Here is a 141,506-nt window from a genome sequence, read left to right as displayed (position 1 = left end):
CAGTCTATATAACATCAACTCCAAAACCTATCAAATCGAGTTTAAATAGTAAATCCAAACCGTTCAAACCGATTTACTTCATTAGTTGTGCGTTTACATGTAAATTTTATAAGTTTTTGAGTTTATTTTGTATCAAGTCAAGCGGTCAAATATTTGAGTTTTTAAGTTAATTTTAATACATTCATTTTTCAATTTTTTTGCCGCTTGATTTGATACTAAAATAACTCGAAAATATAAAAAATTTGCATGTCAAAGCATCACTCATAAAATAAATTGGTTTGAACGGTTTGGTTTCACCATTTGAACTCGATTTGATAGGTTTTGGAGTTGGTGTTATATAGACTGAAATGACACTGATGTTATATTAGCCATACTCCTTTCTATATATTAAAGAGTTTGGCTAATATAACATTAGTGTCATTTTAGCCTATATAACATCAACTCTAAAATCTATCAAATCGACTTCGAACGACTAATCCAAACCGTTCAAACCGATTTACATTATGAGTGATGCGTTTACATACAGTTTTTTTTTTTTATATTTTCGAGTTATTTTAGTATCAAATCAAGCGGTAAAAATATTAAAAAATGAATGTATTAAAATTAACTTAAAAATTCACACATTTGACCGATTGACTTAATACTAAATGAATTCGAAAAGTTATAAATTTTGCATGTAAACATACAACTAATGAAGTAGATCGGTTTGAACGGTTTGAATTTATCGTTTGAAGTTGATTTGATTGGTTTTAGAGTTAGTGTTATATAGGTTGAAATGACACTAGTGTTATACTAGCCAAACTCTATATTAAATGGTCAAATCAAGTTTTGTGTTAATCGCCAATTTTCATCTGCTGTAATCCTGTGACCGGTTTAGGTTTGAAAGTGTGTGATTAAGTGAAGCTAGGTACTTGTTTTTACTTTTTCCCTATCATGGCAGGTTTGATATATATATATATATATATATATAGAGTTAGGCTGGGGTGCTATGGATAGCATAGAGGCCTCTATGCTACGGCTCAATATTCGAGTTTTCAAAATCCAAACGGTTGATCCGAACCGTTCATCTTATTCTCCATATTAATATCTGCTTGGAGACCAAATTTTACATTTTTCTGAATTTGTTTACTATTTATTAAGTATTTTACAAAATTGTTGATCCAACGGTGGCTGCACAAAACAGTAAAACCGTTGGATTAGCGATTTTCAAAGTGGCTTAATAAATAGTAAAAATATTCAGAAAATTATAAAATTTGGTCTCCAAGCAGATATTAATATGGAGAACAAGATGAACGGTTCGGATCGACCGTTTGGATTTTGAAAACTTGAATATTGAGCCGTAGCACGGGAGGCCACTATGCTATCCATAGCACCCCAGCCTAACTCTATCTATCTATATATATATATATATATATATATATATTAATATGTGCATCTTGGTTATAAAGTTTCTAAACAATATCATATTATTAGATTAAATACTTATGAATAAAATCATGAAAAAGATTAATTTAAATGCTCAGACTAAATGCCTAATATTTGTATTATTTATGAAATATTGTAAATGATACAAGATTTGTATTTTTACTAAACAGTTGAACTATTCCCTATTATATCCATATTATATTTGAATCATGAATTTTATTTCTCACCGTATTTTTTTTTTCAAATTACAAATTTGCTACTACCCCCGCCCAGAAATCTTGAATCCGCCAGTAAAAGTAGCACTAAACACTATTTTTAATCCGTCCTATACATTTAGTAATCTTTCATATTTAACATGTATTTTTCGAGACCTACAATTTGCTTTCTTCATTTTTTTTGAAGATAAAAAGGGGTCGAGACCATAACTTATTTTTTATTTTTATAAAAAAAATAAAATAAAGTTCTTACACTGAAAAACTAAAATAAGGAGCTCAAAAATACTTGAGCCGAAAAGTACAATTTAAGTCAAAGAAACACTAGCTTTCGGCTTGAATCTGTTGCAGCAATTCAATAAGATGAGAAGAACGACCTCTAAAGATACGATTACATCTTTCTCTAAAGAGCTACTTTAGTGCCACGTGTCAGCATTATATATGGACCAGACAGGATCATGCGCAATGCTGAGCTAATTTTCAGCATTATTTCTCTATTATTATAATAATTAAGTTAATTGCTCAACATTATCCTCTTATCTGTTCTTCAATTTTCTCATGCTTAGTTAACTACCTTGTTACGAAATTCGGTAAAACTAAACACTAATTCCAACAATTTGGGCCTTGAAAAGATTTTGAATGCGATAGGAAATTGAAAATTGGAGCATCCGGATTCGTTGTCAAAATTTGCTTAGAGCTAAAAAACACAAAGTCTATATATTAGCAATCTCATCAGAGAAATCTAACGATCCCAAAATTAATTGGAGGCTTGATTGTGATATAGATTCCGTCTTAGATTGCATTGTATCTAATCCAAAAGTGACAATTAACCTAAATTAATGGGCGTATATAAATAGACAATCAATCTTGAACATTAAAAATATCTTCCGTCACAAAACCATGACCAAAACCGAAAGTTTATAATAAATTAAATAAGAATTAAATGATGAAGTCACAATATATACTTACAGAGGAGGAAAAAAAAGAATACTGATTACTGAACGAAAATCAAGATAAATATATGGCAAAATACGGAAGAATTAAAAAGAAAATTTTAGCTCAATAAGTAATCATGAAATTAGAAGTCGCTCAAGAAAAGAATATCAGTATATTATTTAATCAGAGTTATAGGATATGGTACTTAATAATCCGCGGATCAAGCTATATTACATATTCATATCTTCATTTTTAAGTTAAAATAATCGATTCGAACTACTTAACATAATCTTCACATGAATTTACTTCAAGACCAAAATTTATATTTTAAAAAAAAATACTATTTTTTTTAAGATAGGCAGAAAATCATATGATCTAAAGATTCTGGACCATTCAAAAGTAATGATTTTCTCTCTATCTTAAAAACTAGTAAATAAATCTAAAAATATAAAATTTGGTCTCCAATTACAGTTTTAATCATATGATCATGTTGAACTATTCAGATTGATTGTTTGGACTTTAAAAACAAAAGTATATATGAATCCATAGTATGGGTTGATCCGTGCATTGCAAAATCCCATAGCCTCACTGATTTAATTAAGGATCTTTAATTTTTTTTTTTTAATATATTGAGAAAAACTCTAAGATCACATTTAAATTTTGTACTCCTGAGGAATATTTGAGGTAGTATGCTCTGTTTTGTCAGCATATTTCTGATACGGTGCAACTCTGGTGCACAGTACCTTTTCTTTAGAGTATACATATCATTCCTGTGGGACATTAGCAGCCCTCAAAAACCTATTAACATAATTCAATTTTATGTTTGAAAACTTTCAAGAAACACAAATAAGGAATATATACATCATCATATATTCATGGTATCTATTGAATTAATTCAGAACCAAGCAATATCTCAAACAAGCAACCATATATATCTGAGGCTTAGAACATCCTCCTGCAAATTATATAATCATGGCAAGTCTTACTAAGCATAACCTATTTACTGTGATCAGGTCTTGCTCACTCGTCTAGATCTGAAATGACTAAAAGTTGAATGATGAACAGAGGGAAGATATAGATCATTTTCATGGTCGGAATTCGGAAGTCTTATTCATGATTCAACCAGCATCTACATAGGATAACATTCACTTGCAGCTTGTATTGATTTGCATTTCCCTTTCATTTTTTCCTTTTAGAAAACATTTACAGTTCCTTGAAAACTCCTTCATAGTTGCTGTCGGTTAGAACATAGTGCATTTTCCGGCTTTTTTTATTTTTGTTTCCTCTGTTATATCTATAGTGGAACCAATTTCTTGTGGTGCATATTTGTATTATACCATCATTTACTCAGCTAATCACACTGTTGTATACAGTCCTGTGCACTGAATTTAAGAACCGGAAAGCATTTGCAGTTTATGAAAACACCTTGAAAGTTACTGTCACTGATAACATAATGCATTTTCTTTAATTTTTTTTTTTCATTTTTCCTCTGTACAATTCTACAGTACAACCAAATTCTATGGTTAATATTTGTATTCCACCTAAGTTGGAGACGTCACTTATTCAACTTACTGCACCGTCAAATACGGACTGTGCACTGAATATAAGAAGTGTCACTGTAAAGATTGCGTCGTGCTTTCTGATTGGGAAAGAGTGGTGTATATTAATTGTTATTTTGATGAGGTTACACATTTTTCTAATTATACTTGGCATCAGAGATGCTAGTGTTGTATTTTCTTTTTCATCTGTTCCTTTTCATGTAAGCTGTATCTTTCTTTATAATGGAGTGCAGGGGAACTTTCCTAAGAAGGACACAAATTTTGAACCATTAACTGAGGCATGCTAACTGGTTTGGACCAAGTTAGTAATTCCATTTTTCATTTCTAGTAAAGCAGTGCCAAATTATTAAAAAAAAAAAAAAAAAACCTATAACAATATGTATCTTGTGTAATACCAGTAAAATATTAGGAAATACTTGGTTTAAAGATTTGCGACGAATTTCATAGTTTTCTGGCAGATTTTACACCAAAAGGAAAATAATTAATTGTGAAATATTGTGTATATTCATCTCTAGATATCAAGTTCGGAGGCGGCTCAAGCTCAACTGGTTTAGCCTCAACTCAAATCAAACTCAGTAAGAAATCAAATGTGCCAACCTTGATTGAGATGCTTGGCGTCGAAATTCTAAGGCCGAGATTTGTCAACATCTTGCCATCCTCTTTATGTCAAACTATATGTCAAAAATGAATGATATAAGTAATCAAATTGTACAATAATTTATCGGTAGCTTCTAGTTGAGTTTTCTGGGACTCAAATCCTTAGGGACAAAATAATGCTCAGTTCGTGTTGTCACAGTATAATAAAACCTAAAAAAGTAACCACTGCTTTAATTACATATATAATCGAACCAAGTTTGAGCATTTATATAAAGCTCAAAAACAATATTAAGGTTTAAAAATAGTTAGCTAACTTAATTGGCTACGTCTCATGTATTGTTAGGCCCAATGATCCTGTTTTTTATCCATACCTACCAGCAGTAAGCATGTGAAACTGCGAGAAGGATGCATAATTGTAATTTTCATCCAAAATAAAGTTCCTGCATATGAATAAATTCCCCTTTTCTCCCAAAAAAAGAAGTATATATCTCCTCTGACTTTTTATTATCTGTCCATTGCACTTTATTAATATGAAAAAAATTAGGCTAACGGGTAGAAATAAATCTAGTCTTGTCATTTTCAGAAAAAAAAATTACATATATATAAAAAGAAAAAGAAAAGGAAAAGGTGTATTCTGAAATCTGTCTTGTTACCGTCTTCTCTCCACTATATGGGACTCAGAAAACACAGCCTTAGGAAATAATTGGGGTGTTTAGTGGAGAAGTCCACATTGTATCAATGAAAAGGCAAAACAAATTGTGTTGTCGCTTAATTATATGGGAAACTAAAGCAATCCCACTAACACAATTTCCAGCTGTTATATAGCTTTGCACTTTCAAGCATTGATTAATTTGAATGCCAAACTGAAAGACCATGTAATAGTTTGACAGGCCTAACAAAGACCTACCAACATGTCCGTGTTTTAGGCACACTACATGCACCGCTGGTATACCAGTACATGCATGGAAAAAAAGAAGACGCGGTAAATCTATTTAAAAATTAAAGCACTTCAACTTCATATAGGAAATTATTTCTGGAGGCGGTGGTTCTTGATCATGATCTCATATTATTATAACATAGTAATGAGATTCACCAAGTATATCTGAACATAATATTTGTAAATTAATAACGAAATATATATAAAATTTTTTTGACCATCTTGCGAATTATATGAAATTATGAATTTGAAGCTAGCCTCCCAAGTACTAAATTTGTCATTATCATGCATGACTCGGAAGAACACATTTATCTTTTTTTTCTTTTTCTTTTCATGAGGCACTATATTTTCTTAACCTTTTGAAATTGTGATTTATGCTTAATTTATTCCCACCTAATACCTGGGATCTTCAGATTTCTATTTGCAGAATTAATTTTAAATTCACCAGTTGAACCAGTTTCTCTGTTTTAATTGCAGTAAGAAAAATATTTGTGACAAATTATATTGAAATTCCTGATCCAAGATGGAAATTTATCCATAAAATAATTATAAGGTTGTGGCTGGTATAATTTTTATACAGGCTGAAACTATAGATATTTATGATATTTTTTATATTCTCTCCTCACTCTGGTAACTCTTTTTAATTGGTTTAGTAAAATTTAAATAGGCGAAGCCTATTTTCTTAATAAAAGAAAATATTTGTTAGAGAAGATAATACAATTATTCTGTTTATGTGCAATTACTTGGTCTATATAGATGTATTTTCCATATACTGCAAGTACTCTGTTTTCCAGGAATAATCGAAATTTTCAATAGTAGAGATATATTATTAATAATACAACTCAATCAGAATAGGTACCCTACCTATTTCTTTCCAACTTATTTCAAATGTACCTATTATTATATATACCTACTCTTGAGGCTGCTGACAAGAACTTTTATATCAGATTCTGGAATCATTTTTTTCTGGTCACTGATATTAAACTGATACAGGAAGAGTTTGGTCAAAACTTCAGACACCAATCAACTTTATTTTTTCTATGCAAATTAAACACAATTTATTGAATGCTTATCCAATAAAATAAGAGTAGAACTAGGGTGTTCTTAAGTTCACCAAGTCTCTTAGTGAACTCAAGTCTAAAACCCATCAAATCGGCTTCAAATGATGAATCCGAACCATTGAAACCCGCATACCTTACGAGTGATGCGTCTACATGTGAAAATTTTAAACATTTGAATTAATTTTGTATAAAGTCAAGCGATCAAAAAACATTCAAAAAATGAATGCATTAAAATTAATTTATTAACCTTCTAATTTTGACCAATTGACTTTGTACTAAATTAACTCGAATGTTTAAAAATTTCACATGTAGACATATTACTCGTAAGGTAGGTAGATTTCAATGATTCAGATTCATCATTTGAAGCCGATTTGATGAGTTTTAGACTTGACCAAGGGGCTTGATGAATTTAAGAACACCCTAGTTCTACTCATAAAATAATTGTAAGATTATTCTTGTTCTTTTTCACCATTTCAAATACAGAGTGATATGTGTGTGTGTGATAAGAAACTTGCAAGACTTCTCCGTTTAAAAAAAGGGAAGAAGACATCGTTCTAGCATCATTTTTTCTATTTAAAAGAACACTGAATAACATATATGCATCAAAATTATGTCACTAAATTTGCTTACACACTTCAGTAAATTTTTGCAGAAACAGAATTACATTACCAGAAAATGTCTTCATGTTCATTCGAAATGCCCACTGTAAAGTAATGATTGGGAGATAAATAGTGCCATATGACCTTAACGATTGAAAGCAAATTAAAGCTGAATTGATACTTGCTGATGCAGAGCCAAGAGAGCCTTCTCTCCTAAATGAATGGTTGTAATTTTTCCTCTTCTAGAGAGAGAGGGAGAGAGAAGATACCTTGATAGGGACTGGACACCTCCATTATTCCATAAAAAATTATAAGTTGACCAAGGTCTTTAATAGAGGAAAAATGTGATCCTCCATCCTGGCACACCTCCTCTATAAATACCATCCCACAGAAATAACAGACATCATACAATCACACATCACACAACAAACCAAGTGAGGAAGTTCTAGAGAGAGAGAGAGAGAAGCAGAGATCATGGCCTCAAGTACAAAACAAGGGTTCTCTAATGAAATCCATGACATAGCCACAGTTCAAAGCTCCTATGCTCCTCCAAACGAAAACAACATTTCAATCACACAGCTCTTCCCCCCTTACCTCTTTCAAAAGGTCTTTTGAGAAACAGACTTTTATTTTATTTCTTCTTAACTTCTATTTTTTAAAAAAGCAAAGGAGCCCATTTCTATATATTAAAAATAGAAGCCAGAATTTCTTCTGAACTTTATATAGCAGGAAATATTTTAGTTAAAACTCAGTATGCATGTTGTAGAACACTGTTTACCTTATATTTCACTTTGCGCTTACTTATTTTGTGACGGATTGCACATCAAGAAATGATCACTCATTTTGATATGTGAACTTTTTCAGGTGGTAGCAGAGGTCGTCGCGACCTTCTTGCTAATATTTGTGACTTGTGGAGTAGGAGCAATAAGCAATAGCGATCGAACCCGTGTGTCTCAGCTCGGTGCCTCCATGGCAGGAGGAATGATTGTGACGGTGATGATATATGCCGTTGGCCACATATCAGGTGCACATATGAATCCGGCAGTCACTCTTGCCTTCGCTGTTTCCAGACATTTCCCTTGGATTCAGGTTAGTCCTTGCTGAACGCACCTTTAGCTGTTCTGCTTTGTTTCTTTTCTTTTTAATTAGTCTTTGCTGCCCATTTGTTTTTTGTTAATTTATCTACATATATAACAGCATGAACTAGGTAGATAAGTGTCTGTCTATGTTCAATAAGTGCATAGGCTATTTTTTCACTACATGAGCATTGTTTTATATTCTATTTGTTTCATCTGCATAGTGGTATAAACAAGCTTCTCCAAATTCTATTTTTATTAGTTTCAACACGTTAAAATAGTAGATTCTTTTAACTAAAACAAGTACAATAAAAGCATCTAAACCAAATGGTACACACTATTAACTCCATTTCCTAGCTAGAATCAAGAAATGAGAGGTCAGTTCAATAAACAAGCAGCACAGTTTACTGTTTTCTTTTCCAAAGGATAAATGCCATTTTTGTGGTGATTAGAACTTAGAAGTTGCCTACCACTACACAAGAATAGATAAGATTGAGGTAGAAAAAAAAAATTGGCAGAATATTCTCTATTTCGCCAACCAAAAATAATAATGCTATAAAGCACAATAACTTTGCTCTTTTTTTATTAATTACTTAATAATATTTAAGTAACACTAGCTAATACATACCTGGGAATTAACGAATAACTAAAGTGCAGGGAATAAGTAATTAATATCAAGTACAGAATGATATGGTCATATCAGATTGATCATATCACAGTTCTTAGAGCATGCTTAGCGTAATAATGATATATATGGTCATGTAGCAGGTTAAATTATTAAGCAGATATGTCAGAAGTTAACGTCTGTTCTTTTAATCTCTCCAATGGTTTAACAGGGCATGCACCGACAAATTATAAAGTAATGAAGTACACAGTTAATTATAATTACCAGTTGCATCTGTTCGCACGCAACTGCAATCCATATCGTATATCTATCATCTCAGTTGTTATCGGAGCTAGTTATAAAGTTTCACTTTTCTCCATAAAGTGACTTAGTCACCTCTTCTGATACCCTTTTAAAATGTAAGTTGCTTAAATATCAAGGATCATTTTTTTAACAGCGCTTTGTCATGTAGTAGAACATCTTTAGTACACACATGTTGGCCCCAAGAATTAATATACACATTATGCAAGCTCATATTCTATGTACAATTACAAGATATGCACATATACATCGATCAGAATTTTTTAAATCTCAAAATATTTTGTTAGGGACAATTATATATTTTAAGTAGAAATCATGATGATCAGCCACTATCAGACCATTTCAACTGTTTTGGTGGTTTCATTTATTAATTAGTATATATTAAAAGAGAAAAGTTTTTAATCTAGCTTCCACAAAGTATTCATGATTGCTTGCATCTAGGTTACTATACATGCAAAAAGAGTTCCAAAAGGCTACATTTAATACTATCATTTTTAATCGTTTTCCGTCACGTAGTCTGACATATACATGTTTCCTAATTGTTTCACCAGATCGATCATGCATTTCTTTCCCGTCAAATCTTAATGAAGCACAGTTATTGTATTTGCTGGTTGTCCGTAAGCTTGCATGTGATAGACCAACCTAACGGATCTTAATTGGTTCATGCATAAATGGTCCAGCCAGGGACAGGTCCCATGCATGGATCCACTTGATTTGTAGTAGCAAATTATTCATGGCTAATTAAAAGGCAGATGTACTTGTATGCACATGTTTGGGGGCAACCTTAATACTAGATTTGTCCTACATAGGTTAAGAAAATCAACAAGGCTTAGAACTATATTACATCAATCTGCAAACTAGTTAATTTTTATTACAAAAAACTATCATAAAAAAGAAACAAATGTTTACGTGAATATTTATATATCTGCTCACTGTATCATATAAGATCACCAAAGTCAACGAGATGAGCTTGCACTCAATTATATTATTAACATATAAGGATAATATCTTGTTTAGGGTTTATATGCGCTGTAAATGTCCTAATATTGATTTTAAAGTAGGAAAAGTTTAGATTTTTATATTCAAAATCATTAACCAGTCCTAATTAAATACTAGCTAGCTACTATATTTAAATGATGTTTGCTTAAAATATTAGGATGTAATATCTGAAAGAAAAGGACTCTTTTTATTCTCTTTAAACTCTGTTTCATTCCTTTATAAAATATAGTTGGCAAGTGTTGTTGATAAGGGGATAAACTTTGGGACCAGAAAATCATTTAGGACGGTCGAGCCAAGTACATTAAATATTTTTGTTCTAGCACCAAAAGATACGATAAAAATACAATCTTCTAAACCGTGTACCACGTGGCTTCACGGTGTGTTGAGTTTACAAAGAAAAATCTCTAACGAGCAATCCCAGCCTTTGGTGGTGTCTTGATACCCCAATCATGTGTAAACTAAAGTCACTTTCCATGTCCCAGACCTTTCTCGAAGTGCTCTGATAATATATTATGACATCTGATTGCTGCTTTTCCAGTCAAAAGTATCATAGCCTGTGGATCCTTTTTTTACCCTGGTACCACCTGACTGTTCGTACCAGTTACACCACAGACTCTGTAGCAAGTCAATAAAGAACCTCAATTATTATTGGCAGGAAAATTATCTGCAACACAACAATTAATAGTTTTCATCAGTAAAAGCTCTTTATTATCACGCCAACTCCATGTCCTTCTTCAATTAATTAGGCATGTCTAACTTACTTGGGTTTGAACATTTCTAATTATTTCTTTTTATTCAATATATCAGGTGCCCTTTTACTGGTCAGCTCAGGTGAGCGGTGCCATGTTAGCGTCATTCACTCTCAAAGTGCTGCTCCATCCGATAACAAACATCGGCACCACCACTCCTTCCGGCTCAGAGTGGCAGGCGCTGATCATGGAGATAATGGTTACCTTCGTTATGATGTTTGTTACCGCTGCCGTTGCAACTGATACTAAAGCGGTAAGCACTTGTGTTTGTTATGAGTTACTACAAAATCAGCATAATTTATCACAAATAAAGAATAGAAAAAAAAAAATAACTGGCTTTGTTTATCTTATCTCTATCGGAGTGTAATATATTGTATTGGGTTTGTGTGCAGGTAGGAGAATTAGCAGGATTAGCAGTTGGATCAGCAGTTTGCATAACCTCAATATTTGCTGGGTAAAATAGAAATATAAGCTAATTATAACTATAACTAGTTTAATTTCACAGTAGGCTAATGCTTTATGCAAAGAAAATAACCCATTTCTTAGGTTGGAACATATACACAAGCCTAATACTTGAATTGTAATTAAATATATAAGGGCTGAAGGCCTCAAACTGATGGTCCATATAAGCCCAAAATATGTCCAACCCCAATTAATTCACTCACTGCTCATTTAAGGCACTGAATTTTGTTATCAACAACTCATGATACTCATCTAAGAAACCTGAACTAGAACCATAGAACTCAAATAATAAAAACAAAATAAATAATTAAATGATAGAGTTAGTTCACACGTCCTGAGAATAATGGAGTAATGCAGGCCAGTATCGGGCGGGTCGATGAACCCGGTAAGGACATTGGGCCCAGCAGTGGCTAGCCACAAATACCATGGATTGTGGGTTTACTTCATTGGTCCAGTCATCGGTACATTGTCCGGCGCGTGGTGTTACAACTTGATACGAGTGCCGGAGAAATCACCAGCTAACACAGAGAGGTTGTCGTCATTCAAATTGCGACGCATGCAGAGCCAACTATCGGCCTACACTGAAGGTGGCCGTGATGTTGAGAATGTGTGAGTGTGTAATATCATAAGGGGTGGGATTACAAGTACTCAAAAATTAATCCCGAGTGTGGTGTGTGTTATATGTGAGCAGCTGTATTAGCTGCCCTTATTACCGTGTCTTTTTTTCTTTTTTTTGGGCTGATTGTGAGGAACATGTGTTCCAACCAGCTCCTACTTTGTAAGATCATGGCATGCTGTTGTAATACGAGCTTCTTGATTTTGCTAATAACAAGCGATCTCTGATTTAATATACCGAGTCAATATATATACTACTCTCCAGTGAAGAAGCCATGATCTGTTCATTAATTAGGTGTCGACCAAAAAATTATTTCAATTAGAAGTATTAATGACAATCAGTTAAAATCAAGTTGCGTAGATAAGAGTACACTATTATTAAATACATATTAAAAGTATATATAAAAGATTAAGGGTGGAGTTTTTGTTTTTGGACAAAATATCGTTAAAAGTCAGTTGTAAATACATATTAAAAGTATACATTTTGATTTTACTGTTACTGTTGGATCAGCAATTTTCAAATTGACTTAGTAAATAGTAAAAAAATTTCAAAAAATGTAAAATTTGATCTCCAGGCACATATTAATATGGAGAACAAGATGAACAGTTTGGATCGATCATTTGGACTTTGAATCGGTGATTTATGGTCCAACTCTCTCTCTCTCTCTCTCTCTCTCTCTATATATATATATATAGGAGGGATCAAGTTACAACAATTTTTGAGTTACAACAAGTTACAACAAGTATTTTCTACATTTTCAAAGTCCAAATCGTCGATCCAAACCGTTAGATGTGATCTCTACAATAAAATGTAGAAAAATTCCAAAAAATGTAAAATTTGGTCTCCAAGCACATTTTATTGTAGAGATCACATCTAACGATTTGGATCGACGATTTGAACTTTGAAAATGTAAAAAATACTTGTTGTAACTTGTTATAACTCAAAAATTGTTGTAACTTGATCCCTCCTCGTGTATATATATATATATATATATAGAGGAGGGTTCTAATACACCCAAATTTTTATGCTCCCATCTGCTCCCAATCCTATACCGCACATTTCATTCCAAATTAACAGTCCAGATTTACTCAGCTGCAGACTTTTCATTTTTCTTTCCAATGCAGTCAAATCTCTCCAGTGAAGGAAAGAGCAACCCTCTCCAGTTTGGAAAAAGCGACCCCTCCCTCTTCTCTGTTACGCTTTTTTTCCCCACCCCCTCTGATTACCGATGCGGACAACGTCGCCTTGTTCACTTCGCTCTTTCTCTACATCCCCTTTGATTCTACGAGCATGGTCGTTGTGCGCATAGGTCCCACTCTCAGGCTCTTGCCGAGATCAATCAACTAGAAGCTCAACCAAAAGTGCATGCCTTGGAAAATTACTTAATTTTGTTCACAAGATTCTTATAATATGCTAATATGGATCGTCAATCAAATTGCGGTATAGCATAACTGAATTAATAATTTGTTTTAAACTATGATTAAGCTGAATTAATAGTTGTCTTGGTTAAACTATAGATTGTCAATCAAATTGCGGTAGTACATAACTGAATCAAATTGTGATAGTGTATGGATGTGTTTGGATTGTTTTATTATTTTATTTAGTTACTCGAGTTTGGAAAAGAGGATGATTGTGTTGAATTCAAATGGTGACCTCGAAGAATATGTCAATGAAGTCAAACTTTTCTGATGTGAGTGTTGCGTTGATCCGAGGGAGCTGATATGAGGAGAGAGCGTTTTGCCAGCGAATAGGAGTAGATTCGAGGAGAGAGCGTTGCGTCGGCGAGAGAGCAGATCTGAGGTTAGGGGTCAGGAAGGGAGCGGTGGAAGAGGGTTTCTTTTTTTTTTTGCACAGGGTCGAAGAGGGAGAGAACTGGAGATGTCCAGTACTGGATTATGATTTTTTTGCTGATCAGCGCTATGATGTCTCCGATTTTTTATGTGAAATCCAGAGCAGAAATTTTTGGGTGGATTGGAACCCTCCTCATATATATATATATATATATATATATTTTGTGGCTAATTTGCTACCGGAAGCACTTCGACCGAGGTGCTTCCGGAGCTATATTAGCATATGTGATGTTCAAACAACAGATTCAAACCGTTAGATGTTTAATCTATATTAAAATCTACTTGGAGATCAAATTTTATATTTTTTGGAATTTTTTTACTATTTATTAAGATGGTTTGAAAATCGTTGTTTTTATTAAAATTCTGCACCATAAAAAACAGCGATTTTCAAACCATCTTAATAAATAGTAAACAAATTCCAAAAAATATAAAATTTGGTCTCCAAGTAGATTTTGATATAGATTAAACATCTAACAGTTTGGATTTTTTGTTTGAACATCACATATACTAATATAGCCCCGGAAGCACCTCGGTCGAAGTGCTTCTGGTAGCAAATTAGCCACACTCTATATATATATATATATATATAGAGGATGGCTAAGCTCAAATCGTTTGTTCCTGGACTCAGGAACAAACGATTCAGTTCTCTGATTTTCGAAGTTCAAATGGCTGATCCAAACCGTTAGATGTTTAATCTATATTAAAATGTGCTTGGAGACAAAATTTTATATTTTTTGGAATTTTTTTACTATTTATTAAGAGGGGTTGAAAGTCGTTGTTTTTATTAAAATTATGCACCATAAAAAAACAGCGACTTTCAAACCATCTTAATAAATAGTAAAAAAATTTCAAAAAATATAAAATTTTGTCTCCAAGCACATTTTAATATAGATTAAACATCTAACAGTTTGGATCGGCCATTTGAACTTCGGAAATCAGAGAACTGAATCGTTTGTTCCTGAGTCCAAGAACAAACGATTTGAGCTTAGCCATTCTCTCTCTCTCTCTATATATATATATATATTGAGGAGGGTTCAAATGCACCATCATTTTGGTGCTCCAATATGCACCACGTCCTTTATCTCAATTTTCAAAGTTCGAACAGTCGATCCAAACCGCTCAACACGATCTTCATAATAAAATATGCTTGGAGACCAAATTTTATATTCTTTAGAATTTTTTTACTATTTTTTTAGATAAGTACAATATGACTTTATCAGATGGTCCAGAATCTCCTTAAAATGATGATTTTGTATCTATCTTAAAAAATAATAAAATAATTCTAAAAAATATAAAATTTGGTCTCCAAGCATATTTTATTATAAAGATCATGTTGAGTGATTCGGATCGACTGTTTGGACTTTAAAAATGTAGATAAATGATGTAGTCTATGTGGAGCATATTAGAGCACCAAAATAATGGTGCATTTCAACCCTCCTCATATCTATTTAAAGTGTCACATTCTTTTCTTTAGTTGTCAAATATTCACGCTTTAGAGAAATAAAATAGCAACTTTACTATTTCTTTTCTTTTGTTTTTATATAAACAATTATATTGTTTTAGAAGCTTAGCTTTATTTTAATGTTCATTCTTTAAATTACGTGGCATTACAGCTATCTTGGTTACTTGATCTTGAAACTTAAATACTCATTCAACAACTGAAAATCTACTCCATACTCAATCTATTATAAGAATTAGAGTGATTTGTGAGATATTTTTTTATTCATTCAAACACTAGAGCCTTGAGTGCTTGCTTCTCTTGTATTAGAGCCTTTAGTGCTCTTGAGTCATTTTCGTGCTCGGGCCGTGTGACTTCTCAAGCTTTGTAAGGGCTCACCGGTTCCACCTTATACTCTTTTTTCATTGGGTAAAGAAAGACGCATCATCAATAAAGTTGCGAAGCCCCGGAGACGTAGGCGTTAGTGCCGAACTCTATAAACGTCCCTCGTGTCAAGTCTCTCTAGACTCTATTATTTACTTTAATATTATTAGTTTAGATTAAAGTTATTTTAGTTTCTACCACGAATAACTTGTAGACACGTGTAGGAATTTAACTTAGACTAAAAGTTTAAAAAGACCTATTCACCCCCCCCCCCCCTCTAAGTGCCATTGGGACCAACATCTTCTTCCACCATCAAAGAACTGAGAAGAAAAATCCATTAGAAAATTTGGAGAGGATTTCTCAAGGGTCATATCTTGCTGTCTTGGAAGACCTATTCCACAATCCAACCACAAAAGGCGAGAAATACTTCTTGCCTTCTAGAGTCTAGTCTCGCGCTCACGGAGATAGTTGCTGCTCTACCAAAGGCTTTGGATATTCCATGACAAACAATATGAAATAAGGTATTCCTCACTTACGATTATGTTTTGGGTCTCTTTGGCATATGACGGTTCTTAGGTTAAGGTGAGAATTGTTTCTTCTTTCCTGGGGTATAAATGTTTGACTCTTAGATGAGATGTAGGTGTTTGATCTCTAGACAATGTGTAATTGTTTGGCCTTTATGATTTCTCAACACATCTGACCCTAGCAAAATTCCTGGCTTCGCCACTGGCTGGACATAGCTCGCTCGCTCGCTCGTTTGATGGATTTTACAATTTGATCTTATTTGTTGGATGAAAGTAGAGGTGCTATCGGGTCGGGTTGGGTCCGGATACTATTATATTTGGACCCGTACCCTAAAAGTGTTCGGGTCCAAATTTCGATCCATACACTTATATGTTTCAATTCGGGTCGAGTCCGGATCTGGGTACCTATCTACCTGTAGATATTTCGTGTCCAGTCTTTCGGTTCCGGATAGATATATACCCATAACTTGTTTGTAGATTATCGGGTCCGGTTCGGATACGGGGCGGTTCTGGATCCGGAGCGGGTATATGTCACAAAAAAAGAGGATGGAGAGAAAATAACTTTTGAAAAAAAAATATTGAAGAAAAGATATAATTTTTAAAAAGTAAAATATTAGAGATGACGATTTCATTTTCTATGGTTCAAAAAATCTATAAATGGAATACTAATAATTTGTAGAAATGACATATCAATGAGAGTAATAAATTTTCATTATTATGCAGAGGATATCAAGGCAAATATTGAAGGATGTATTCATAGTAATAAATTTTATTTAAAAAATTAATGTAGCTGTTATAGAAGGAATAAATTTGGCATTCATCTATGTGTATAAACATAGCGAATATGTCACTGCATTCTATTTTCTCATATTCAAAAAAGTACTGGGCTCATCACGGCTTATGCAAAAATTAATATGCAAAGTTGTATTTTTATATATTAATAGTTATTAATATATCTTTTATTGGGTATTTATACGGGTATCGGGTCGGGTTCGGTTATGGGTCGGATAATTAAATGAAACCCATATCCTACCCATTACAGTATCGGTTCCGGTTCGGATCCGGGTCGGATATTAAATTATTAATTTTGTAACCATACCTATAATTTTACCGGTTATATTTTTTAAACCATACCCTATCCAAATTAATCGGATCCGGGTCGGATCCTATTCGGTTCCGGATCAGATCCGGGTAATCGGGTAAAAGTAGCACCTCTAGATGAAAGTAGGGGTGTTCATTGGGTCCGGTTTAGTCGAGAATCAAACCAAATTAGTTTGGTTTTTTCGGTTAATGGTTCGGTTCGGTTTGGAAATTTTCAAAACTGAAATAACCGAACTAACTAAACTTTTATATATTATGAATTTGGTCCAGACTGCCCGAACTTATTTCTTAATACCCCGGTTTATTTCTTAATCAATTGCTTTAAATACTTTGGTTTATTTCTTAATATGCTGATTTATTTCTTAATACCCTGGTTTATTTTTTAATATACTTCGGTTTATTATAAATCAACTGTTTTAAATAAAAAAAAATTAATACATTTCGGTTTGAACCGAACAGATCGAACAAACCGAAATAAACTTTGGTTCGGTTCGGTTCGGTTCGGTTCGGTTCGGTTGCAATTCTAAATTGGTTTAGTTCGGTTCTATTTTTGAAATTGAATTATAATTTTGATTTGCCTAATTCGATTCGATTTCAACTGAACCGAACCGAACCGTTTGATTCAGCTCAGTCCAGCTCGCTACTGACTCAATTTGATTATGAGCTAAGATTCTAGCTCAACATCTCATTCAGTTGTTGTAGTAAGTCAATCACGAGCTGAATCCAATTCGTAATGAGCCAACTCGCTGTCATCCTTGTGAGACTATAATAATATATATTACAAATTGTGCTACCTCTATTTTAGAAGTCCAATCAGTCCAGCTTGCTACTGACTCGATTTGATTATGAGCTAAGATTCTAGCTCAACATTTCCGATTTTTTTATTTTTATCCAAAATATAAATTGAATTTTAAAAATTAACCGAACCGGTTGTCAAATTTTAAATCTACCCAAACCGGTTAACCGTTAACCGGACCAAATTTCCGGTTAACGGTTAACCGGACCCTTTGAAATAGTCTGGTTAACCGTTAACCGGAAATTTAGTTTGGGTTCGCTTAACCGTTAACCAGATTTGTTGGTTCGCTTAACCGTTAACCGAACCCGATTTTTTTTTTTTTTTTTTTTTAAAACAGAAAATTTTAAATGTTTTTTTTTCTATTGAAAATATACATGAAAATTCGTATTTAGATTTATCAAATTTACACCAAAAAAATTTGTAAATCAAATATGAAATTTAAAATTATAGAAAAATACACATACACATACACATATACATATACATATACATATACATATACATATACATATTATTTTAAATTTCATATATAATATGTATATGTATATGTATATGTATATGTATATGTATATGTATATGTGTATGTGTATGTGTATGTGTATGTGTATGTGTATGTGTATGTGTATGTGTATGTGTATGTGTATGTGTATGTGTATGTGTATGTGTATGTGTATGTGTATGTGTATGTATCATATTTGATTTACAAATTTTTTTGGTGTAAATTTGATAAATCTAAATATGAATTTTCATGTATATTTTCAATAGAAAAATAAAAAAAATAAAAAATTTTCTGTTTTAAAAAAAAGTAAAAAAAGTAAAAAAGAAAAAAAAATTGGTAACCGTATATTATTTATGTATATGTATATGTATATGTATATGTATATGTATATGTGTATGTGTATGTGTATTTTTCTATAATTTTAAATTTCATATTTGATTTACAAAATTTTTTGGTGTAAATTTGATAAATCTAAATACGAATTTTCATGTATATTTTCAATAGAAAAATAAAAAAATTTAAAATTTTCTGTTTTAAAAAAAAGTAAAAAAGTAAAATAAAATTGGTAACCGTATATTATTTATGTATATGTATATGTATATGTATATGTATATGTATATGTATATGTATATGTATATGTGTATGTGTATGTGTATTTTTCTATAATTTTAAATTTCATATTTGATTTACAAATTTTTTTTGTGTAAATTTGATAAATCTAAATACGAATTTTCATGTATATTTTCAATAGAAAAAAAACATTTAAAATTTTCTGTTTAAAAAAAAAAAAAAAAAAATCGGTTTCGGTTAACGGTTAAGCGAACCAACGAATCCGGTTAACGGTTAAGCGAACCCAAACCAAATTTCCGGTTAACGGTTAACCGGACTCTTTTAAAGGGTCCGGTTAACCGTTAACCGGAAATTTGGTCCGGTTAACGGTTAACCGATTTGGGTAGATTTAAAATTTGACAACCGGTTCGGTTAATCTTTAAAATTCAATTTATATTTTGGATAAAAATAAAAAAATCGGTCAACATTTCATTTAGTTGTTGTAGTAGGCCAATTATATATTACATATTGTGCTACCTTTATTTTAGAAGTCCAATCAGTCGATTTGAATTATTAAATATGATTTCATATAAAATTGTACTTACATATTAAATTTTATATCTTTTTATAACATTTTTAAATTGCCTGGAGGCTTTAGATCAAGTGATTTTTTATTAATCTAAAAAGTAAAATTATTCTATAAAATATAATCTCCAAATATATTTTTTATATAAAGATTGGTTCGAACATGAATCCATAATCTCACTCTTCTATATATATGTTAGAGTGAGTCTATGGTACTATGCATATTACGATTTGTTACCGTGCTACGGTTTTATATTCGAGTTTTCAAATTCTAACGGTCGATCTAAACCGTTCATCTTGTTCTCCATATTAATATGTGTTTGGAGACCAAATTTTACATTTTTTGAAATTTTTTTACTATTTTTTTAGTTTTATTGAAAATTACTGTTTTTGGATGGTCCAGAATTTTCAGATCAAGTGATTTTCTAAATATCTAAAAAAAATAGTAAAATTTTTTCAAAAAATGTAAAATTTGGTATTCAAACATATGGAGAACAAGATGAATGGTTCGGATTGACCGTTAGGATTTGAAAACTTGAATATAGAGCCGTAGCACGGTAACAACCCGTGATATGCATAGTACCATAGACTCCCTCTATATATTAAATAAAAATTAAGGCAGTGAAGATCGTTTCCAAATATGCAAATAGGCAGCATGTCCTGTCCGCGGATTTGGCCCTGGATAGGGCTGTTAGAAAAGCTCGCGGCTCGTGGCTCGCCTCTAGCTCGCTCGCTAACAGCTCGCTCGATAGTGGACCGAGCTGTTAACGAGCCAGCTCGGCTTAGGCTCGGGCCAAAATAAACGAGCTGAGCCAGGGGTCAGCTCGGACCGGGCCAGCTCGGCTCGTTAAGCTACAGTGAATTTAGGGTTTAGTCCCGTATAATTTTAAGTCCAGTCTCATTTTTAAAGGCGCAATTATGCAAAATTAATGTATTTTCGGTTTGGGAAGAAAGGATATGGCTTTAGTTGCTTGAAGATGTGCCTGCTGGACAATTTCTTAAATTTTTTGAATGGGATTTCTTATTTTTTTTATTTTTGAATTTGTATAATAACAGTCCAATAAAGTCCAACGAGCCAGCTCGTCAGCTCGCGAGCTAGCTCGGGCTGGCTTGTCACAAGCTGAGCCAGGGGTTTTGGCTCGGATAACCTAGGTCCAGCTCGAGCCAAAATAAACGACCTGAGCTAAGGCCCAGCTCGTTTACAGCCCTAGTCCTGGAGACCTGGCTTAATTCATATCCTCTGCATTAACGCACCGTTTGAGTTTAAATCTGATCGGTTCGTTTTTTATGAACTTGAAAGAGTCCAGGCGTGGACCAAATTAATCCGGATTCTGATCGGACGGTCCGGAGGTAAAATCAAACGGTGCGTTAATGCAGAGGTTTTGGACTCGCCCTGGTTATGACGACAAAAAGTTAATTTAAACAGGAGCACTACACGAAAGCTAAACCATGCTTCTACGCTGGGACAAACTTTTACAAAGTTTAGACCAGAATAGCAGGAACAGGGAAATAAATCTGCTACGATCCTAAGGGATTGTAGGGTCCCTACAATTAAAAATCCAACCTTTCAATTTTTTAGTTGTACGAATCTCTATAGAAGTTATTTTTTATACACGAATCTCAAAACAAATGAAAGGTTAGATTTGGAATTGTAGGGACCCTACAATACCGTAGCAGATTTATTCCTCAGGAACAGCCATATCATCGTGGGCCCCACTTCATGGCCATCCGGTCGGACATCTGTTACCTCAAAATACCCGAATCTATGTTGCGAAGCTTTTAAACTGATAAATGGGGCCCTTACTGGATCAAATATAGAACAGAGGATCCCTACACAAAAAGTTACATGATTTATGTATATAGGAAACCAACATTGATTCTGTTCAACTGTAAAGCGTTTCATGCCGTCAATCCTCACGGATTTGTGCTAACACCGCGATCATCTCTACTTCCAAAATCATAGCCTGGCCCACTTTCAGAATCATAGTTTCTGATCTTAAATAAACGCAACAGGTTCATTTAAAATGTCCCCGGGATTTTGTTTCTGATCCTATATGAATGCTGGTCTCTTTCCGCGTGCTTCTAGAGAGGAAAAAAACCAAGGCGGAGAGAGAGGAAGGGAGGGGGACGAATTCTATTTCTTTTCGAGGTAATCCGATTTATTTTCGTTTTCTTAATTTCTTCGCTGTTTTGTTTATTTTAGGTTTGATTTTTCTTGTCAGCTCAGAATATATTGTCGATCCATTAATTGAAAATATATTCGAATTTAGCTTATAAATCTTAGGTGAGAATTTTTGGTAATCCTAGGGTTCCTTCTGTTGTCTTCGCTATCCGTACGATTCGGCATTTTTTTCTTTTGTTTTAAGGGAATAATATCTCCGATTTAGCATGTCTCTCTTTCGATCTTTAAATTAAATTGGGATTAAGCTACCTATAGATCAGATAATTCTTTTCCTTTTTCGTCCTGCCAATGTGGAATTTGTCGGTTATTTTTTATAAGTAAACAAGAACACGGTTATTAAGGTATGCTTGTGCATTTTTTCAATTGAAACCCTGTGATGGTCTATCTTGGTTTTAATTTTTCCAATTGAGATCACGCATTATTATTTGTCCTTTGGTATTAGGGGCTCACTCAATAAAATTCAAAATAAAACCAAATTGCAACTCTAATTACTCCTTTACCAAATTAATTATTGAAGCCTTTAACTGCTGTTCTAATTTAAACATAAATTGATTTTCTTTTGTTGTCTTTCAGGAATTGGGATTATCAGTCTGAACTGATAATCTCAACTTCCTTCACAGAACTTGGCCAACCAATTTCTGTAAAACAATTTCCAGCTTAATGTAATTTTGGTAGACCCTTGAAAAAAAATGGGAGATCATCTGGTTATAAATGTCGAGAAAATGGGAGTTGCTCCTTCTTCCTTTCTGGGGCCCAGTGAACATAGAGGAGAGAGGGAATTAGCAATTAATGAGGAAGAACAACCTCTTGTTAGTATGGCTGAGTGCCGCATTTGCCAAGATGAGGATCTAATCCAGAATCTAGATAACCCTTGCACATGCAGTGGTAGCCTCAAGGTTTGTTTTTCTAATTTTTTCTTAATTATTATTGAATTAATGTTCTTGTGTTAGTCAAAAAATTATTTTACCCTGAATGGGGTTACAAAATTAGCTTTTCCAGATGCTATTAATTTAAACAAGTTTGGTATTATGTACATTTGTTTAAGAGTTGATAATGATGGACCAGCAACTTAAGGTTTCACTTAATGTGAAAGAGATAATGATTCAAAGTTAGAAATCATGTAAACATTAACACATAAATTGTCACCTAACATACACATAAACTGCTACCTAACAAAGCACCAGTAAGTTTTGGCCCAAGACCCAGGCTTTTTTTTCCCCTTTTAGCTAGGCTTTTCTATTGTGCTTGATGTAACTGGGAAGTTAATATTTTTGTATTCCTTACTCCATGTCTGATCTAAAGTTGAACATTATTGTATGTTACAGTATGCCCATAGGGCTTGTGTGCAGCGATGGTGCAATGAAAAAGGCAACATAACATGTGAAATTTGCCATCAGGTGAGGTGCCTCATTTGTATTTCTACAATATGTCAACCCAAAAGCTTGCATATGAATGTTGCTTTTCTGTAATTACAGTCATACAGAAATGGGTACACTGCACCTCCTAGAATTATTCCAGATGAAACCACCATCGACATAAGGCAAATTCTCTTTCTAGTTTCATTTTAATCACTTTTATCTGCCTCCTTCCCTCCTTCCTAATTTGTACATATCTTATTTTAAAAAAATGCATGTTGACCTTTGTTTGTACAGTGGCACATGGACCATAACAGGCACACCATTCGATCTACATGACCCTAGGATTCTTGCAGTGGCCACATCACAAAACCAGTTACTTGGATCTGATTATGAGGATTATGCTGCCAACAGTGGTACCACTTCCTTCTTTCGTACTGCTGCTCTGATAGTAAGCTCTTTTACCTTGAAGTAATAGTGGTTGCATTTATCTTGAAGCTGTTTCTAATTGGCCCACATATATATTTTTTAATTTGTTATGTCCCTGAATTCTCCCTTTGTATGCAGATGCCAAATAGAGAACACATCTCTTTTTGATGTGCAAAATCATTAATCAATATAAGTTTCTGTAAGGGTACGGATCCATTGACCATGGTTGTAATTGACAATCTTGATAATATTTTCCAAATCGAGCCAAAAAATTGTAAATAATTAATAGAAAGAAGTTATGAACATGTTGTTGATGATATAAATTAGTTGTGCATCAAATTTCGTGTAATTTGAGTGTCATTTGGCGCACATTAAAAGTTTCCACAAATTCCATCAATTTTTAGGTGTATGACATAAATATAGTATAGATCACATTCCAAATGTCAGATTTCAAACCTAGAAGCTATTTTTATATTGTTAAGATTGTCAAGTTAATCCATTTTTAATTGATCCCAATATTTTATATAATATAAATAACTTACCGCAAATATTTGGTGCGGAACCCAAATATTTGTTATATTCCACTTGTATCATTGTTTGTAACCTGTTATGGGAAAAAAAAATCAACTCATGAATTTAAAAATTGCCAAAAAAAAAAAAATGAAACAGTTTATGGGACTACTTCTGTTGAAACCTGCCTTGTTCATAAATGATGAAGATGATGATGGCTCTGCAATATTCTCTGTAAGCAAAATTGCAGCATTCATGCTATATCAAATTATATTTCTTCTTATTTTTCACTGGTTGGTGATTTTTGTACAACTGACAACGTCTTGGGTAAATTGAACAGCTATTTGTACTGAGGACTTTGGGTTTTCTGCTTCCCTTTTACATTATGGCATGGGCAATTAGCATCATTCAGCACAGAAGGCAAACTCAGGTTAGCAAAGCACACCCAGCTATCCCTCTGTATCTCTTTGACAAAGAGTGATGTACATGGTTTTGATCTATTTTATTCTTCAATTTGAATCTGAGCAATAAATTTAGATAATTTGCTGAATATTGCAATCCATATCCTGTAAAACTTGCAATGTTGCACAAAAATTACTGACTACAAGAGCTAACTTTCTTAATTACAACAAAAACAACCAAGCCTTTAGTCCCAACCAAGCTAACTTTCGTAATTATTCCAAAATTAATCCTCTTTACAAGTATCCCCTTTTCTTCACGCTAGTAGCACATTTTAATATAAAGATCATATTGAGTGGTTCGGATCGACTCTTTAAACTTTGAAAATAGAGATAACGATGCTGGGGCATGATGGCGCACAAAACCAATGGGGCATTTTCACCTACTCATTGTAAAAATATATTTATGTTTGTTTTTATGGGTAAGATCGTCTTTTAAGAAAAAATTAACTCAAATTTTTGAACAACCTATAAGTATTAAACCATGAATTTTTAAATTAATGTCTCTTGACGGGCTAGTTATATTAGGGTTATTGATAATGTTTTGCTAGTTATATTCTATATGTTTTACAGCGGTATGTGATAATGTACAGTTTTGCAGGAGTACACATGAAATCCTGTCTGGGAAAAAAATATTATATCTCTGGGGTTTACAGCAGAGCCCCCACTTAATTCTCATTTTTTCAATCTTCCAAATTTCATAATTTAACAACAATATGTTTGGCATTGTTTCTGCATCAGTTGTGTTAATTATGGAGATCCATGGATCCATGGACAAATCTTTAGCAAATGCTGGTTATGATTTTTTATTGCTTACACACGTAACATGGACACCCTTTAGATTTTTTACTTTTTTTGTCCATAAAGTTTGTTTTTCCTAAAATGTGTTTGTCATTTGCATTGTTTCACTTGACAGGAAGCAGCAGCAGCCCTAGCAGCTACAGAAATGGCATTTATACTGCAGTCAGGTCAAGGAAGTGGTTTGCATTTTACAATTGCACCTGACTCTCCCACCACTCCTCAGGGTGAACCTTAACTCCATTAAGTGCCGTAACCAATGGTTACAGCTCGAAATAAATTGTTAAGCAGAGCCTGAGACCGTACTGCACTTGTTGTAATCTCACTAGGCTGAGTGCAAAGATTCATGAATTCCCCTTCCATCTTTTTGTCTTCTATCTTTTGTTTGTTAACAATCTTTTGGCTGATTTGTTGTACATAGCTGGACCCTTGAAGAGATTATATATGAACATGGAATATTGTCCCTAATAAGAGTTGTTGGTTTTCTTATGTGGGGGGCCCATGTTTGCATTCAAGTTTATATGCTCCAATACTTTAGGCTCAACCATCATTTGCGTGGGTCGAAATTAGAATGATTGAACTTGCAATTCAACAGAGACATATTCATCCAATTTCTAAAACAACAATGGTTAATTTTCTAAAACAACAGGCATAATCAAAAGTTCCTGCTTTTAGCGAACTCCGATAAAATTGACGAACTTAACAAACATTAAACGTCTTTTTTTTTTTTTTTGTGAGGGAATTGGCAGAAGCTGCAGCAAACATTCAACGGTAACAACCGGAATCACCAAGTGACATAGCTTATTTTATGCACAATTGATCATTTTCTTTTATAGTATACAGAAATGTTATCAGCTATAATGTCTAAACAAGACAAATATGCCCCCCACATTCTGGGTTCTCACTAGATTTAGAAACTTAATAATGAAAATGCTTCAAGTACATCCTTAATCTTTCTGCACGATACAACGCTCCCGTGCAAAATTGAGAGCAAAATATATTTTTACAATTTTAATAGACAGTAAAATCAGTAATAATCATGAGAGCAGTCAGCATCATCTCCTTCACGGCCTTCAACAAAACCAGCACTACTACCGTAATCATCATCTTTTCTCCCACGTCCCATTAAATGCTTAAGCTGCCGGTTATCGTCAGGCTGCACTCGTCCAGTTATCTCTAGGCACAAGCCACTACTAAGCTTCTTGTTCTCTTTTCCTTTAGCTGGTTTCTTCACAGGCCCAGGGTTGATAAACACAGGCTGTACTTTCACTGTCGGATTTGGTTGTATGCGGTTGATATCTCTTTCTTCTGGACCCGGTGGCCTTAAAATGCTGAAATCTGATTCTAGTTCTGAAGCTTCCTCCTTGTTTACAACCACCTGCCAAGAAAATGGAAAAATAACTCTCCACATGTTAAGAGCCAAACACTTGCTGTGCCTAAGTCTCCAATTTCAATTTCAGATGTATTTCTTTCATTAAATTCATAGGGAAGGATGTGAGTAAACTAACCTTGCGACCAACCAAATCAAACGTGACAATCACATTTTTTCTCTTTGCTTCAGCTGCTTCTTCTAATTCCTTCTGTTTTTTCTTCATTGCTTCTTTCTCCTAATTAACAAATAGCGAATTTTTTTGAAGAAATGCAAGCATTCACTTTGCACAACAAATTTCAGCTGTAAGTCTTAAAAAGATTCAGATTGTGTACCTCAGTTGATAACCAGCTATTTCCTTCTATCTCATAATAATCACTCTGATCATCTATGACTTTGGTTCTAGCAGCTGAGTTTTTATCATAATCTACTAGTCTCTTAGCATAATCTTCAGCTGCTACTTCCTCTTTAGAAAGAGGAGCATCAAAGTCAGTTAGACCAGCATAAGTGCTGCCTTCTTTCAATACAAGAGCACCACAAAAGCTACAAGGCCCTTCCCCTTCTTGTTCACACACAATCTTGCCACATGACAAGCAGTTACTCACCAGAGCATGCCTGCAAAAGGTAATTAGGCAAAGTATTTTTGGAAAATTTCAAGTGTACTCCTACAAAAAATCAAAATATTATATAATTCTAAAAAGAAGATAAATATCTCCTTTTACCCTTTTAATGCCCAATTCATGTTATCTTTACCAAACTTCTAATTTCAGAAAAAGAAAAAAAACCGAAATTTGTTGTGTTCTCCTTCCAAATTTACATTAAGGCAAACAGTGAAGTAGTGGAAGACACAGCATCTTCTCAAAAAACAAGTTCCATGTTTCTAGGCTATCGAATGATATTTCCTGTTTCGGAGGGCCATGTGTGATATTTTTCTGCATGTTGAAGTCTATGTAACATGGACCCTTCTAGAGGCGTGCAATGCCAGTGTCTGACACAACACTAACACTCATTTCTCAATAGAAATTAAATGAAAATGATATGTTGTATCATGTCATGTCATGTCGTGCTGGACTCTCATGTCCGTGTTCATGCTACACAGGTTAAAGTTCATACAGCATAGTCTCTTCTGTGTGTGTATGGGAAACAGATACATATTCATACAACTACTGTAACGTATCTATAACAGACTATGATCATACCTTCGGGCCTGACAGGCACAAGGCTTCCCTTGCTTGAATACAACAGAACCCTTTGCAGCTTCAGCAAGGGATATAGTTTTTCCTCCTTTTTTCTTTTTAACATTACTTGACCTTGCTCTGACCTCTGGTTGGCTCTTAGGATGTTGTGTGACAGGGGGTGCTGCAGCCTCTTGTGGTGCCATAGAGGATTTCTTACTGGAACTGAATCCACTTGAAGATAGTTTAGTGTGAATTGGTGGGTTATAGATTTGTGGATGTGGGTTTCGGATCACAGCTGAAGGATCCAAATGGCCTCTTTTTTGTAGGTATCCTTGGATCACATCATGACCTGCCTCTTCACCGATTATATTCTGCTTAAATGAAATAATCAGTTATTTTCTTCCACCAAGGAGCATATTTACAGAGGAAAAATAGGAAGAATTTTATCAATGAACTCGGAAACAAAAGATCAATGTACCAACTGCTACTGGCACATGCAGATGAACCAGTACAGTGCCTATTTTTGATACAAAAACTACATTAGCAGAGCACTGAACCGTAACTGATACCAAAAAACACTTAGAAAGTAAACAAAAATCAAAACAAAAAATGAATAAGTAGAAGAGAAAGGACTTAAACCAGAAGCAATTACGGATAATGGTACTACGCCAGTACAGAAACTGACCACCACAATACCAAAATCTAGAGCACAAATACAGAAATGTTAAGCAGACTAACTCATCAGCAGTTCCTCGAAATAATATCGGAGTATTGTAAAAATGCAATGATTCCACAATACTCCTCTCATCTATCTAATCTCAACGAAGAACGAAAAGATATATCACTAGTTGTAACAGATCGTAGAACGGTAGAAGTATTAGCAAACCTTGATATAATCAGCGGCGTCTAAAGGAGGAGCGAGCTCGCAAAAAGAGACGAGACCAGAGATGAGGTCGCCGTCCAATTGAAGCCCGCTCTCGATTTTCCCGCTCAGTTCGTGCAGCGCGGCCTCCAGCCATTGCCCCGACGCCATCTCTCACCCCTTCCCGACCCCTTCTCTCTCGGTAAGACCAGCAAAAATAGGATTTAAGTGGAGTCCCAATCACTGAAGTAACTCAAAATTAGTTATTATATACTGACCGTCCAATGAGATTTAGGCCTCTCTAATATTCGTGTCAAAACAGATCTGACGGTTCAGATCTATGCACAAAATTTGAGTTACTTTAGTTGATAAGTCCAGAAATTTCTGACTTGGGCCTTTCTCTAGTAGGCTAACGGAAAGAAAAATAGACTGGGCTTGGTTAGGCTTTATTGGGCTAAACTAATAGAAACCTAATTTTTTGAGGCTGTAAAGTTGGCCTGTTAGCAAGATATTTGTAGGAAGAAAATTTTCTTTAAAGAAAATATAATAGAAATACCATCCGAGAAAGTAAAAAGTTTGGAAACAGAAAATGAAAAAAAAAAAAAACACTATTTTGAAAGTTCGGCCAGTATGGATATTTTTATAATTACGTTGAATTCAAATCCGACGAATGAAATCGCATATTATAAGTAGGATATCAGAATAAGTAAATATTTAAGGCAACAAATGTAAACTTCCTATTTATTACTTTAAATTTCCAAGATTAGAACATAACTTCGAACAACCGGATCCGAATTTAGATTGGGGAACAATCTAAATTTTTTTTTTGTTGGCACTTAAAAGAAAAACAGAAATCCAAAGTTAAGAGTTTTACTTAGCAAAAAATTCATAACTTCAATAATTATGCAGACTAAGACTGGGCACTTTAAAAAAGAGACATAATAGATCTACGCACCTCTCAAAAAATCTGCGAATTTAGAGCAATTCTAATTCAGCAATTGAAATTAATTGCTAAATAGTAGCTATAAAAAATTTAAAAATTCATCTGCTGCATTGGTACAATTAAATTAAATTATTTTCTATGTCAACAACAGTACACCTTTCTTTTTTATTTGAGAGAACACTAAGAAATTTTTTGAATCAATCAATTAGACCGTGTGTCATTAAACAAATATTTGTTTCAATTTAAAAACTGTTGTACATCTTAGCAATTATATTAACAATTGACACATTATATTAACAATCCTAAAACAATTACCATACCTCTATTTTTTTATTTGACAAAAAAAAAATCAGAGAAAAAAAAAATAGATACGCATACTGAACAGATATACAGACTAGATCTACGTACCGGTTAATTATTTATTTACTTTTTCAAAAGCACGACTAACTCTGAAATTCTACTTTTTTAATGCTAATAAAAAAGAGTTCGGCAATTATCTTCTCTCAATTTTATAGACCAAAAAAAGAAATTTCCTCTTTCATTTGGATAAAAATCATCTCTCCTCTCCAGTTATATTGTAGCACCAACAACCAACAATGGCTTCTTACCTCTTGCTCCTCGGAGCAACTCCCTGTCCCCGTGCACTACTTTCCCCTCTAGCAAGAACCAACAAATGTGCTTCGCTCTCCAATCGTTCGTTGATTTACCCGCCTTTTTCTTTACTAAATGGACAGAAAGATAATCTCTTCCTCCCTTTGCGATTCCAATTTGAGCGGAGGAGGAAGAACTCCTTCACTTGCTCTTATAATGGCAAGGAGAAGCTTGAACCTGTTTCTTCGGAGAAGGTACTTTGTATAAAATATTGCTGGCTCACAGCTTTTTATTCTGTATTATAAAAATGGTTGTCTAGTTATACTTGGATATCCATTAACCAAGAGGTAATTGAACCAAACACCCATTGGAATATGGCATTGGCATAATATGGAGATGGACTTAAGCCATTCCTATTCCATATGAAATAAAATGTTGGTAATTGTTTTCTGTGCAATAATGTCCTTTTATTACTTTTTTGGCATGCTCAAGCCATTTAGCGACTTCAAAAATATTGTCTGTCTTAATCTAATTTCTATTTGACCCCTTGTTTTGTTTATGAAAAGTCGAAAACCATACTCTGGTAACTTATTTACAAGAAGATGGCTACAGTAAATAATGATTTGTGGAAATATAAAGGAAGAACATATTTTTTTAAGGAGTAAAGAAGTAATTTCTAAGGCAACAATTCTGTTGGGTTGTTTCTTCTCTATTCTAAAGTGAGAACATCTTTGCAAATACCAAAAATTATGCAAGTTTCATTATATTGCACAGAGTTCAAAGGAGGAATGGCCTATTTTTCAACGATGGGACGTGCCTTGGGGCTGGCAGACTAGTTCTCTTGTAATGATTGCATGTGCCATAAGGTATGGTTCATAATTAAGAAAAAGTTATTTCAGTAATAAAAAACAAACCTCAATTGCATTTTTGCTTATATGCTTCTCTTTTTGTTGCTGATATTCTGATACAAGACCAAATGTACATTTTCTGTGTACTAGTCATGTGTAACATTAATAGAAAATGACTAAATCTATGCATGGACACCTACATAACATCCAAAGGTCACATAAATGTACTGCTGATTAGTAAGAAATATGTATGTCTCAATAGTACATGGGAAGTATGGTGTCTAACCCATCCTCGCCTAATTTTATTCAGATACTTATGCATCCAAATAGCTTCATTATATTCCTTCTTCAGGAAGGGACATGGCTTAGATATATATTACAATAAGTGAGGTGGTATAGATGACGTGTTTCATGTTTGTGGGTTATTTGTGCCGTGTCTTATTGGGAAGTATATGTTTGTCATTCTGCATGCTTATCATTTGTCAATGTATTCTTGAATTTTTTATATTACTAAAAACTAAGAAAATATATGCTAGAGGTATAAATGTATAATGGTTTAGCCTAAACTAATAAAAATTACCCAGAAACAAAAAGGAAGAAAAGATAATAATTTGTACATTCGGTGTGTGGCAGTGAATCTAACAAGTGATGAGTGCAGCTTGTTTCATATTTCATTCCTTAATTTCTTGGAAACTTGTAAAAACTGGTACTGTACTAAATAGTCTTTAGACAGTTTTTTTCTGACTGGGTTGGTAGAGCAATCTCTCTTGCCCTATTTTGGGTTCCAAGGTGCTGAAGCAACACTGGATGAGAAGGCTGTAGTGCTTCTTTTTGGCCAATTGTATGTAATAAGTAAATCCTTGTACTTTTAATCTCATTACATTGTTACTTGCGGTATTTTGAATTTATGATGTTTATTTATTTGTAAATATATATATTTTTTTAAATCTTGAACAGAAGCGTGACCGCAGTTGTGCTAGGCGTTATATATGGCATTACTAACACCTTTAGACCTTTTTCCGATGATATATTTCTCTATGGTAAGAACCTTTTCTCCTTTTATCTTTTAAATTATATAATGATTTCATTGACAAGAATTTTAGGATGTTGAAGAGGAAATTTCAGTAAATAATTTTCATTGATCAATTGAGTACACTGGCTATGCTTATTACAAGATCTCTTACCATTTGCGTTGTAAATCTACAGGTTTGATACCCTAGAATATCACACAATCTCAATACTCTAAAAATACCATAGTATTAAAAACTGGAAGATTGTACTAATCTTGACAGTTGACATGCATGACAACAAATCCTGGAGCTTTTTGTAAAGTACACTAAGGCCGCACAACTTTTTCTGATAACACCCAGAACATCTGATATTTGCAATTGGGACCCATACTGTTTTGAGGTATGGGCAATACAGCACAACTTTGACATGTACCATTTTTTCAAGGTGCAACTCAAGGGGTGTTTTTAATAAATGGCAAGCTTCTAAATAGCGTTTATAGCGGTGTAGCGGGGAGACAAAAAAAAAAAGCTTTAGCGAATAGCGGAGCTATAGCGAAAGCTATTATAAATAGCGTTTTTTTATTTCAAAAATTATATTTTATATTTCTATTAATAGTAAAAAGAGTGATGCTTCTATGGACATAAGGGCCTATTTGTAAAATGAATATATTTTTATTTTCAAAGTTCAAACAGCCGATCCGAACCGTTCATCTTCTTCTCCATATTAATATATCTTTCGAGACCAAATTTTACATTTTTCTGAATTTATTTACTATTTATTAAGATGGGTATAAAAAATATCAAATTCAGACCATTGAATTTTGTACCCATCTTAATAAATAGTAAAAAAAATCAGAAAAATGTAAAATTTGGTCTCCAAGCACATATTAATATGGAGAACAAGATGAACGGTTCGGATCGACTGTTTGAACTTTAAAAATAAAAATATGTTCATTTTACAAATAGGTCCTTATGTCCATAGAAGGCTTTGCCTAGTAAAAATGTCTCATCAAGAAAAAAAATATCAAATTAATTAAGAAGTTCTAATATTATTCATATTAAACCAATACAAAGTTCAAATTGTCATTCAAAATATCCCTAATTCAAAAACTATCGATATATTTTATATTCAAAATATACCACTACCATATATTAATGCATGATACAAAATTTAATTGATATAGCGGTATAGCCTGCACATGTTCCATTGTATTGATATAGCTTAATAAAGTAAAAAAAAAACCAATCTAGATATTAAGGCCCATTAAAATTGCAAAATCATGTTTTCAGAAGAAAAAAAATTGCAAAATCATAACCCATGTAGCATAGCGGACCGCTATTGCCGCTACGCGCTATAGCGGACCGCTATTACCGCTATAGCGGTCGTAGCTTGAGTAGCGCAGTTTTAGCCCGTAGCTTAGCTTTCTGGGTCCAAAACCGCTATAGCTAGCTATTTAGAAGCTTGATAAATGGACAAGTTCATGGGGGTATTCTAGCATTCCCTTCAAACATTGTCAAATTTTACCCTGGCTTCATACAAACCTTCTTTTCATAAATACAGATTGAGTAAAAATAATAACAGGAGATTTATATGTCAGTCTTGTTCTTTACTGCAAAGTTTGAAAGTGAGTTGGTTGAGTAAAGATGAAATGTCTGTTCAAATTTTGTGAACTTCATTTGTAATAACAATTTTGTGGTGTTTGCTGACACCACAAAAAATTGCTGGGTTTCTGTTGCAAAATCTGATAAACATTGGGTACTCTTGCAATATAGTAATATGTTGGGTGCCCTTTGCAATGGAGCCTAACTAAATAGTATATTTCTTTTTTCTAAATTTCAGATGTGAGGGAACCTTTGAAACTACAAAATGGTTGGCTTTTGTGGGCTGGTATTTGGCTCATAGGTGCACTTATTGCCATTGCTTTAGTTGGAGTTGGTACAAATTTGATAAATGGTGAACCTCCACAAAGAGAGGTGTGAATTATATTTGAGCAGCGTCATTTATGCCCACAATTGGCAACATATCTTGTCTATTCTTCCGAACTAGAGATATCTCATTCACCCTTTTGAAACATTGAATACATCATATGTGCCCCTTATTTGTTACATTTCCTATTTAGACCAAATACCCCCTTTTGAAACAAAGAGAGAATATAAGAAGTATATAGATATTTTCATATGTTCTGAGGGTATGTGTATTGTAACTCTTTCTTGGTGGTAATTATAATATTTATTTATGTGCCCATTTTTATTTATTTCCTTTTGTTGTGCTTATATTTTTGAATTTGCAGACTGATGCACTGAGTCGTTTATTACCATTAATTGGTTCTTCAAGTACAAGGTAACGGTGGATTAAATTATTCTATAAAATGATCTTGCTAGTTTCATTTTTATTGAAAAATAACTTCTTAAATGTTGTTGCATCTGTGGCAGTACTACTTCTTTGGTCGTTATCACTGGAGTTCTGGCCCCACTTCTTGAAGAGACTATATTTCGAGGTTTTCTCATGGTTTCCCTTACAAAATGGTAACTTTAATTCTGTTCTTTAACATGCATGTACATTTATAAATATCAGGAACAGCAGTACGGAATTACATGGTAATATCACTTCCAGTTTGAGTAATTACTAAGTCCTTTTAGGTAGGCATTAGATATTAGAATGAAGCATTCATTCTTGCTAAATGTGGTTTTCGCTTAGAACCAGCATAGTTTGGATATATGAAGTGTGTATCCAAAAACTTATTCTGCGATTTAAAATTTGAAATAATTCTCATACTTAAGAACCTATCAATTGGTTTATTTTTATTTTTTCAATATCATATGCAGGGTCCCAACTCCGGTTGCAGTGGCGATAAGCGCAGCAACATTTGCTCTTGCCCATTTTACCCCTAGTGAATTCCCCCAGCTATTTGTTCTAGGTATAGATGCTTTTAACCTTCTCCTTCTTTGATTAGATGAGAATGTGTTACCTAGTGTACCTGTTTTAGTTTAGCACTTTTTACTCTAATAAGATTTGCATTAATGCCTCCATATCCGTAAATCAAGGCAACAGTTTTGTTTTAATACCATCAGCTTTTGCTTTAACATTCATATTCTTTGAATTAAGAAAAATGAAAATGCAAAAGTAACCTAAATCAAGGCAACAGTTTATATTGCTGATAGTATCTTAATAATGTTGGGTTTATCTTGTTCTTTTTGTCAGTTGCTTTAAGAACATTGAATTAAGGAGCTTTTTGGTTTATTTGGAAGTACTTATTAATTGAATGCATAATTCTATGAGAGTTACATTTCTTTTATCTATAGTTAATTTGTAGCACTGACATTGTTAAAGATTATATGTAGGGTCATTTCTTAAATTCCTTCAGTGATTAAGTATTTCTTGGCAACATACTAATAAGTCGATTATATTTTTCTTGTACCGGTTCTCTAATGTCTTTTTTTTTTCTCTGAAATATATGATTTAATTTTGAAAAATAATGTAGCTATTTAGTAGGGAGCTTCTATTCAAATTGACCAAGGATCAAGTATTGGACGTAAATTGTCCAGAAATTCGGGGAAATGAATAAAATATTATAGCTTAATTTGAATAAAATATTCCTTTTGTTTTGAATCAAAATAGGAGCTGCTCTCGGTTTATCATATGCTCAAACACGTAATCTCCTCACGCCAATTACTATTCATGCATGTTGGAATTCGGGGGTTATATTATTGCTTACATTTCTTCAGGTTATGTTCTTGTATTAATAGTTTTATGTTGCTTGTCCATTTTAGTAACTGCTTGATAATTCTAAATGAGAATTTGTTTTTGCGGTTTTCAGCTTCAAGGATACGATATAAAGGAGCTATTGCAAGCAACTTAGATCCATTCTAGTGCTGTAGTTCTTCCGTGCTGGTAATATTTTTTGCCACAGTAAAAAGCATAATTGTGGATAGAAAAACAGATAGGAGGCCGTTTCTATTATGTTTTTTATTTTTCCATTCATCTTTGTTCTGTGAAGCATGCAGTTACGCACATGTCTTTTACTTTTGACATTATGAATTATTTTAACTTTTTAAATTTTGGTAATTAAACATTTTCCCATTAACTTTAACATTTGATATATTAGTCATAAAAATCTCAAGAGTCTTTGATTGTTTCCTGTAATAGAAATAATCTTAGTAAAATTGACTAATCTTTGATTAAAAGTATAAAAGACAAGTTTGCCCTTCTGATTTCTGTTTTTTCCCATTACACCAGTATCTAGTACAGAGAAGCACTTGTTGACAATGAATTCAGTTTTGTTTCAGGGTACATTTTTTTTACAGCTAATGGAAATTATTTTTGAGGTTTAGAGAGGAAATAACGGAAGGAGCAGGTTTGTTTAATTATATGTTTACGAAGTTTTAAATTCATTTTAACTAATATCAACTATTTTCAAAGAAATATTAAGAGAGGTGGTAACTATCTTGCAAGTAATTTTACCTTTTCTTTAAATTTTGAAGTGCACTTTTTGATGTGAAGAATTCGCATTTTTTTATTGAGCGATAAAAACGATAAGCCTTGTATTGACTGATTTTTTTTCTTGACGAGCGAAATTATTACTCAAATATTAAAGGCCATGTATTTTGTGAACAAATATTCAATAACTAAGAATTTAACAGTATACGTCCAATTTTGCGTTAATTTTTATTTTTGGTAAAAAACGTTGGATTAAAGCGAAGGAGAATTGGTAATTTATTCATAAGCGTATAGGGATCTAGGGAGATCTAGTTGTAATTTTAAGTTTGTAGCAGTGTAAATTGTTTGCCTGATTCTAGCCGTCCGATGATAATCTAATGGTTCTGTAAGTTGCTATCATTTCATAACTGCGGATAGTCCATATCTTTTTATTTCCTCGGAGTACTATTTACTTTGTTGGTATGAAAACAAAAAAAACCTCCTCACCAACCCAACACCGCCGGATCAAAAAAAATAACAAATTAGATTCAAACTCATTACTAATCGAAATAAAAACAAAATTCTCTAACTTCTAATTTTTAGTATTCTGATTTCTAATTTTTAATACTCTATATTCTAATTTTAATTACTAATTATAATTTATAAAATTATCATAATTTTAACTTTAAATTTAATATTAATTTCAAATTAAAATTTTAGAAGAGAGCAGATAAAATACCAAAAAAGACAAAGTTAATCCAAATCTATATTTTTGTATAAAATTTCAAAATTCAAAAGAAGAGGGGAGGCAGTTGCCCCCAGCCCTAGTTGGGTCGGTCTTTTCTCTTTTTTTTTTTTTTTTTTTTAAACTTGACAGTGTCTGTTTAGTAGGGGTGGTAACGAGCTGGCTTGTTACGAGTTGGACCCAGCTTGAACTGGTCACTAGCTAACTTGTCTTAGTCACGAACGAGCTGACTTGAGATCTGAACTGAAATCAAAGCTTGAAATCGTCACGAGCTAGCTTGCGAGCTGGCGAGCTAGATTTTGCTGGATCTTGTTTTAAGAAGAAAATAGATTTTACAAATTTTTTGGATTGAGCTGGACTGAGCTGTTTTTACAAATTTTACAAATAAATTTTAAAAAGAATTATTAAGTTTCAATATACAACATAAAATGCACACAAAATCATATAAATTAACAAATTCATGTCTAACCGAACTAGCTCTCCAACTGGCGAGCGAGCTAGATCTCAACTTGAACTCATTAGTTTTGAACCGAGCTAGTGGCGAGCGAACTAGATACTAGCTCGAACCAATAATGAATGAGCTATTAGCGAGCGAGTCAACAACAAATCACAATCAAGCCATGAGTTTTTTTTTTTTTTACTAGTCCTATTGTCAGTTCTGCATAATATAAAAAGAGCTCAACAGAGTAATTAATGCTGAGTTCGGCTAGTATGACATCAGTGTCACATGACACTAATTTCAAAATTGATTAAATAAACTTCAAACGACTAATCCAAACCGTTCAAACTAATTTACTTCATGAGTGATGCGTTTACATGCAAATTTTTTATATTTTCGAGTTATTTTAGCATCAAATCAAGCGGTAAAAATATTGAAAAATGAATGTATTAAAATTAATTTAAAAACTCACACATGTGACCGCTTGACTTGATATCAAATAAATTAAAAAAGTTATTAATTTTACATGTATACTCACAACTAAGAAGTAGATTGGTTTGAACGATTTGAATTTACTGTTTAAAATCAATTCGATAAATTTTAAAGTTGGTGTTATATAAACTAAAATAACACTGACGTTATACTAGCCAAATTCATTAATACTACACCAATACAATCAGAGGCATGACTGCATCTTGCACCGCTCTATGACATTCTCTCCCGAATTTTTTATTAATATCCAAATTTTATATTAAATTTTAAAAAATATCCGAATCGGTTGTTGTTTTCGAAATCTACCCATTCAGGAAAATTTTTTTCCGGAATTAAACTCTAAATCCGGAAAAAAATTTTCCGGAAACTCGGTTCTAACTCTGGAAAATTTTTTTTTTTTTTTTTTTTTAGGAAATTTTTTTTCCGGAGTTAGAACCAAGTTTCCGGAATTTTTTTTTCCGGATTTAGAGTTTAATTCCGGAAATTATTTTTCCGGAATGGGTAGATTTCAAAAACAACAACCGATTCGGATATTTTTTTAAATTTAATATAAAATTTGGATATTAATAAAAAATTCGGCATTCTCTCTCTCTCTCCTTGTCAGATTTAACCAAAAAAACCCGCATGAGGAAAAAAGCCCAAGATCAATTGACAGGAACAAGAAAAAAAAAAATGATAATTGTCTATCATAATAGAGGCTTTCTTCGTTTGTGAAATTTCTCTCTACATCATTCAGGTTTGTAGTTGTGAAAAATGAATGATACGGCCTAATCAAATTCAGAACAAGAAATAAGCATAGACAAAATCTACCGATTTTTTTATTTTTATCCAAAATTTAAATTAAATTTCAAAACTTAACCGGTTTGATTGTCATTTTCTAATTCTACCCAAACCGGTTAACCGTTAACCGGACCAAATTTCCGGTTAACGGTTAACCGGACCCTTTGAAATGGTTCGGTTTACCGTTAACCGGACCCAAACCATGGGTCCGGTTAACGATTAACCGGATTTGTTGGTCCGCTTAACCGTTAACCGAACCGAATTTTTTTTTTTTTTTTTTTTTTTTTTTTTTTTTTTTTTTTTTTTTTACTTTTTTTAAAACAGAAAATTTAAAAAAAAAAATTCTATTCAAAATAAACATGAAAATTCGTATTTGGATTTATCAAATTTACACCAAAAATTTCTATTTAAAATTATAGAAAAATACACATACACATACACATACACATACACATACACATACACATACACATACACATATACATAAATAATATAAGGTTACCAATTTTTTTTTTTTTTTACTTTTTTTTAAAGAGAAAATTTTAATAAATCTAAATACGAATTTTCATGTATATTTTCAATAGAAAAATAAAAAAATTTAAAATTTTCTGTTTTAAAAAAAAGTAAAAAAAAAAAAAAATTGGTAACCGTATATTATGTATGTGTATGTGTATGTGTATGTGTATGTGTATGTGTATGTGTATGTGTATTTTTCTATAATTTTAAATAGAAATTTTTGGTGTAAATTTGATAAATCTAAATACGAATTTTCATGTTTATTTTCAATAGAAATTTTCATGGTGGTTTTTCAATACGAATTTGATAAATCTAAATACGAATATTTAATAAATCTAAATATGTAAATTTTTGGTGGAAATTTTTGGTGTAAATTTGATAAATCTAAATACGAATTTTCATGTTTATTTTCAATAGAAATTTTCATGGTGGTTTTTCAATACGAATTTGATAAATCTAAATACGAATATTTAATAAATCTAAATATGTAAATTTTTGGTGTAAATTTGATAAATCTAAATACGAATTTTCATGTTTATTTTCAATAGAAATTTTTTTTTTTAAATTTTCTGTTTAAAAAAAAAAAAAAAAAAAAAAAAAAAAAAAAAAAAAATTCGGTTCGGTTAACGGTTAAGCGGATCAACAAATCCGGTTAATCGTTAACCGGACCCATGGTTTGGGTCCGGTTAACCGTTAACCGGAAATTTGGTCCGGTTAACGGTTAACCGGTTTGGGTAGAATTAGAAAATGACAATCAAACCGGTTAAGTTTTGAAATTTAATTTAAATTTTGGATAAAAATAAAAAAATCGGCAAAACCTACGTATTTAATGAAAAAACAAAATATTTTGTGGCTTGCCAATTTTCATTGATGAGGTTAAGGTAACATTAAGAATCAACTTTCGATCGAGTGTAATCAACTGGTATAAAAAAAAATTGTAGTAAAAAGAAAAGATTTTTAGCTAATTTATTGGAAACATTTGAAAAAAAAAATCAAATTATTGGTAAACTAAATGCAACCATTACATTTCCAATTTTTCTTTACTACATTTTTTTTTCTACCATCTGATTACTCATATTTTTGCACGGTAAAAATTAATTGTCATTATGTGTTCTATTTTAAATTTTTCTTATAATATTTTTTGCTTGTAATTTTATAATTGCATAACATTGATTCAGTTTTTTTAATCACTATTTATTTTATTTAAAAATAATTGGAACTTCCTTTATGTAAATTAATAAAGAGAATTATTCTTGAAATTAATTATAAGTAGTTAATTTTTTTCTTTCCTTTATAGAGTTCCTTTAAAAAAACCAGAGCATAAAATTGGAGTTTAGTAGAAACGATTTTTTTTTGGATTTGAACGGATGACTTTCATCTTCAAACACCATTTCTATCATCCGAAAACACGAGGAAAAGAACTAGTATTATTTTGGAGAGTAAGAACTAATTTTTTTTTTATAGGTCTATTTCTCTAGGATTATGGTAGAATCGGTCAGTGTATCCTGATTTCGATGAAGAAGAACGACTCTCATTAGATTTTTGAATGAAAACACGTTTAATGAAAAATTAAAAGATAATTCAAAAGAACATATGAATATGAATATGAATATGACGAAAGATAAAAAAGAAATAAGGAATTATTTTTTTTTTCAATAGAATGAATTTTGGAAACAAAAATAAAAAATGAAGGGCTAAGAGATGTAATAATTCAATGTTTTTTTAAATATATCTCTAAAGAGAATCCTAAAGAGACCCCATATTTTGATGAAGAAGAATTAGATCCTGATCAAGATGAACTATATTCAGATAAAAAACAAAAGTCAAGAACTAGAAAAGATGAAATCAAATGAAGAGAAACTAGATGTAATTAAAACAAGAACTCCAAAAGCAAAGGCGGATCTTAGTGTATTGGAAAGGTGGCTAAGTCACCCTTATAATTTTAAAATTTTAGTTATATTTATTGAAATTTAATTTAATTTTATTTTTTTCATAACTTTCTATATAGTCCATCCCCTCTCAATAATAATCAAATATTTACTTATAATCTAGTAATTAGAGCTTTATCTTGTAGATGAGAGGTTTTGGGTTTAAATCTCACTTACCATATTTATGCATTTTAATTTTCAGCCTCTCTATTAAAGTTTTATAGTTCCGCCCGTGTTCAAAAGCTTTAATATAAAATAAAAGATTTAAAAAAATTGGTTCGAAGTTTGACAAAATAAAAAATAGATATATTAGATATAATAAATAATTAAAAAAGAACTGCAAAAGGAATGAGATAAAATGATTTTTGAGGAACTAGATTCAAACCAAGAGGATCAAGAATCAGAAGAATCTGATATCATTTTTGGCCATTTTCTTTGATTGATTTCTTTATTTTTATTTTCCTACGAGTCAGTATGTTTGTTACAATAGGAATATAATTTTCTTAATTATAATAAATTAAGTGTATTGCTTATTATCAACTCGTTCGTTAACTTGATAAGCTGAGCATGAGTATACCCCAACTCGCTCATTAAAAATTTATCATATCCAATCCCTGCCACATCCAATTCCTACCACATCCAATCCCAAATAAATCAATGAATCAAGTTTCTACCGTATTAAATTATGTTTTGCTGCCTCATTTCGCTTAAAATTTTAGTAAATGATACGCCAAAATTACTAAAACCTAAAAGCTGGCAGACTAAATCACCAAAACCTAAAAACCTAAAGCGCTCAATATGTATCAAAACCTTCTTTTTTTGTGAGAAACTTTGTGAGCTTCTGCCTCTATGCTACTACGAGTTTTTACTGTTTAAAAAAAAGATTAAATGAATTATGAAAATTTGTTAAATTCTATCTCATAACTCGTGACTCACTCATTAAAAGTTCATTAACAACTTGCTTAAACTCGCTCATTAACTTAATGAGCCGAACATAAGCATACCCCAACTCACTCATTAATCACAAAAACATATTCAATATATTAATATTAAAATGTTGAAAGTTTATTGTGAATGTCAAGATGGCCGAGTTGGTCTAAGGCGCCAGTTTCAGGTACTGGTCCGAAAGGGCATGGGTTCGAATCCCATTCTTGACAATTTTTTTTTCCATGCGTCCAGTGTTCGTAAATCGTAATCAACATGTGGTGGTTGGATTCGGATAAGTTTTTACTTTCGATCATCGTTGGTTTTTTGTTTGGGTTAGATTCTTTTATTGTAGATTTGTAGTTCATATTATGTTCTATAAAAGAAAAATCGCCGAGGCGTACTATTCTTTTTTTTTTTGTTGGTAGAATATGTTGAAATTAAAGTGCTGTCTATATATATAAAAGAAAATTCTTGACATTTTTTTTTTCCATTTATTCATGCGTCCAGTGTTCGTAAATCGTAATCAACATGTGGTGGTTGGATTCGGATAAGTTTTTACTTTCGATTATATATTGTTGGTTTTTTGTTTGGGTTAGATTCTTTTATTGTAGATTTGTAGTTCATATTATGTTCTATAAAAGAAAAATCGCCGAGGCGTACTATTCTTTTTTTTTTTGTTGGTAGAATATGTTGAAATTAAAGTGCTGTCTATATATATAAAAGAAAATCAACTTAATTTGAATAATATGAACTGAAAATTCTTATATAATAAGTCTTTCCGAGTTAACCACATATCACAAATGGTCTAGTCTGGCGGTTCTCCACAAAGTAATTGACGTTATTTATATCAGTCTTTATCGAAAATTAAATAGATTTGACAAACAGATAAAATGGTACCACTAGTATATCACTATATTTGGCTTGAGAAACAAGTACAATCATTGATCTATTAGTCCTGGCTTGAGAAATAAGCTAATAGCTCTCTATAAAATGGCTACTTCCTCCAGACAAGGCATCCAAGAAGTTCTGAAAAGTAAAACACAGAGAATTAAGTTCTGTAAACATGGCAATACCAAAGGAGGTCAAACTTTTTGGAAATGCAATGAGCGGCTTCTGCACCTTGGTGCACCACGCGCTCCGACTTAAAGGTGTAGCATACGACTATGTGGAAGTTGATTTGAAGAACAAGAGTGAAGAGTTTCTCAAGCTGCACCCGGTGCACAAGAAAGTGCCGATTCTAGTGGTCGACGGGAAACCGATCCCCGAATCACTAGTTATATTGCAATATGTGGATGAGACATGGAAGGAGCCTCCTTTACTGCCCCAAGATCCTTACTTGAGATCCAAAGTGCGGTTTTGGGCTGATTTTATCTACCAAAAGGTAATACAATTCCAACTTTAACAAGAGTTTAATTTGAATTTAATTAGATTTTTCTTTATAAAACTGATTCTATATAATTATCAGAAGAATAAAAGAGAACTGAGTGTCCCTTCCTCATAGGTTAATTTGTGTTTCTTTTACCTTCTGAATTTAATTATAATCTTACTAAAAAGTATTGGATCTTTCACCTAAGAAAAAAACAAAAGATACGGCGAATTAAATTTCCTGATCCTGATTAATGATGCCACAGATAGTGCCAGTAATGTACGCCATTAGATCAACCGAGGTGGAGACACAGAAGAAAGCAGTTGAAGAATTTCATGGCTACTTCAAAACTCTAGAAGACGGAATTAACAAGGATGTCCACGTGCACGGCCCGTTCATCCATGGGGAGGAGCCCGGCCTGTTGGATGTAATCCTGGGGCCGTTTAAGATCGGTTTCCAGCATCTCGAGCAAATGCTTGCCGGCGTGAAGCTGTTGGATAAGGAGAACACCCCGCTCTTGTGCTCCTACATGGATGCTTATGTAGAGCTTGCTGTGGTTAAGGACACAGAATTAATGCTGAGTCAATATGTGCATGCGTGACTTTAGTTCGATTGATGATTAGTTGTTTCTTTTTCTACAGTAATATTAGTAAATAATATGTTCTTGTGTTTTGTGATGAATAAATGAGTTTGTTTATTTGAATATGATACTCTTAACCAAAATCTTTACCTAAATACCAAATGAGTGAGGCTATTGTAATATGCAATACGCGGATCGTTTCGTGCATTTGATTCATATCTCTGTTTTTAAAATTTAAATAGTCGATCCGAACCGCTTAACATTATTATCATATGAAAATATATTTGGAGATCAAATTTTTTATTTTTTTTTGGAATTTTTACTCTCTTAAAAAATCACTATTTTTAGATCAAGTGTTTTAGTAAAAAAAAAAAATTCAAATATAAAATTTGATTTGCAATCACATTTTAATATATCCATCATATTGAACGGTTTGGATTGACTGTTTGAAATTTGAAAATGTAGGATGTAATTCAATGTCACCAAAAAGAATGTAAGTGATATATATAATTTTATTATTTAAAATTACCATCGAAAGTAACAAGTGCGAATAATTTTTATCTGTATATTTAGCTGTTAAGTTAATGAAAAAAATTACTCGTGCCCATACTCAATAATTAATGAAAAAAAAAATTATTCATACCCGTTTTATTGAATATCAAATATAGATAAAATGGTACTATTGATATCGCTAGACTTGACTTAATAAAATGGCTTTAAAAATCAAAATCGGATAAATTGATAGGAATTAGCCAAATCAAATCAGAAACTCGAAATTTTTTGGCAAAGCCTTATTTTGTAATAAAAAAAATCGAGCAAAATGGTAAAAAAGTATTTTTCAAAAATTATATTCCATATGCATGTATAATTTTTCTACTATCTCAATTAGTCATTAGTTTTATTTTTCAAATTCTTCATCCAGAAAATAATTAAAAATACTAAGTGAAATAGAAAAATTCTCACCCGAAGTTAAAATTGAACTATACCGTTGATCCTTAAAAATATATATATATATATATATATATATATATATAAAACAAATAAAGGAAGAAAAAGAAACAAAAGAAGGTAAAAATTGTGAAAATAGATGGTCCAATGAAAATTAAAATGGAGAGGAGAATAAAAAGTGAAAAGCAGCTGTCATCCAAGTTTTCAATCCGCCTTATCTCTCGTATATATTATTATTTGAGCCTGGCCCACACAATAATTTTCAATGGTGCACGTACACCAAATCTAAATGAAAAAAAGAAGAGCTTTCTTCTTCGACAGTCTCAATAAAAATTGGAAAGAAAAAAAAGAAAAAAGAAAAGGAGATCAGCTCCGACAGAGAAAGAAGAAATATGGCGGAGAGTGAGAAGAGAGACCGAAAATCGGTTCATAAGCGAAGAATCGGTCTAACTCGGACCGAAAATCGGTTGAATCGGCCGAGTCTTTCAACAGATTTTTGTCGGAAAAAATGCACGGGCGAGAAATTATAAATATCAGCTTGGACCCAACAGATACTGTTCCGACTCGGCGGATTTTCCAAGCCAATCATTGTTCTATTAAACCTGGCTTGAGAAAGAAGTACACTTGGATTGACTTTTTTCACCCAAAGCACTAATTCCCATTATTTATTCACTAAATGAAAACTAATAACTCTATAAAACGGCTCCTTCCTCCAGACCAAGGCTAATCATCCAAAAGTTCTTCAACCTTCAATTAAAGTAAAAAGAGAGAGAGAGAGAGAATTTCCCTAAACATGGCAATCCCAAAGGAGGTCAAACTTTTTGGAGCTGCAAAAAGCGGCAACTGCACCATGGTGCACCACGCGCTCCAACTTAAAGGGGTGGCGTACGACTATGTCGAAGTTGATCTGAAGAACAAGAGTGAAGAGTTTCTCAAGCTGCACCCGGTGCACAAGAAAGTGCCGATTCTAGTGGTCGACGGGAAACCAATCCCTGAATCACTAGTTATAATGCAATATGTGGATGAGACATGGAAGGAGCAGCCTTTGTTGCCCCAAGATCCGTACTTGAGATCCAAAGTTCGGTTTTGGGCTGATTTTATCTACCAAAAGGTAATACAATAATAATTTTAGCAAGAGTGAACCTTCCAAAAAAAAAAAAATTTAGCAAGAGTTTGATTCGGATTTAAATAGATTTTCTTTCTCTTCAAATAAATACTATACTTTCTAATTATCAGAAGAATAACAGTGTGATCGGAAGGGTATATTTGTTGGAAAATAATTGATTTTAATTCAATAGTATTCAATAGACATGATTTCTAATTGAATTTTGTTAATCGGAATAAAAATAGAAAAGAATTGAATTCCTTTCTAGTTTTTGATTGAAAAGTTTATATAATAGAAGAAAATGATTTCACTTTAAATGAAAATGACACTTTTATTCTTGTTCTTGCTTAAGTATTTCTTTTGCTGAAATAATTTTATGCTTAGTTAAAATATATGTACTGGTCTTATCTGCTTTCGTTAATCTGTGTACGGGTCACATAAATACTGATACATCCAAACCTCTTGTTGCAAATGTTACATAACACCCTTTGTACCAGAAAAACTGATATAACCAACCAAACCCTTTTGTACCATATTTACAAGAGAACTGAAGGGAATTTAGAAATAAATACTTCAATAAGAGTACTTGATGCCAACATCAAAGTTGAGTGTTAATAATATTAATATAGGATCAACATCTTGTCTAACTCAGCAAAATAGAACATCTCATATAACTTAAATTAATTTTTTTTTGTTACTTACATGCCCGTGGGCCCAATACATCAGAGTTTTGAAATAAAAAGCTAGAAACTTGAACGAGTGACCCCAGTTCTATCCCATAATTTCATCCTACTCATATTTGCTAATAAGTGTGCCATGTGCCATCTGAAGCCTTATTTTCCCCTGCAATCTTAAGAGAAAAAAGAAAAATAGTTAATCAATTTCCAACCAAAGTGGCATGGCAAAGTCTTCAAATGATTAACAATTTATCATGTAATCTTGAAATAGTTAATCTATCATGCTGTATCTTGAAATCATGACCTGAATTTACTAACTAATAATTTGTTGCCTGACAAACCTATAATAGAAAATTTTGGAAGTACAAGAACAAACTAAAATCTTTTTTTTTTTTGGGAAAATGTAGTAAGTAATACCTGTTTCATTAAAGATGAAACAAAAAATTACATATCCCTAATTAACAAAAGAACTGCTACAGACTCCAAATGAGATATATGGTTTCAACCTTCCCAAGCTTCATCAGCCTCTCTTTTGGCAACAACTTGCAATGTTGAGGTTTTAAATTAAGTTCAATTAAAAAGTTATTGATCTATGAGGAGGGTTATTGCCCTGCTGTTGAACATGACCCATCAACATAGCAAATCAGAGTATCAGACCCATGCTTTCTTCTGTTATCAGCTGAGGGGTATTTTGGTCATATTGGGTATTTTGTACCAGACCTTGCCTTGTAGTACCATAAAGGAACCAGTCCTTACATGCAGTTTTCAGATTTCAAGCCTTTAATGAAGCATATAAAAATGAATGTAGCAGTATACTAAAAAAGAAGTATACCATTAACTTAAATTAATAAAAATAAAGCCATCAAAAGTACTTAAGCAGTATGCATCATTCAGCCTAAATACATAATAGCAGTAACTAGCACCCATATTGTATTAACAAAATACAATATTCTAAAGTATTTAAGGAGTTCACAACTATTTAATTAAGTATATACCATCTATATATTAACAAAAAGATGACATCACTATCCAAAAAAATACCATCCTTCTACTGCAAAATAATCACCTAACCTTTTGTCAAATCAAGAACCCATTACTCTTTGACCAACCTCGTATGACTTTCCTTTTTCCTCCTTGAATGTTACCGGAAGCTGGTAGAAGAAGAACAACTCACTTATAGAAGAACCACACGCTCAGATGATATATAAGAAGCAAAAAGAGGGCAGTGCTGGAAAAAAAAGCCCCAGTTTTTAGCGGAATGAATTCCCACCGAATCTCATCAATTTTCACGGGAAAATTTTGGGGCAAAAATTTCCCTCCAAATCGCGGGGAGTGAAATCGTTTCCCGCCACTGATTGGATTCTGATCAGAAAATTTCAAACGACGTCAATTCTATTTTGTGTTTTAGACAGAGAATTGGCATTCCGATCAGGGTAAAAGAGACTCAAATAGTGTCCCTTTCCTCAGAGATCTTGTTGTTTTATTCCAAACCAGTACCTTTTTTTGTTAAACTATCAAGACTTGTGTGTGTGTTTTTTTTTTCTACAATTTTACTAAACTATTTTGGATCTTTTGCCTAAAAGAACAAAAGATATGACAAATTAAATTTCCTCATCCTAATTGATAATACCCCAGATGGTGCCGGTAGTCTCCGTCATTAAATCAACTGAGGGGGAGGCACAAAATAAAGCAATTGAAGAATTTCTTGGCCAGCTTAAAACTCTAGAAAATGGCATCAACAAGGATGTCCACGTGCATGGTCCGTTCATCCATGGGGAGGAGGCCGGCCTGTTGGATGTAATCCTCGGGCAGTGTAAGACCGGGTGCCAACATCTCGAGCAAAGGCTTGCCGGCGTGAAGCTGTTGGATACGGAGCACATTCCGCTCTTGTGCTCCTACATGGATGCTTATGCAAAGCTTGCTGTAGTTAAGGACACAGAACTGATGCTGAGCCAGTATGCACATGCATGACTTCAGTTCTATTGATGATTAGTTGTTTCTTTTTCTACAGTAGTATTAGCAAATAATCTGTTCTTGTGTTTTGTGATGAATAAAAGAGTTTGTTTCTTTGTAAAATGATACATCTATGTTACTCGTTAGTCGAATACTCCATATGGGACCTGTACCGTGTCTGGAGCGTATCAGATACGGATACAGATACGCGGCCGATACTTATACGATACACCAGCTGGCGTATCCGCATATGTGTTGTATAACATACCATTCGATCTGGTCTTCGATACGAATTGACTCATAGAGATACGTTTCAGACACTTGTGGATACGGATTTGATACAGCTCTGACGCGTTTTGCAGGCATGCACTGCACCTAAATATCGATGATTCGGCAATTTCATTTGAATACAAGGTCGAAAAACTTGAATTACTCAATTTCTAGTATGAAACTCGTGAAGATTCACTTAAAATTAAATTTTTAGTAGTGATTTTTTTCTTTAGATGGCATGCTTTTCAGATTATTTTATATTTTCTAAATTTTATGTTATGTTTTATGTAAATTTTATAGTTTGAATTGTATGGCATTAATAAATGTCTATTCATCACATATTATCAGGCTTCTAAATAGCTAGCTATAGCGGCGCTATAGCTTTTCCGGACCATAAACGCTAAGCTATGAGATAAAATTGCGCTAACTCAGCTACGACCGCTATAGCTATAATAGCTGACCGCTATTACCGCTATATGAGACCCGCTATAGCTACCGCTATGCTACATGGTTTTTTTTTTTTCAATTTATATGAACTTCTGTACTTCTATTCTTATTTCTAATGCTACATGGTCTTCTACGATAAGTATACTAAACCAAACTATATGCTTCTATTTTTATTTGTGATTTATTCTATCATTCTATATCGAGAAATATTCAAATACTAATTATTCATTTTGATTACTCTTTTTATAGTATTCGTTTGTAAAATTATTATCGTTCGTTTCAATTGAAAGCTGATTTTGATTATTATTATAATTATAAAATGTTTAAATATGTATATTGACTTCATTTACCTTATAAAATTAATTGCTCTTTGTCTATTATAATATGTAATACCATGAAGTATAAACTATTAAATAATGTTACCTTTTAGATTTTTTTTCATTCTTATTTGCGTAATTGATAAAAAGTATAGACTTAGATTAGTTGTCATTTAGTTGTTACATCAATTCTCTAATATTGATTATGTTGATAATTAGTAGAAATATAGAATATAAAGTTTGAAAAGGAAAAATCGCTATGTGTGATAGCTTCCGCTATAGCTACGCTATTCGCAATAGCTTTTTTTTTTGGTCTCCCCGCTATGCCGCTATAATCGCTATTTAGAACCTTGCATATTATAGTTCCATGGATCTTCTATGCTATGGAACTGATATTATATTTTTATGTATAATAGTTGTAATTCTTAATTCTTTTATTTGAATATTCTATGCTTGGAACTGATAGTATGTTTTTATGTATAATAGTTGTAATTCTTAATTTTATTATTTGAATGATATTCGGTAATTATTGTTTATTTATCTATTTAGAATACAACTTTTAATGTTAGCAGAATAACTTTCTAATTTAAAAGTTTAGGAATTTTAATTTTATTATTTCCATTTTGATGAAAAGATATTTTAGTCAAAATTTGTTTTTTTCTCTCACCTCATATATGCGGTAATTAAATTGATAGCTGTTAAAATCAGTCCGTATCGTCTGCATTAACTCCGAGTATCTTTTGGTTAATATATTTCAACGGTCTGATTTTAAATAGAGCTCATCAGACCTCCGTTTATAAAGTGGGAGTCTTTAATATTAGTACGGATTTAATCCGCATGATTTTAAAGTTGATTGAACTGTCCAGATGTAGCAATTCAAAAGATTCCTTTTTGAGTTAATGCAGAGGATAAGAATTCGTTAAAATCGGTACCCAAGTTTTAGGGGCGTGCGTCACCATATGCAACTGGCACCACAATAGTCAACCGCATCCATAGTACATAATTTGTTGACTAAATCAAAGTACAGAAATAGATTACTTAGGCTTGGCCAGGCCTGTTAACACTTATCTATTGGATTATTCGATGATAAGCTAATGAAAAATAATTTTTTATCTATATGACATAGATAAGCTAACGAAATCAAATTTACCCACATCTTGTGGAATATGATACGGATTAAATAGACGGTTAAGAAGATATTATGACATTTCTACTTGTATTTTAAAAAAAAAAAAAATTCAAAACAAAATAAATAAAAACTAATTATTTTTAGAGTTATATTATATATATTGAATCATGAATAAAATTATATTATATAATGCTTTATTCTCATATGAATATATCTCTAACTAGAACTAGGGTGTTCTTAAAACTCATCAACTTCTTTGGTGAAATTAACTCCTAAAACCTATTGAGTTAATTTTAAATGACAAATCTAAATCATTGAAACTGATTCACTTCACAAGTGATGCATTTACATATTAAATTTATAAAATTTTGAATTAATTTAATATAAAGTCAAGCAGCCAAAAAATAATGATAAAATGTATTAAAATTAGCTTATAATTTTTTTAATCACTTGACTTTATACTAAATTAAATTAAAAAAATAAAAAATTGACATGTAATTGTGTTGTTCGTGAAATGGATCCATTTTAACAGTTTGGATTCGTCATTTCAAGTCATTCTGATAAGTTTTGGATTTAAACTTGAAAAAAAAAAAACATTATCCATACTCATATTCGATTAGCTAATGAGAAAGAAAAATCTTATTCATATCCGTCTTATCTAATACGATATATACATACTGATACTAATAAGTTTTTTTTTTTTTTTTTGAAAAAGTGGAGTACATCCACCTGTTTCTTATAGAAACGAATTGTTCTTACAAAGGCAGAGAAATAAACCCTGCAATTAAGCTATGTAATGTTCAATACTCTGGTGACCCAACACACCAGGGTATATCTCAAAGTATTACCAAAACAGTAGTAAAACAAGGGGTAGTCTACTATATAGCAGCATCAAAACACTAACAGCAGTTCATAACCAAGACATTATAACAGCAATAGGACAGTATAATCTGAGTAAATGTCGGCATCAGTGGTTTGAAGTGGTAAGAGAGGAGGTCGACTCATTGTGGTTTTCCCTTGAGAGGTATTATTCATCCAAGTTCTCGAAATATGCCCTGTCCCTTAGGTACGCTGACAGATCCGACCCCTCTAATCCAAGAAAGGGTTCTTCCTCGGAATCCCAGCTGGAGGTCTCCCCCTGAGACGTATCGGTCTCCGAGAGGATTATAAGAGGACCTGCCTGGGACAGTTGAGATACATCCATAGGTATTATTAAAGAGAGCTTAAAGTAAGAATCATCTGCTCTGGATTTACACCAGTATGAGGCTAAGGAAATAATTTTGGAACCAATAGTAGACAAGTTTGGTACCACTGCATCAGTAAAGCATAATTTGTTCCTAATTAACCAGATGGTCCAGAGTGTTGCAACCCTAATTAGTTCAATGAGTAGTTTATTTTTGAGGGGTATCCATGCATCTAATAGCCATAGGTCATGTAAATGCTCACAATTAAAATGGAAAGAGTTATGGTTTGCTATCCAGGACCAAATAGCTGAGGCAATGGGGCATGTGACAAATAAATGGTCAATTATTTCTGGTGAGTTACAGAATTTACAAGATTGGTCACCTGTCCATCCCTTTCTAATTAAATTGTCCTTAGTTAAGATTTTTCTCTCCTTAACTAACCACATAAAAAATTTTATCTTAAGGGGGATTTTGGATTTTGTAACATTATGTAATATATATATATAATGTGTTATTTTATTTACTTTTGGACTCATGTACAAAATGGAAAAATGTAAAGGTGAAATATGTAAAACGAAATTTTTTTTTTATATAGGCAAATGGGACCCACAGGAGACTATTCCTGTCTCTTCTATTTTCTTCTTTGCCCAATCCCCACCACCATATCTCTCTCTCTCACTGTGCACGTGGCAAAATCACTTTGCACCAGCACTATTGAAAATCAAATGAATGAGCTGCTTGCTCTCTTTACCGACTTTAGCTATGTTCTTCTTTCACACGGCAAATTTCAGAAAGTTACATATACGCTCAACAGGCACTACACACGGCAAAGAAATACAAACTCCCTCTTGCATTATTTAAGGCAGATTTCACCAAAGCCTTCGACACGGTGAGTTGGCATTTTATAACAGAGGTAATGATGAATCAAGGCTTCCCACTGAAATATATAGCTTGGATCCGAAATGCAATCCTGACGGGCTCCTCTCAAATCATGATTAATGGGTTACTAGGACGTAAAATAATCTTGAAACGAGGGGTACGTCAAGGAGACCCGCTGTCCCCTCTTCTCTTCATCTTAGCTATAGATTTTCTTGCGAGATACTCTCAGAAACTTGCAAATTCAGGAGCGATCAAACTAGCTTTTGAAGGAATGTCACCTTGTCTACTATATGCCGACGATGCTCTTTTCTTTGTGAAACCCGAAATCCAACAGCTCCAAGCACTACAAGTGATGCTCACAGTATTCCAAAGACTCTCTGGCTTATCAGTAAACTTATCCAAGTCAGAATTAGTAGTCTCAAATGGAACGGAAGCGACGAATCAAGAGCTTGCAAATGTAATAGGTTGTAAACTTGGAACTTTCCCATTCACATACTTGGGCCTCCCGTTATCAAATTCGAGATTGCCAAAAACAGCCTTTCTACCATTACTGCATAGAATGAACAAGCGACTCGCCGGATGGGCGGCAGCGCACCTATCCATAGCAGGTCGGATGGTACTATTGAATTCAGTATTATCATCTCTACCTACCTATTTTATGTCATGCCTCAAGTTGCCAAGTTGGGTAATACAAAAAATTGACAAAATTAGAAGATCTTTTTTATGGCAAGGGGTATTCGATCCCCTCAAACCAAAAAAATACATCTTGCTAATTGGGAATTGGCTTGTACACCGAAAAAATTAGGAGGAATGGGCATAATGGATTTAACCATCTTCAATCAGGCGCTCTTGATTAAATGGTATTGGCTGTGGAAAAAACCTGAAATTTCTTTGTGGAAACCTTTGCTGCAACAGAACCTTGACTCAACTGGTATGCTACCAGAATCTCCCATATTCACAACTGCAATAAAACCCGCAATCCAATTCTGTCAGTGCTTCTTTACACACATACCAGGAAATGGTCAACAAATAATGCTTTGGAACAATAATTGGGGAAATGGCTTACTCAGAGATGATCTCCTAAACCTATTCTCGCATGCAATCAATGAAAATATCACATTAAAAGAAGCTGCCACAACCCCAATTCAGTCACTGTTCAGACAACCTTTGACTTTAGAAGCTCTCAGTGAAATACAAACCTTACAACAGATGCTTCATGCGATCCTCTTATCTTCAGATGCACAAGATGATATCTCTTGGAAAGGAACAAGCAATGGAAAATACACGGTAAAAAGTGCATACTTGCTGATGAAGAATACACCTAGAATACAACACAAGGTGCATAGAGTGTGGGCTTTGAAGGTGCCACCAAGGGTGAAAGTCTTTGGTTGGCTCATGTTGCGTAATCGACTACTGACAATTGATAATCTACACCAAAGGGGACTGACAATCCCAAACAGATGTGTGCTATGCAAATCCAACCTAGAGACAATTCACCACTTGTTTAATGCATGTCCTTACTCCCTTGCATTATTCAATAAGCTAGAAATGGGGAAACCAAGTATGATAGCAGGAAAATCAACCTTTTCGGCTTCAAGAACAGCATCCATCCTCTCCACAAGGGCTTCAAAAGAATACAAGACGACCACCTTAATTGCTCAATTCATCATATGGAGAGAAAGATGTGCAAGGACGTTTGGAGAAGTGAACAAAGACATAACAGAATTGATGCAAGAGATCGACATGCAATTGCATTTCATAACAAAATGATGAAATAATCGACTACTGTTCAGCAGTACGTCAAATTGTGAAGCTACTGTTTTCCTTTCCTTTACTGTTTTAACTTAGTTTTGTTTAATTTCACTTTCTTATTTAGCTCAATCATCTTGAGCAAATTGTAATTTTATTTCTAGGAGTTACATCTCCAATGTAACTCAAACTTCAATGAATCAAATACGGGCTAGACCCATATTTTCTTCAAAATGTTCTTCTTTCACACGGACAATACAATAGCACATGCATATAGCATTTTCCCTCTCCCTCTTCTTATGATTCTCCACCTCATCTGAACTAGGGTTTTGCAAATTTGAAACTGGAGTTCCATTGCACACGTGTTTTACTCTCGAAGGATATATAAGCTTGTTGTCAGTTCATATCGGTGAAACTTTTGGTACTCCACTCTTGCCTCTCTTTACCTCTTATTGGGTCTAAACCCGTTAACCATTGTGTATACTTCCCTCTCTTGGTTTGGGTTGCCTATAGTGGTTTGGTTTGGAATTGATGATCTATATATAGAAGAGTTGTTCATGTGAAGTTGTATATTGTTAATTTAAACATAGAACCAAAAACACAACCAAATGTATTAGTGTCATTTCTAAACCGTAGAAAAGCTGTATGAAGATAATATAATTGAGTGAATGTATGAGTGAGTAATATATTAATATGGTAACCGAATTGTTTTGTTAGGAAATAAAATATATACCTTCATCTTTTCTTATTTAAATTTTATTAAAAGGAAAAAGTTACTCATATATAGTTGTGTTACATGAATGAATAATATTTAACTAGTTCTCTGAGTATTATTTAAAGAAAGAAATATATTAATGTAAAAGACGCATATTGACTATCATTTAAATTATATATCATGTAAATTATTGATTGTACTTTGCAAGTAAGCTAACTATGTTAAAGTATCATCATCTAGCTTCATATTACCGTGTACTAAATTGTGTATATAAAACTAGTTATCATGTTTTACTTAATTCTATACAGTATGTCTCATGAAATTATTATATGATGAAATTATGATTTATGTGAAATATAAATAAAGTGTGCATATGTATGAATAACGACTTTTAAGGTTAAATATTGATTTTAAAAAGGGGATTAAGGGAAAGTTTATAAAAGAACTTCAATAATATATATTTCCTTGTTTGTATCTATGTCTTGATGAGCTTAATTATTTACCTGCTCAATATTGTTATCCGTAGTATCAACACTTCTTTTATAAACTGGTATGGGTAGTTATCATATACATATTATGAACCATATCCTGAACTTTATTCCATCTCTTTTATGATTTCCTTGGAAATTAAGTTACTAACTCCGAATCGAATTTATGTTTCTTTTTAAAGGTAGCTATGAACTTGGCATATGAATTGAGTAAGCTATATGATACACTTGAGGAACGATGAACTTGATTTAAAGTCACATTGTGCCCTACGTTAACAGGTGCGAGGTTATTGGATTAGTCTGAGATTCATAACTAGGAATTAAATCGTAACTCGCTGTGCATTTTGAATATTTGATTGACTGCATTGATTGAACTGTTGAATCATATGCATAGCCCAATACAACTGAAACTGAATTACAGGTAAGTCTATTGACTATCATGTTGATATTGTTTTTTGATTGGTTGATTCTTATTGTAAATGATTGATCAAGACCACAGTGATTGAATTGAATGAATATGAAATACTGTAATCCTTGAACCTTCATATAGTGGAGAAAAATGATTAATATATAGTAAAGTCTAGCTAGCTACTAGACTTTACTCCAGGACCCTTATGCGCATATGGTGAATGGCCCCAACTGAATCCAGTACCGGTTGGATAGGGGATATTGAATAAATGTGAATTGTGACTGTAAGACTAATGAACTGTGGTAACTGTCTTATCATTGATTTTCTTTCCGATACTGACAGTATTGTGATATTGATTTCGTATTGTTTCCGTTAATCAGGTGTCAAGATAGTTAAAACGGTATAAGCCCTGACACGACAGATACATGTTATAGTATTTATCAGTGTTACCAGACTAGAAATTATAAAGTTAAGAAACCAAACGTTACCAGACTTAGTGGTTATACAGATTAAGTCTCAAACGTTACCATACTTAAAGTATTAAAAGATTTTGACCCAAACTATTTATTCTGATAAGATTCTTACAGTTCTGATTTATTTATAATATTTTTGTTGTTCAATTGGATAATGTTATTGAGCATTTGCATTCGTCATTATAGAACTGAACTGAAAATTTCTCGTGCGGTGATTTCATTATGAATATGGATTTCCTTCGAATCCAATAATCTGAGTGGCAATCAGCACTGAGAAATAATTTATTATTTCTCACTCGTTTCCCCTTGTGGGTTACAGGTTTATTATACAAAGATAAAGAGCGCTTCCGGGTAATTGACAGCAGGGCCACCTAAAGGTATGGGATTTGGGTTTATTATATCTGACAGGGTGCAGAGAATATATCTCTAGCATCATCCACTATAAAATGTCAGATAATTATTGTAAATAAATTGGGATGTGACAAAAATAATGGATGCTATTGGCAATGCATAAAAAGATCCATGCCTTTTGTTGAGTAAATTGAATGATAAATAGACGCAGCTACATCGTTGCACCTCCTGATCGGGGGTGTGACAGATTTCCATATGGTTGTATGAGTGGTATTTTTCATACCATCATATTCTAACCAAGTATACAAGGAATGGACTGAAAAGTTGCCAGAAGAGTGCCATCTCCAGTGGATACTATCAGGTTTGGTTATATCAGAGAAGACAATAAAATAAGATATTGTAGATTGCAAATGGTTCCATTCAGTTAGCATGATACCAGTTAGTTGTCTATTGAACCTGATTGTTAGGGTAGTATGGCTAAAAGCCCTAGATACAAAAACAAGGGGATCATTTGTAATTCTAAACAGATTTGGATATAAGCAATATAATGCACAGTCTCCTGCCCATCTGTCTAACCAGAAAGAGGTATCATTACCATCACCGATAGATCTATTTATACCATCACCGATAGATCTATTTATGCCCATCTGATACTGATAAGTTAATGAGAACTTTTTTTATTCATATCCGTCTTATCAAATATAATATTGATTTGACAATCAGATAAAATAAATAGTACTACTAGTATCACTAGGCTTGAGAAACAAGTATAACTTCGACATAGTCCTGGCTTGAGAAAGAAGTACAATTAAATTAACCTTTTGATTTGACCCAAAACACTAATTTCCGTTATTTATTCACTAAATGAAGCTAACAACTCTTTATAAAACGGCTGCTTCCTCCAGACCAAGGCAAACCATCCAAAAAGTTCTGTAACCTCGAATAAAAAAAATAAAAAAAACAGAGAGAAGTTCAGTAAACATGGCAACACCTAAGAATGTCAAACTTTTTGGAATTGCAGCCAGCGGCTACTGCATCATGGTGCAACACGCTCTCCGACTTAAAGGCGTGGCGTATGACTATGTTGAAGTTGATCTGAAGAACAAGAGTGAAGAGTTTCTCGAGCTGCACCCGGTGCACAAGAAAGTGCCGATTCTAGTGGTCGACGGGAAACCAATCCCTGAATCACTGGTTATATTGCAATATGTGGATGAGACATGGAAGGAGCATCCTTTATTGCCCCAAGATCCTTACTTGAGATCCAAAGTTCGGTTTTGGGCTGATTTTATATACCAAAAGGTAATACAATAGCAATTTATTCAAGAGTTTGATTCGGATTTAATTAGATTTTTCTTTCTCTTCAAATAAATAAGATACTTTCTAATTATCAGAAGAATAAAAGAGACTCAATTAGTGTCCCTTTCCTCAGAGATCTTTTGTTTTAGTTAAAACATGTACCGTTTTGTTAAACTATTCAGATTTGTGTTTTTTAAATTTTTTACAATTTTACTAAACTATATTTTGGATCTTTCACCTAAAAGAACAAAAGATATGACAAATTAAATTTCCTGATCTTAATTGATAATACCAGATGGTGCCGGTAGTCTACACCATTAGATCAACTGAGGGAGAGGCACAGAATAAAGCAGTTGAAGAATTTCTTGGCCACCTTAAAACTCTAGAAGACGGCATTAACAAGGACGTCCACGTGCACGGCCCGTTCATCCATGGGGAGGAGCCTGGCCTGTTGGATGTAATCCTCGGGCGGTTTAAGACCGGATCCCAACTTCTCGAGCAAATGCTTTCCGGCATGAAGTTGTTGGATAAGGAGCGCACGCCACTCTTGTGCTCCTTAATTGATGCTTATGCAGAGCTTGCTGTAGTTAAGGATACAGAACTGATGCTGAGTCAGTATGCGCATGCATGACTTTAGTTCGATTGATGAGTAGTTGTTTATTTTGCTACAGGAATATTACCAAATAATCTGTTCTTGTGTTTTGTAATGAATAAAAGAGTTTTTTTCTTTGGAAATTATACTCTTAACCAAAATCCATATCTCACAAGCAAAAAAATAATAGACTTAATTACATCCCGAATTAAATACTTTTTTATCTTCGAGTGTTAGTTCATTTTAGTTGGCACATCAATGGGGAATGCCAACTATAAAGATTGATAAACACTTATTCTGAATGTGAGGACATGATTTGTTTTCTTAAAGAACTGACGATCGACTTGGTTGCACGACACATCAACAATCCAGGCTAATATCGTATGTTATTAATTTATTTGTTGTACAATATATTTCATTTGATTTTTTTCAGAATATAAATTTATAAAATTGTACTAATTTTGATGTCATCACTATGTAAATTATCTAAATAACCAACAAAAAGCATTGTTATAACATCGTTACTCAACTGGGTAAAGAGAAGTTCGACAACCTTGTACTACGATTTGCAAAAGTTTTAGGGGCCAAAGGAACTTTTTTCTGCATTTTTTTAAGTGTTTGGTTAGTGGTTACAGTACTACGTCACCATATGCATGTGGCATCACAATGGTCAACCGCACGCCAGAATCGACCATTTGTTAACTAAATCAAAGTACTGCAATAGTTTAGTTAGGCTTGGCTTGAGCTGTCAATGTACAATCGGGTGAAGTATTATAATATACTTGGCCATCATCCATTAAGGTAAAAAAATAATAATAATAATCTATATTTAATTATATCAGATAAGCTAACGGCAAAAGAAAATTATCTATATCTATCTTATCAAACATATATAATACAGACAAAATGAATGAAAAAAGTATAGGAAAATAAATTTAAACATATAATGTCATTAATATTCCTATTTGTGCATTTCATAAAATATTTTTCAAAGTAAGAAAAATAAAAACAAAATGAAGGAATGTTACCAAATCACCCAGCTTTTCTTTTCGCTATTCATATGGCAAAAGGCGGGACCCCAGTTTACTTTGTATTTTTCAATTATGTTGTTTATTTTCATTTAGTTATTTTAGGGGTTTCTTTGGTCTTTTAAGTCAATGTAATAGTGTTTGGAATACTGTTTTAAATAATAAATACCTACCAGTTTCTCATCAAAAAAAATAAAAGACCCTGCTGCCATCACCAACACTCCCTTCGCTCTGTTAAATCATCACTGGAATAACATTAGTGTATATTTTTTCATGGGATACAAATTTACTGATGATTAATTGCTATTTTGTTATGAATTTTGGAATTTCGAAACGTGAATATATGTTACATTATATTTTTTACAATATTTTGGTGATGTATATACATCTTAGATTTCTTGATCTTTGTCATATATATTTCCTTGTTCATATTATTCAAATAATCAAGAAAAAAGACTTGAGTCTAACTGTTATTTTATATATTTTATAATATAAAAATCAACTTAAATTGTTTCATACTAGTAAGAAGTGATGTCTTACACTGCCTATTTATTTAAACTTTACAATTTTCAAACAGAAAATAAATGTCCTCCAAAATTTAATAGTGATTAACAATTTAACATATATAAAAGTGCATGTTAATGGTATATTTTTATAGTTCATATTATGTTCTATTAAAGAAAACATCTCTGTAGCATACTATTCTTTTTTTTTCTTTTTTTTTTAGTTCAGAATATGTTTCTGAAATGCTGTCTATATAATTTTGTTTGATTTACAAAGTAATATAATATAAAATATTATAGTATGTACGGTATTGATTTTTTTTGATTCAATGCAGATATGATACACACATATTTTTCCTTCTTTATCTTCATTCTTATATTATGCACATAGTTATCCTGATCCGCCAACTGCTAAAATTGAAAGATGAATTTTCGAATTGAATATCAACCCTCCAATCACATAATCTGTATTCTTTTAATTAAATACATCTATTTTATGAGTAAAAGTCTAAATTTAGTTAATAACATACTCACCACACAAACTGCTACATGGTATATCACATTAAAATTGAATAAATCCCTAGCGATTGGTTTCTTTATTTCTCTTTACAATTAAATTATTTCCTTATTTCTCCACTTCATCCGTTTCATTTCTCCTCTTCCTCTATAGTTTCGACAATGAAAATGAAAATAATCATATCTTTCCGGATTTTGTTTAGGGTTATTGTATCTTTATGAATAGATGAATAACAAATCTTGTGCTGATAAAAACAATCATATTTTTATGATTTGGAGAGAAAATGAAGAATATCTGAACTTTCATGTAGAGAAATTTTCATTGTTAAAAAAAAAAAAATTCATCAACAATATATACGTATAGAAATTTTTTATTTAAATCATTTAATTATATATTTTCCAATTTTGTTTCTTTACATATCATTTCTCCTCTGAATCGTTTAATGACATGTCTTTTTTGTGGAGAATTTAGATATTAAATCCCAATGATACTTCAAAAAAATTTATTTATGTTATATTTGATTCTTTTTTTTGCATTTGTTGTTGTTTCTTTTATTGTTATTTATTATTTGAATTTCCGCTTTTTTCCATTTCTCTTTTATTTTCATTTAAATATTTTTATTTTATTTTGTGTGAATGTCAAATAAAAAAGTCTCTTTATATTTGATTCAATCTTATAATATGTCCCGTTGCAACGCACGGGAACAATACTAGTGAGATATAATTTACGTAAGACATCACATATTCCTATATGATTTACCATTTTTTGAAATTAATTTTATATGTATATAGTTATACATGCATGGTTCTTCTAATTAAATTTGGGATTAATGACAATTAGTGTAACATTTGAAGACATTAAGTTTATATAAAGTACAAATCAGATATGTATTACCAATAAAATAAAATTTTTATAAGATTCATATTTAAACCCGTACATAATTCAACCTTATAAATGTACCAGATTAATAAGTACATAGTTTTTTTTATAATAAAGTGCAAACCATGTATTACCTATAATGTTTCAACCGTATAAATTGAAGTTAATTTGAATAATATTAATATATGGTTCATATAATTAATTAATTAATTAATTAATTATATATAATTCATCTACTTCAATTTAATAGTACAAACGATATAAAATTTTTGATAACAGTAAAAACTTGATGAATATATTTTTATTTGACAAGTCTTAATTTGGATAAAATTAGACTTGTCAAATCAGGAAATTATATAAATGAAAAGTATAATAAGAATATCTATTGGCTTTCATTTCCTTCCACCCAATTTGACAAGTATTAGTTTGACAAGTCTTATGTTCATCCGATTATAATAAATACATTTTTTTTTATAATAAAGTGCAAATTATGTATTACCTATCATGTTTGAAACTTATAAATTGAAGTTAATTTGAATCATATTAATATATGGTTCATATAATTAATTAATCAATTATATATAATTCGTCTAATTCAATTTAATAGTAAAAATATATAAAATTTTGGATCACAGTAAAAACTTGATGAATATATTTTTATTTGACAAGTCTTAATTTAAATAAAATTGGACTTGTCAAATCGGAATATTATATAAATGAAAAGTATAATCAGAAAAATCTATAAGCTTTGATTTTGTCCATTAGTTGGCACATCTCAATTAAATCCAATTTACTCACATCCATTCACTTCCCTTTCACCCGATTTGACAAGTCTTAATTTGAAAAACCTTCTCTTACATCCGATTTTGAAGATTTCAACAAGTCTTAATTTCAGTGCGTTTGACAAGTCTTGCGCCCATCCGATCTTCTCTTTCACCAGATTTTGAGGATTTTTAACTATTCTATATCTTTAACTCATTCTCAATCTTCATTCAAAAATATCGATTTTGTGTGAATGTCAAATAAAAAAGTCTCTTTATATTTGATTCAATCTTATATTATGCTCCCGTTGCAACGCACAAGTACGATACTAGTATTAGTATTAAATATAAACAACAACAAAAAATGTTCTCACACGATTTTTTAAATATACAAATACATGTACTAAATCTTCAACTTCGAACATTTCGTAAACTACGTATACGTCTTAAAACAACAACAAAATTTAAAAAGGAAGGAATTATTAATAATTTCTATCATCTGCTATTGAAGTAATAGTACTTTTTACATATTTCAGATCTTTTTTTCCTTATATATACTATGATAGTTATAGTTAACACAGCAACAACACGAGCTAAGATAATATGATTTATGTGCCACCTGTTGTACCATCTCATCTCGTTTTCATCGTAATTAATTTTTCCCTCTCATAATATATGATGGGTACAAGTGTTTGGTCACAGTAGTACAGTACTGCGTCACCATATGCAAGTGGCACACAACAGTCAACCCGCACGTCAGACTTGACCATTTGTTGACTAAATCGAAGTACTGTATTAATTAGATTAATTAGGCTTGGCTAGCTAGGGCTGTCACTATTTTGTTAAGCCACCGTTAGATCAGCGATTTTCAAAGTGACTTAATATATAGTAAAAAAATTCAGAAAAATATAAAATTTGGTCTCCAAGCACATATTAATATGGAGAACAAGATGAACGGTTCAGATCAACTTTTTGGATTTTGAAATTTCAAATTTGAACCGGTAGCACTTCGGCCCATATGCTACCGAAAGCATATTAGTCAATCTCATATAGAGAATGACTAATATGCTTTCGGTAGCACTTCGGCCGAAGTGCTACTGGTCCAAATTTCAAATTTCAAAATCCAAAAAGTCGATCTGAACCGTTCATCTTGTTCTCCATATTAATATGTGCTTGGAGACCAAATTTTATATTTTTCTGAATTTTTTTACTATATATTAAGTCACTTTGAAAATCGCTGATCCAACGGTGGCTTAACAAAACAGTGCTACCGTTGGATTAGCGATTTTCAAAGTGGCTTAATAAATAGTAAAAAAATTCAGAAAAATGTAAAATTTGGTCTCCAAGCACATATTAATACGGAGAACAAGATGAACGGTTCAGATCAACTTTTTGGATTTTGAAATTTCAAATTTGAACCGGTAGCACTTCGACCCATATGTTACCGAAAGCATATTAGTCAATCTATATATATATATATATATAGAGAGAGAGAGAGAGAGAGAGAGAGAGAGATGGGCTATGGTGCATTGCAATGCATGGAGGGGTTTGTGCATTGGACCATAAATCTAAAATTCAAAATCCAAATGACCAATCCAAACCGTTCATCTTGTTCTCCATATTAATATGTGGTTGGAGACCAAATTTTACATTTTTCTGAATTTTTTTACTATTTATTAAGTATTTTACAAAATTGTTGATCCAACGGTGGCTTAACAAAACAGTAAAATTAGCAGCCACCGTTGGATCAACAATTTTGTAAAATACTTAATAAATAGTAAAAAAATTCAGAAAAATATAAAATTTGGTCTCCAACCACATATTAATATGGAGAACAAGATGAACGGTTTGGATCGGCCATTTGGATTTTAAATTTTAGATTTATGGTCCAATGCACAAACCCCTCCATGCATTGCAATGCACCATAGCCCATCTCTCTCTCTTTATATATATATATATAGAGAGAGAGAGAGAGATAGGCTAATATACAATCGATTGCACCACGCCTCTCGTGCAACCAAGTGGTTTTCCGATTTTTAAAGTCCAAATGATTGATCCGAACCGTTAGATGTGTTCTCCATATTAAAATCTGCTTGGAGACCAAATTTTACATTTTTTGGAATTTTTTTACTATTTATTAAGCCACTTTGAAAATTGCTGATCCAACGGTAGCTTCTGATTTTTACTGTTTGGCAAGCCACCGTTGGATCAGCGATTTTCAAAGTGGCTTGATAAATAGTAAAAAAAATTCCAAAAAATGTAAAATTTGGTCTCCAAGCAGATTTTAATATGGAGAACACATCTAACGGTTCGGATCGATCATTTGGACTTTAAAAATCGGAAAACCACTTGGTTGCACGGGAGGCGTGGTGCAATCGATTGTATATTAGCCTATCTCTCTCTATATATATATCTATCTATATATATATATATATAGGGTCCGGCTAATTTGCTGCCGGCAGCATTTTAGCCGGAGGTGCTGCCACTATTTTTTCTATTTTTTGATGTTCAAATGACAAATCTAAACCGTTAGATGTTTAATCTATATTATAATCTACTTGGAGACCAAATTTTACATTTTTGGAATTTTTTTACTATTTATTAAGCTGGTTTGAAAACTGCTAATTTCAGTAAATTTCTGCACCGTAAAAAACAGCGACTTTCAAACTATCTTAATAAATAGTAAAAAAAATTCCAAAAAATGTAAAATTTGGTCTCTAAGTAGATTTTAATATAGATTAAACATCTAACGGTTTGGATTTGTTGTTTGAACATCACATGTGCTAATATAGCCCCGGAAGCACCTCGGTCGAAGTGCTTCCGGTAGCAAATTAGCCACACTCTATATATATATATATATATATAGGGTCCGGCTAATTTGCTGCCGGCAGCATTTTAGCCGGAGGTGCTGCCACTGTTTTTTCTATTTTTTGATGTTCAAATGACAAATCTAAACCGTTAGATGTTTAATCTATATTATAATCTACTTGGAGACCAAATTTTACATTTTTTGGAATTTTTTTACTATTTATTAAGCTGGTTTGAAAACCGCTGATTTCAGTAAATTTCTGCACCGTAAAAAACAGCGACTTTCAAACTATCTTAATAAATAGTAAAAAAATTCCAAAAAATGTAAAATTTGGTATCCAAGTAGATTATAATATAGATTAAACATCTAACGGTTTAGATTTGTCGTTTGAACATCAAAAAATAGAAAAAACAGTGGCAGCACCGCCGGCAGAAATGCTGCCGGCAGCAAATTAGCCACAGCCTATATATATATATATATATATATATATATAGCTAGGCTACGGTGAGTGGCGAAGTAAAGCGACTATTTTATATTTTTTGGAATTTTTTTACTATTTATTAAGCAATTTTGAAAGTCGCTGATATGATGGTCCAGAAAATTTTACTGTTTTTTTACTGTTCACAGCAAAACAACAATTTTAAAAAATGCTTAATAAATAGTAAAAAAATTCCAAAAAATGTAAAATTTGGTCTCCAAGCACATTTCAATATGGATTAAATATCTAACGTTCGGATCGGTAATTTGGACTTTCAAAATAAAAATACAGCGTGAAGTAGAAACCCGTTTTACTTTGCAACTCACCGTAGACTACCTCATATATATATATATATATATATATATATATAGGATTTGGCTAATATGCTATGGGTAGCTAAGAGGCCTCCCGTGCTACGGCTCAATATTCGACTTTTTAAAATTCTAACGGTCGATCCGAACCGTTCATCTTGTTCTCCATATTAATATGTGTTTGGAGACCAAATTTTACATTTTTTGGAAATTTTTTACTATTTTTTTAGATTTATTGAATATCGCTGTTTTTTATGGTCCAGATTTGTCTGAAAAACAGCGATTTTCAATAAATCTAAAAAAATAGTAAAAAATTTTCAAAAAATGTAAAATTTGGTCTCCAAGCACATATTAATATGGAGAACAAGATGAACGGTTCGGATCGACCATTAGAATTTTGAAAAGTCGAATATTGAGCCGTAGCACGGGAGGCCTCTTAGCTACCCATAGCACAGTAGCCAAGTCCTATATATATATATATATATATATATATATATATATATATATATATATATATATATATATATATATATAGTAAAGCTAGGGTGTGACATGCTCACCAAGAAAGTTTGGTGAGCATAACTCCAAAACTATATCGTATCAACATCAAATGCCGAATCCAAACCGTTGAAATCCATGTACTTCATGAGTGATGCATATACATACAAAATTTTAAAAGTTTCGATTTTATTTACTACACGGTCAAGTGGTCAAAGAAACGAACATTTTATTATAAGTTATTTTATATATTCAATTTTTATTATTTCTTTGACCACTTGACCGTGTAGTAAATAAACTCGAAACTTTCAAAATTTTGCATGTATATGCATCACTCATGAAGTACATGGATTTCAACGGTTTGGATTCGGCATTTGACGTCGATCCGATATACTTTTGGAGTTATGCTCACCAAACTTTCTTGGTGAGCATGTCACACCCTAGCTTTACTATATATATATAGAGAGAGAGAGAGATGGGCTATGGTGCATTGCAATGCATGGAGGGGTTTGTGCATTGGACCATAAATCTAAAATTCAAAATCCAAATGACCGATCCAAACCGTTCATCTTGTTCTCCATATTAATATGTGCTTGGAGACCAAATTTTACATTTTTCTGAATTTTTTACTATTTATTAAGTATTTTACAAAATTGTTGATCCAACGGTGGCTTAACAAAACAGTAAAATCAGCAGCCACCGTTGGATCAACAATTTTGTAAAACACTTAATAAATAGTAAAAAAATTCAGAAAAATGTAAAATTTGGTCTCCAAGCACATATTAATATGGAGAACAAGATGAACGGTTTGGATCGGCCATTTGGATTTTGAATTTTAGATTTATGGCCCAATGCACAAACCCCTCCATGCATTGCAATGCACCATAGCCCATCTCTCTCTCTATATATATAGAGAGAGAGAGACATGGAAGGAGCATCCTTTATTGCCCCAAGATCCTTACTTGAGATCCAAAGTTCGGTTTTGGGCTGATTTTTTCTACCAAAAGGTAATACAATAACAATTTTACCAAGAGTTTGATTCGAATTTAATTAGATTTTTCTTTCTCTTCGAATAAATAAGATACTTTCTAATTATCAGAAGAATCAAAGAGACTCAATTAGCGTCCCTTTCCTCATATATCTTTTGTTTTAGTCCAAACCGGTATCGTTTTTGTTAAACTATTCAGATTTGTGTTTTTGAATTGTTTTACAATTTTACTAAACTATTTTGGATCTTTCACCTAAAAGAATATGACAAATTAAATTTCCTGATCCTAATTGATAATTATACACCAGATGATGCCGGTAGCCTACACCATTAGATCAACTGAGGGGGAGGCACAGAATAAAGCAGTTGAAGAATTTCTTGGCCACCTTAAAACTCTAGAAGACGGCATTAACAAGGATGTCCACATGCACGGCCCGTTCATCCATGGGGAGGAGCCCGGCCTGTTGGATGTAATCCTCGGGCCGCGTAAGACTGGGTTTCAACGTCTTGAACAAAAGCTTGCCGGTGTGAAGCTGTTTGATAAGGACCTGACCCCTCTCTTGTGCTCCTACATGGATGCTTATGCAGAGCTTGCTGTAATAAAGGACACAGAACTGGTGCTGAGACAATATGCACATGCGTGACTTTAAAAAATAAAAATAAATCAGGAGAAAATTAGAAAAATCGAGTAATTGACAATCAAATGAGCGTAGAAAAGTTCGTGTCGCGAGTATACGTGACGAGTAGGCAGTAAGTAAGATAAAATACTCCAACCATTATTCCAGTTCCCAATGCAATTTTTTATATTTTTGATAAAATAATATTGTTAATATAAATAAATTATGCTGGAATCAAACGTGTGATTATCAATGTTTGTTGCCTGAAAAAAAGTTTGGTACAAATTTTAGCCACTATATATACGTTATCTTTGAAGGAAGTAACATTTAAACTATACTAATATACTGTTTGAGAAATTCAAAGTTTGTCAACAAATAATTGATTTTGATCGAATATTTTACGCTAACAAAAAATATGATTTTAACTATTGACGGTTCTAAAAAGAAAAGGTACATGATTTTAGTATATGTGATAGAGACAAATACGATGGCTAAGGAGGCGGCTACTCCTATTTTGCTAGTGGTGATGATGTGTCTACTTTCATGGGCTTAAATTATAAACATCACGTTATTTCATAAATGTTTTGAAAAAATCATACATATAACTATTTTGTTAATGTATGATTAAATCCATCTAAGAGCTATTTTTTCTTTTTGCAACTTTCTTTGAATTAATAAATTCATTAATTTGCAATAATAACACAAATCATTTTTGTGTTAAAAAATCAATAGCATAACCACAAATTAAAGATAAATTTTTAACTGAACATATTCCTTTCAATATTTGTCAAATTTTAAATTTGTATAATAATTATTATATATATTCAACTTATTAGTGGCTTTTGTTGTAACTTGGTGACATCACTTTCACTTTAGAATTAGTGTTCTGTTGTTGTTTGCAATTATTTTAATTGCATTTAACCTTGCTTTATTTTATTTTATTTTTGCAAAATTCGTTAAATGATATAAAAAACGGAAAGAAATTATGACAGATAAAAAAAAACGAGTACATGACAATCAAATATGAGGTTTAGTAAAGTACATGTGGCTTATATATATGTATAGTGGCTGAAATCAAAGTGGTAGTTCCTAAGCTTTTAAAAATACCACTTTTTAGATTGTCTGATTCGCTTTAAAATTCGTGTTTCAAGAGATTTGATTTCGTCATTGATTAAAATAGACGAAACAGAAAAAATAAAAAATTTGAGTGCTCCTTTAGTCTAGGTTGTTAAATATGGATTTGTTTATGCATGCTGAAGGCAACACATATATGGTATGCAGCAATATATACAAATTTTAATGTGCATATATATGTTAATTCTTTTATTAAATATTAAATAGAGGGAATTTCACGTATACCCCGCAAAAACTTCAAAATTATATATCTTTTTCTCTAAATTTTGAAATTATGTATTCCCTCCTCTAAACTTCAAAAGCTCACATATTTATCCATTTTATTGTTTTTGTATTAAAACTCATTCTAAATTTATAAAATACCAATTTTACCCTTTATTAAAAGTATAAAATGTCCATCTGACTCCAATTTGAATCTGAAATGTTCCTCTACCATCCAAGTTGCTTTAAGATCTGTGCCTGCTAGGTCAACATGAATCTTGAAACGAACACTTACGGATATTGAAGCAACGTGCACATATCTTAATGCAATGCACATAGATCAAAATTGTTTTAAGATTTGTGCGCGCTAGATCCATATAAATCTTGAAGCGAACAGTCATATCTTATTGCGATACAAGCGGATGGATGGAACATTTTATACTTTTAATAAATAGTAAAATGAGTATTTTATAAATTTAGAATGAGTTGTAATACAAAAGGCAATAAAATAGGTAAATATGTGAGCTTTTGAAGTTTAGAGGAGGAAACATGTAATTTCAAAATTTAGAGGGGAAAATATGTAATTTTGAAGTTTTTTAGGAGTATACGTGAAATTTCCGATATTAAGTATGACACCCTTAATTAAATATTTAATATACTTTAATTTGATCAAATATTAAATATGTCACTTTTCAAATAAAATATAAAATATATCACTTGTACTTAAATTATTTTATTTACATCCGATCAAATATTTAAGTCATCTACATCAAGTGGTATTTCTCACATATTACCACCGTATTGGGCCATAATTGATGTTCGCTAGCAGCCCTGGAGCAATATATAAAAGCTCAGTCGATTCTGTTATTTCAGTTTTGAAAATTTTCAAACTGAATTGAACCGAAGTTATAATTCAGTTTTAAAAAAGTAAACCGAACCGAACCATTAAACCGATAAAACCAAATCGTTTTGTCCAAACTAATTCGGTTCAATTCAAAACCGATTAAACCGGACCCAATGAACCTGGACGGATCCAGACTCATATAATGGATTCGAATATTTTTGTACCCGGACTCAGATAATGAATTTGTATATGCAGAACTGTATATATGAGATTATGAAGATTTTCTTACGGAATTCAACTTCATGCATATACAGTCGCACATTCCATATAACCACATTTAAAAACACTGCAAAAATGAAAGAGGGGTCTAGTCTCACTCATTCACGGACCCGACTGAAAAGTTCTACAAGATATTCTTTTGAACTTAATTTTTTTTTTTTTTTTGTACGTACCTCTCTAATTCTTTTTTTTTTTCTTCAACACTTCAATATATCTTGTATTGTTGTGAGCATGAATTTGTAGTGTTTTGGATATTACCATCAACCGTTGTAACGGTTGAGGGTAAACCCCTGGATTTGTTTCCTTTCGTATAAATAGAAAGTATGAATTTGTTTTTGAGCATAAACCCAGCTACCAAAACACTGTTTAGACAATTTTCTCTACTGAAGGTAGCCACTATTGGTGTGCTTGCTTATACTTTCAATATTCTTACATTAAGCTTGAATCTACTTCACTAATCTTCATTTAGATTAAATTAGAGTGATTAATAGAGAGTTTCTCATAAGTGTTTGAACTTAGAGTGTTCATGATCGATCTTCTAGAGCTGTGTAACTTTCCGAGTGTTTGAAAGAGCTCACTAGTTCCACCTTATAAACCTTTCTCATTAGTAATAAAAAGGTGCGCCAAGAAGCGATTGCGATGCCTTGAAAACATAGGCCTTGTTTTGCTAAACTCCATTAACATCTCTTGTATCTCTTGTGTCATTTCTCTAAACCTTTTTCTATTTATTTTATTTTACACTTGAGATTGATGATATTTGAATAAATCGAATAATTGTACAAAAGGGTTTAAAATTTCAAAAGACACCATATTTAATTAGGGGTGTCAATAGTGATGGAGTTAGTGTTCGATCTAGAACAAGAATGAAGGTAACATGTTAAATAATTAAAATATTTGTATTTAAACATATTACAATATGACACCAAGTTTAATTAATTAAACCCTTGATCTGATTTACCTTATCCAAGAAAATAAAGTTAAAAATATAATAAATAAATTTCTTTTAATTTAGAAGTGTTTAACAACGTTCAAATTGGCATAGATGGCCCCTTCATGAATGTGTAATGCATTGTTTAATGTTATAATTGGTTTTTAATTAAACCTCGACAATTCAAACACACTAATTAATTAGCACCTAAACAATTGATGTAGGGTGAATTACATGAATGCATGACCTCCTCTTAAAGTGTAGCATGCATGTGAATTATTGAGATGCAGACGGAACAAAATTGGACGGGGAAACTTTAACGGTGAATCTGCTTGTCGGCTGTCGCTTCAACTCCAAACATGCATGCTGTTCTAGTGCTCGTGGAATCCGCTTTAATCTCTCCCTATTTATTATATGTGAACCAGTTCAGTGATTGATACATTAAATGCTATGATGGGGGAGATTCTTACATAACGCTATGAAGACCATGGACAATTTAAACCAAATTTATTTAAACTTGCAAGTTGAATAGAGACATTATTATGGATCTAAATTGAATCCTTCCGATGGACAATGGAATGACAATAAAACGGAATAAACAACCTTGTTTCGAACAATTCATCTGAAAGTTATTGATGTTACAATGCTGGATCGTATGTGAAAAATATCAAATGCTAAATATATTGGTGTTTGATTCCAATAAAAACAAGTGCGCGTTCAGACTAAAAGTAGGGTATATTCTGACAAAAAATAATATATAAGCAAGAAACCGCATGGAGACAATAAGGACCGATGGATAAAAGAGTCCATGATCAGCAAGCTGAAAAGGGGTAGTTGTACAACTTGCTCTTGTTGAGATTATGCAGTTTAATAGATTCATTACAGAATTTTAGTAAATAAGTAAAACTTCAAACATAGGACCAATCCGAGCTTTAAACACACAGTAATAACACTAAGATTATAACTAACAACCAGCCAAACTCCTATCTCAATATAATACCAGTCATGCATAATAGCAGTCAAATCTCAAGGTTCATAATAACTAGCAACTTAGACAATCAGGGGATCAGTGCTACTTGTTATCAGTTGTAACAGCTTCATTGTGGGCCTGTTGATTCAACCAGGTAGCTTTCACCTTAATCGAACCAGGATTGCAAACCAAAATCAGCTCCTCATCCCCAGTCGGTTTTGCGACAAACCTCACAGTCCCTTGCGCAATGATGGTACCACAATGCAGGAGGCACACATCAACAATTAGGATTGATCCAAGGGGAAGTACTGTTACTTGCCTTGCTAGAGGGAGATGAGTTTGTTTCCCACGACAAACACTGATGGCACCCTTGCTATTATTGTCCAACAACAAACTCCTGGCCTTCGGGTGAGTAACCTTGCTGTTTCTCACACCCACAGTTCCATAAACTTCAATTTCTTCTCCTTCCCAGTCGATGACACTGACATCTAGACGGGTCTCTGCACCATCTTTATAAATTGCATAATTTATCTCCAGGGAGCCAAATATTGTCTCCAGTCTGTTGAACATGAGCTGGTCATATAAGCTGTCATTCCCTTCCATGTCAGCTCTCCAAATATCGTGTTGAGGCTGTCTGTGGAACTCAGAAAGCACCAAGTGGTAAATGAAAGGAACAAAGGTAACATCACCATTTGCTTCTATGCCACGCTCCGGGCCAGTTAGTCTGAAGAAGCCCTGCCATACGAAAGAGGTAATTGAATGTGTATTGAGACATGAGAGGATAAAAGAAAACACATTAAAAGTTAGCCACAATGGAAGTCTTTAGTCTCTATGTATAAATTACGTGTGAAGATAGTGCGCATGTGAAGTATACAGAGTCAGACTTTAACTAAATAATGAAATTAATATAGACACACATTATAATATAAAGGCACAAAATAACATGTATACCCTTCTAAAACTACAATATCACACATTTATTCTTCCTGAATTAAATATCATATTAATCCTTTGAAACCTCGAGTCTTATGTAAAAATCACATTCATATAAGCATGAGACTTAATTTGCTCTTGAATAAAGGGGACAGAGACAGAGCTAAGAGGAAATGGGGGGTGAATTAATTGACCCCCATTTTTTTTTTTCCAAAATTTTTGTTCTTGTACACGATTTTCAATATATATAATTTTGTGTATATCTCAGAGTAAAATGCTACGAGTACTATACAATTGATCCCCATTTGCAACATGAAAATTTTATATGATTGACCCCATTCTCTTGAAAGGACGATACTATTTTCCTCCTCCCTCATCAGTTCTCCCTCCCTCCCACCACCACCACCACCACTAATTAGATTTGGTTGAAAAAGTTATGCGAATGATAAGATGCTTGTGTTCTCAGAGTAAGATGCATTAACATTTGGAATGAAATTTTCCATTAAATTTGACTCACGGCTAACAGTTTGGACCAAATTTGATGTTTTTGTAAGTAATGGATTGGAAAACTTCAGATTTTTTATTTTTTCATTTTGAAAGGGTGCATATATATTTTTTTCATTTCTTAAATGGTAAACATGCAATTTTAATGTTTTAAAATGATGAAGTTCTACCAAATATAAACTCATACATTTTCCAGTCCTATATGAGGCCCTTTAAAAAGAAAATCAAGATAACAGAAGTTCCCTTACATCTTGATCAATGATCTGGGGACGATCAATGTTGCGTTTAGCAAGCGTGTAAGGGCCAGTTGATGTCTGAAGTAGGATAGTACCAAAGATCGACCTAATGATCACTTCTGTGAAATCAAGGAACTGAATTGAGTACACCTCCAAAAGTCTTCTCTCAATCCTCTGACATGGCTCGCCGTGTTGACCATTTGTTGTACGCTCCATTGTCCCAAAGCATCTGACATCAGTAGATCTGCATGTATGTCGAAGGTAAGAGCACTTCTTATAAACATAATGACAAGACTCGCGATATATTCATATTTTATTCTTTTTTTAACGTTTCCGAACCAAACTCCAAATAAAAAACAAAAAAACGCATAATACGTTTTATTCGCGAGAAAAACATGAAAAAAGACAAATATATATATATATATATATATATATATATATAGAGAGAGAGAGAGATGGGCTATGGTGCATTGCAATGCATGAACCCCCTTATGCATTGCACTATAATCACGGATTTAAAGTCCAAACGACCGATCCGAACCGTTAGATATTTAATCCATATTGAAATGTGCTTGGAGACCAAATTTTACATTTTTTGGAATTTGTTTACTATTTATTAAGCATTTTTGAAAATTGCTGTTTTGCTGTGAACAGTAAAAAACAGTAAAATTTTCTGGACCATCAGATCAGCGACTTTCAAAATTGCTTAATAAATAGTAAAAAAATTTCAAAAAATGTAAAATTTGGTCCCCAAGCACATATTAATATGAAGAACAAGATGAACGGTTCGGATCGGTCGTTTGGACTTTAAATCCATGATTTATAGTGCAATGCATAAGAGGATTCATGCATTGCAATGCACCATAGCCCATCTCTATATATATATATATATTTTTTGCTTCTTTTTTTTTTCCTCCTTATTGTACTAATCATTCCCGAATTATACCCGAATCACGAATTTTTAATCCCGCCGAACCGAACCTGAATTATTTGTTTGTCACTATGCTTATAAATTAAGGATCTGAAATAAGATGGCCTGTGAATTTTTATTTCTTTGTTCCTTCCTTTTCTTCGCCAGAGGACGTTTCCTTACTCTATTCTAAATAACTGGTCTAAGGAAGAAGGAAAACTGCTACAAGAATTTATAATATACCATCTAAAATTACGAGAGTTCACGGTCGACAGCAAGCGAGAGAGAGAGAGAGAGAAACCTTAAGCATCTTTCGACTTGAGATCGCGGTATTCCTGGAGCTTCCATCCGACCGCCTTATTTCCGTAGGGTTTTTAGTTTTCATTTATCTGATTAAATTAGAAGGGAAAGCGACGATTTTGACGTAAACCCTGGAAGCTTTTATGGACCTTCTTCGAAACTGGAGCAAGGGAGGGAGGCTGACCGAATTTGATCCGACCGACTCTATAACAGGTTGTATCTGGAGCGCACAATTATTCTACACAACGAGACACAAGAATTTATAACAGGCTGACCGAATTTGTTTCCGAACTCTTAAGATTTATTTTAATTTTAAGAGAACTTGGTAGTAGCTAGCACCTAGCAAGCAAGGATAGAAATTGAAGTTGTGTTACAATAAAAACAAAAACAAAATCCAAAAAGTATTGACAATCGTGTTATGAATAATATAGATGTGAATGTCCATTTATTATTTATTATTATTGAAATTAATTTACTCAGTATTATTGAAATTAATTTTAGATGACTTTTTAGTTTATGAATTTGTGTCTATAAATAGAGTCTTTCTAATCTTGTATTGAACACATAAAAAAAATACGAATAAAGAGATTGTCATTTTTTATATATATTTTTATACGCTATTTATTATTCATAGTCTTTATTTTTTTTAACACATTATCACTACGAGCATTCTATTTGAGATCATTTTTAAATAACACTTCTAATAGGTAATTGTTAAATAAGATTTTTAATATGATTCTTATAATTTTATATGAAGTTGTAACTTTTTTTTAATTTAATCTTTCGGAAAAAGATTTAAAAATAAAAATCAGAAGAAAATTTATAAAAATAAAATTCAGAAGAAAATTTATATAATGTACACAATCAATATAAGAAGATTTATATGTTGTCAAAATATGGCTGGTTAGTTTTTTTTTTTAAATATTTGATATATTATTTTCTTTTGATGTATAATTAGCATAATTATATTAAAATATGCTAAATTACGTTAAATTATACTAAATTGTGTTAATTTACGCTAACTTACGCTAATTATACTAAATTATACTAAATTACGCTAAATTTAGCATAATTATACTAAATTTACCTTAAATGTAAAATTATGATAAAATACACTAAATTATGCTAAAATACACTAAATTATGCTAAATTATGCTAAATTATACTTTTGTTCTCTTTCATGAAATATTAACAATTTTCTTTTATTTTTAAGTCCTTTTGTGTTAACTTTCGTAAATAAAAAAAAATAGTAAAAAAATTTCAAAAATAGCAATGTTCTAAATAGCGCGCTATAGCGGCGCTATAGCGTTTTTCTCCCATAAAAGCTATGACGCTATGTCCAAATAGTGCAATTTTTTTAACCTGGCCGCTATGATGCGATAAACGCTATTTAAATCATTGAAAAATAGTAAAAATTGGTATTCTACAAATTAATTATATAAACAATTTACTGAGCTACTTAGATCGGAAATTAGACATGAAAAACATAATCAAAAACTTCAACTCAAGTTTTGAGGCTCTTCCCTTTGTTTTTATAATTCTGAATTTTGAAAAACAGAAAAGCCATCACTGACGCATGCATCTTTTCACTATCTTTTCAAAAAGTGGTCATTTGCTAAAATTGGACACTCGAGCGCCATTTTATGGCTATTTGAAGTTTTGTTGTTGGTTTTCGTCTTTTCAGTGAAGATATTGGCTCTTTTGCCTTATCCTTTGTCCTAGTCTCACACTACTAGAATAATCGTTTTTTGCATGCCCAGCACTAGTTTGTTACATGGTAGAGACAGCTCATGCAAAAGAAATGATGTTTGTTGACTTTTTAATCTTGTTGCATGCGAATCCCCATGTAACAGGTATCGCATGCAATTGTCTAAAGTGCAACCATGTAACTGTGTGATGTTCAGTCATGCAAATAAGTTTTGAATGTCAGATATTATAATTAATTCGAGGTCCATGCAACAACTCAACTCCATGGCCATGCAACTACTTAAAAACTTAGTAAATATTATATTTAATTAAAGGTCCATGCAACTACTTAACAGCATGGCCATGCAACTGCTTAACCCCATGTTTATATTATATTTTATTGAATGTCCTTATAAATAATCCACTATCATTTGCATGTAAATAGTCTGGACTAAAAGTTCCAAATTTTTGCATGAGATTAGCCATGCAATAGTTTATTCACTGGAGACAGATTCATTTCTGTTTATTTGATATCTCCTTTTCAATGAAGTTTTTAATTAAAATTCACAACATCACGAATAATAGCAGTATATAAGAATTTAATACTCTAATAACTTAAAATTCTTGCATTTAGAACAAACATTTCAAAATAATGGAGAAACAAAAATAATAGTACAAGAGCAGTGACAACACACATACAACTTTTAAATCACCAATATTAAAACTCTTGATCGGAAGCATCGAGGGCCTAGAAACAAAATTCATCCTCATCTTGGTCCATCTCTAACTCTTCGTCACTTGAAAGTTCAATTTGGTTGACCTCTTCCTCATCCTCATCCTCATCTTGCGACATTGCATCGTCTACTATCTCGAACTCACCTTCATGAGGGGCCAAACCATCCCAATCAAATTCTTCACCATTTGAAACCTCGATTGCATGATCTGGCATTTCATCTTGGAAAAATTCTAGGTTAGCTTCGACTTCGTCATCGGCCCGAAACCTCCCCTTCGCGCTAGTTTTCATTGCCACCCATCATTGTTGTCTTTCAACTTTATCCGATACGTAAGGAAGGTAGAAAACTTGGATTGCTTGAGGTGTCAATATAAATGGTTCATAATTTTTAAGACGAGAAGCATGTTTAACATCCACAATTCCATGTTGGTTGTCCACCCTTACACCGTTTGTTATGTCAAACCAATTACACTTAAAAAGAACGACCTTGTTGAATCCATCATAATCTAGTTCAATTACCTCTTGGAGAAGTCCATAGTAGTCTTGTGGTGTGTCATTTCCATCCCACTCCCCTTTAATACAAACACCACTACTATTTGTTGACTTGTTTTGCCCATATGCTTCCGTGTGAAATCGAAAGCCGTTAACTTGGTATCCACCATAGCATTTCACTTGTTTTTGTGGCATGAGTGCAGCCTTTCGGATGTAGGGGTCGCAATCATGATCGGATAATACCTTCTTCCGTAGCTAATCTGCGAACCTATCTTCACGAACTTTGTCCAATTGTTGTGCGAATCTGGCTTGTCCAGAGTTTAGCATGCATGCATCAAACTCTCTACACATTCAAACATGTCAAAATATAAGAGATTAAGATTGTGTTTAGAATATGTATTATTGAAATCATCAAAATAATCATGTCATAAGATTGTACCCTAGAAATTTATTTTTTATCTCTGGACAATTGAGGATGAAATTTATTTTTTAATTTCCTTCTCATCGAGAGTCCTTCTATCTGACCGTGTGAAAAAACATCCCGCGGTATCAAATATCGATAGGCGTCTCCGCGGAGGGTTACTCGTTTCAACCCCTTGTTGCTTAGTTTTAGAATTCTCTGCAAAATAACTAGTGCAAAACGAACCAATTTCTTTAACAATTGTTGCCTCGACAATTGAACCCTCAACACGGGTCTTGTTCGTTACTTTCTTCCTCTGTTCTTTATTTCGTCTGTAACAATTACAATTGTTTAGATATAGAAGCAATAAGTGAATCACAAAGAAAAAGATTAAGAAAACACACACCTTTCACATGCATACATCCATTGAGCCCCTACCGGTCCACCCAATCTAGCCTCTTCACAAGCATGGACCACAAGATGCTCCATAGAATCAAAAAATACCGGAGGGAATATCTTTTCCATTTTGCACATTGTGACCGCAATATCTTTTTCTAATTGATTGATACGGGATGGATCAAGCTCCTTGGAACAAATCTCTCTAAAGAAGCTTGAAATCTCGCATAAAACATCACATACGTAATCAGGGACAAAGTCTCGAAATGCAATCGGAAGAAGTCGCTCCATGAACACATGCAAATCATGGCTTTTTAGCCCAGTTAATGTGTTTGTTTTGAGGTTTACACACCTTGACCAACTCTATGCGTATCCATCGGGGAACTTGACATTCTTCTTGAGCCATATTAAAACCTACCTCTTATTTTGTGGAGAGAGTGTGAAGGGAGCCTTTGGTTTTTGCATCTTTTCGGAATGATCTGGGTCAGATATTAGGTTTTGAATGGAACGATTGCAAAGAAGAGCCAAATCTTTCCGTGCCTTTTCATTATCGTTGTTTTTGGTTTCCATGCCTAGAATTGTGTAAATCAAAATTTCCGTAAAATTCTTCTCGACATGCATCATGTCAATGTTGTGTTGTAACAAATTGTCTTTCCAATATGGCAAGCTCCAAAAAATATTCTTCTTTGTCCAATGGTGGGTGACACCATAACCTGGAAACTGGTCAAGGCCAGTCTGTTTACCCCATTTCATCCTCCCTAGTTTATTTACCATTGCGAGCCGCTCCTCTCCCATTACTTTTCGTGGTGGCCGATCAAAATCTACCATACATTTTTGAAAATTTTTCTTATCGCGACGAAATGGGTGATCTAGAGGCAATAAGCATCTATGACAACCGCACCATGTAGATTTCACACCATACTTTAGTCGGAATGCCTTTGTTGCACCCAAGCAATGAAAACATGCTAATCGGCCTTTAGTACCCCCACCCACTTAGCATCTCCAACGCGGGGTAATCGTTTATAGACCAAAGAAGTGTTGCTTTCATTTTAAAATTCTCTTGTTTAGACACATCCCATGTAACCGCTCCATCCTTCTACAATTTGTTCAATTCATCAACTAAAGGTTCAAGAACAATATCAATGTCCCGACCTGGATTCTTAGGTCCAGGAATGACAAGTGCGAGAAACATGGTATCTTCTTTCATTATCATTTCGGGTGGTAAATTATACGGAAAAACTAAAACCGGCCAACAAGAATATGGAGATGCATTTGAGGTGAATGGCATGAACCCATCCGTCGTTATCCCCAACCAAACATTTCTCACCTCTTTAGCAAATGATGGATATTTCCGTGCGAAGTGCTTCCAAGCCTCACCATCTACTGGGTGCACCATAATTCCGGACTTTTCACAGATTCCTTATGCCATCTCATTTGGATTGCATTGAAGTGGGTAATGTACATCTTTTGCATTCTTGGGGTGATAGGTAGATAACGAAGTGTCTTTTGTGCAACCGGTTTGGCATTTGTATTTGATCTCATTGGCTTATATCGTGGTGTATGACATACATCACAACTTGTCTTGTCCTCTCTATTATTATAATAGAGCATACAAAAGTTTGGGCAAACGTCTATATTCTTATGCTCCATACCGAGCGGCTCGACCAATCTATTAGCTTGATAGAAGTTTTCTGGCATTTTTTCACTAGGGGGAAGTACGCTTTTGATAAGACTCATCATCCTATCAAAGCATTTTTGGCTCAATTGATGATCTGACTTCAATGCGAGTACTTGTGTAACGACCGATAAGATTGTGTGTGATTCGCATTTCAATTGGCCTGTCATGTTCTCTTCCCAAAGCGGTGTATCTGATGCGACCATCATGGTCGAAGAATTTTTTGGCCATTCCGGTAGGCTTATCCTCCTCCCAATTGAAATCTTGCCCAGCAGCTTCCCTTACCATATCCGCTCCCACTTGATAATTGTCATTGATCAAATCTGATGGTAGATGGTGCGGGACATGTTGAGATGTCTCCTCACGTTCCTCCCCGTGTGCATGCCAAATTTCATATCCTGGACGAAAGTCGGATTGATAAATATGCATTCTCACGGTTTGTAATTCTTTGGTGTTGAGGTTTTCATATTTCATACATGGACATAAGATACATTCCTTGTCGTTGAGGAGAGTCACAACTAAGGGGTCGGATTTTGCTACATCAACAGATTCTTTTACACCCTTTATGAACTCGGGTAGAAGCTTTCCATTGGCATTTAGTCTATTATACATCCATCTACGATCCGTTGCCATTTCACTATTAAATTATTGGACAAGAGGTATGAGTTAGCAAATAATTTAACTACACATTTGAAATATGGACAAAGTTGGGACAATAAATTAGCAACAAGGTCAGATTTGATATGTCATTACAAGGAAAATAACAAGCTCAGTTGAGTCACAACCTCACTCTCTAACCTTCAACGAACTGCAGCTCCCTTCTATAGTCCAACAGATTAGAAAGACTGCAAGGGTTTTCTGTGATATTGGAGTCTTGCGGCCAAATCACTAGCACAAGATCCCTTTTTGGTAGGCTTTTTTGGGGGAGACACTTTGACCTATTTGGCGGAGAGACCAAATGTATCACCGATTGTGGCTCAACTTAGTACGCCCAAGGAGGGTGTGGCTGAAGATAATGAAAACAATGATGGCAATAGGGAAATGGATCCAAGCTGTGAGGAGAGTACAATGGAGTTTGATGTTAACTCCTTGCAATTTACAAACACAGAAAAGGAAAATGTTTATCTAAGTTCAATTTACAAATTCATTGTCATCTCATTTTCACAACACAAGTCTCATGCCTCTTAGACATCTGTCTTTATATAAAAATTTTCTCTTTCTCATTTTTTACTTTAATACATATTTATCATCTGTTCCAACTTATAGTTGAAGGTTAAGGCAATGAAGGCTGATCAGGCCAATGCGGAATTAGACGAGAGCACCTTATTTCTGACAGCCATTGGCGGACCAAAACATGGCTGTGTTGTAGGCTTTGGAAGTGTGATAGCACCAATCAAAATAGGAAACAACCGAGACAGGCAGAACCACACATATTCTGTATCCAGGTTGACAAATTGTGGGACACAAGAAATCTTCACTAGGTCAGAAATGAATGCGTTGATGGAAGAACGTGATCGTCAAATTGCCAAGGAGCGTGCTCAGATGAAAAGGGATCAAGCACAGAACCTATTAATGTTCGCCCAATTGTACAAGACAATTGGGATCCAACAGCTTCCTTCACAGGTATGTCTTTTCAGATTAGTGGAGAATATGGGTGCTTTCAAAACACGAAAATAATGGTACATATTAGATTGCACTTTTTATAACAACAATCTTTTAGAACAACTAATTACCTTTGTCCTTTCACATTTTTAACTTATGCACCAGCTACCACTTATGAACCATGCTATAGTAAGGTACATGGGTTAGGTGCATGGTCCCACCTCTCAACTGATGGTAGTCACTTCTAACAACTTCAGATAAAAATCTAAGTGATTTTAATGTTACAAATCTGACAGGATTATATCACATCTCAACCTTCTCAAGAAGTACCCTCACAGCTGTAAATGGAATTCAATCAGGTAAGTACCTTCATAATGTTGGTTGAACAATGCACTTATTTAAGTTATTTTGTGGCATCAACTGCATCATTTGAAAAACAAGCTCAATGTAACTTGGTTCCCTTAATTGGTAATATTATTGTTTCTTAAATAATAATAAGTTGTTTAGAGGCTTCAACTGCATAAATAATTGTTATAACAATAACATGTTCAAATATAACAATTTGATATACATAGGATGCTGCTGGTTCTATACAACCAAATCAGGGGCCTTTCCAAGCATTGCTAAGTTCTCAGAATGTACAAGAAATTACCGGACATGATGCCGCAATGTCCGATTGGTTGGCCAATCAACCTTCAACATGAAGCAGGGAGGTCTAGTGTGGTTGGCAATATTAATGGAAAAACAATTTGGTAATTTTTTGAGTATATTTTTGCAAACTCAGTGGGGGTTTGTTTTATTTTGTTAATGCTTGAAAGGTGAGTATATTTTGGTTATATATAGAAGTTACTCTTCTTATCTTGATAGTTGATTGAAAGGTATTGTTTTACTGCCTTTATAATGTTGGAAATATGTATGATGATTATAGTCTTTTGGTTATATATCAAAGTTCATTACTCTTCTTATCTTGTTAGTTGTTTTCTATGTATGTACTATTCTCTGTGTTTTATGTAAATCTTGTTGAATGATAATCTGGAAATTGGTAAACAGTACTGGGTTGGTACCATATTGGTATAGAGAGGGAGGATTGTAAAATTGGATTATGCTTTATTGTCTTAAGGTGGCTCATTTTAGACATCGGATTTTTCACGCAAATAGTGGTAATTTACATTACTGCAAAAAGTGCAAATCATGTCCTTAAAAATAGTCAGCCATGTAATAATTACATATTACTCCCATGTAATAACGAAATCATCTTTCCCATGCAAATAAACATATGGGGTCCACGTTAACAAGACTTGCAAATAGTCTAGTGGGTCCCGCGTTCCCTTGCTATGCAAATAATATGGTGGGACCCACGTCTGCTTACCTTGCAAATAGTACAATGGGACCCACACTCTCTTCTCTTGCAAATACTCCAAACTGGGTCAACTCTCGAAGTATTTGCATGGCTAGTTATTGCATGCCAAGGCTCATGTAACAGACTTATTGAATGGCTGCCCTTGTAAATACTGACTATTTGTATGGAGGGTATTTGCATGGTTGTACTTGCATGCCTAAGGTCATGCAAAAAGCCATTTCGGGGCTTGTAGCATGCCAAATGTCATGCAAAAAGTCATTTTCCTTGTCATGCAAAAAGTCATTTTCCTTGTCATGCAATAAAAGATTATTCTAGTAGTGTCACCTGTTTATGAGAGAAATTTTAGATAAATACATGTACAACATACAGATGCTTTAGAAATGAGAGAAACGACTCAAAAAGATTTGATACCGATGCATCATTACAGAAAGACACATATCGAAATTGTTGGAGTATTCATAAACATCCGTCTGAAAGAAAAATGTTTCTCCTTTAGTTTTGAAATAACTCAAATAATATTTATTTATTTACTTACTCTTAATGTATTTTGGATTCATATTGTATCAAATTTATTATAAGACCAATATAGACCAAAATCAAACAATAAGAGTATCCAAAAAGAGAGAAATTTAGTGTATTTTAGTATAATTATGTTAATTATACATCAAAAGAAGTAATCTAACAATATTTTTTGGCCAGTCCGAATTGTTAATCTTACCGGCCAAAAAATGGCCTCTCTGGACATTTCTAGAAATACTCAGCTAATCTGAGTATATTTAATATTTTCTATTTAATGTTGGATATTAGTAAAGAAATCGGCTACCTCACTCCTCCATCTCTAATTAATATATGAGGAGTATTTAGAGAGAGAGAGAGAGAGAGAGAGAGGGGATCCAATTACATCATTTTATGGTAACACATCTTGACACCATATTTTTATAAGTTATTTTTGCGATTTTAAAATCCAAACAGACAATCCGAACCTTTCAACATGATCTCCATATTAAAATGTGCTTGGAGACCAAATTTTACATTTTTTGGGAGTTTTTTTAGCATTTATATATAGAGGAGGGATCCAATTACACCATTTTATGGTGACACATCTTGACGCCATGTTTTTGTAAGTTATTTTTGCGATTTCAAAATTCAAATAGTCGATCCGAATAGTTCAACATGATGTCCATATTAAAATGTGCTTGGAGACCAAATTTACATTTTTTTGGAAATTTATTACTATTTATTTATAATTTTTTTAAATTGTTGTTTTTCAATGGTCCAAAATTGCTTGAAAACAACAATTTTGTACACATCTTAATAAATACTAAGAAAATTCGAAAAAAATGTAAAATTTGGTCTCCAAGCACATTTTAATATGGAGATCATGTTGAACAGTTCGAATCGTCTGTTTGAATTTTAAAATTATAAAAATGACTTATAAAAATTTGGTATCAAGATGTGTCACCATAAAATGGTGTAATTGGATCCCTCCTATATATATATAGAGAGAGAGAGAGAGAGAGATAGTAAGGCTACCATGTTTTACAAATTAAAGTGTGCGTTTTAATTTGCGCTCATATCTCTAGTTTCGAAGGTCAACTAGTCAATCTGAACTTCTCAACATGTTCTTCATATTGAAAATGTGCTTGGAGATCAAATTTTATAATTTTTGGAAATTTTTTACTTTTTTTTAGAATTTTTCAAAATCATTGTTTTTCATTAAATAAAAATAATACTAAAATTCAGAAAAACACTGATTTTGAAAAATTCTACAAAAAATAGTAAAAAATTCCAAAATATATAAAATTTGATCACCAAGCACATTTCAATATGAAGAACATGTTGAGAAGTTTGGATTGACTATTTGACCTTCGAAACTAGAGATATGAGCGCAAATTAAGACGCCCACTTTAATTTGCAAAGCATGGTAGCCTTACTATAGAGAGAGAGAGAGAGAGAGAGAAATGCTACCATATATTGCAATGCATAGACATTTTTGTACATTGGACTATAAATCACAGGATTCAAAGTCCAAATAACCGATTTCAAACCGTTCATCTTGTTATATATATTAATATGTGTTTGGAGACAAATTTTATATTTTTTGGAAAAAATTTATTATTTTTTTAGATTTATTGAAAATTGTTGTTTTTTATAGTACAGATTTGTCTGAAAAATAACAATTTTCAATAAATCTAAAAAAATAGTAAAAAATTTCCAAAAAATGTAAAATTTGGTCTCCAAACACATATTAATATAGAGAACAAGATGAATGGTTAGGATCGATTATTTGGACTTGGAATCCGGTGATTTATAGTCCAATGTACAAAAATACCTATGCATTGCAATGTATGGTAGTCTTACTATATATATATATAGAGAGAGAGAGAGAGAGTTGGACTATGATGCATTGCAATGTATAGGCCCCCTTGTACATTGGACTATAAATCGTTGGTTTTGACTTCAAAAAAAAATCGATCCAAACCGTTCAGTTTGATATCCATATCAAAATGTGCTTGGAGACCAAATTTTACATTTTTTGAAATTATTTTGCTATTTTTTAGAATTTTTTAAAATCACTGTTTTTCTATGGTCCATAAATTTCTGAAAAACAACAATTTTCAAAAATCCTAAAAAACTAGTAAAAAATTTCCAAAAAATATAAAATTTAGTTTCCAAGCACATTTTCACATGTAGAACATGATGAGTCATTTAGATCAACTATTTGAACTTCAAAACCAACGGTTTATAGTCTAATGTACAAGAGGGCCTATACATTGCTATGCACAATAGTCAAACTTGTTATACTAAGTGCACCTCTAATTGAACAAAAACTGAAATTAAATTGCAATTGAAAGTAAATAGATGAGCTTAGAGAAATTTGACACGCGGGATGTTAACAGAGTTCGGCAAAACAAAGGCATATGTCTCCGGGGCTTCGCAACCTCAAGTGGTGCGCCTTTCTATTACCAAATACGAAAGGATTACAACTTGTGAACCGTTGAGCCCTTACACACCAAGCGGAAAATCAAACGGCCAACTCAAAGAGATGAGAGCAAGGTCTCTTAGTTCAAGCTACTTAAGAGAAACACTCAATAGATCACTCTAATATAAACTAATTCGAGATTAGTGAAGTGAGTTTGAGGTTGTTTGAGGGATTTTGAAGTTTTAAGCTCTCACAACAATGGAGTAAGCTAAGCTCTCAGAAAATCGCTTTTTAGAAGTTTAGGGTCGGCTGAGATGATTTGGGATGAAAGCCCAAAGCCTTATTTATAGAAACAGCTCAAAAATGAGCTAAATGAGCTAAAACGTTACCAACGTTTTATAAAATGTTACAACATTTTAGTTCAAAGTGCGATTTAGGGTTTTAATTTTCTGACATCTTAGTAAATCGTTATAACGTTTGTAAAACGTTGTGTAACGTTTTCTACTATAAAAACTTTGATAAAAAAAAAAAGAATTTCTGAAGCTCAGATTTAATTAAAAGCGTTACAACATTTGTAACCTAAATTTTGAATTTGATACATCTATACTTAACGTTCTGACATTCCTAAAACGTTACAACGTTTGTGAAACGTTATAACGTTTCAAGTTGATTATGTACAGCTGTGCTTCAGCAGTTCTGTCAGTCCTAAAACGTTACAACGTTTTAAGGTATTTCTAGGTTTGATCAAATTGCTATTTCTAACTAGCATAAAATGTTACAACGTTTTACAAACGTTACCACTGTTTTATCCCTGTTTAAACAGCCTCAAACATACTTTACCAAGTTTTTCTACTCATCCTATTTTAAATTTAGGAAACATTTTACGAGACAAAAAAAAACTTAAATTAGAACTTAATTATAATTTCAATCAAATGAAAGAGAATTTAAATCATAACTTAATTTTAGATCTATGAATAACTTAAACTCACTAAAATAAAATGAACTAACTTAAATCTTTTTAATTTTAGACCACAGTCACAAAAAATAGATATCTTTGAGGGCCGGCATTTATAGATAGGGGGAATTTCACGTATACCCCTCAAAAACTTCAAAATTACGTATTTCCCTCTCTAAATTTGAAAATTACGTATTTCCCCCTCTAAAGTTCAAAAACTCACATATTTACCCATTTCATTGTCTTTTATATTAAAACTCACTCTAAATATATAAAATATATATTTTACCCTTTATTAAAAGTATAAAATACCCCATCGAACTCAAATTTGAATCTAAAGGGTTTTTCTACCGTCCGATCCGCACGTATTGCAATAAGATTATTGCGTGTTTACTTCAAGATTCGTGCTAATCTAGCCTGCACGAATCTCAAAGCAATTTTGATATGTCTGCATCGCATTAAGATATGTGCACATTGCATGAATTTCAGTGTTTGTTCGCTTCAATATTCGTGCTAATTCTAGCGCACATGGATCTCAAAGCAATTCAGACGGTAGGGGAACCTTTAGATTCAAATTGGAGTCAGATGGATGTTATGATTTTTAATAAAAGGGTAAAATAGGTATTTTATAAATTTAGAATGTGTTTTAATAGAAAAGACAAGAAAATTGGTAAATATGTGAGTTTTTGAAGTTTAGAGCGGAAATATGTAATTTCAAATTTTAGAGGGGGAATACGTAATTTTGAAGTTTTGGAGGGGTATACGTGAAATTCCCCTTATAAATAGGGCTGTAAACGAGCTGGCTCGGGCCGAGCTGGGCCTTGGCTCAGCTTGTTAATTCTGGCCCGAGCCTGGACCGAGCGAGCTGGACCTAGAGGTCCCGAGCCAAAAGTCTTGGCTCAGCTTGTGACAAGCCAGCCCGAGCTAGCTCGCGAGCTGACGAGCTAGCTCACTGGGCTTTATTGGGCTACTGTTATACAAATTCAAAAATATAAAATAAAAAAGCCCATTAATCAATTTACATAATTCAAGCCACAAATATGATAGAATTCATACATAATATAGCAATTAATTTATTATAAACACAATTAAACATACAAATTCACACAAAATAACAGAAATGCACACAACTTCATACAAATTCATACAACTAAATTCATACATGATTAAGATTACAAAAATTCATACAAATTCATACGATACATGTTTAATTTAGAAGTTAGAACCAACAGGCATCATGCCAGCAGCCAAGCTGAAATTCCCCAAAATTAAATTATCAGCCAACAAGTCAACAACCAAGCAGAAAACCCCCTCCCCAACAGCCAAGGAAAAATACCCCAATTCAGCCAAGCAAAAAAACACCCAATTCAGCCACTCAATAAATGCTTAATCTAGAATAAAAACAAACATCATGAGGCACAACTCTATTTTTCAAACTCTTCTGCCTTTGAAGCTTGCTGAAATTGAAAAATGCAATAACAAACTTTTCAACATATTAATAGAATCTAAAAACAGAAATTGAAATAAGATATATAGAACTCACTTGTAGTTTTAATATTAACTAGTAAATATGTGAATAATATTAACTAGTCACTTGCATGCACAGCCAGTGGTGTATCTAAGTAATCATTACTTGCTAAAATCAAACACAAATGAATCTAAATGTTATTTTCTCTCAAGTAAATATTCTACTTAATTAGTCATTATTTCAATTTGAATAACAATAAAAAGAAATAACTACAGTCAATTAAAAGTATTTGCATTTTATTACCCTGTGAAGTGCGAAGCTTGACGTACCCACTTTGACTGTGAGATCACTCGATACATCAGTCGGTGGCCTGGAATATCCATTGTAATATAAGAAAACAATTTCCATGTAGAGATCCATTAGGATTAACACAAGGTCTCTAAAATTTTGTTCTACTGGTACGAATACGGTAAATATCAGGTATCAGTTTTAATAAATTAGTTGAGAACATTAGTTGTCACTTGTCAAATATTAGAACTCAGGTCTATAAAAATTAAACTGGCACAGAACTCAGGTCTAAATTTAAAGCAGCTAAAGAAACTAGCACACAGAACGAAGAGCACTTACCACAGTTAGAGAGAGGCAGAGAGCCTAGTCTGTGCTTGGTTGTCAGATGCGAGGCGGAGGCGAGGCTGCGCGAGTTACCACGAAAAGCACTGACAATGAAGACGCGAGTTCGGGTCAGATGCGAGGCGGCGCGACTGCGTGAGGCGGTGGGACTGCGCGAGGCGGCGCGACTGCGTGAGGAGGCGCGACTGAGCGAGGCGGCGCGAGGGGGCGCGAGTCCGTTGTCCGGTGGAGACGTGGAGTACTCGGGAGTCGGGATTTAACCTAGGAGTCGCCAGTCGGGCAGGGAAGAGGACTGAGGAGAGATTTCATTTGAATCGCCGCTCTTTGAAAATGAGACTTAACCTAAATTATACGGGGGCGGGGCTAATAGGCTATATACAGTATATAGCTCGTTATGAGCCGAGCTGGCTCGGTCTGAGCTGACCTCTGGCTCAGCTTGTTTATTTTAGCCCGAGCCTGAGCCGAGCTGGCTCGTTAACAGCTCGGTCCACTATCGAGCGAGCTGTTAGCGAGCGAGCTACATGCGAGTCACGAGCGATCCACGAGCTCCGAGCTTTTTTGACAGCCCTACTTATAAATAAGTAGTTATTGTTCTGCTCTCGCCTCTCCGTCATTGCAAAAACAATACCTCGATCGACCTTGCTCTGACTGTACGTCGGTTCGACCTTGATGGAAACCCCAGGAGAGCTTTTCTTTGCGACTGCAGAAAGCGATCCGGTTGAAATCATCGGAACTGCGTTCTTCGATGATGATTCCAACGACGACAGCTCCTCCAAGGCTGTTAAAGGTCGAGATGATGATAAAGGAAACAGTTCTTCAAAGTATCTCTCTCTCTCTCTCTCTCCCCCCCCCCCCCCCCCCCCCCCCCCCCACCCACCCACCCACACACACACACACACACACACACACACGCGTCCCCTCTACCCCAGACTTTTGAAAGAAATCTGTTTGTATGGATTTGTGCCTGCAAACGGGAGTCTTGTTGTGTCTTTGATTGAGATTTTGTTCTGGGGAGAAGGTAACTCATGATGGTAAATTTTGTAGTTCTCCTCACTTCTCTCTTGGTAGTTAGTGTAGAAAGAAGATGGTGGTGATGGGTTCTAGCTGGATATTGGTTTTATTTTTGCTGCTGATTACTTCTTTGTTAGATCTAAAGGACTTAGTTATTAATTTAATATGAAAGGCCCTTTTGCAATTTACTTTTTTAAATTAACAACAATGGAAGCTTTAGTCTGATTAAAAATATACTGATGGAACTCATTTTATTGAGTTCAATTATTTAAAACAGAAGCCGTCTGTGGTAATTATTTTACGACTCTGAGACAAAGGAAATATCCAAAACTGAAATTGAATAAATAACTTGCTCTCACTCAATTATACATTTTTTATTCTCCTTTTTTGTATAGAAATATAAAGGTCCCTGTTGGTGGCACTTTCATGTTGAAGCCCAAAGGGTCCCTTTTGCACTGTACTTACTGTCGATGTACTTACTGTCGACCGCTGACAGAAATATTCTCAGTTCGTTTTCTAGCATGCAAAAAACTGAACTTGAATGATGTATACGGAGTCATTTTAGTAGCTGGTTCTTATCCTTACGTTATTTTTGAACGTTTTTTTGGAGATCCGCAGCGCATTGATTCAGAGGTTAGGCTGCTGATTTTCCTTTACTTTTTCTTTTTTCTTTACCTGTTTGATTAAGAAATCACATACATTCTGATGCAGCCTGTGATGCACAGACACAAAGGGAGGGAGGGGCATGTCAAAGGGAAAATCCATAGTGACCTTACAATTTATCTCTCATAATTGTCGTCTTTGTTATTTTAGTTCTAATGATGATTTACTCGGTCCTAATTTATGCTTCTTCTTTTTTTACTTTTGCACGCAGGGTTACATCAGATTGACCGGGCCAAGACGAGCAATTGAGACAACAGACGATCTTTTACTGACATCATGTTTGTTCAACTCAAGAGTGAAGGAGACCCCAAGGTGTTACAATGGTACGATGTGGACTTTAATGCATACATCCTTTGATCAGTTGATGTGCAAGGAGTTTATAACTGATTTCGGTCCTGTAGAGGTTCAGTATGCTGTTTATAGGAACGGTGCGGAGGCAATTTTGGAAGTTACTCTCATTGATTGGGAAGGAAAAGGAGAGTGTGCTGCCACTGAGGTTCAAATTTTTGGGACTGTCAGTGCGTGGAACAATAAGGTTACAAATTGTGGGCCCCAGAGTTTGCTTTTTTACAAAAAATGTGAGGAGGCATTACGTGTTGGTCATGGGGATGTCATCCCTCTTCCTTTGTCACGGAAGGCTACAGTACTCCCTCTTGGATCGACGTTAATGGTTGATTTATGTATATGGCATCATTCCAGCAACTTGTCTACGGAAGGAGTGCTTGTGGAAGCCACTGTGCCATTTGATTCAAGTTTAGCTGGTGAGGAGGAGAAGATTGTTTGTGGAAATCGTGGAAAAATTAAGGTGAAAGCTACTTGGAAAACAGAGTTCACTCGGGAGGAAATAAGGGGACATTGGTAACCAGCCAAATTGTTTAATTTGTTCTGTATCTGGGATTGTGATCTTTTAGGCAGTCATATCCCTCTTCTATTTGTTTGAACTTCTCATCTGTTTGTTGTATTACTAATTAAGCGTTATATGTGAATTTAACAGGTCCTCTATTGTTGTATAAAAAACTATGTTGGATGGGTTAGCATGCACACTTTGCTTTTGGATCCTTGTAAATCGCACTGTTTTGGTTATTTATGTATTCACCCACAGTTAGGGCTATTAATGATCCGAGTTCGAGCAAGATGGAGTATGCTTGTGTTCAGTTCATTAAGTTAATGAGCGAGTTAACTTGAGTTGTGAAGACAATACCGAGTTGACAACTGTGCTCGTTAAGAAATCTTGCTTGTAGACAATTTTTAATTTTTTTTTGAGTTTTTTGTTTTAGAACTAGAGACACTGATAAGTAATAGTTAATTTCTCCAATAAAAACTGATAAGTAATAGTTAATTTTGTTTCAGAAAAACTGATAAGTAATAGTTAATTTTGTTTCAGAAAAACTGATAAGTAATAGTTAATTCCTCCAATAAAAAAAAAAGGCATACTAGTATTTTATAGGTATCTGCATAAAACAAAATATTTGCATACTGTTTTGAATTTGTTTTTGTTCATCAACCTAAATAGCCTGTCTTAATATTGCAATATAAACAATATGATTTCTACATAATTAATGAATAATTGCATTAGATAAATAAAAAAATAAAAAAAAATTGTCATAATTAGATCCTCTTCAAAATATATCAGATAAATCATTCAAAAACTAATTAACATTGATAGAATCAAATCAGTTATCAGGAATTTACAATATTTAACCCAATTATCGATCCAAAATTTGTTGCAACTAGTATTAAGTTAACGAGCGAGTTATTAGCGAGTCACAAGTTATGAGCGAGTTATTAACTAGTATTAAGTTAACGAGCGAGTTATTAGCGAGTCTCAACCCTACCTACAGTCAATTGTTTTTCCCTTACTGGTACCACTGAGATTGTTTTTCTGTCACGTTATATCTGTTGAAATGCCAATAGGAAGGGGTATTATTTTGTTGCTCTGCATCTGTGGACAATATTTCTCCCCGGCCCCGGTGATTTTCCAGCTTAGTACATTATTTTTGAGTCATTCACCTTGGCAGCTTCGGTTAAGTTTTCAAAAAAAAAAAAAAATGAGTCATTCATTCAATTCGATTTGGATACTACCTGATTGATTCATTCCCCATCTAAACTTAATAACTTTATTAATATCCTCATTCTTAATTTAATCTCTTAAAATATATTTTAATAACAATAAGAACTTAAAATTTTACCCCTTGCTCAAAATCCTGTGCTCCTACTCCTGTAATCAAAATCCCGTCTTTCCCGAAATCTAGTGGGCTCCGTACCGTAGACTCTGCATCGTCTGCATTAACTCAAAAGAGCATATTTTGTGTTAATGCATTTCGGCTGTCTTATTTTAAACGGTCACAGCTTATAATTCAGATGCCCTTTTATATTAGTATGGATCTAGTCTGTACGGATCTTAAAGAGAATTAGACGATCCAGATGTATTAACTCAAAAGTTTCTTTTTGGAGTTAATGCAGAGGATACGAATTCCCGTACAGTACGCGATGGTAGTGATTTGCTCTCGGGTAGGGTACGAGTACCTCGGGTAAACTCGGGATGGGTAACGGGTAGGGCAGGTAACGGGTAGGCGGGTACTCAGGTAGAACGGGTACAGGTAGACGGTTTTTTTTTAAAAACTCTACCCTACCCGTTTCATACCCGTGCCTGTCTCGGGTAGGGGTAACGGGTACCTCAGGTAGGGTCCGGGTATTTTATTTTATTTTATTTTTTTCTTTTTTTTTTCTGTTTTTTTTTTCTTTTTTTTTCCTTTTTTTCTGGTTTTGAAAAAAAATTGAATTTCAAATTGAAACGGATTAACAGGTACGAGTTAAACGGGTAAAGGGGTGCAGGTACGGGTACACGGGTAAAGGGCACGGGTACAACGGGTCCGGATAGGCGGGTTTCGGGCACGGGTACAGCGGGTACAAGTTGGGTGGGTTTTTTTTTTTCAAATAATGATGTCTGATCCGTCTCAAACCCGTATTCATGTATCCGTTTACCCGCCTATATCTGGGCATAGATACTGGTACCTCGGATAACGGGTACAGGTGGACCGGGTTCGGATAACCCGTTACGGGTTTTAGCAAACCTCTATGCGATGGTAATGAAAATGCTCTTTCTTATGAGTATACACGTATTAAATAATGTTTTCTATTAGCCAATTAAAATGTTCTATCTTACAAGTATATTAAATAACATTTTCTATTAGCCAATTGGAGTGATAACCCCTAATCTGACAATATATCTCCAACAAGAAAACAGCCGGTTCCTATGCTTCTTTTAGAGCAGTAAAACGATGATTCAAGTTCACCTTCATCGAACGGTGATTCAGATTCCTATGCATTTTTCCTAGATGATTTCATTGCGATTGCAGGAATTCGCCTTCACCTTCATCCAACAGTGATTTGGGTCAACGTCATCCTTGGCTCTCTCATCATGTTTCGTTTCCTTACTGATTCCGGTTCTTCTTCAGATAACGAGGATAGCTACTTAATTTTGGCAAGAGCTATTTACTGAAACCTACCAAGTCTCTAGCTCAGCATACGACTTAGTTTCTATTCGAGCATCTGATTTAGTAGTGTGCTTAAATCGTATGCTGCATGTTCTCCATGTTCTTCTTTTCTTGAGAACTTATTAGAATCACTTTAAATGGTCAATTCAAACCGTTAAAATTGATATATTTCATAAAAGATGTGTTTACATTTCAAATTTATAAGTTTTTAAATTAATTTAGCATAAAATAAAACGGTAAAAATTCAATGAAAATGAACGTATTAAAATTAATTTATAAACTTTATTTTTTTTTAACACTTGACTTTATTCTAAATTAATTTAAAAACTTATAAATTTAATATCTAAACACATCAAATATATCAATTTACATTTTAAACTCATCATTTAAAATTATTCCAATAAATTTTGAAGTTAAGTTCACCCATTCTTTGGTGAGCTTAAGAACACCCTTGTTCTACTCTATTATTAAAATTTTCCACCTCCGTATTGTTCAATCTGAATCCACTTCCAGATAAGATATCATAGACATCACTAAACTTGGCTGAGTGCATATCCTTTGCATTAACTCAAAAATGAATCTTTTGAGTTAATAAATCTCAGCCGTCTGATTTTAAACGGAGTTAACCCGGCCCCTGATTATAATATAGAGGGTCTTTCAATATTAGTGCGGATCTAATTTGCACAAATTTTAAAACATATTAGATGGTTGAGATACATTAACTCAAAAGATTTCCTTTTGAGTTAATGCAGAGTAGGAGTGATTAATGAGCGAGCATGAGCGAGTTAGGGTATGCTCATGCTCGGCTCATTAAGTAAATGAGCAAGTTTAAGCGAGTTACTAAATGAGTAAGTTGAAAATGAGCGGCTCACGAGTTATGAGTACCAAAATTTAACAAATTGTCATAATTTATTTAAATAAAATATAATAAAAATTCAACAAAAATAGAATCAACATATTACATTCTTCAGTGGACTCCAACTTGATAACCTCGAATGTAATACTTCCACAAAAAAACATATTACAAAAATAGAACAAAAATCCACAGTAGCATCCACAATCAACCTGATAACCTCGGACTAGATAATATTTTCAAGTCACAGTGTAATAATATGAATGTATAAATATGACATAGGGATTTAATGAGGCAATGCCATAAGGATGATTTAATGTTGTATAACTTTAGTTCATTAATTTAATGCTATAGAAATTTAGTACTGTAGAAATTTATTTGGGATTGAATATGGCATTGATTAGATGTGGCAAATTTTTAATGAGCGAGTTTAAGCGAGTTTTTTTTTTTTTTTTTAGGGTTAGTGGAAGATCCACTAAGATATGTTGATATATAAAAAAGTATTTACAAGAGTGTTAGATGAACCAAATGGAACATGCACCCAGAGTAAAAAAAAATAAAAAGTTAAAAGCTAATAGCGACCCCTTCCCCTATCATATGGTAAAGAGCTCTGCCAACAAAATAAAAAAAGCCCCACTAGTGTCTAACCCACTATTTTCTCTATTACTTTTAACTAAATAGCACCCAGTTATGTACATCAACTGCTACTTCATTAATTAGAATATGCTCTGATTTACTCTTGAGGCTGAAGGTCCTCCTGCTCCTTTCCTTTCATAGTGCCCACGAGCCTGCTGCCCATGTCACATCCCAGCATTGTTTAAGCGAGTTGTTAATGAGCAAGTTTAAGTAAATTGATAAATGAGCAAGTTTAAACAAGTTTTTAATGAGCGAGTTATGAGCAATTTACTCACCCCTAATGCAAAAGATACAAAGTCAGTCGGCTTGAGAAAGAAGCTAATAACTCTCCCCCCTATAAAACCAGCAATTGAAATTAATTGCTAAATTAGCAATTATGAAAATTTTAAAAATTAAGCAATCCACTCTTACATTGGTGCAATCAACTAAACAATTGAGAATTAAACATTTGATCAATAAGAATTAAACATTTGGCCAACTCATCTTTAGAAAATGATTTCTTATTAAGCAAATTTTGCCAACAATTGCTAAATAAGCAATAGCCATACAACCCAGCAATTACAAAAACAATTAACACATCAGCATAAGCAATCACTGTTGGAGATGCTGTTACATGACTGACTGAGTAGAATTGAATCGAAAAGGTCCGAAAATTGATTGGCACGCTTCTCAAAGCACAAATAATCCTGCCCCTCTGTCATCCCGAATCCTGACCGGCTGAGAGTAAATCTGAGCTGTCCGTTTCAATTGTGTTGAGTGAGGTACCTGGGAGGATACGGATTCCTATAAATTATAAAACGACTACTTCCTCCTCCAGAGTCCAGACCCAGGCAATCCCATCCAAAAATTTCTGGAACTTCGAATAAAAAAATAAAAAACAGTGAAAGAGAAATTCAGTAAACATGGCAACACCAAAGGATGTCAAACTTTTTGGAGTAGCAACTAGCGGCTACTGCACCATGGTGCACCACGCGCTCCAACTTAAAGGGGTGGCGTACGACTATGTCGAAGTTGATCTGAAGAACAAGAGCGAAGAGTTTCTCAGGCTGCACCCGGTGCACAAGAAAGTGCCGATTCTAGTGGTCGACGGGAAACCGATCCCTGAATCACTAATAATATTGCAATATGTGGATGAGACATGGAAGGAGCATCCTTTATTGCCCCAAGATCCTTACTTGAGATCCAAAGTTCGGTTTTGGGCTGATTTTTTCTACCAAAAGGTAATACAATAACAATTTTACCAAGAGTTTGATTCGGATTTAATTAGGTTTTTCTTTCTCTTCAAATAAATAAGATACTTTCTAATTATCAGAAGAATAAAAGAGACTCAATTAGTGTCCCTTTCCTTATAGATCTTTTGTTTTAGTCCAAACCGGTATCGTTTTTGTTAAACTATTCCGATTTGTGTTTTTGAACTTTTTACAATTTTACTAAACTATTTTGGATCTTTCACCTAAAAGAATATGACAAATTAAATTTCCTGATCCTAATTGATAATACACCAGATGGTGCCCGCATCCTACACCATTAGAACAACTGAGGGGGAGGCAAAGAATAAAGCAGTTGAAGAATTTCTTGGCCGCCTTAAAACTCTAGAAGACGGCATTAACAAGGACGTCCACGTGCACGGTCCGTTCATCCATGGGGAGGAGCCTGGCCTGTTGGATGTAATCCTCGGGCAGTTTAAGACCGGATCCCAACTTCTCGAGCAAAGGCGCCTTGCCGGCGTGAAGCTGTTGGATAAGGAGCACCACCCTCCTTTGTGGTCCTACATGGATGCTTATGCAGAGTTTGCTGTAGTTAAGGAACTGAAGCTGAGTCCATATGCGCATGCGTGACCTCAGCTCGATTGATGCTTAGTTGTTTCTTTTCTACATGATTATTTGCAAATAATCTGTTATTGTATTTTTGGATGAATAAAAGATTTTGTTTCTTTGGATATGATACTCTTTAACCAAAATCCATATCTCTTTTTTTATTTTTGAAATGTCTGACAGAGGCTGCCAGATTTACATCTACACCAACAATTGTTCAAGTAATTACATCAGATTGATATAGAAAAAAAAAACCACAACCCGCTAGCAAAATCTGTCCCACAGCAGTGTTTCCTCAACAATTCTGACAGCCAACTGATTAGGTTCCATTCTCATTCCTCCAAACAAACAACTGTTTCTCTGTTTCCAAATCATCCAACAAGCTGAGGTAAAGATGGATCCCCACTGATTCTCCCAGTCATATAACCCCCGCTAACCACCCTTGCCCTGGATTTATGCCATACCAGTGGTACCAACTGTTCAAACTGCATCAGGCTTACTCCCAAAATCAAGTACAGCTTTCGTCACACATTCCTTGCATATGAACAATTAAAAAACATGTGCAGTGCCATTTCTAAGGCGCAATTTTGACACAATAAACACCTCACGAGCTAAGATAATATGATTTCTGTTCCCCCTGTTGTACCATCTCATCTCGTTTTCGTCTTAATTTTTCCCTCTGATAATGTCTGAAAATAGAATTTTTCAGGACTGATAATTGCCAACAGTGTTATTGCTACGAGTAGACTGTTCATTATTTTCCACTATTAATGGCAGATCATTAGGTCACTTGTACTGAGGTGAAAAATTAATCTCCTCCATAAATTTCTTCTTTCCATTTCCCCCAATTTTGTTACTGTCCTATGTCTTGACGGTTGACATTATGATGATACAAATCCAAAATTGCAAAAAAAAAAATTGTAGTCAGAAAAATTGCATTACAAGAACTTGACTCTAGATACTTTTAACCAAAAAAATTCTGAGAACACAATATTGTTCCTTATTATGTTTTGGTAATAGTTTAAAGTATCTTGGCTTATATATAGATCTGATAATAGGGAAAGTCGATAGTCGATTCTGAAAGCTTATTCTATAATTTGTCAACGGGACCTCTAGTTTTGTCCTAAAAGTAAATCTAACCTATGCAATTTTCTTTGGTAACAGAATCATCAAGTTGGCGTCTTTGACCCAGCAACCTTAATCTATAGAATTTCTTCAATATTTGTTGGGAATGCGAACTTTAAAGATTGATAAACACTTGTTCTGAATGTGAGGACATTTTTCCTTGAAGAATTGATGACATGGTTGTACGACACATCAACAATCCAGACATATCCCGTATGTCGTTAATTTATTTGTTTAACAATTCATTTCATTTGATTCTTTCAGAATATAAATTCATAACAATGTATTAAGTTTGAAGTCATCACTATGTAATTACTCACAACAACAACAGGTAGAATAAGTTATGTACCAGATACGGCTGTATTCAATCGGTTAAAAGGGGACATGATAGACTTTTTCCATGTTCACACAGAATTTGTGCTGGGAAGTGGGACAATGATTTCATTATGGGATCATGGCTGTGGGAAAGGCATTCTGAGGTGTCAACTTCCAACACTGTATTCATTTGCTATGAATTCGGAAATTACGCTTCAACAAGGGGCCTTGTCAGACCAACATCTGCTCAATTCCTTCTCGCCAAACTTGACTGAACAGGCACAGGGGAATTACAACAACTAAGGCACCATCTTGCGCAATTGCATTTAATTCACTCAACACCAGGTGACATTCAATAGAAGGCTACTGGTACGGGAACATTCTCAGTACAATCGGCATATAAGGAAATGAAAGGGGAACCAGTGATGTCATCAGACCTCAGGCACATTTGGAAATTAAAAGCACCACCATGAATGATAATCTTCGGATGGCTGGCAATAAGGAATAGAATCCTGACGCACGATAATTTGAAGAAGAGAGGTTGCATCAAAATAACAAGGTGTCCATTGTGTAAAGTGACGACTGAATCGGTACACCATCTATTTTGTAATTGCGCTTTTACCAGAGAAGTCTACAGGAGATTAACAGTGAGACAACCGTCTCCTAACTGGCCAGCAAGACCGGTACTCAACATCACTGACAGACATCAGGTGGGTTCGTTAATAGTGGGGCAGAGAGCGCTCTTACTGATCATGCATTTCATAGTTTGGAGAGAGAGATGTGCAAGGTAAAAGGAACCGGAGGAATTGATCAATGAGATATGGTGGCAAATTCAATTCTTCCAGTGGCATGGAAGAGGAGGAGGAGAAGCAAAATGACAAGAGACGAGAGACGAGACAAAAAGTTGAATGCAGTGAGGTGGTGCAAAGAAACAACCGGTACCGGTACAAGCAAACTGCTACACAAATGTGGAAGCGTCAGTATATACTGGCATTAGTTTAAAATTATCACTTTTATCTTGTTTTAATCAGTATGTTTTCAGTTTTTTTTTTTTTCAAGTTTCCCAGTTCTTTTACATATCTTTAGTTGTCTAGTTTTGTTTTTTCTTAGCACTTTACTTTAGTCTTTTAGCTCAACTGTTGTGAGCATTTCAACTTTAACAATATGTGGCTACACACTTTGTAACCGCAAACATTAATCAAATTTGAGCCTGACCTTCATTTTTCTTCAAAAAAAAAACCAATTACAAAAAGCATTGTTTTAACATCGTTACTCAATTGGGCAAAGAAAAGTTCGACAACCTTGTACTACGATTTGCAAAAGTTTTAGGGGTCAATGGAACTTTTTTCTGCATTTTTTAAGTGTTTGGTCACAGTATTTTTTTTTTGCTTCAAACATGCCCGTAGGCAATTTCATTAACACTTAAGAGTTTTACATCCGGGTTACAATTTGAATAATGGATAAGTAAACCCCACATAATTCATTCCCTCCCTTCTAGCTATACCCACTAAGTAATCCGCCATCTCATTGTGACTTCTAATAATATGCTTACAATCAAAACCCCTGTTATGCTTGAACATTCTCCATAGTTCCAGAATTTCCCTAGAAGCCCACCAGTCAACCTCTGTTGGGGGCTGTAACAGTGAAACAGCTGATGCCAAGGTAGCATTGTCAATATAGAAGGAGCACTGATCCAGACCCTTTCCCAGCACGTACCTGACCGCCTCAAGCAATCCTTTTGCTTCTGCCTGCAGTGGGCATGCAGCTGATGATTGCTGCACTCCATATGCTAGTAGGCAATCTCCTGTCAGAAGAACAAAACCCAGTCCCGCTTCCCAGTATTGCGCCACCATATGCAAGTGGCACCACAATAGTCAACCGCACGCCAGACTTGACCATTTGTTGAATAAATCAAAGTACTGCAATAAATTAATTAGGCTTGGCTTGGGCTGTCAATATACAATCGGGTGAGGTATTATAATATACTTATTCATCATCCATTAAGCTAAAAAACTATGAACCAATATTCATATCTTATCTATATCTATATGTAACAGCAAAAGAAAATTATCTATATCTATCTTTTGAACATCATATGAATCGGATAAACAGATGAAATGATTTCATTATATTCCTATTTGTGCATTTAATAAAATATTTCTCAAAGTAAGAAAAATAAAGAAAAATGAATGAAAATTTAGATGAAAATAAATAAATTTATGTCATATATATTTGATCTTGAATAATACTATATCATATCATGCTTTATCCTCATATGAATATACATTTAAGTAGAACTAAGGTGTCCTTATGGAATTGGTCTACCAAATTCTCCAGTGAAATCATTTTTAAAACATATAAGATTAACTGTAAATGAAAATTTCAAACTGTTGAAACTAATCTATTTCACAAGCAACGGGTTTACATGTCAAATTTATTATATTCCGAATTAATTTGTATAAAGTCAAGTAGTCTAAAAACGATGAAAAATGAGCTTATTAAAATTAACTTATAAAGCTTTTTTTAGACTGCTTAATTTTATACTAAACTAATTCAAAAATTTATAAATTTGATTTATAATTGCATCACTCATTAAGTAGAGTGATTTTAACAGTTTGAATTCGCCATTTGAAATCATTTCGATAAATTTTGGAGTTAAACTTACAAATCATATAATGAGTTTAAGAACACCTAGTTATACTCTATACATTTAGAGTAGGACTAGAGTGTTGTTAAGCTCACAAATTTATCTGATGAGCTTTTCTCTAAAACCTATTAGAATCACTTTAAATGGTCAATTAAAACTATTAAAATTGATCTATTTCATAAATAATGTGTTTACATTTCAAATTTATAAGTTTTTGAATTAATTTAGCATAAAATAAAATGGTTAAAATTCAATGAAAATGAACATACTAAAATTAATTTATAAACTTTTTTTTTTCTTAACACTTGACTTTATTCTAAATTAATTTAAAAATTATAAATTTAATATCTAAACACATCACTCGTGAAATATATCAATTTACGGTTTGAATTTGTCTTTTAAAATTATTCCGGTAGGTTTTGAAGTTCATTTCACCCATTCTTTGGTGAGCTTAATAAACCCTTGTTCTATCTACTCTATACATAAAATTTTCTACCTCCGTATTCTTCAATCTGAATCCACTTCCGGATAAGATATCATTGACATCACTAGACTGGCTTTGAGAAAGAAGTACTGCAATCATTGATCTATTAGGCCTGTCTTGAGAAAGAAGCTAATAACTCTCTATAAAACGACTACTTCCTCATCCAGACCCAGGCAATCCCATCCAAAAAGTTTGTAACCTCGAATAAAAAAATAAAAAACAGTGAAAGAGCAGTTCAGTAAACATGGCAACACCAAAGGATGTCAAACTTTTTGGAGCTGCAACCAGCGGCTACTGCACCATGGTGCACCATGCGCTCCAACTTAAAGGGGTAACGTACGACTATGTCGAAGTTGATCTGAAGAACAAGAGCGAAGAGTTCCTCAGGCTGCACCCGGTGCACAAGAAAGTGCCGATTCTAGTGGTGGACGGGAAACCGATCCCTGAATCACTAGTAATATTGCAATATGTGGATGAGACATGGAAGGAGCATCCTTTATTGCCCCAAGATCCTTACTTGAGATCCAAAGTTCGGTTTTGGGCTGATTTTATCTACCAAAAGGTAATACAATAACAATTTTACCAAGAGTTTGATTCGGATTTAATTAGATTTTTCTCTCTCTTCAAATAAATAAATAAGATACTTTCTAATTATCAGAAGAATAAAAGAGACTCAATTAGTGTCCCTTTCCTCGTAGATCTTTTGTTTTAGTCCAAACCGGTATCGTTTTTGTTAAACTATTCAGATTTGTGTTTTTGAATTTTTTTACAATTTTACTAAACTATTTTGGATCTTTCACCTAAATAATATGAAAAATTAAATTTTCTGATCCTAATTGATAATACCCCAGATGATGCCGGTAGCCTACACCATTAGATCAACTGAGGGGGAGGCACGGAATAAAGCAGTTGAAGAATTTCTTGGCCACCTTAAAACTCTAGAAGACGGCATTAACAAGGATGTCCACATTCACGGCCCGTTCATCCATGGGGAGGAGCCCGGCCTGTTGGATGTAATCATCGGACCACGTAAGACTGGGTTTCGACGTCTTGAACAAATGCTTGCCGGCGTGAAGCTGTTTGATAAGGACCTGACCCCTGTCTTGTGCTCCTACATGGATGCTTATGCAGAGCTTGCTGTAATAAAGGATACAGAACTGATGCTGAGTCAATATGCGCATGCGTGACTTTAGTTCGATTGATGATTAGTTGTTAATTTCTTTTCTACAGGAGTATTAGCAAATAATCTGTTCATGTGTTTTGTGATGAATAAATGAGTTTGTTTATTTCGATATGATACTCTTAACCAAAATCCCTCTCTTTTTTTCTTTTGAAATGTCTGACAAAGGCTGCCAGATTTACATCATTAATTACACCAGAAATTATTGAAGTAATTACATCAGTATAATATAGAAAAAAAACCACAATCCGCTAGCAATTTCTGTCCCACATCAATGCTTCCTCAACAATTCTGACAGCCAACTGATTAGGTTCCATTGTCATTCCTCCAAACAAACGACTGTTTCTCTCTTTCCAAATCATCCAACAAGCCGAGGTAAAGATAGATCCCCACTGATTCCCGGTCATATAACCCCTGCTTACCACCCTTGCCCTGGATTTACACCATACCAGCGGTACCGACTGTTCAAACTGCATCAGGTTTACTCCCAAAATCAAGTACAACTTCGCCACACATTCCTTGCATATGAACAGTTGAAAAACATGTGCAGTGCCATTTCTAAGGCGCAATTTTGAATTTTTGACACAATAAACACCTCAGATCACAGCTGAAACCTCTACGGTCCATGATCTCATGTGTTAATAATTTGTCCCTTAGCAACAGATAAGAGAAAATCTTCACTGCCCCCCCCCCCCCCCCCCCCCCCAACCCACACACAACAAGCAATGCGTATATTGATCTTGCCGTGTATAGACCTCTTTCCCACCTCCAAACCACCTCTCTCTCTGGTCCAGAATTCCTTGTTATAGACCACTCAAAAAAGTGTGTAATTTTTTGTAAATCCGTCCAAAAAAATGACCCGCTGCAGATCCACTTTCTCAAACCCTCAATAGCAGCCCCTCTTGACCGAAGCTTAAGAATTGTGTCCGACCAAAGAGTGTTTGGATCATTGTACAAATGCCACCACCATCTCGAGAGAAGAGATGTGTTTCTAATCTGCAAGTCCGCAACTCCTAAGCCTCCACATTTTCTTGGAAAACAAACCGTTTCCAATTAATCAAAGAGATACTCCTTGTAACTCTATCTGATCTTCCCCACAAAATCCTTCTACGAATTTGATCCATACACTTAATGACCCACATAGGCAATTTAAAACAAGCCATATAGTAAATTGGAATTGTGGAAAGTACCAAGTTTAGAAGTTGTAAGCGACCACCTCGTGAGATGAGCTTGCTTTGCCAACCCCCTAACCGTTTCTCAAACCTTTCAATTAGTGGCATAAACAGATTTCTCGTAGGTCTTTTAATAGTGAGCAGCATCCCCAAGTATATGCGGAAAATCTTCTTGTTTATACCCTAGAATAGCTCCAATACACTCTTATCTTGGATTGAGGCAGAAACAGCCGTGGATAGGGGATGCCACAAGATTGAATAGCATAGGGGATAAAGGATCGCCCTGACACAACCCTTTTTTGTGAATAAAAAAGCTTGAAGCCATGCCATTGATTAGTACCCGGCACGAGGAAGTCTCAAGCAACACCTTTATCCAATGAATCCAAAAAAAAAATCCATATCTCACACAGGCAAAATTAGAATAGACGTAAATCCCAAATTAAGTACTTTTTTCAGAAATGTATACAAATAAAGTACATTTTTGAGACAAAACAAAATAAAATAACTCAGTCGAAGTATAAAATAACATAATTTGAAGGAAAATGTCCTAGTAGAACAGTTAAATCAAGACAAATTACAATACGTATATGAGTTCAATGAATCAGAAAAATACTTGCCAAAAATGAAAAATGACAAGAGAAAATACATCCAGCCCCTGTTGCCACCACCAACACTCCTTTGCCTAGTCACTTGTAATTAATTTACATGTTTCAAGCAATTAATAGGGCCTAAGAGCCTTATTTTCAAAAAGAAAAACACTGTGATGCCTTTGTTCAATGTAGATTGGTGTTCCTCCCTCCATAATGCATCAGCATTCCAGTTAAGTAACCGTTGACAAAACCGGACCCACCCAATCCGTAAGGCATCAGCATTCCGAAGGGATGTCGTTCAGTTTACCCCAGTTTAGTCTTGTACGTATAGAAATGGAGTTGATTTTCCTGTGCCCCTGTGGGATTCATCTCATCTCATTTTCTTCTCAATTTTTCCCTCTGATATTGTGTGGAAATAGATTTTTTTTCAGGATTGATAATTGCAATCAGTCTAATTGCTACGAGTAGTAAATGATGGGGCGGAAACTATTCATTATTTTCCACTATTAAGACAGATTATTAGGCCACTTGTACAGTTTGGTCATGTTGATTACTGAGGTGAAATTAGTCTCATCCATAATTCTTTTTTTACCATTTCCCCCACTTTTGTTACTGTCCTGTCTTGACGGTTGACATTATAATGATACAAATCTAAAATTGCAAATTATTTTTTTGTAGTCAGAAAAATCTAGATACTTTTAACAAAACAAATTCTGACAACACAATTTTGTTCCTTCTTATGTTTTGTTAATAGTTTAATATATCTTGGCTTATATATTAGATCTGTTAATGTGGAAAGTTAATAGTTATGAAAGCTTATTATATAATTTGTCAACAGGACCTCTAGTTTTGTCCTAAATGTTAATCTAACCTATGGAATTTTCTTTTTGTTTACAGAACTGTCAAGTTTGCATCTTTGACCCAGCAACCTTAATCTATAGAATTTCTTCAATAGAAGGAAAAAATTATTGCCCTTAAATGGTACTAGGGAGCAGAAAAACATCACAATAATATGACAGAGCCAAGAGATCAAGCTCTTTGGACACATGTTGAGTTACAATTCAAGAATAGCGCAATATGCACTTAGTATCAAAGGCATGTTGTGCAACTATGGTTCTCCTAGATGGTCTGGTACTAATAAGCTGTCACAAGAAGCAAAAGGAAGCAAAAACGTACTCGAAGAATTAATTGGCCATCCCAATACTACAAGACGGTCGACCGGGATGTGCCCACATTAGGGTCCTTGTTCCATAGGCAGAAACCCGGGTCACAGGTTGCCTTCTTCGGACTGTTTTGAGCATCTCGAACAAGACATAACTGGTTCTGCTGGATGACACAAAGATCGCTCTGTTTGTGCTTCAGCATGGATGCTTATGCAGAACAAACATCACTTTAAATTTTCAGCCTAGAAAACTTGATTAATTTTCTTATGGAGACAAACGTTGTGCCACGGGACAATAACTAGGCGCAAAACATCTCATATATCTTCGATCTATTTATTTAATTATCTGATAGTTATATTTATTTTTATATAAATAAATAGAGAACTACTATATTTAGTAATATTGTGCATAGATAAGTAGCAACATCAGATTAACATTATGTCTTAGGGATTTATTAACTAAAATAAAAAAAATAAAAACTACATTTATGCGATGATCAAACGGCATCACAAAAAGCAACGGTCCAAAATCATCAATTCTCTTTTCTTATTGTTTCACGTGTTAACTGTAAATGTCATTTGATTCAGTCGTTCAAGTACAATGGAAAAATAACATTGTAAACCTCATTTGTCCTTTTATTTAACTTTTCTTCGTGCATATACATCCATCAAATTTTGAAACCCCAAACTTAAGCCATATCCCAAGTTTATATTAAAACGAAAAAGGTATAGCAATAGAACCAAGTAAAGATAACATCCAAAACAACGAGTATTATCAAAAAGAGAAGATAAGAGTATAGTCAACGGATAACAGACAAACAAAATGTTTTGAGAACATGGACAAAAGCAACAGAGGGATCAGGTGTCCCAAAACTCCTAGAGAGATGGACATTACCACTACAAGAAAAAAAGACAAAACACTCACTAAATGAAACAGTTACCTCACCGTACATAAAAAGAGCTACACTTTGTAAACCCACTAATTATGGATAAGCCACCACAAAAATATATGAGCCTAAAAGTAAGACTCAATTCTCATTTTCCACATGGATTTAGCTCTTGGTTACCTTCTCTTTGGCCTTTTGAAGTTTCAAAACCTTCTTCACAATTTTTTGCTCTTCAACCAAGAAAGCCCTGATGATCCTGTTAAAAAAAGAAAAATTACCTTTTTACAAATCTAGAATATGTTAAGAATAGAATTACAATGCAACTAAGTGCAACTTGACTTTAATACTTTTCAATATAAGAGATTGTGAGTATACAGAAACCAGTTTAAATTAATTAATAAGTTCCACTTTTGACTTCAACATTATTTCCACATTAGGTTTCAATTGACATTGACATATTATCGATCATTTTTATCACCTTCAATAGGTAATAAGCATATTTTTCGCAACATTTAACATACATATCCCAGAAACACATCAAAATGCATGCATAGGTAAAGAAGTAGATGTGCATTCATATTTTACTTGAGTAGTTATATTGTGCCAGATCTAAATCATCCTCAAATTAATGCAATGCATATGTTGCCATCTGCTAATTTATAAGAAATGTTTTGGTGCCATTCAATTTCCAACCCCCACCCCACCAAAAATTAAAGGACAAAGTATAGACAAAGCAAAAATAACACCATGATATTATCCTGGTAGGATTATCATAAGATGTTTTTGTTACAAATGAGTATAGCATTTTGAGATTTGCATAGGTACAGAGGTAATTATCAAATTTACAGCAGTGTACTTTACCTTTCTCTTACAGCACTTCCAGATAAGACACCACCATAAGCACGGTTAACAGTTCTCCTGTTTCTAGGCAACCTTGACCTCTTGTACTCAGTGGGCCTCAAGTGAGGAATCTACATCAAAACAAAACTATTTTAGGACTGTTTTAAATGATAATTATATGGTTGAACAAGATAAATTCCTTCTCATAGGATAAAACAGGTAATATGAACAAACATGGCACCATGTGATGGTGAACAATGATGTTACAAGTCTCAGGTACATTTTGGCAAAATGCATTTCATAAATGACAAGATAGATTACTCTCAAACAAAGAGACTAGAATCAATCTTAATGATAGCATAATACCAAGTTATTGATTCTACTGTCAAGACAATGTGGCATAAATTGCAAAAGGCACAAATGAAATTGACAACAGATGAAGGAAAAACATTATAAATTGGGTAAAACCATCACTATGGAATAGCTAAGTATCATCTCCAAATAAAATATAGCTTAAATAGCTGATCAAAATGAAACAAAGGTGCATTTCCTGAATAATGAATGAAAACCACGACTACCAAAATACATTTCAATTAAGCTAATTCTAATTAGTTTATATCATGGCAAACCAAGCATGGACTAATTATGAATATCAATGTTTATGACAATCACAAGAAGAAGAAAAAAACAAGAGAAGAATTGCTTACTCCTTGAATCCTCTTTCCAGTAACAGGGCATTTGGGGCCACTAGCTCTCTTCTTCGTGTACTGGTACACCAGCTTTCCACCTAGACCACCAAATTAAACCACATAATCATTGAACAAGCGAAGACACAATCCAAAATGTCCCAACTCAACAAGATCTGAATTATAGATTGCCACATGAGAAGAGGATAGAAAAGAAGTATAGGAGAGAGATCTAACCTGGGGTTTTCACAACCCTGGTCTGGTTGGATTTGGTGGCATAGCTATGCCTCTTACGATATGTCAACCGCTGAACCATTTCGCCGCGCCGCCTGTTTTGTCGTTCACTATTCTCCTCTCCTCCAACGAGTTACGGCTCCAGAAGAACCCTAAAAGGTAGATCGCTAGAGGTTTATAAAGGGTTAGTTCGCTGAAGACCTAGAATAGATGGACAGGATTCAATCAGTATATCCAAAGGTCTAAAGTTTTGGGCTAAAACAGGCTGGCCGTCGAATTCAATCTATAGCACATTTAAGGCCTTTTTAGGTTTAGTTGCAATACCATACGTAACTGGCAATGTGTTGTATCGGATTAATGGTATCGAGCCCGAAAGGCCCAATAATTTTTGTGGGCTGAAGCTTTTATAAAATGCTATGATCTTTTTGGAGCTATTAATGGGCCTTATTAATATTGGGCCCAGGTTGAGTGTGACCTCCATACAAAATTTTATTTCACAACATTTGACATACACGGACCTTATTCATCTCAGCGGGAGTCCGTGTCCCACCAGGTACCTCAGGTGCAATTGAAAAAATTGGACGGTCCAGATTAATCTCAGCTGGACTAAACTCAATCCGGTGCCTGTTGAGTGTTGAGGCTGTAGGGGTCTTCTTTAAGATTCGTGCTAAGTGAGATGAACGGCCTGAGGTTACCACTTGCACCTCAGGTACCTGGGTGATACGGATTCAGCGGGATGTGTGTAAACTTTATACAAAATTGAGTGCGAACTCTTTATTAATTCCGAACAGGTATGGATCCTGCACAAATTTAAAGTTGTACAGAATTCACAATTGTAAACAACGGCACAGGAAGATACGACGCACTAAAATCAATGGCAAACCCTCTTTGGCAAAACACAACAAAATTTTGGTGCTGCATACTTTTACACACTGTCTTGGGGTCCTTTTTCATGCATACCTCAGCTAGATATATCAATTTATTTTGCATTAATTTTGCCAACTTGTAGTGGCTATCCTACATTGAAAGCTTTGGTGCTGGCTCTCTGTTTAGTGGGCGCAATTCCTATTTAGTTCATGTTCATTCATCATGTATGATACCATCCTTCCATGACAGTTGAGTAGATCTGTGCATAAGTAATTACTGCCCGGCTTAATTAGGTAGCTACGCACAAACTCATTTTGTGTGTTAAATCATCCACATTACAATAAATATTTGTGCACTTCTTTGCCTTGTTACCTTGTTCTTACATAAAATCAATAAATTCCTCGAGACAGTATAATGAAATGATTCAATCTTTGCAAAAAGGAAAAAACCTCATGAATTAAACCGCATTGTTCTATACCTTGCATTAATTTACATAGCATCTACGAAATGTAATAGTTTTCTTATTTCTATATATATACTCAAATGTCTGCAAGCTGTGCGGAAATACATCGCAGTAAAAATACCTACCTGTAATACTATACCAAAATCCTTAATTAATCGTTCCTAAAATAAACTACCTTTATTGTACATGCTCATCGCCTTTAACTATATACCAAAGAGGTTAAAAAAATGAAAAAGGTAAAACCAATATGTCAACAAGGGAAGAGCAAAAAGGAAGGCTCCCTCTGAATCTTTCTGTCTACAAATGATATCTTATCAAGCTTCTTATGGCACCATTGAAGTTGCTCGCTACTGATTTTCGGCATTTTGAGCACTCTTGACACTAATTTAATGTCTACTTGAGAGAAGAAGAGGTCTTGATTTGATCGATCTTCTTTTGGCTTTTTGAACTTCTTAACGAGGCAGTTGCCTGTTTTCAGAAGATCTTTCAACCTTTTCTCCTTCTGCACCATGAAAAGGAATCAAATGTAAAGCATCTTTTTTTCAATTTTATTTCATATTAATCAGGTACAGGTACTGAATTTGGAAAGTAGATGAGGCCAGGTGTTACAAGTAATTTTCTAGAGGACAATTTCTGGTACAAAATCTGAGGATGCCATCATTGTACTGGCCTCTCTGTAAACAGGTTTATAACAAGAAACAAAAGAGGTCGTTTTATTTTTCCTTCTTTTGAGAACCCGTAAGGAAGAATTAATCAATACCTTTTGTAATACAGAATGGAGGTGCATCATAAAATCATAGTCTGACGGGTCCTGGAGCTCAACCTGTGGACCCACCAAACCCTTCAAAATTACCGGCATTTCATTTTTGTCGGCTTTAACAAACTCCCAGAAAACCCGAATACTCTCCTCCATTATATCTTCCAATTCTTCGCTTGTGATGATGTAATTCCCTTTTTGGTCGTCCTCCCGTTTCTCCCTTAAATTATCCTCTGCAATAACATCATGATTTTAGTCAACTTTTCTAATACCTTTTGAATAGTAAATATCATAAAGGCACAAATCCATAAACGACAATTTTTTTAACTTAATATAAGATTTAAGAGGATAACTATCGATGTTCAAGTCAGATTTTGCTCATGTAAAACGTTGACATAATATTCCTTCCGTATTTTTTTTTATGAATTTCATTATTTGTCTATTTATTTGCAATATTTTCGTTTAATTGCTTAACTGTGACCAAGTGAAGCTATTTGAGCGCTCAATTCATCCACATGCATAAGGTATTACATCATAACTCAATTAAAAAGAGACAAATAATTTGGGCTGGTTACTAGAACATACTGGTAAAAGAAATGAAAAGGAAATCATGGATTCACACAATATACTCAGCATTACCTTTTATAAGTGGCACTTGCAAGAGATTTCTCAAAACACAACGGTTTTTCACATAGTTAGGCAACCTTGGTCCTTGAAAAGGTTCATTCTCGACGAACCTATTGATCAACACCTGGAACTGCTGGAACTCGCCGGCTGCCTGGTTGTACCGGTGGGAATGGTACGGGTCGGACTCAGGCATCTCAAGAGCCTTCTCATACTGCCACCTCAGGAACTCCCAAGAGAGGCACAATTGCCCCACATAAACCATCTCTAAATCACACCGTAATTCCTTTATGAACCGCTCTGATGGGTCGTTAGTGGGTTTTCGGCGCCTGGAGATGTTTTGTGAGAGGATGGAGGTTATTGTCGGGAGTAACGGTTTTTGAGAGCCCATTGATTCTAGCGGGTCCTTTAGTTGTAGAAAACCTGATTAGAAAGAAGGAAAATTATAGGTTATGAGTTTCTCAAAAAGGAGTTTTAGGATTACAAGATGCTCTGTAAGAGCAGTAACAATTAGCTTGGAATATCTAAGATAAAGGATCAAGCTTAGTAACGATACGGTTCGGTATTTTGCTTGGTACTGGATGGGGCACTTGCAATGCAACAAGAAAGAAGTTACTTTTGTTTGGTTCAACTCAGAATGTATAGAAAAAAAAATTCAAATTTAAACTAGATTTTGAAGGGGCAAAACGTGTAAAGGAATTCCAAAAAAATAAAATCCAAGTACACATACCTACAGCATACATCTTTTGGTAGTTCCAGATATCGAACTTGCGCATCCTCTCCCGGTAGCTCTTATAAAACTTGTTCAACTCATCCATCGGATCCTCGTGCAGGAATTTCTCATCGAAATGCCATGTCTTTAGTTCCTCGACGGTCGTTTTTGGGGTCTCTGATTCCTCCAAAATAGTGGGCAGACCGACCGCTCTCGCTTTCTTGATCTCCATCTTCAACTGCTCGATCAAATCTTGATGCTCCCAAAGTGACTCCAATTCATCCTCCTCTTCTTCATCCAAATATTCCTTGCCTTTGTCTTTTGACTTGCTTTGCTGTATGTCGATTTTCTCACTATCTTGTGTTGGTTTTTCAGTAGCATTATCTTTTCTTGGTGACATGGTTTCATAGTGATTTAAAGTATCTGTTTCAGTTTCTCTGTCCAAATTCTCACTTGTTGCTTCATCCTCTTGGCTTAAAATAGCCATTTGGGTCTCTTTACTCAAGTCCTCCTTTGTTACTATTGTGGCCAGTGATCTATTGCTTTCGATGTTTGTTTCCGTTAGACCCTTGATTTTTCCTAATTTGTCTCCGTCTGTTTCATTTACTACTTTTTCTGCCTTTTCTTCTTGATTCTGCACATCAAATTCAGGTTTGGAATTATTCCCTAACCAAGCATTAACTCCATCGGGTTGATCATGATTGGAAGATATCTGTGCTGGAAAATTACTCGAATCTGTTTCAGAACCGTAAAATGATTGTGCTTGGCCCTTCTCATTTTCTTTGAGACGATCCACCGGTTTCGAGTTATACCTCACAAGATTGGTTGATTGCCCGGCACTGTAATTTTTGTGTGGGGAACTATCAGATTCCTTTTCTGACAAGAACCAATCGCTGTCTGAATCGACAATTAAATCCTTAACTGAATACCCATCGCTTACACTCGATTGAGAATCTGAATCAAAACTAGAAAACTCCTCTGATACATATCTCCCTGTGAGCATCCGTCTACCTCTCTCACTTGAAACTGTACTCGGACTACTACTGCTACTAAATTCTGGTTTCTCCAAAATCATTTCCTTTTGTATGGATCTTTTTCTCCTTACTAATTTCCTCTTGTTTGGTAAAGGAGCAGGCTTATTACTCAGTCTGGTTGGTATCTCCAAGGGAATCTCTGGGTCAGAAGGTATATTTTCTGATTCAATAGACTCATTTACCGGGTTAAAACCTCTGTCTGTGATCTTTTGTATGGGCTTAGTTATAACATCATCAGTTGAGGATAATATATCGGTACCAAAAACGGTAGGTTTCTTTGTTTCTTTATAGTTTGTGTATTCCTGTTTATTTTCATTCCATGATTCTCTGCCAAAACCTTCACCCAGATCTCTTTTGTTATCTATATAACTTATTATACCATCTACTGGATCTGGATCTGGTTCTGGTTCTGGTTCTGGTTCTGGTTTTGGTTCTGGTTCAGATTCTGATCCTGATTTTGGTTCATGTTTTACGACTTGTGCAGGTTCACATTCTGGATTTAATTCGGATAAGGATTCATGTTCTAGATCCATTCTGACTTCATTCTCTGGTTGAGATTCAGGTTCGCTAAGTTCAGATTCACATTCAGGTTTTGGCATGACATCAGATTTGGCTTTGGGTTCTATTATTGGTTCTAGCTTCTCGATTTCACCAACCATCTGTTCTTCTAATTTGGTGTTTAACTTCTCTTCTTTGCTGGATAATTTTTCAGCTTTCAGTTCAGTGTAATTCTCTCTGATAGATATGGTCATGGTTTCGGGTTCTTGGACAAATCCTCTCAAATTTCTCTCAGGCACAATTTGGTATTTTTGAATGTTTGTTGAAGCCGGTGAGTCATTTGAAATTGGTGGCTTGTTTGAAATGGATTTGTCATTAAAATCAGGTGATACCTCTTCCTTGATTGGATACATTTTAGGCTCGCAAAATTCTTCAAACTTTTGGTGCTCGAATTTGAAGCTCAAACTTGAAGTCAATTTCCCATTATCCTCAGAAAAATCAAATTTTTCACCATGTACAGAGTTGCCTGTGGCTAACTCGTCCATACACTTTGGATCATTTACACTGTAATTCACAGCGAAATTGTTCCAAAATGCCTCATGATTATGCTCCCATATGTAATCAAATCCTGTGAAGCGATCTCTATCACATGAATTATCTATCTCAGGATAGAATTTTGGTCCTGACTCGTTCTTCTTTGGCCTAATATTAATGAGATTAAAAAAATGTTTAGGAGGAGCTTTTCAAAATGGCAATAAAAGATTCAAAGTAGATCATGTAAAAAACTGGTACCAGTCTAACCATATACTATTCCAATACAAGCCTAATCTGTAAATTAACCAGTAACCTATACACAAAACCTCAACAGTAAAGAGGCTGAGGAAAAAATAGATATATATCAAACTGGTACCTAATAATTAGGGTTCTGGTTGGTGATGATTGGTACACAGGTACTTTCAGAGTGGCCAGATGTCCTTTGATAAACTCTATATATATTTCAGTTTAAATTAATTAAATATTAAATTGCTTTATACCTGAAAACATATCTGAATATGAAATGTATCAAAACCGCCAAGGAAATAGCAACCCAAAACACTGACGAGCTTAACAGAAAAACCAATAATCTGAAGAATAATCCGTTAAACCCGTTAAACGACCCGCGTGAGATTGAACTTGTGTTAGTCCCATTTGTATTTGCTGTATCCATACTGCCCCGAAATTTCTTGGAAAAAGAAATTAGAAGCCTTTCTCTACATCTGACTTTCCATCACCATGTCCCCTTCAGATCAAGAAGACCCGGTCTTCAATACCTAAAATTGCATTGAAGGAATCAATATTCACTCAAAATAATATTCAAGCTCGAGTTACATTCAGCACGTCAGCAAGAAAAAGAAAAGTAATAAAAAAAGATGCATATACTATTTATGGGTAAAACAAGAATCAGAAAACAATTAATCAAATAAATTAAACAAGTTTATGATTGGTCTTAAAAGTTAATATGATTACTATTCTTAATTGGAAAACAAAAAATAGATATATCAGTTTGGTCATTTTGTTGATATTTTAAACAGAAAGGGCATGAAACAAGGTACATACAATTCTCAGAATAAAAAAAAAGAGTATATACCGTTTTTGTCCTTGTAAATCAACCGGACTGAATATTTTTTTTGGTATGAAATATTAGAAAATTATTCTATTGTAGTGGAACTTTATGTTACTCATAGACGTATTCACTGGTTTTCTTAATATTGAAAGAGACTAGGTTGAACTTTTCGGAAGTTGATGCCATGCTTGACCACAAAACAATATACAATTCAACCTTTCTGTTGTTTTACTTTCATTCTAGTTTTTTTATTGAGTTTGAATTAAAAACTTTGAACGGCAATGAAGAGAGACTCTCTGTTTTACATTTTTTTTTTTTTTTTTTTAAAAAAGAAAGCGTTTAGTACCCTGCCAGAAATTCAACATCAGTTTCTAGTTTATATGAAAGTTCAAATAGAAATAGAGATATGAATTATAAGGCAAGTGCAGCTGCACCGAAAAATAAAAAACAAAGTCAAATACGACAACTATTCTCAGGTATCATTTCCTATGAATATTGGAATTATAACTAAGAAATAAATGGGTTTCAAAATAAAAAAATAAATATATATATATATAACTAAGAAATAAATGATCCAAATGGTAATATATACACTAATCAGCAAATATAAAGTTAATAGTATAAAATCGAAACCAAAGTAATTTACTAGATTCATACAAAAAACAGAGACATCAACATTAATCAAGGTTGAGAAAATTGGTTGCTGTTTGATATATAATTGAAATAGAAATTGTTCCAACTAAAATTGATTCCATACCTGAAAGATAGCAGAGCAATCCCTGGTATCAATCGTCCAAGAATCTAACTATGGTAAGATACTTCAAATCTCCAGCTATAAATTGAAGCTCATCTATTTCATGAAACACTTCTTACCGCACTCAATAAGCTGCTCTGCTCAAAACCAGGACAAAGATAACAAGACAAACATGCGGAGAGAGCGAGAGAGAGTGAGAGAGAGAGAGAGATAAAGAAAAGAGAGTATCTAAAAGGATAGGTATGAATTGTGAATTTGGGTCTTAAAGGTGTGAGAAGGAGAGAAAGAGGAATGTGAGGTCGCACCAAATTGATGGGGATAGTAAGAGGTGCGGTTTGAGCAAGGGCTATAAAGGAGAACCACCTAAGGATATTCAAATGGAAAACTGGGTGTTAATTTTTTGCATATAAACAATACACCCCTATGGGCGATCGGATAGTGGTAAAATCATATATGTATCCGTATGGATCGTTTAATACATACAAATATCAAATATTCATAGATATATATATAAATAGTTTCATAATATATTAAATTATATAGTATATATTTACTATTTGAATACAGATTATTAAAATTCAAAATCATATAAATTATCGGATATCGATATTTACTATCCAATCCGTTTTCACCGCTACCTCTGACCCTCTAATTCTCCTTGGCAAAATAGGTGAATTCCCCAAAATTATTAAAGATACAAAAAGGAAACATGCACTTGGTGATATAGGTAATTTCTAATTGGGCAAATAAGAAAACATCTTTAGTGCATTAACTGTTGGTTTCATTACGAATTTAGTAGACTTCTTTTTGTTAGGTACACTACGCTCTTTCAATGTAAGATGCATTATTTTGAGAGAGTTCCAATGGAAATCTGACAATGAAAATATTTGGCGATGAATGCTCGATCTGGCCCCACCAGCACTATAAATGCCCCTAAAATGCCAAATTCCAATGAATGCAATTTGTGCTAATTGCCAATTGACGGATAAGTAAACTGTAAAAGCATACAGCATGTATGACAAATTCCCATTAATGCAATAGTGCTGTTATAAAACGGGAAATTGTAAATTGTAAAAGCATCTGAGAACCCCCTTGACAGCCTTTGTCAAGTTACTGAAAAAAAAAGTAAAAGCATCTGAGAACTTGGGTTGGGGAGATAAGTTAGCGCCTTTTAGTGCCTTCAATTTTCTACGGAAAATTAAGGGCATCACATGCTGTAACGAGTCATACCGATCTGGGATTTGGGAAAAAACTCATTAACTGTAGCAAGTCACACGGTATGATTTCGGTAGTCGCCATAAGGAATCCGAGGTTCTCTTTTGTTGGTTAAGATCCCATAATCTTTAGTCACGGTCTTGACTTTTTATCTTTTTCACTCCTCTATAATTTTGTTTTGGACTGATTGGGATCTCCAACTCGCACTAAATGAGGACGTTTCAAAGTGTTCATTGTCGGCAGTCTTTTTTTTTTTTTGCCCTCTCGGAATGCTGCTATTTTATTACTTTGACAATTGATAACATGTTGAAATTTAACACAATTAAGTAAAAAGTTAGCGGATTAAATTTAAGAGTAATTATAATTTTCCCCACCTATCCATCCCCCATTTCATCCTCCAACTAATTTTCTATTTTAACTATAACTATAAAGAGGAGGGTTCAAATGCCTCCATGTTTTTGTGCCTCCATCTCCCTCCATTATTTTCAAAGTTCAAACAGTCGATCCGAACCGCTCAACCTAACCTCCATACTAAAATATGTTTGGAGACCAAATTTTATATTTTTAGGAATTTTTTTACTATTTTTTTAGATAGGTAGAAAATCAGTAAATCTGAACCATCTAAAAACAGTATTTTTCTACCTATCTAAAAAAATAGTAAAAAAATTCCTAAAAATATAAAATTTGGTCTCCAAACATATTTTAGTATGGAGTTTAGGTTGAGTGATTCGGATTGACTGTTTGAACTTTGAAAATGATGAAGGGAGATAGAGGCACAAAAACATGGAAGCATTTGAACCCTCCTCAACTATAAATACTATTTCTAACAACCTTTATTTTTTTCCTCTTTCCTCTTTCTTTCTTTCTCTTCCACCTCTATTTTTCCTCTTTCACCTCCATTTTCTTCTCCCACCTCCTTCTCCCTCTCCCACCTCCCTCTCTCACCTCCGCCTCCCACCTCCCTCTCTCACCTTCGCCTCCCACACCTCACCTCACCTCCACCTCTACCTCCATCTCCCACCTCCGCATCCCACCTCCTCCTCCGCCTCCGTTTTTTCATCAATAAGCTCCCTCTATGCCTGCTGCTCCCGCTCCAGCGAACGTTCTGCCGAAGATCATCCGTCACTCCATCCCAATCAAGCACGCCTTTGCCAGGAATGAATACTTCAACGTGTATGAATGAATTATTCAATGTGTATGAATGAATACTTCAATGTATAGGAATGAATACTAGAGCACGTCTCTACCGGGTCAGATCCGTCACTGTCATCGTATCAAAATAATTTTGTATATGTATATGCAATTAATCCCTTTCATGTTTATGTTTCCCTTCCTCATGAAGTAGCGAGTTTTGCAAAGAACAAAGTTTTATTAATGGTGAATTAGGCCACTGCATATTAAATAAATGACATAAAAATGAATTTTGAAAAAAAAAAAGATATATGAATGAATACTTGATATCTTAGATATGAATACTTCAATGTGTATAAATGAATACTTAATATCTTAGGTATGAATACTTGCGTGACAAGATATTAATACTTGTGCAACAGACAACTAGAAAGTATGTCATCATGGATCTCATTTGCAAGATAAAAATGTGTAGAAAACGTTCGTGGTTTTAAATTTGCAAAAATTTTCACAGATCGTCAGAAATATTGGTTAGATTGAACGGAGAAAAAAAAAACTCACCTCTAAAAACATGTAAAAGATGAATGAGTGATGTTCCAGTTTTTATATTTGCACTTGCACGACGAAGATGAATGCTTTCTTGATAAGGATGAATACTTGTACAACGGACAACTCAAAAGTATATCATCATGGATCTCATTTTAAAGATAAAATTATGTCAAAAACATTCGTGGTTTTAGATTTGCAAAATTCCTCACCAATTGTCAGAAATATTGATTAGATTGAATGAAGAAAAAAAAATCTCACCTCTAAAAACGTGTCCAATTTTTTTTTTAAAATACTTGATATATTAGGTGTGAATACTTAATGTGTTATAGATGAATACTGGATGCATTATAGATGAATACTTGCGTGTGCCAGTTGTAAAATCTTTCAAATATTATGTGGTCCCCAAATAGTAAGTGGTCCCCCTAGATAGTTAGTAGTTATTGAAGTAGTTAATGACTGGGAGATGAAATGGGGAATTGTTACGGGGGATAGCTAGGTGCTCCCTTAAATTTAAAATGCCTTCAATATTGTATTATTGTTGTTATATATATATTTGGCTCTGAGTTGCCACACAACTATAATTCCTTTTTATAGAAGTAGAGGGGACAGAAAAATGAAACAATTTGAAGCTTGTAAAGAATAGGTTTAGAGTTTCCTTTTTCTTTTTAAAGAAGTAGCCTCTAAGATTATTACTTGTATATCAAAAATAAAAAATATGTTTGTTACAACTTACAACCCAAACATCCTTCTGATAAAGTGTAGGCTTATAGTTAAATTGTAGTTCTCATTTGTGTTGATTTTCCATACATTTAATGCAAATTTGTAATAAACGATTGATACTTCAAGCATCTCTTGTTTTTCATTTTGATTTTTAAACTTCAATAGCATTGTTTTGATCCTATAAATTCTTAATTAGTGCTAAATTGGTCTTAGATTTGCATTCTTAAAGGGAAAATTTAATCCCAAGATAAAAAATAATCATAAAGAAGAAATGCTTTCATTTGCAGCATTTTTCTCGCCCTGATGAATAATCATAATTTTAAGTATAGTAAGGATACTAAATATTTTTTGTATTTTGCTCCACTGAACCTTTTTTCTTTTCTCCTCAAAAGTTTTATGTAGTTTTTTTCGATCATGGTATAATCAATTTAATATAACTAAAAAAATTATTATCAGATGTATTTAAGGATCAATGTTCTTTGGCACATATATATTTACTATTCAATATTCAGAAGAAAAAAAAAACACAATTTTGAAATCAAGTCTCCACAATTACAAAATAAAATTTTAATTAATTAATATTTAACATTTTATAAAAGAGTTGAACTATACAGAAACTAAAAAAAAAAAGTTAATATACATGATTAAATTATTTTAATTTATGAAATAACTAAGAACCCTCTAGTTTGGTCGCCCTGTTTGTTAATAAGCTTTGAGTGAGTCTATGGTACTATGCATATTACGATTTGGCACCGTGCTACGGCTCTATATTTGAGTTTTCAAATCCTAATGGTCGATCCGAACCGTTCATCTTGTTCTCCATATTAATATGTGTTTGGAGACCAAATTTTACATTTTTTGAATTTTTTTTACTATTTTTTTAGATTTATTAAAAATCACTGTTTTTGGATGGTCCAGAATTTTCAGATCAAGTGATTTTCTAAATATCTAAAAAAATAGTAAAAAAATTTCAAAAAATGTAAAATTTGGTCTCCAAACGCATATTAATATGGAGAACAAGATGAACGGTTCGGATCGACCGTTAGAATTTGAAAACTCGAATATAGAGCCGTAGCACGGTAACAACCCGTGATATGCATAGTACCATAGACTCACTCATAAGCTTTTATATAGAAACTTTCTAACATGTCGAGTAGATGCTCGAATATATAAAAAATAGATTCCCCGCGGTGTCCGATTTCTTTTTCTTATTTTCTAATCTTTACGAGATTCCTCCTCTGGCCTCTTCATATGCCTAAGTGTTTGGCTATAATTGAAAGTTCTCAGAGAACAATGCACCATTAACTTTACAAAGTCTGTACATCACGCGCTGAAATTGAAATTCAAAGAGTCGGTATGCACCATTTCAAATTTTACATTTTGAAAGATTTTTTTAACTATTTTTTTAGATAGATAGAAAATCACCAGTGGATGGTCCATAATCTTTAAATTAGATTATTTTTCTAAATATTTTAAAAATAGTAAAATAATTTTAAAAAATATAAAATTTGAACTCCAAACATATTTTTATATAAAGATCAAGTTAAACAGTTTGATCAACTGTATAAATTTTAAAAATAAAAATAGTTCTCACTTGAAGTTCAATTAACCAAACCTCTTAACAAAAAGAAAAGACAGGAAGCTACACTTTCATTTTTCCTTTAATATAATTTTTTAACAAAAATTTCAAATTAAAAGATAAATTTTAATATCTAAATAAGTTTCTCACAAGCAACGTGCGCTCGTCAAACAGTACATTATGTTAATGCCCCTTAAGGCCTTAATAATGAGTTTCATCGCTCCATCAGGAGTCTAGATAAATAAAAATAATATGAGGGTATCGAAGAACATTTGTATTTTTTTTTTCAAAATGTTGCTATCAGGCCTTTTATGCACACGGTTTGAGCCGACTTCACGATCTGATCTGGACCCATGACCTAACGATGATTTACACCCAATAAAAAAATATCAAAGTTTATTTATTTCCTAATGATTTGATTTTATGCGTCATTAACTCGTCAATAATTCGTGTGCATTTTTTTTATCCTTCTAAAATAAAACCTAAATCACGACAATTTTTAATAACCATATTACTTTATTGTTAATCGTTGTTTTTATGAATGAGGACAAATATTTCAAAATCGTTACCTTTTAGTATTATTATTTTCAGTTATTTTTGTGGTGATTTAGGTAATGTTAATTGTACAAGTATTTATAAAATCTAATTGAAGATTTATTGTAGATATTTAAAGTTGGAATGCATCAGTTTTTGATCTAGTAACAAAAGCAATAATATATGTATAAAAAGTTTCAGGTTTGAAATTCAGATAGAGAATCTCTTGTGGATGTTAATTAAATTAGTTAGGTGGCTTGATCTCTAACTTTATAAAAAAAAAAAAGAATTGAAATGCATTTTCTCATATTTATCTTAAAAATATATATATATATATATATATATATATTCACTGGGCAACATGTTGAACAACATTTTTACTGAACACCAAGGATTTGTAGGTGAGTACTAAAATTAATTATGATTAAAATTATTGCTAGATAAGATGACTAGTTGACTACGAAAGCATCTTAGCCAAATTTTATTCCAAGTAAAGAGAACCAATATTGCTATAAAAGATATATTGATACTTAAATTAGAAAAGGCGTGAATTCGTGCTGATATCAAATAAGGTGGAATATGAAAATATCATACTAAACACAAAAGCTATACAACAAGAACATCATGATCATAAATTGATAATTGATGAGGAACACTAAAGCTGAATAAACGTAAACACTAAGACTAGACAAGACAAGACAAGAGAGATTGATTTGTTCAGAAAATATTAATCAGTCAAAGTAATTAATAGCAACGGTATACATCATAAACATTTCTTGTTTAAAAAATGAAGCAAATATAAATCTGAAACGGAAATGGGGTATGTAGCTAATATGCTTCGATTTTCGGCTGAAACTGTTTCATGAACGATCCGGAATTCCGGATCAGAGAGAGCGTCGGCTATTCGTATCTCTGAGATATCTCAAACTTTGAGTGTTTTCCTGGAAATTCACAACCGTTGAAATACGTTCTACACGAATGTCAAAGCACAAATAGTACTACCCCTGTCTACACGTCAGTCAAGCAAAATTTGAGGTACCTCGGAAAATATGCACGCGAGCGTCGGTGGAGCTCGGTCTGCGCATGGGCGTGGCAAACACGCAGTTCATGCACTGCGCTGACCAATGTACTCCTGACACGCGTTCCACAGGTTGCAGGAGTGGCATTCTGGATTTTCTCGAATAATTTGCGAATTTCATGAATTTTTTTTCAAATTTTCCGAATTATTCGCGAATTTTTTCCAAAATATTTTTTTTCTTAGTTTTTTTTTTTGCTCTCTTGCAAGACTGAGATCTCTGATCCGGATAATTCCGAATTATATATGAATTATTCTCAAATCACAATTTTTGATCTCGCCGAACTGAACCCGAAGAATTTATTTGTCACTATTCTTCAAACTTTAAATACCCATTAAATATATCTGTTTAATTATTCGGGTATAATACGCGAATCTTGTCACTATGGCCATAATGACAAATCAAAAATTCATGATTCGGGTATAATTCAGGAATAATTCGTGATTCGGGTATAATTCAGGAATAATTCGGTACAATACGGAAGCAAAAAAAAAAATCTCCAATAGAAAACCCCAGCAAAAAGAAAATTCCAAAAATTTTCAAAAAAAAAATGTCGTTTTTTCTCATTTTTCTCGCAAATAAAACGTATTATACATTTTTTTTTGCGTTTTAAACGGAGTTCAGTTCGAAAATGTCAAAAAAACGTTTTATACATGGATCTTGTTACTATGCTTCAAGCCTTGAAGTAGTTAATTATTGTCCGCTTATCCGCTACACTGAGTACTGTACAAAGCGAGAAAGACCCTGCTAACTTGCTAAGTTAGATAATGTCAGAATACTGTATAGTTGTAAGAGCAGGATCCGTATCCTCCCAGGTACCTGACTCAACACAATTGAAACGGACGGTTCAGATTTACTCTCAGCCGGTCGGGATTCGGGATGACAAAGGGGATGGAAATAAATCTGCTACGATCCTGAGGGATTGTAGGGTCCTACGATTCTAAATCTAACATTTTATTTTTTGAATTGTACGAATCTCTAAAGAAGTTTTGAATGCACGAATCTCAAAACAAATGAAAGGTTAGATTTAGAATTGTAGGACCCTACAATCTCATTTAGGATCGTAGCAGATTTATTTCCCAGAGGGGACAGGATTATTTGTGCTCTGAGATACGTGCCAATTCATTTTTGAACCGTCTGATTCAATTCTACTCAGTTAGGTAACCTGAGGGGATACGAATTCATAAGAGCAAGGCTTGAGTGCTATGGACAGCATAATGTCATCCGTGTTACGGTTTTAAAAACCTGTTATATAAATTTTAAACTCCAATTTAAGTAATTCAATAAATTAGTTATATAATAAATTGTAGAATACTAATTTTTACTATTTTTGAATTTTTTTACCTTTTTTTGTTTTTTATGATTTATGAAAAATGACAAAAAATGACCTAAAAATAATTGTCAATATTTTAGGTCATTTTTTGTCATCTTTCATAAATAATAAAAAATAGTAAAAAAAAAAATCCAAAAATAGTAAAAATTAATATCCTACAAGTTTATTATACGATAGGTTTTTGAGATTGTAGCACGGATGACCTTATGCTATCCATAGCACTCAAGTCTTACTCTAGTTGTCAAATTCATAAATAATTTTAATGTAGTTATCATTGCCAAATTTTTATATGTCCACATCTTTTAAATATGATTAATTTATTTTTCCATTAGGAGCTAGGACATGTAATCTTATTTTTGTGAGAATACATATCAACAACTCAAACTACCAATCAGGGGCAAGACCAAGGGGGTGCAAGCGGGGGCCAGGCACCTCCCCCATCAAACTATGAATAGCACTGCTTGAGCTCATCTATACACAATCAAACTATGAATAGCTCCATTTATACACAGCTGTTTACAGATGCATACCGATTAGCATCCCCAAAAACCTCTACAAAATTTCGGCCCCCCCAAATTCAAATCTTGGTTCCGCCCCTGCTACCAATGACTAGTTTTAAATATGGATGGTGATACTAAAACTAACTAATATTAACAATAAACCTAAAGTTGGATTACGTAATCTCTCCTTGCATGTTATTGGTATAACTGTTACCAAGGAAAATAGAAGTAACAAATTATGGTACAACTTTAGGTGCAAGTTGGATTACATAAATTAAAGAGTTAGGTTATGGATTTATATATTTAATTTTAAATTCAAACTGTCGATCTGAAAAGTTAAATATGATCTCCAAATAAAAATGTTTAAGGATATCAAATTTTATAGTTTTTATAACTTTTTTTACTAATTTTTTAGATAAGTCGAAAATCACTACTTTCGATGGTTGACAAATTTTAAATCAAGTGATTTTTTAACTATCTAAAAAAATATTTTTAAAAAAATAAAATTTTAGATCATGTGATTTTTTAACTTTCTAACAAATTGCACTTTGAGTATAGTCAGTTATGGCCCACACATGAAAACAACAAATTAATATGTCATATTAATTAATATGATCTAAAATTTGTTGTTTTCATGTGTGGGCCATAACTGACTCTACATTTGTTAGAAAGTTAAAAAATCACATGATCTAAAATTTTATTTTTTTTAAATATTTTTTTAGATAGTTAAAAAACCACTTGATTTAAAATTTGTCAACCATCGAAAGTAGTGATTTTCGACTTATCTAAAAAATTAGTAAAAAAGTTATAAAAACTATAAAACCGGGCAATTTGAAACTAATAAATGTCCGTACAGGAAGATGGATAGCCAACCCTTGCAAACACCATTAATTGTTAACTATATCTGGAGACTTAACTTGAAAACAATTGATAGTAATTAAATGTTAAGCTGTCTACGTCATCCTACTCAGATTTGTCCATTGCCATGTCATTTACTTATAACAGTCTCCAGTCTCCACTTACCTAACAGGCTAACACCCAGGCCAGGCCCCTACCTTCTAATGACATAAGCTCCAGCAAACCTATGAATAATAGAGAAATAGCAAAATAGAAATGAAAATAAATACATTATAGAAATTATAATTTGGCAAAACGATAAATTAATTAATTAATTCGGGGTTGGGTAGTAACAACTTATATAAGAGCATCTCCATACCGACAACTGTAATTGGTTTCTAAATAATTTCTAAATAATTGTTAACAACTATATAGAAATTAAGTCTCTCTTAATTTATAAACCTCCACATCCTGAAATTGAAATTGAAATTAGAGTTTATAACATTATATTTTAATCATCCGTGAAACTTGTGAAATTATTGCCTCGCATTTTTTAAGTTTATGGCTCATTTAACTAACTTTGTAAACCTTTCAATTTTATCACTTTTTTTTTATTTCTAATTAATTCAGTTATCTAAAAAAAACTGAAATGATTAGACAAAAGAAAAACAAATAATAAAACCGAAAGAAGATGAATTAAAGCTAGAAAAAGAAAGATAGTAAAGGGGACGAGGAACCGAATCTCCCGCTCCTATATGAATAGGAAATTTCTGCCTCTAAAATTACTGGCATGTAGTCATATAAGTCCAGGATAGATTTTGAGACAAAATTATATTCAATATTTAAATGTCAAAATTTACTTTAAATCTATGTATAAGTGACTTTAAGAACATGAATTTCCTATTCACAGGTAGACAGCTGATCCAATTATGGGGACGAGGATGGAGGTCCTGAGCAATTCCTTGTGCCAGTTACACGAAATTCACGATCCAAAATTTATCCCTGGTGCCAATTGGGATGTCTCTATCGCTAATTTTTGCTACCCCTCAAGTTTTGGCAGAATGGCAGGTACAATTTCACCAATGGAATTTTGCATCACTGCTTGATAAATAATTCCAATCTTGAGCCTTTTTTGGCACAACAAGAGAAGATGAAGATCAAAGGAACCTTTTGTGTTGTTCCTTCCAAATTATTTTATATTTATTTATATAGATACTGGAGCGTCCATTGAGTGTTCTGTCGTCGTTGTGCTGTTGTTATTGAAATTGTAAATTTTCTATTTAACAACTAAAATGGTTTAATTCATTTTGAATCACCAGTTCAGCAAAAAAATAAAAAATAAAAAAATTGGTTGTATCTAACAGTACTAATTTTGTTTCGACCTAATGGCCGACTACAGGAAATTTCGCTTTCCAGCCAATAATGATTGATGGCGATGTTAATTCAATATAGAAAACAGTATTTTTGGGTTTTTTAAATCTGTAAAAAATATTATAGTTAAGAGCATTTAGAAGGATTGCGATCAAGAGCAATCATTAACTAGTTTGACTGAATATTTTTTTTGAGCATGCGATGGAATTAAAAACTCTTAATGTGGACACTAAATATTTAAAGTTGCAACCTCTTTAACTCAGATTTAGACATATTATTTTATTATAATTGTTATTATAAGCTATTATTTTTTATTAATATAGACACCTGCAAATGGGTTTAAATTATTCATTGGCCAAGTAGTCATGTTTTAAAAAAATTTAAAAATTGAAACATTTTATAGATATATAGGTGGACTTATGAATTGATTTTGTATCAAATTTTATATATGTTTTTGTTAGTTTTGTGTTCTAAAAATTATCTTATGTTGATTACTTTTACATGTTATATTTATGGTAAATTTCGCTATAAGTCACTAAACTTTGTTATTTGTCGCAAATTGGTCACTCAAGTTTGATTTGTCCATTTTTAGCCACTCAACTTTGTTATTTGTTCCAATCAAGTCCCTCCATACTTTTTCATTCAAAATAATAACGGAATATATCCAATCCTTTTAAGCTTTTATGGTACTAGGAAAAAGAAATTATATTTTGGGAATGTTATATATGGTATTTAATCCCTCACATTTTAAAATAGCTCCCAGTTACTTTTTTTGAGATTCGTGCATTGAAAATTTTGAACGGTTGAAATCGGAATAACATGTTCTTGTAATCCTGTTATTCTTTTGGAATAAATAAAAAATAGATGTAAAAGCTCTTTCTGAATCTGAGGTAAGATAATCATTGTACCATCATTTTATATTAAAAGGACCACACATTATAATACAGTTAGCTAAGGCGATGCTCTTCATATACAAAATCGTGAGTTCAAAATTCAGTAAAAAAAAATGAAATTTATGATGTCCTTCCGTTACTTGAAAAGGTGTTTATTTAGTTATCATAATATTACTTTATTCTTTTTTGAAAACCTTCATATAAGTTGCAAAATAACGAAGAAGCATTGAACTCTCGATTTTTAATTAATTTTGAGTAACCAATAATTATATGATATTTTTCATAATCAACTGTGTGACGACCAATACCTCCTACCAGTGTCGTTGATATATATATATATTTTTTTTATGGTTAATGGAAATATTCCACAATAAATATATTGATTAAAAGATTTTTTTCTCTAGAATTGCAAATATGTTCCGTGGAAAGAACCTATCAAGTTGAACTTCTATATATTCTATTTAATTTCACTTCCATTATTTTAATTTTGGCTATCATATCCAAGATGCGCCAAAATTATGTCATTTTATTTTATTTAAATGAGAATTTAAACATGATGAAATCCTATTTTCATTTTAAAGAATTTTTGAAAAAAAAAGAGTTGATTTGAAAAGAATTTCTATTTGAATCATTTCTTTTAATAATTAATTGATCATGAATAAAAATTGTTCCAAGAATATATTATTTCTGTACTATTCTTTAAAACAATATTTACAGGGTTTTTTTCAAAGTTGTTGTGTCCTCCTTCCTATAGCTCTAATTACAATTTAAATTACAGCAGTGTTTTGTCAAATATTTACCAGTGTTCGCGCTTATTGGATGAAAAACGGTTGGTCAGGAAATATTCCCTTTTTACCTTGTTCATTGATTTTGATCATTTATCATACTATTTCTGTTTCATTTCTAACCATTTATTGAAAGTTTAATTTGATTTACTATTAAACTGAAGAAATGATCAGGTATATGATGTACCTTAAAATTCTAATGAATGAAAATGAGAGTTTTCTTAATTTAGAAGGATAAATATGATATCATAAATTATGACAGTAGAATTATGTAATTTCAAAGTTTTTGAATAATATATGTGAAATTCTACCTAAAATCTAATCTCACTCGTACCTACTTTTAGTGAAAATTAATTAATCACCTCCACTTAGTATTATTTTATTTTTAGATTCATGTTTTTAAACGCTTTTATTTGCAGTGGAAGTGGGCAGGTTTCTGTTACCACTTTTTAAACACTTTTTATTACTTCATGTAAAAATGGACCCTCAAGTTATGGAGACCTCCAGTGCAGATATACTGGAGAGACGCCGCTAATTGATCCAAAATGGACGGTGTCCAAAGTTTTGATCAATCCTTTGTGAAATTGACACACAATGACATTTGGGAAGGAATAATAATAGATGAGCAAAGGACAAATTTCATTTGCAATAATAAAAAAGGGATACTCTTACACTACACAAGCAAACCAACCCAAAAAGACAATATGGATATTGAGTGTAATTTTCAAAAGTAATATATTATTTCTTTTATAACATGTCAAATGTTTTATTTTTTAAAAGTGAGAAATCATTATATTATTTGACATGCATAGTAATTATTTTGTTATAGATCCTCTAGGGTGTGAGATGTTTATTTTGACTGAAATGAAATTGACAAATTTCTTAATGTAGGAAGTAGATAATAAAAAGGATGATATATTTTAAAAAAATGTTTGTTCTAATGTTTAATAACTTGTTTGTAACTTCTTCCAATAAAAAAAAATGAAGCCCAATATTGAAAAATCATGATAGATGTAGTATCTAAGTATTTTTTATTTCTACACTGATAACTAATAAGTAACAATAAGTATGAAAATGGATTGGATTCTCCTCTAATAACATGATGACTAATAGAAATTTTGTATCAGATTCTACTTTCGCTGATATTGTATTGATTCAAAAGGGTTACAAGCTAGCTATTACATGATATTAGATAACGAGTCTTTCATAGTATTCAACTGTAAACAAATAAAAACATACATGAATATTAATATCCGGTGGACACAAATTTGATCTTTCCTGCTTAATTGTAATGATAAAAATTTAGTGATTGTTTTCAGTGTGCGCATATTTTCCTTAAAACTTTTGACAGAGTAAACCATATTGAACCCTTTCTTCTATTTTCGCTGATATGTTTATATCATGAATGACTAAACACCAACCCTTGTTCTCTTTTATTTTATTTTTCCTGTAAAGGAAATTTGTTCTCTTTTTAATCAATTTGAAAGGAGCTCAAATTAGTGCCCAAATACGGGTGTTGCAACGTGCATTGATGTGTGCATTGCAAAATACATGACACAACAAATTAGTCAATGTAAAGATGGCGTCAATGGTGGAAAAAGGTATCAAGAAAGCTGTGCAATTGTCGTTGTTGATGCAAAACCTTGAGCTAACTCCACCTCATTTGGTGTAATAACCTATTTCACAAGTTTTGTTTGCAACTTTTTGTAGAGCTACCTCATGATTGTGGAAGCGGAAAAGATACATCCATCTTTTCATTTAAAAAAAGAAAAAAGTACTTTATGATATATAGAATTAAGTTTCTAAACTTTTTTATTATTTTTTTGTAAAGAATTTATAATATATATATAAAGAGAATTAATTTAATTAAATTTAGTTTTTGTTTACATCTATTTTGATGGAATGATTCATATATTATGCTCCTCTATCCTTTTTAGAAGAAAAATGGGTGTGTGCTGTGTTTAAGATTTAATTTTACTTTTAAAGGAGTTTTTTTTTTTTTTTTGCTCCTAGGTATGATTATTGTGCGACTAATTATGATGTTTATCATTATTCCCTTCTTAATCATTTAAAAATATTAAATATTAAATTTTATTAATATAATTTATAGATTTTTTATTTATTTTAATATCTAGTATTTATTTGATAGTTTTTCTTAGACAAAGTACGGGAGAATAATTCTAATTTTTTAAAAAAAAAGGTGCTTTATGTGATAAAGAAATAAAGTTTTATATATGGACATTCAAGTTTATGTCAGTAAACTTTTTTAAATATATGAAAGGGAAATTAACCCTTCTAGTGGACGCGTTTATGTAATTTAGTGTGGAATATTGTACCCCTCTTTATTATATAAAAATGATTCTTGCATCCGAATCGCCGACTACTGTTTTTGGTCAAATTGGAGTTATAGGCGTTCTATATTTTTTTTTTAATTTAAATACAACTTTAGAGACACCCCATCTCTTCAAATTAAATTTTAATATTTTTATTACTATTTCATCCTGAATTTCCATTGTGCGAGATTATGTCAAATGTTAGAATAACATTTCCCTACTTAAAAAGAAATATTATTGTTACTCAAATGTTTTCTTGTCCTTTTGTTTAACTTCTCAAAATGGAAAAAAAATATATCATGTGCCTATATTGGTTCAAAGAAGAGTTCATTTTAGCTGAAAGAAATGATTTTTATGATTTAAAAGACGTGCATTTTGGAGAGTTTAAGAATAATTGATAGTTTTTTCAAAAACTTAATTTTAAGTATGCAAAATTAGTTAAAAGATACATTTATTCTAATGAAGTGTTCATTTTAACTGAAAGAAATATATTATTTTGGAGCTTGGATAATCACTTTGAGTGTTGAAAACAATAATTAATATATGTTTTGATTTTGGTTAAAACGCATAATAGCTGTCCATAGCTATTTTGACATGACATTGACAAGTGTTAATTTACTCAAATAAATGTGCATTGTAGTATACTGCCTAAGATGTAATATGTTATCAGCAATGTGCTTCAAACTATGAAGTTTCATCCAACAGATAAAGTTCCTAAATTAGTAGATGTTGAGACAATTTCTTTTTTATCTGGAGGCGTCATTTCTCCTGAAATTTTTATTCATACCATAAATAAAAAAAATAAATCAAAACACCCAAATTCCACATCTACCTGGGCCGCCAAGCCAATCTACGTCTCTATTCTCGGAAGGTCGCAGATTGCCTTGGCGGTTCTCCAAAAACAAAAAAAAATGCACTGTAATATTAAATATATTTTGATTTTGGGGGGCTCCAATCCAATGGCCTCCCAAGAATGGAGTAGCAGATTAGTTTGAAGGTCCTGGTAGATGTGAAATTCTTCATAATTTGAAGTTTTTTTTTTTTTTTGAAATGGTATAATTAAAAATTTTGGTCATTTCTCTATTATAATGATATATTTTTTTTCAATAAACATGGATTGAAAATTAATCAATATCCTAGCTAAGACCTAGCTCTCTAGAATGTGTATGTTTTGACTTGAGAGCCATCTACTAATTATCATAGTACATGAACAACAATATTCAATCACACCGTCTATGAGGGGGGCAAGATCCGGATTTCCAAACGGAGACCAATAATTTTGGTAAGATGTTGAAAATTTCAGACTAGATGATTGTGCATGGATATGACTTCTGGCCCATAAGATTACTTCTTTCCAAAGAATTGAAAAATACTAGGTTAATTCAAGGAAAAAATAAAAGCCATAATAAACTTGTGCAAAACGCAATGCACTTTTCTTCTCCTTCTTCTAAATTCTAATTTCATGATGCTTTATATTTGGATTTTTGTGCCCTGGAATTTTGTAGATGAATTGTATTTGGTTTACCTTCCTAAAATTGCCTTCTGATCAGAGTCTTCAAGAAAAATATTCGTATCAGAATCTTGTAAATGTCAATTAAATTTCGTATCAGAATCTAGGTTGAAAATGTCATAATTGAGTGAACTAATGTCTTTCGTATCATAATCACGCTTTACATTTTTATATTTATTTTTAAAGTCGAAATTATTAATAAGAACTGTTCAACAAAATATCTATATTAATATGTTCTTATTTATATTGGAACTTTTTTTTTACTATTGCTGTTTTTGGATGGTCTAATTTTCTGCAAAACAATCATTTTATATATATATCTAAATAAATAGTAATTTTTTTTTTATATCAATGCATATTTTAATATAGAGGTTATAATAAAAAGCAGCTAAGGTGAATTTTGGCACCGATTTTTTACCCCTTAAATTGCCAACTTCCGTTTCAAAGAAAACAAACTCACCAAATTTTTTTCTTGCCTAAAAAAAAAAAGGCTATAACAATCCAGTAGGCTTAAATCAGGCTCGAAGCAACCATGTCATAGTACCCCCTATGGGTTAGCAACAATTGAATCAAAATAAATTCGGCCCATATTTACCCAAAATACTTTATCAACTAGTTTTATTTAATAAAAGATGGCCCAATGAAAATAAAATCGGCCCATGTTTACCCAAAATACTTTATCAACTAGTTTTATTTAATAAAAAATGGCCTAATGAAAATATCAACGTCCTTTCTGAGAAGTGGCCACTAAACCATCAACATGGAAAAAGCACAGTCACCAATCGCAAATTCACAACTCGAAGAAGTTTCCAATTCTCGCTCGAAAGCTCAGAAATGGCGCATTGTGCTTCTTTGTATCTGTCTCTAGCACCCGCGAAATCTCACCGGGTTGTTTCTTTCTCGCGCACGGGAACCCGCTTAGTTCGGATCCGGTGTGTCTCTTCACCTTCCCTTGATTTATCATCTAAGGTCACCTCGCCCGTGATAGAATCAGCTTCTTCTCCATCCAAGGTAAAAACAAGTGATCATTGTTGTAGATCTATTTATAGATGTCATCGTGGTTTGAATCTCAATTAGGAGTGCCGTTACATGAATGAAAAGAGTTTAGATTGCAGGGTTCTCTCAGGATATCTTGTTTTTCAGTTGGTACTATTGTTTAGGAGAATTGAGTATTGCTCTTGTTGATTCCCAATTTCATACTCTGTTCAGTAGAAATGATCAAATGAGGTCAACTCCATAGCTTATTTCTACAAATTATTGCCAATTTATTGGGTCACACTCAATTCAGAAGTCTGTTTTAATTATTTTTAAGGCACTGTTTTCCAATTGCGCCATAAATATCTTTTTTCCAGTTAAATCGGAAAAAAATGACTTCGAGTTTGTCCCTATTCACCCTATTACCATCCACCTTTCCATTCAGACCGGAAAATGGCAGTGGAAATTTGACGGTAACTCAGTCAATGTATACTATGAAGAGCACACAGAGAAATCCTCTGAAAATGTGAAGAACATTCTAATGGTGCCAACTATTTCTGATGTGAGCACTGTTGAGGAATTTAGAACTGTGGCGAGAGATATAGTGGGCCGAGAAGGAGCTGTCAATTTCCGTGCAACTATTGTTGACTGGCCAGGGTTGGGTTTCTCTGATCGGCCTTCACTTAATTACAATGCTGATGTCATGGAGGATTTCTTGGTTAAGCTCATCAACTCTCCTGACAGTCCTGTCAAGAGCTCAGGTAATAGATGATTGCATTATGTTATGACGGTATGAACTGAAAGGCTATAATTTTGCATATACTTGTATTTTATTGATAAATTGGTCAAACTATAGCCTTTTGAAGAATGTCCTTGGCTGATTAACTTTGTTCTTACTCCAGAAAACCATTTTCGAGTGCTTGGTTATATGTGTCTTTCTAAATATTTTACATTTGTTTGGTTCAAACTGATAAAAGATTAATTGAAAAACCTCAATTCAAATTGTGAAGAAAAAAAAAAAATCAATTCAAGTGATTCTTACGAAGCGTGACAGCTTAACAGCTTTATCCAGGCATGGTTTTGTAAGATACTTTGAAAGGGTATATTTCTATTTTTGTTTTTGTTTTCTATTTGGTTCTGCTTTTCTTTGGAACTGGTTAGGATAAATATTATTAGAAACAAAAAACTCAATCACCATAACTGTTAGAGTTTGCTAGTGGACATATTACTATTTTAGTCTGCCTAATTATTTCCATTTAATATATGCATCTCTGCATTGTGCAGATGGAGAATTGATAGTTTGTGGAGGGGGGCATGCAGCGACAATTACAGTTCGGGCAGCTGGAAAGGGTTTGGTTAAGCCGTCAGTGATTGCGGCTGTGGCACCTACATGGAGTGGTCCCTTACCTATTGTCTTTGGTCGAGATTCTAGCATGGAAGCCAGGTACGGCTCCCTTACCACGTCCCTTGGGATTTATAGCAAGGATAAATAAATTTGTTGTACCCAGTGTTATTAAATGCGGTTTCTATGTGGTATGCGGAAGGCCACCGCATACCGCATATACGGTATGCCGCCGCATATGCGGATTTTTATGCGGACTGATATATGTGGATTCTTTCATTAAATATTAAATATGACACTCTTAATAAAATATTTAATATTTAATATTCTTTAATTTGATCAAATATTAATTATGACACTTGCCAAATAACATATAAATCATACCAATTGTGTTTAGATTCTTTCGTTGATATGTGATATCCATTAATTTTAGAGACATTTTAGAGTCTAACAAATAGGCTTGCAGCATAATTCTTAAATAAAAAATAAATAAAAGTCTATATGTAGTTGAGACATTGAGTATTCAGTAGTTGTCATATAAAAAGAAAACAAATATTCTCTGTGGAAGGCTCGAAGCCCATCTAATCTTAGCAGGCCACAAGAGAGTAAATGAATTCAAAGCCTAATTCGTCTGTGAGTTTTCGTCTGTGAGTTTCACCGCTTCTCCGGTATAGTTATTAGTCCCACATCATCTATTTAATATTACCAAGGAGCTCAGCGAGTCTATGAAGGAAGTTGGAGAATACCCTTCAAATTAACTTAATTGGACCCCAGAGTCCGGATGAGGATATGGTATTGGATTCCCATTAAACTGGATATCCGATCTGCTTTTTATTAATAAAATAATTCAGATATGCGGTTTGCAGAACCGGTAAATTTTAAATGCGGTTTAATGCGGCCGATTAAGTTATATGCGGCCAAAACTATGCGGCCGAATATACAGCCGCATATGCGGAACCGCATATTATTTTTCTATGCGGTTCGGAACCGCATACGCATATGCGGCCGCATAGATCGCATTTTGTTACATTGGTTGTACCAGAGTAGGAAAATGTTTGTCGTAACTTAAGTAGTTTTTTAAAAGAAAAAAGGTTCAAAGGAAGCCCTCAAAATATAAGAAGTATGTGATGGACATTTAGTCATTGAATTACCTATAAAAATGACAAGTAAGAATTTTTTAGCACAACTGATGAGGTTCCTGTACACTACTTGTATGTTGAGCTACTAAAGTATGTTATGTATTTGTTAAGGTTGTGCAAAAATCCTTGAGTTCAAGCATTAACTAATTTTTTATTCTTTACTTTGAGTAGCAAAATTATTAAGGTAGCAATTTCATTAACATTACTGACCTGTGCTAGCATCGGACTATATTAACAGGTATGGTCTTTTAAGAGGAACCCTGAGGGCACCGGCTGTTGGTTGGATGATGTACAACATGCTTGTTAGCAATGAAAAATCGATACAATCCCAATACAAGTCTCATGTCTATGCTGACCCCAACAATGTGACACCTGCCATCGTACAAAACCGGTATGAGCTCACCAAGAGAAAAGGGGCCCGGTATGTCCCAGCTGCCTTCCTGACAGGCCTTCTTGACCCGGTCAAGACCCGTGAAGAGTTCCTCCAGTTGTTTGCCGATTTGGAGGGGAAGGTGCCTGTCTTGGTTGTTTCTACTACAAGGGCTCCTAAGAGGTCTAAGGCTGAGATGGAAGCCTTAAAAGGTGCAAAAGGGGTTACCAAATTTGTGGAAGTACCAGGGGCACTCTTACCACAGGAAGAGTATCCTTTAACAGTTTCAGAGGAGTTATATGGGTTTTTGCATGAGGTTTTTACTGCAGATAGATGATTTGTTTATTTTATTAGTAATATGACAACAAAGGTTGGTAAACTTACTAAATAAATTAATGTCAGTAATGATTTGTAATATAGTCTAAAGCTCTGTTGAAGACCTTTGTGAATAGCCTTTGAAAAATTACTGAAAGGACCACCCAAAGTAGGCTCATTCATATCATCATGTACTTGCAACTTTTAAATAGGACAATCGGCACCAATCTCAACGCACTGAAATACAAGTTAAATTCTCCATGCTTCGCAATATCTCCATTTCTCCATTCTATTATTAAGCACGTTAGGTGTCCGATTCGCCAACGGTTACGATTGAAAGATGAAACTTCAGATTTGATCTCAGCCCTCCAATTACATAATTTGTCTTATTTTGATTAAATGCATCTGTTTTATATATAGAAATCTAAATTTAGTTAAAAACATACTCACTACATGTGCTGCCACACGATACGTTATAATTAAAATTGAACAAATTCTGAAATTTCACGATATGTTTATCCGTTTACTTATTTCTTTGTTTTCATATATCTCTTCTTCAATTAAGAAGACTCCACCTTCAATTTTTTTATTTTTTTGTTTCCTTCTTCTTCGTTTCTATACGGATCACAATAGAAATCATTTTTTTTTTAATTTCCTTATTTCTTTTTTTTTTGTTTCTATACATATTGGTGTGGGCAATTTAGAATATATTTTTAATATATAATATATCAATGTGTGTGCGTGTGTGTATTCTAAATTGGAAACAAAGAAAAAGAATAATATAAATTGGAAACAAAGAAAAATATAAATTGGAACGTGTGTGAATATATATTTCTCTTATAATATGTGTGTGTGTATATATATATATATATCATATACATATACACGATAACACTTTTTATTTATGTTTTTTGATATCATATTATATGTCGATATTGAATTGTTTGTATGATATTAGATATTAGATTTGAATCGAGCTATTATTTGATATCATTGGTACTTAAAAATAAAGAATCATCACATCATCAAATTGTTATCAGATATCATGATTAAAGTTAATTAAAAATACAGAATTATATAAATTTTTTATTAACATGTGTCTTAATTTTTAGTAATTATTATTTTTTATTGATATATTTGTTTCTTATAATATGTCTCCATTGCAACGCACGGGTATGATACTAGTAAAGAAAAAATTGTTGAAATCCCTGAACTTGGTAAGTGGTAATTGCTTTCAGAGCACTTGGGGAGAACCAAATATATTACATTTAGCAGTCTAGGCTATAACAAAAGCCGTATGTGTAATTTTTGTTCGACTTGTAACTTGCTTATTCTAAATAAAATTTACTCCTCTTAATTTTAACATGTCAAAAAAAAAAAATTCCAATATTCAATTTATGGGCCCGTTAATCCTGATTACTACCAATAGGTTAGACGTTTTTTAAAAAATTCACAAAAGCTGCGAAGTTGTGAGAGAGAATGAAACGCTCGATCTTTGAGTAACCAACAGTTTTATGACTTTTTTCTAACTAACTGTGCTACCTCCTCTTTCTCTAGGTCAGAAGTTGTTGTCCAATTATTATATTCTCACTATGTAATACTGTGTAATCATTATTGATATGAAGCTTGAGTCATGAAAGACGTTGAAAGTCCCTATATAATTGGTACAGTACCCGTGTTTAGAAGTAATACCACCTACTGGTGAACCCTATATACATTTTAAACTGAGTATTTTTTTTTTCAAATATGTACACAGCAGAGCATAATTTGTTCTATCATCCGATCCACAACCCGTTGCACCAGTCAAAACTGTAAAATAAAGCCTTCAAAACACAGAATTTCAAAATAAATTTACCTTCCAAGTGGAACAGCTATGGACTTTCATACCTTTACGCGCGGTATTTCTTTTTTTTTTAAGGGTGCCTTTTCGGTATTTCAGTGGTAACTGTCCTTATAATTAGGTGATGCATATTACCAAAATAATGAACTTTAATAAGCGCAACCAAATGACCTCAATTAATCAATTGACACTTCTGTTTGCATTTTATGGGACATCACAGACTTGTGATATTGTTTGCAAATTATTTTTCTTTATTCGTAGATAGTATAGATAATGCTTGGAACCCACCAATTAATGCTTAGTTCTGTATGGTAGGTTCAGAGATGTATAATATGCGAATAATAAAATAGATTTATAGTGCAATACTATGAATGATTTATGAAGTAAAGGGCGAAGCTTGCAGGTATATCTCAAGACATGATTTATGAATTATTTTTAGCATGAGACAAGGATTAAAGTCGTCAAATTAAATTATCTATGATGAAATGTGCTCGATTTTAAACTTGCAACATATAGAGAGCAAGAGCAATGGCATACCCAACTTCATTTTATGTTCTGTTTTCCTTTTTCCGTTTCTTTTTCTCATCTTCATATTATCAAATAGAAAGAAAATCGGGGACAGCGCATAGGAAGTGTGGTTAAAGTGTTAAACAGAGTAATCTTTATATATTATATATGTTTGTGGTTCAATTCCTGTTGAACCCCACATGAAATTTAAAGTACAAGGCTACCCTGGAAAATTGAATGTGCATTTAATTGCACTGTGTTATAATCATTTGTTACATGCCAATGCAAGGAAGCATAAGCAAATCCAGCTGTATTTCTGACAGATATAATATAAGTCCGAGAATTTTAGAGAGACCCCTTCTTGAGTCTCCACTCTCACATGCCATGCCTTCGCCAATGGCACCAAAATTGGGTCCCCATATATCCTCTCCTATAGAAACATAACTAGACATGTCCATTGCTTGGCCCATTATTGACCCATGATTTACAGGAAATTCTGAAAAACAGCATCAAGGGGAACAAGCATGCATGCTTGACAACACAGAAATTAATTATATGCATGTGCATAAGGTGTGAATCTGATTAATTAGGGAGGAAGAGTACCCAATTTTTGAGCTTTCTGATAGGGCTGACAAAGAAATGCTTATAGGATCTTGTGTTCATTCACTATGACAAACATTTCCCACAAATACCAAGTTATACTTGTTTGGCGAGCTAACTAATTTAATTTAAGCTTTTTTATTTTTCTGGTTCAGATTTTGATTGCCTTAATTTAGGCACCAAAAGTGAGATACTAAAAGCAGCAATGCAATTAAACCTTGGAATCGAAGTCCATCTGTCCATCCATCCATGATCTATTAAAATATGGATTGTGTCTTTCTTAAAATCAAATATCTCTATATCTTAATTATAATCGTTCAGATCATGGATGGATGGACGGATGAACTTTATTGGCAGGATTTTTTTGTCCATAGGTGGTTAGGAGATTCGGTTCCTTAAATCTTAGCATTCT

General features: G+C 33.3%; 16 protein-coding genes, 3 long non-coding RNA genes and 1 other non-coding gene across 24 annotated transcripts; 14 read left to right on the top strand and 6 right to left on the bottom strand.

Moving 5' to 3' along the window:
• Positions 1–7,723: 7,723 nt before the first annotated feature.
• Positions 7,724–12,385, top strand: LOC144574143 (aquaporin NIP2-1-like). Its single transcript, XM_078324010.1, has 5 exons — positions 7,724–7,932; positions 8,191–8,415; positions 11,134–11,328; positions 11,468–11,529; positions 11,895–12,385. Exons 1-5 carry the CDS (start codon positions 7,801–7,803, stop codon positions 12,148–12,150), a joined length of 870 nt encoding a protein of 289 aa, XP_078180136.1. The 5' UTR covers positions 7,724–7,800; the 3' UTR covers positions 12,151–12,385.
• A 9,517-nt stretch (positions 12,386–21,902) lies between these two features.
• Positions 21,903–26,100, top strand: LOC144573774 (uncharacterized). 3 transcript variants are annotated; one of them, XM_078323523.1, is made up of 8 exons: positions 21,903–22,028; positions 22,635–22,957; positions 23,387–23,458; positions 23,537–23,601; positions 23,714–23,867; positions 24,515–24,589; positions 24,696–24,785; positions 25,407–26,100. In XM_078323523.1, the coding sequence occupies exons 2-8, from the start codon at positions 22,751–22,753 to the stop codon at positions 25,515–25,517; spliced, it is 774 nt and encodes a 257-aa protein (XP_078179649.1). In that variant the 5' UTR covers positions 21,903–22,028; positions 22,635–22,750; the 3' UTR covers positions 25,518–26,100. The 3 variants fall into 3 exon arrangements, with proteins under 3 accessions (XP_078179649.1, XP_078179647.1, XP_078179648.1); XM_078323521.1 differs by having other exon boundaries at positions 21,906–22,028; positions 25,730–26,100; XM_078323522.1 differs by lacking the exon at positions 21,903–22,028 and adding an exon at positions 22,053–22,163 and having other exon boundaries at positions 25,730–26,100.
• A 315-nt stretch (positions 26,101–26,415) lies between these two features.
• LOC144573773 (transcription regulator/ zinc ion binding protein) lies at positions 26,416–29,236 on the bottom strand. The gene is made up of 5 exons (XM_078323520.1): positions 29,045–29,236; positions 28,180–28,529; positions 27,316–27,595; positions 27,120–27,218; positions 26,416–26,989 (listed from the first exon to the last, which is right to left on the bottom strand). The coding sequence occupies exons 1-5, from the start codon at positions 29,189–29,191 to the stop codon at positions 26,639–26,641; spliced, it is 1,227 nt and encodes a 408-aa protein (XP_078179646.1). The 5' UTR covers positions 29,192–29,236; the 3' UTR covers positions 26,416–26,638.
• Positions 29,237–30,486: 1,250 nt separating this feature from the next.
• LOC144574236 (CAAX amino terminal protease family protein) lies at positions 30,487–36,469 on the top strand. Its single transcript, XM_078324142.1, has 10 exons — positions 30,487–30,808; positions 31,329–31,420; positions 32,136–32,243; positions 32,360–32,442; positions 34,253–34,386; positions 34,704–34,753; positions 34,846–34,938; positions 35,239–35,330; positions 36,032–36,138; positions 36,231–36,469. The coding sequence occupies exons 1-10, from the start codon at positions 30,560–30,562 to the stop codon at positions 36,270–36,272; spliced, it is 1,050 nt and encodes a 349-aa protein (XP_078180268.1). The 5' UTR covers positions 30,487–30,559; the 3' UTR covers positions 36,273–36,469.
• Positions 36,470–42,805: 6,336 nt separating this feature from the next.
• Positions 42,806–42,886, top strand: TRNAL-CAG (transfer RNA leucine (anticodon CAG)). The gene has a single exon. It is a non-coding gene; the product is annotated as a tRNA-Leu (tRNA).
• Positions 42,887–43,676: 790 nt separating this feature from the next.
• On the top strand, positions 43,677–49,408 carry LOC144574372 (glutathione S-transferase U10-like). 2 transcript variants are annotated; one of them, XM_078324327.1, is made up of 3 exons: positions 43,677–44,037; positions 44,288–44,644; positions 49,326–49,408. In XM_078324327.1, the coding sequence occupies exons 1-2, from the start codon at positions 43,720–43,722 to the stop codon at positions 44,621–44,623; spliced, it is 654 nt and encodes a 217-aa protein (XP_078180453.1). In that variant the 5' UTR covers positions 43,677–43,719; the 3' UTR covers positions 44,624–44,644; positions 49,326–49,408. The 2 variants fall into 2 exon arrangements, with proteins under 2 accessions (XP_078180453.1, XP_078180452.1); XM_078324326.1 differs by lacking the exon at positions 49,326–49,408 and having other exon boundaries at positions 43,678–44,037; positions 44,288–44,723.
• On the top strand, positions 46,267–49,408 carry LOC144574375 (glutathione S-transferase U10-like). Its single transcript, XM_078324331.1, has 2 exons — positions 46,267–46,661; positions 48,968–49,408. Exons 1-2 carry the CDS (start codon positions 46,344–46,346, stop codon positions 49,301–49,303), a joined length of 654 nt encoding a protein of 217 aa, XP_078180457.1. The 5' UTR covers positions 46,267–46,343; the 3' UTR covers positions 49,304–49,408.
• A 4,143-nt stretch (positions 49,409–53,551) lies between these two features.
• On the top strand, positions 53,552–55,281 carry LOC144573737 (uncharacterized). The gene is made up of 2 exons (XM_078323486.1): positions 53,552–54,127; positions 54,427–55,281. The coding sequence occupies exons 1-2, from the start codon at positions 53,552–53,554 to the stop codon at positions 55,279–55,281; spliced, it is 1,431 nt and encodes a 476-aa protein (XP_078179612.1).
• Positions 55,282–58,618: 3,337 nt separating this feature from the next.
• LOC144574374 (glutathione S-transferase U10-like) lies at positions 58,619–104,869 on the top strand. The gene is made up of 3 exons (XM_078324329.1): positions 58,619–58,671; positions 103,812–104,139; positions 104,429–104,869. Exons 2-3 carry the CDS (start codon positions 103,822–103,824, stop codon positions 104,762–104,764), a joined length of 654 nt encoding a protein of 217 aa, XP_078180455.1. The 5' UTR covers positions 58,619–58,671; positions 103,812–103,821; the 3' UTR covers positions 104,765–104,869.
• Positions 58,668–59,727, top strand: LOC144574373 (glutathione S-transferase U10-like). Its single transcript, XM_078324328.1, has 2 exons — positions 58,668–58,995; positions 59,288–59,727. The coding sequence occupies exons 1-2, from the start codon at positions 58,678–58,680 to the stop codon at positions 59,621–59,623; spliced, it is 654 nt and encodes a 217-aa protein (XP_078180454.1). The 5' UTR covers positions 58,668–58,677; the 3' UTR covers positions 59,624–59,727.
• LOC144574378 (uncharacterized) lies at positions 68,293–99,131 on the top strand. The gene is made up of 3 exons (XM_078324334.1): positions 68,293–68,375; positions 68,665–69,001; positions 99,032–99,131. The coding sequence occupies exon 2, from the start codon at positions 68,665–68,667 to the stop codon at positions 68,998–69,000; it is 336 nt and encodes a 111-aa protein (XP_078180460.1). The 5' UTR covers positions 68,293–68,375; the 3' UTR covers position 69,001; positions 99,032–99,131.
• Positions 73,193–76,312, bottom strand: LOC144574370 (uncharacterized). The gene is made up of 3 exons (XM_078324325.1): positions 76,214–76,312; positions 75,015–75,246; positions 73,193–74,064 (listed from the first exon to the last, which is right to left on the bottom strand). The coding sequence occupies exons 1-3, from the start codon at positions 76,258–76,260 to the stop codon at positions 73,432–73,434; spliced, it is 912 nt and encodes a 303-aa protein (XP_078180451.1). The 5' UTR covers positions 76,261–76,312; the 3' UTR covers positions 73,193–73,431.
• On the top strand, positions 83,138–84,084 carry LOC144574442 (uncharacterized). The gene is made up of 3 exons (XR_013518215.1): positions 83,138–83,217; positions 83,493–83,555; positions 83,772–84,084. It is a non-coding gene; the product is annotated as an uncharacterized LOC144574442 (long non-coding RNA).
• On the bottom strand, positions 89,547–90,874 carry LOC144574351 (uncharacterized). The gene is made up of 3 exons (XR_013518192.1): positions 90,530–90,874; positions 90,206–90,272; positions 89,547–89,891 (listed from the first exon to the last, which is right to left on the bottom strand). It is a non-coding gene; the product is annotated as an uncharacterized LOC144574351 (long non-coding RNA).
• On the top strand, positions 91,142–93,272 carry LOC144574067 (uncharacterized). Of its 2 annotated transcripts, none has more exons than XM_078323909.1 (3): positions 91,142–91,353; positions 91,939–92,050; positions 92,418–93,272. In XM_078323909.1, exons 1-3 carry the CDS (start codon positions 91,202–91,204, stop codon positions 93,066–93,068), a joined length of 915 nt encoding a protein of 304 aa, XP_078180035.1. In that variant the 5' UTR covers positions 91,142–91,201; the 3' UTR covers positions 93,069–93,272. The 2 variants fall into 2 exon arrangements, with proteins under 2 accessions (XP_078180035.1, XP_078180034.1); XM_078323908.1 differs by having other exon boundaries at positions 91,939–92,176.
• LOC144574376 (glutathione S-transferase U10-like) lies at positions 97,990–99,131 on the top strand. Its single transcript, XM_078324332.1, has 2 exons — positions 97,990–98,412; positions 98,698–99,131. The coding sequence occupies exons 1-2, from the start codon at positions 98,095–98,097 to the stop codon at positions 99,028–99,030; spliced, it is 651 nt and encodes a 216-aa protein (XP_078180458.1). The 5' UTR covers positions 97,990–98,094; the 3' UTR covers positions 99,031–99,131.
• LOC144574379 (uncharacterized) lies at positions 104,549–107,451 on the bottom strand. Its single transcript, XR_013518197.1, has 2 exons — positions 106,357–107,451; positions 104,549–104,896 (listed from the first exon to the last, which is right to left on the bottom strand). It is a non-coding gene; the product is annotated as an uncharacterized LOC144574379 (long non-coding RNA).
• A 1,002-nt stretch (positions 107,452–108,453) lies between these two features.
• LOC144574377 (large ribosomal subunit protein eL34) lies at positions 108,454–110,539 on the bottom strand. The gene is made up of 4 exons (XM_078324333.1): positions 110,332–110,539; positions 110,116–110,195; positions 109,430–109,539; positions 108,454–108,824 (listed from the first exon to the last, which is right to left on the bottom strand). Exons 1-4 carry the CDS (start codon positions 110,408–110,410, stop codon positions 108,734–108,736), a joined length of 360 nt encoding a protein of 119 aa, XP_078180459.1. The 5' UTR covers positions 110,411–110,539; the 3' UTR covers positions 108,454–108,733.
• A 1,161-nt stretch (positions 110,540–111,700) lies between these two features.
• On the bottom strand, positions 111,701–118,018 carry LOC144573865 (uncharacterized). The gene is made up of 6 exons (XM_078323632.1): positions 117,644–118,018; positions 116,318–116,593; positions 113,770–115,985; positions 113,055–113,462; positions 112,419–112,648; positions 111,701–112,160 (listed from the first exon to the last, which is right to left on the bottom strand). The coding sequence occupies exons 2-6, from the start codon at positions 116,488–116,490 to the stop codon at positions 111,909–111,911; spliced, it is 3,279 nt and encodes a 1,092-aa protein (XP_078179758.1). The 5' UTR covers positions 116,491–116,593; positions 117,644–118,018; the 3' UTR covers positions 111,701–111,908.
• A 16,757-nt stretch (positions 118,019–134,775) lies between these two features.
• Positions 134,776–138,304, top strand: LOC144574202 (alpha/beta-Hydrolases superfamily protein). Its single transcript, XM_078324101.1, has 4 exons — positions 134,776–135,017; positions 135,427–135,742; positions 136,266–136,425; positions 137,701–138,304. Exons 1-4 carry the CDS (start codon positions 134,841–134,843, stop codon positions 138,167–138,169), a joined length of 1,122 nt encoding a protein of 373 aa, XP_078180227.1. The 5' UTR covers positions 134,776–134,840; the 3' UTR covers positions 138,170–138,304.
• Positions 138,305–141,506: the final 3,202 nt, after the last annotated feature.

The sequence above is a fragment of the Carex rostrata genome, chromosome 22, assembly GCF_964058835.1.
Source record: "Carex rostrata chromosome 22, lpCarRost1.2, whole genome shotgun sequence".
NCBI classification, from domain to species: Eukaryota; Viridiplantae; Streptophyta; class Magnoliopsida; order Poales; family Cyperaceae; genus Carex; species Carex rostrata.
The sequence above is the reverse complement of the archived record's forward strand: the minus strand, read 5'-3'. Positions and strand labels throughout refer to the sequence as shown.

What these genes read in the sequence shown, in the direction of transcription:
- LOC144573737 (XM_078323486.1), top strand. Translation starts at nt 53,552, where the DNA reads ATGAATCAAGGCTTCCCACTGAAATATATAGCTTGGATCCGAAATGCA. An exon ending in TATCCATAGCAGGTCGGATG is followed by an intron (nt 54,128 to 54,426) that starts GTACTATTGAAT and finishes TTGCTGCAACAG; the next exon opens with AACCTTGACTCAACTGGTAT.
- LOC144574378 (XM_078324334.1), top strand. Translation starts at nt 68,665, where the DNA reads ATGATGCCGGTAGCCTACACCATTAGATCAACTGAGGGGGAGGCACAG.
- LOC144574143 (XM_078324010.1), top strand. Translation starts at nt 7,801, where the DNA reads ATGGCCTCAAGTACAAAACAAGGGTTCTCTAATGAAATCCATGACATA. An exon ending in CCCCTTACCTCTTTCAAAAG is followed by an intron (nt 7,933 to 8,190) that starts GTCTTTTGAGAA and finishes GAACTTTTTCAG; the next exon opens with GTGGTAGCAGAGGTCGTCGC. An exon ending in GACATTTCCCTTGGATTCAG is followed by an intron (nt 8,416 to 11,133) that starts GTTAGTCCTTGC and finishes TCAATATATCAG; the next exon opens with GTGCCCTTTTACTGGTCAGC.
- LOC144574067 (XM_078323908.1), top strand. Translation starts at nt 91,202, where the DNA reads ATGGAAACCCCAGGAGAGCTTTTCTTTGCGACTGCAGAAAGCGATCCG. An exon ending in AAAGGAAACAGTTCTTCAAA is followed by an intron (nt 91,354 to 91,938) that starts GTATCTCTCTCT and finishes TTTTTTGTATAG; the next exon opens with AAATATAAAGGTCCCTGTTG. An exon ending in CGCAGCGCATTGATTCAGAG is followed by an intron (nt 92,177 to 92,417) that starts GTTAGGCTGCTG and finishes TTTTGCACGCAG; the next exon opens with GGTTACATCAGATTGACCGG.
- LOC144573773 (XM_078323520.1), bottom strand. Translation starts at nt 29,191, where the DNA reads ATGGCGTCGGGGCAATGGCTGGAGGCCGCGCTGCACGAACTGAGCGGG. An exon ending in ATAGCTGGTTATCAACTGAG is followed by an intron (nt 27,219 to 27,315) that starts GTACACAATCTG and finishes TTTGTTAATTAG; the next exon opens with GAGAAAGAAGCAATGAAGAA. An exon ending in TTGATTTGGTTGGTCGCAAG is followed by an intron (nt 26,990 to 27,119) that starts GTTAGTTTACTC and finishes TTTTCTTGGCAG; the next exon opens with GTGGTTGTAAACAAGGAGGA.
- LOC144574370 (XM_078324325.1), bottom strand. Translation starts at nt 76,260, where the DNA reads ATGGAAGCTCCAGGAATACCGCGATCTCAAGTCGAAAGATGCTTAAG. An exon ending in CAAGTCGAAAGATGCTTAAG is followed by an intron (nt 75,247 to 76,213) that starts GTTTCTCTCTCT and finishes ACATACATGCAG; the next exon opens with ATCTACTGATGTCAGATGCT. An exon ending in CCCAGATCATTGATCAAGAT is followed by an intron (nt 74,065 to 75,014) that starts GTAAGGGAACTT and finishes TTCGTATGGCAG; the next exon opens with GGCTTCTTCAGACTAACTGG.
- LOC144574373 (XM_078324328.1), top strand. Translation starts at nt 58,678, where the DNA reads ATGGCAACACCTAAGAATGTCAAACTTTTTGGAATTGCAGCCAGCGGC. An exon ending in CTGATTTTATATACCAAAAG is followed by an intron (nt 58,996 to 59,287) that starts GTAATACAATAG and finishes TGATAATACCAG; the next exon opens with ATGGTGCCGGTAGTCTACAC.
- LOC144574377 (XM_078324333.1), bottom strand. Translation starts at nt 110,410, where the DNA reads ATGGTTCAGCGGTTGACATATCGTAAGAGGCATAGCTATGCCACCAAA. An exon ending in CTGGAAAGAGGATTCAAGGA is followed by an intron (nt 109,540 to 110,115) that starts GTAAGCAATTCT and finishes GTTTTGATGTAG; the next exon opens with ATTCCTCACTTGAGGCCCAC. An exon ending in GGAAGTGCTGTAAGAGAAAG is followed by an intron (nt 108,825 to 109,429) that starts GTAAAGTACACT and finishes TTTTTTTAACAG; the next exon opens with GATCATCAGGGCTTTCTTGG.
- LOC144573865 (XM_078323632.1), bottom strand. Translation starts at nt 116,490, where the DNA reads ATGGATACAGCAAATACAAATGGGACTAACACAAGTTCAATCTCACGC. An exon ending in ATATTCAGATATGTTTTCAG is followed by an intron (nt 115,986 to 116,317) that starts GTATAAAGCAAT and finishes CATTAATATTAG; the next exon opens with GCCAAAGAAGAACGAGTCAG. An exon ending in GCAAGTGCCACTTATAAAAG is followed by an intron (nt 112,649 to 113,054) that starts GTAATGCTGAGT and finishes ATGTTATTGCAG; the next exon opens with AGGATAATTTAAGGGAGAAA.
- LOC144574374 (XM_078324329.1), top strand. Translation starts at nt 103,822, where the DNA reads ATGGCAACACCAAAGGATGTCAAACTTTTTGGAGCTGCAACCAGCGGC. An exon ending in CTGATTTTATCTACCAAAAG is followed by an intron (nt 104,140 to 104,428) that starts GTAATACAATAA and finishes ATAATACCCCAG; the next exon opens with ATGATGCCGGTAGCCTACAC.
- LOC144574375 (XM_078324331.1), top strand. Translation starts at nt 46,344, where the DNA reads ATGGCAATCCCAAAGGAGGTCAAACTTTTTGGAGCTGCAAAAAGCGGC. An exon ending in CTGATTTTATCTACCAAAAG is followed by an intron (nt 46,662 to 48,967) that starts GTAATACAATAA and finishes ATAATACCCCAG; the next exon opens with ATGGTGCCGGTAGTCTCCGT.
- LOC144574236 (XM_078324142.1), top strand. Translation starts at nt 30,560, where the DNA reads ATGGCTTCTTACCTCTTGCTCCTCGGAGCAACTCCCTGTCCCCGTGCA. An exon ending in GTGCTTCTTTTTGGCCAATT is followed by an intron (nt 32,244 to 32,359) that starts GTATGTAATAAG and finishes AATCTTGAACAG; the next exon opens with AAGCGTGACCGCAGTTGTGC. An exon ending in CGATGATATATTTCTCTATG is followed by an intron (nt 32,443 to 34,252) that starts GTAAGAACCTTT and finishes TCTAAATTTCAG; the next exon opens with ATGTGAGGGAACCTTTGAAA.
- LOC144574202 (XM_078324101.1), top strand. Translation starts at nt 134,841, where the DNA reads ATGGCGCATTGTGCTTCTTTGTATCTGTCTCTAGCACCCGCGAAATCT. An exon ending in CAGTCCTGTCAAGAGCTCAG is followed by an intron (nt 135,743 to 136,265) that starts GTAATAGATGAT and finishes TGCATTGTGCAG; the next exon opens with ATGGAGAATTGATAGTTTGT. An exon ending in GATTCTAGCATGGAAGCCAG is followed by an intron (nt 136,426 to 137,700) that starts GTACGGCTCCCT and finishes CTATATTAACAG; the next exon opens with GTATGGTCTTTTAAGAGGAA.
- LOC144573774 (XM_078323521.1), top strand. Translation starts at nt 22,751, where the DNA reads ATGGGAGATCATCTGGTTATAAATGTCGAGAAAATGGGAGTTGCTCCT. An exon ending in CATGCAGTGGTAGCCTCAAG is followed by an intron (nt 22,958 to 23,386) that starts GTTTGTTTTTCT and finishes TGTATGTTACAG; the next exon opens with TATGCCCATAGGGCTTGTGT. An exon ending in CATGTGAAATTTGCCATCAG is followed by an intron (nt 23,459 to 23,536) that starts GTGAGGTGCCTC and finishes CTGTAATTACAG; the next exon opens with TCATACAGAAATGGGTACAC.
- LOC144574372 (XM_078324327.1), top strand. Translation starts at nt 43,720, where the DNA reads ATGGCAATACCAAAGGAGGTCAAACTTTTTGGAAATGCAATGAGCGGC. An exon ending in CTGATTTTATCTACCAAAAG is followed by an intron (nt 44,038 to 44,287) that starts GTAATACAATTC and finishes ATGATGCCACAG; the next exon opens with ATAGTGCCAGTAATGTACGC.
- LOC144574376 (XM_078324332.1), top strand. Translation starts at nt 98,095, where the DNA reads ATGGCAACACCAAAGGATGTCAAACTTTTTGGAGTAGCAACTAGCGGC. An exon ending in CTGATTTTTTCTACCAAAAG is followed by an intron (nt 98,413 to 98,697) that starts GTAATACAATAA and finishes ATAATACACCAG; the next exon opens with ATGGTGCCCGCATCCTACAC.